A 144179-nucleotide genomic window follows, 5' to 3' on the forward strand; every position below is an offset into this window, starting at 1 on the left:
AGAATATGTTTAAAAATCTGGGGGATTGGGAAGTTTATTTCTCATTCAGTTCTTGCATGATCCATTAACTTCTTTGGCAGAGATTTTCTAATTTGAAACATATATCTATTTAAGTATGGATAAGAAATGCACACAAATTAAAGTATGTAGACATTTTAGTATGGATCAAGTATCCAATTTAACCTGTCAGGAATTTCCCCTATATAAATGAATGTACGATTCCTGGAAACCATCTTACAGGAATATATATTATATATTTTGCATGCACAAATATTGTTAAAGGTTTCAGCCCATATCATTTTATATTACTGGCTGTGCTCTTTGTTTGGATATTTATAATCTCCCCTTTTTGTAGTTCACTGGGGATGTGATTTCAGATAGGTCATCTGTGGTGCTATATTAAATATTCCTTATTTTATATTTATATTTTATATTAACAAGATATTATTCAGCTCCCTCTGTAGGGGTCACGAGGGTGGTGACTTAAGATAGGTTTCATCTAGGTCCTCTAAAATATTCTTGTTTATTTTAAGATATTTATAAGCCCTTACTGTGTAGGTCACTGGGGTGGTGACTTTTGATAGGTCATCAGGGTCCTTTGTAAATCTAAATATCGTTTTGCTAATAAGTCCAGGTTTTGGGTGCTGATTCCTTACATGCATGCTATATATTTGTGTTACATACTTATTGCAAATAAATCATATATGTCTGTTGAACGTCTGACAAAGACGCAATACATTGCTTCCAATTTCATTATTTTGTCTGGGGTTAATAACGTTTTCAATCCCATCAATTGAAAACCAATTTAACCCCTGCAGAATAAATGCTGTGGTCCGGCCCGTTGGTAAGGCCTATTGTGTGAATTTGTGTACTGTTGCCAAGTCACGTGGTACACAGGCAATGTTTTGCATTCCGATCATTTCTTGTTTCGTCATTATTTTGTCAGATTCAACAAGACTAGGTTGTGTTTAAAAAATTTTCTTTCCCACCCACCACTCCCTTTGCAATTTTCATATTGAGAGTATGGTAGTGGTGGTGCGGAAAAATTTATAAAGAAAATTTTAAGTTTCTATGTTAAAGTTAAAAAAGCAATTCTAACGTAATTGATAGAGCAAAGATTGGGTCACGATATTCGTGATTTGATGATTGGTTTGGTGCAGTCGTCTAATTCCTTTTGTGAGCGGTAAATTGCTCAAATCATGAAACTCTTGATAGGTGCCTTCCTTTGCTATATCAATCAAGAACTTCCTGCGGATAGTTGAACTTCATCGTGTAAAATGTACATCTCGGCGGAATCTCTCTCCTTGGGCTAATAAGCATATAGTTAAATGTTATCTCATATGTTATAGCTTTTCAAACAAAAATTTAAAAGAAAAGGACGAGATAGCTGTAGTTGATTAAAAATACACACATGTCTAACCATGTCATTTGAAGTGAGCAATGCTAAAGCATTAGCATCAATTTAAACAAATTTAAAATCCGCTGGCAGAGATTTTCTAATTTGAAACATATATCTATTTAAGTATGGATAAGAAATGCACACAAATTAAAGTATGTAGACATTTTAGTATGGATCAAGTATCCAATTTAACCTGTCAGGGATTTCCCTATATATATGAATGTACGATTCCTGGAAACCATCTTACAGGAATATATATTATATATTTTGCATGCACAAATATTGTTAAAGGTTTCAGCCCATATCATTTTATATTACTGGCTGTGCTCTTTGTTTGGATATTTATAATCTCCCCTTTTTGTAGTTCACTGGGGATGTGATTTCAGATAGGTCATCTGTGGTGCTATATTAAATATTCCTTATTTTATATTTATATTTTATATTAACAAGATATTATTCAGCTCCCTCTGTAGGGGTCACGAGGGTGGTGACTTAAGATAGGTTTCATCTAGGTCCTCTAAAATATTCTTGTTTATTTTAAGATATTTATAAGCCCTTACTGTGTAGGTCACTGGGGTGGTGACTTTTGATAGGTCATCAGGGTCCTTTGTAAATCTAAATATCGTTTTGCTAATAAGTCCAGGTTTTGGGTGCTGATTCCTTACATGCATGCTATATATTTGTGTTACATACTTATTGCAAATAAATCATATATGTCTGTTGAACGTCTGACAAAGACGCAATACATTGCTTCCAATTTCATTATTTTGTCTGGGGTTAATTTTGGATTATTCTGAAATATACATTTTGTTAATTGGACTTTTGCTTTCTTATTTGACACCCTGTTCTTGAAAAACGAACAAGAATTGACCAAGATATGCGCCTCCAAAGCCTCAAACCCCAAAATCAAAAGTTGCATTTTCAATGATTTTCAATGGGAACGCATCGTTGTATTACACACAAGCACCACGAGCCAATCAATAAAGCACACAATGTAACAGGCACAATTGAATCGTTAAAATTGCAACTTTTCATGTTGGGGTTTGAGAGTTTGGAGGCGCATATCTTGGTCAATTCTTGCTCAATGTTCACGAACAGGGTGTCAAATGAGAAAGAAAAGTCCAATTAACAAAATGTATATTTCAGAATAATCCAAAATTATCAAGTTATTGAACAGCAAGGATGAATATAACTGACGAGTTTCTTTTTGTGCCTGGTGTAGTCCAGTCTTGCCCGTGAGCGTATTTACTTTTTACAACTGGAATAGACCGCTTAATACTAAATCCTTACCCTAACCCTAACTCAATCCACAACCCCTAACTCTAACCCTACCAGGTTTGCAGGTTGAGGCCCATTGCGGTTACGAAAAGTTAATTAAGCGTCCCGGACGCGATTTTTTTTTTCCACGACAAGGATGCGTAATAGGACTCTCATACACAGTTATACAGTGTACGCTCCACATAGTAGAGTGACCACCACTGCACGCATAATATTTGTACAAGAGACTCACCGAATGCGAGTCAATTCGGACCCAAGCCAATTCGGCCCCAGTCAATTCGGCCACATGCCAATTCGGCCACATGCCACAGGGGTGTAGTACCCCCTTAAAATAACTTTCATCTACTTTCATTCTACTTGCCATTTTCTGACTTTAATAATATCAACAATAATGATGAATGATCAAAGAGTACAACTCCACCTTCACTTATTTATAAAATCAAATATTGTTGTGAAATAATTAAATGCCAGCTCTAGTCAAAACGAGTCAATAGTTGCTTGTAATAGTTCAAACTAAATAAAGAAAATAAAAGATATTTAATAATTAAAAGTCACCTCGTCCCTCTTTCAAAATCTTCAACAGGAAACTAATAATCAAGTGCGAAGGGCCTTTTTTATGCTAATCGATTTATGAAGAAGTTTCAATGTAAAACTTTTTGAAAAAATGAAAATTGTATATGTTCAATACCCTTCATTTTTTTTCTTCCCAACTAAATTACCAAGCTGGAAAAGCAATGACTAAACGGCTCAAATCAATGTCATTACAATCAATTGTCAATTTTTTTTTTAAATCTCAATTTGTCAGAAATCTTCCGGTTTGTGTCAATAAATCTGTATGCAACCCTCTTCGAGCCGCTTTTGGACTCGAAACTAAAAAAAAAACCTCAAAACTCTAACTTGAAGAATAAGCAACATACAATAATATACTGTAACACTATCAAACAATATTAAATAAAAGACCATTCACAAACACAAGTAAAGGGGCTGCCTGATCATGCCAAAGGCACCCCTTCCGAGGGATAACAATTTTTAGGCCCCCCCCCATTTTGCATCAGGCCTCCTTTACAAGTGTTTGTGAATGCTAGTAATAAACTGGTATTAAATAATAGCAAGAATAATAAGTGAGCTGGCATTTTCTTCGGAAGGGGATCACAAATTTCAAAAAGTCGGCATCAATAAAAATGTGCCCCCCCCCCCCTGTTTCGGCAACAACAATTTTATGACCACCGACACACCTTAGCCTCTAAACAGGCTAAAATTGTAAATCAGCGGGGAAATCAGTCTTTTCAATTGTATTGAAATCAGTCTAATAACACTATTTGAGGTACTAGTAATCTTATGACTCGGTACATTTTGGTCATCAAAAATTTTCATGACCCCCTCCCCATATTTTTCTTTCCAAAAATGTATGACCCCCCCCAGTATATTTGAGACCCACCTGCACCCCTTCCGAAGAAAATGCCAGTGCATATGCATGATTGAAAGCCATTTGCACTGGTCTGGTTCAAAACTGCAGTCGAGTGATGCCAAATCACCCATATTATAATCATGATATAAATAAGATTTTGTGTTTCCACAACAAACAAACATGAAAATAATTATATTCCACAATTTATGCTATTATACTTCTTTAAAATTATGCTTAAAATTACATTAAACCGGGTACCTAACCCGTCTTTAATTGTGGCATATATATCCCCATTATTGTCCTCTGTCATTTCGGCTTTTAATTGCATAACATCTACACACTGAAACCCTATGTGGTTTTATACAGGGGCCGAATTGGCGTGTGGCCGAATTGGCGTGTGGCCGAATTGGCGTGTGGCCGAATTGACTGCTATGTGGCCGAATTGGTTTGGGTCCGAATCGACCTGCGACCGACTCACCATGCTCACAGCAATACCAGTGGAGAATATCCCATGCGCTACCACATATCAACATCGCACATCACGGTGACTTGTAATACAAGTTGTATGTGCGCCTGAAAATGCTCACTTCCGGGGACATTTTCGTGTGTTTAATCACACAACCGGGGACATCTGCCAACCGGGGACGTCCCCGGTTGTAGAGACTATACCACCTGCATCCCCTATGTCTAAAAAGCTTTAAAATGCAATAAAAAAACCGGGGACACTACACAGGTGTGGGGTCATGACCCCAAATGGTCAATTATTCCATCAAAAAATGTTTTTGAAATCGGCCATTTTGTCCCCGGTGTGTCGATTATAAACACACAATGTACGTGAGTGTCCCCGCTTAATACACAAGTCGGGAAGGGGGGTACGTGTAGTAGTATCATCACACACACACACACAGGCCGAAGCATTTGTGTATGTAGGGCCTACTTTGAAAATTAAATGAGGTTTTTATTTAGATCATTCTTAAAATGTTTCCGTTAAATATTTCATAATACCAGGGCCTATGCCTCTACAATCTTGATAAGTGTTACAGATTTAATGTGATGGTATTCTTCCAGTTAATACTTTTGAGATACATGTACATGTAGCTATAGGACTTTGTACTTTGTTGTTGTTGTTGTTGTTGTGATTGTTGGGGTGTACCTGCATGTTTGGTAATGTCAATAAATAAACTCAACTCAACTCAACAGGTTGAAGACTCAGTTGAAGAAAGAAGGGAAAGAACGAATATGGATAGATGTAAATATAATTGAGATTAATATAAATAGTAGTACTAATAGTAATACATGCATGGTCACAAGTTCTATGGCTCCAGTATTTACATCAAAACAGAATTTATCAAGGTTGCTGTTTTGATCGCAGTAGCCTATACACAAGTCTGCACTGCAGCACGCATAGATGAAGTTGGGATGATTTTTCTTGCAACTTTTCCCAAAAATATTACAAATACTTCCAGATTTTTAGTTTACCTTTTGATTTCACATTAGGCCTATATAGGATCAATGTTAGCTCTCTTTAGCAATACAAACGTGCTCTCAATATATTAAATATTAATTTGTTGAGTATTAAATCGCATAAGAGTGTTGTGACTGTTAAATAAATAGACATTCTTACATGCGGTCAGCGTGGTTCCCCTTCACTTGCACTATAATACGGTACCACTGCATGGTATCGTTGTGAGCATGGTGAGTCTCTTGTACGAATACTATGCGTACAGTGGTGGTCACTCAACTATGTAGAGCGTATACTATATATAGTCGGGCTCTCATTCACGCGCGGATGGGAAATAGTGTTCACTTTATGTTTGATACGGTTTCTAGACTGAAATTTTGCGTAGAACACGCTCCCGTAGTCCACTTTAATTAAAAATGTGCCCAAAGTGCTTTTTCCGGGGGGTGCCCCTACAATGGGGGTCAAAATTACTAAAATTGTATTCTAAGGCCAATGGTGGTGATTTTGGTGACTAAATATATGTTTATGGAGACGAGAAAGTCATTTAGACAGTTTACGAAATCCAAAATGGCTTCCTTATGTTCCAAAATTCAAAATGGCGGCCAAAATGGTGAATTTTAGCCAAACTTATTTGAACGGCTTTATCAGGCCGATGGTGGTGATTTGAGTGTCTATGAATATGACTGTGGACATGAAAAAGTTATTTACATAGTTTATCAAAATCCAAAATGGCTGCCTTATACAAAAAAATTCAAAATGGCCGCCAAAATGCCGAAAATTATTCTAACTTATTTGAACGGCACTCTCGGCCCCATGGTCGTAATTTGGGTGTAGGTATATGTTTGTGGACATGAAACAGCCATTTATATTGCTTATAAAAATCCAAAATGGCTGCCCTATGCCCCAAAATTCAAAATGGCGGTAAAAATGTCGAATATAAGTCTATTTCATTTGAACGGCATTCTCAGGCCGCTGGTGGTGATTTTGGTGTCCAGTTATATGTTTGGGGGCATGACAAAGTCATTCAACTAGTTTACAAAATCCAAAAATGTTGCCCTATGGTTCAAAATTCAAAATGGCGGCTAAAATAGTGAATTTTAGTAAAAATTACTCGAAAGATATTCTTAGGCTGATGGTAGCGATATTGGTGTCTAGGTATATGTTTGTGACATATAGGCCCCTATAGTGTACATGACCACGGCAAGTCATTTAGATAGTTGATGAAATCTAGAATGGCTGCCCTATGCTAAAAAATCAAATGGTGGCCAAAATTGCAAATTTTATATTGATTTTATCTAATTATCATATAGACACCCCAGCTCTTGGGACTTAAATTTTGTTTTAAATCTAAAGTCGCCGTGTTACAATAATAATCACTTTGATGCCCAAAATATTCAAAATGGCGTCATTAAACCAAATGTTAATACTAACTAACACTATAAGGATCACATTTGATGTCCATTGATCTATTATGATTTAAAAAGGTAGTCCAAAGACGATTGAAAATGTTGTATATCCCGTAAAATGTAAACTAGTTCTATCTCTAAACCTGGGCACTTGAAGACCTTGGCGGCCATAATATGAAATATCATAATATGGAAATCATTATAACGCAATAAGTAAAGTGATAAACCCTAGAACTAAGCAGGGAGTTGTACCACCCCAAAGGTTTTTCATCCGCCATAAAAAAAACCATGCGTATTTACGTCCAAACGACTTAAGCTAATCGTAGATCCATCCATTGCGCTCATTTTAGTGATAAAATGTTTGCCCAAGCATCTTACCCGGGGGTAGGACCGACCATCAAAGATGGCCATGGGGTGGGGGAGGTGAGGCCCATCATGATTTTCATTTCACTCTTGTAAAATTATTCCAAGATATATTGACTTTTTACTTGTTAATTAGGTTGAAATAGTCATTTCCTTTTATATTTATGAGCAAATTCGGTGAAAATCGCACTTTAGATTTAAAATCGTAGATTTTTTTGGCCGAATCTATTTTGTTTAACACACACTAGAACTGGGAACCTGGGGACCAAGGGAGACCAGTGCCAGTGCATTGATTGGTCACCCCAGGTTAAATAAATGCCCCTAATTTTCAATTGTATTTGGTACCAGTGTATAGCTATGGGTCTTTGTCTATCCAGTGATACCAAAAGAAGTACAAACATTCCCCACATAATACCGCTATGATGTCATAATGTGAGCACATCCTTGCAAAATTGAATATATGAATGCACAACCCACCCAAGTCCATACTTTGGCCAAATTGAGTTAAGCATGGAAAAATGTTGCTTATACATTGGCCTATCATATGTATAAAAGTTGAACCCAAATCAACCCTCTACGTGGGTCTATTAGCATGTGAAATCCAAAATGGCCTATACCCGGCATGTATGATACACATTTGTTTTTTAGTTTTCTCAAAATCACTTCCGATGGACTTGTGTGGGTTTTGTATTCATGTATTCAATTCTGGTTATTTACAAAAGTATAGGCAAAATAATTATTGATCTTCTTCCAAAAATTCTACGAACATGCGATTTTCACCGAATTGTCTCATAAATATAAAAGAAAATGACCATTTCAACCTAACTAACAAGTAAAAAGTCAATATATCTTGGAATAATTTTACAAGAGTGAAATGAAACTGTATTTAGTGTAGAAACCTATGGTGGGCCTCACCCCCCCCCCTCTATGAACAATCATCTTTGATGGTCGGACATACCCCGGGTAAGGTGCTGGGGTAAAAATGGTATCACTTAAAAGAGCGTACATGATGGATCTACGATTAGTTTAAGTCGTTTGGGCGTAAAGACGCGTGTTTTTTTTATATGGCGGATGGAAAACCTTAGGGGTGGTACAACCTCCTACGTAGTTCTAGGGTTAATCACTTTCCTTAATTGCGTTATAATAATTATTATGTTTCTTATTATGGCCGATACCCCAGTTTAAAGATATAAATCGCTTACCGTTTACGGGATATAAAACAGTTGGCCACCTTTTTGTACCGGGGCCAGCAAAGCTGGCCGCGGTACTTATTAGTTGGATATAAAAAATTGCTGTTTCTAGGCTATGTATGAAACAGAAATTCATGAAGAAAGCACGTACCTGAATCAAGTTGTTTTATGATGTTTTATGCTTGTAATGTGTAAACATATAACTTGTGGTTGAACGGATATCAGAAATATTGTGTTGATTTTGCATGGTAAGGTAAAATAGGTATATGTTTTAGGAAAATAATTTTTCTGAATCTAGACTAGGAAGTTTTGCTGGTTCTCTTCACTAGAACACTTATCTTGGCAGGCTATGGGATCATGTGGGCAGACACACCGGGTACTATACATGCTTTGTGTGAGTTCAGTATCTCAGTGTGTTATATGGTATGTGATCCAATATCTCTGGTGAGAGCTACCTGCTGAGTTATGATGACATATTTAATTTACACATCTTACTCTATTCATGTTCCTAGTGGTCTGTCTGTGGTGGTCTGTTATCTTAATAGGCCTATGTGTTGGATAATTTTCAACTACATGTAACATGTTTGACCATGCAACATGCAGTAAACATGGTAAAAGTTGAATCCTCACATCGAAGACCTGTAGGCCTATTAATAAATAAGCAAGATCACTGAATATTGGAAATATGTACATTTCCTGGTAACACGATGATGACCAAAAGCTATTGATGCACACATCACCTTCAAATATTTGGGTCTATTTTTATGATGACAAATATGTCACAACTAGAATGAAGCTTAGGGCATAGGTCCTAAGTAATGATTGAATTTTGTTACTTAGAATATTGGCTATCTTTTAGAATACCCTACCACTTTTTACATTCACAGTGTGGCTTTAAAGGTGCTATTTTTGGGTTCAGTTTTCGAAAAATAATATTTCTCGAAATTTTGCTTGTTACTTTGTATGCTTAAATTCTCAAAAACAAAAAGAGCTATGAATGAATTAATCTATAATATAGGCCCTAAGGTGCGAACGTCGGTTGTTTTTTTATGCCACAAGACCATTTAGCAATCCATGTATGTGGGGTATATGTGTAGGGGTGTTTGTACCCTAACAGTATCTGCTTCCTACTCACGCCATCCAAACCTGGTGATAATAATATTTGAGTAGGAGGACATGTGAATTAGCGTCAACTAATCCTTTTCACCAATAGGCCTTACCACCAATCAACCAGTACTTCCCACCATCCAAAATCTCCCTATTTTGCCAGCCAACAATATCACATAATTATCAGAGATTACCCCATATGTTTAATTGCAAGCATCCAACCAAGGCCAATCAATTAGATGTACATCCTTGAATCACAATTGTCATTTTAAAACCATGTCTCGCCTGTCAAATATTACACATTACAAGCATCTTTCAGAAGGATTATTTAATCATCACATGAAATCATTCCTGTCCCGGTACATCCCTTTTTAAAGGGTTTTTTATTAAATCATAATAGATCAATGGACATCAAATGTTATTATTTGGTTAATGGCGCCATTTTGAATAATTTGGGCATCTATGTACCAATTACAAGTGATTATATTGTGACACGGTGACCTTAGATTTAAAACAAAAATTAAGTCCCAAGAGCTGGGGTGTCTATATGATAATTATGTGAAATCAATATAAAATTTGCAATTTTGACCACCACTTGAATTTTTTAGCATAGGGCAGCCATTTAAGATTTCATCATCTAAATGACTTGGTCATGTACACTATAGGGGCCTATATGTCAGAAACATATACCTACTCTCTAAATTCCAGGGACTTATTAGAAGGACAAAACCTTGAAAAGACTTAAAATTCAAATCTAATGGATTTAAATTTTACTCTAATAAAGATTTGAATTTTAAGTCTCTGAAAGGTTTTGTCATTCTAACAAGTCTCTTAGACTTATTTTTAAATCTTAGGAATTTAGAGAGTAGACACCAATATCGCTACCATCGGCCTAAGAATATATTTCAAGTAATTTTTACTAAAATTCACTATTTTAGCCGCCATTTTGAATTCTGGACCATAGGGCAACTTTTTTGGATTTTGTAAACTAGCTGAATGACTTTGTCATGTCCCCTAACATATAACTGGACACCAAAATCACCACCATCGGCCTGAGAATGGCGTTCAAATGATATAGACTAATATTCGACATTTTGACCGCCATTTTGAATTTTTGGGCATAGGGCAGCCATTTTGGATTTTTATAAGCAATATAAATGACTGTTTCATGTCCGCAAACATATACCTACACCCAAATCACGACCATCGGACCGAGAGCGCCGTTCAAATAAGTTAGAATAATTTTCGGCATTTTGGCGGCCATTTTGAATTTTTTTGTATAAGGCAGCCATTTTGGATTTTGATAAACTATGTAAATAACTTTTTTATGTCCACAGACATATTCATAGACACTCAAATCACCACCATCGGCCTGAAAAAGCCGTTCAAATAAGTTTGGTTAAAATTCACGATTTTGGCCGCCATTTTGAATTTTGGAACATAAGGAAGCCATTTTGGATTTCGTAAACTGTCTAAATGACTTTCTCATGTCCATAAACATATATTTAGACACCAAAATCACCACCATTGGCCTTAGAATACATTTTAGTAATTTTGACCCCATTGTAGGGGCACCCCCGGAAAAAGCACTTTGGGCACATTTTTAATTAAAGTGGACTACGGGAGCGTGTTGTACGCAAAATTTCAGTCTAGAAACCGTATCAAACATAAAGTGAACACTATTTCCCATCCGCGCGTGAATGAGAGCCCGACTAATAACTGTGTATGAGAGTCCTATTACGCATCCTTGTCGTGGAAAAAAAAAATCGCGTCCCGGACCAATTCTACTCTGATGCACAACTTTAATAAGGATAATCCACCGAGCCCAGTGCATTAGTTTAAATCGAGTTTATAAACCTATGAAAGTGTTTCATCTTTAGATACTCTTTATACGTTACATCCGCCTGAAACTGAGATTTCATTTCCACTTCACAACTTAAGCTCCCCTTTAGAATTTGGATGCAATACATGACCCAGATGAGAGGACCAATAAGTAGTTACATAATATGTATAACCTTGTATAGTTTTGGAGTTCCTTGAAATGACCTCGGCTTGAGGTAGTCTCTGTCACAGCCGGCTTGTGCTCAGCATAAACCAGATGGGACCGAGACTTGACATGAGAGACTTGCTTTTCACATATCGACAGTCTCATTACATTAAGTATGGGACACTGTTTGCAATGAATGCTTTATTAACATTGATTTGACTGAAAATGTCGGTGAAATGTGACATATTCCACTGCCTTTCTTACAGTGTCTCCGATTGGTTAAACACATGATACAATCATCGGAATATCCAATCAGAATAGAGTTTTAGATCTGTCAGCAATAACCTGAATCCCTTTCAGGTCTACTGACTATTCTTACCGTATATCTGATTGGCTTAATACATGAAATAACCATCTTTGTTACCAATCAAAATAGTTCTTATACATGCCGATAATTTGTCCGATAGTGCATTAGGGTTAAAGGCACTTTAATGATTGGTTTTTGTCTAGACCAAGTACGCCTCAATATAATACGAGTATACATGCATTTTATTTTGTTATCAATATAACTACGTAGCAGCCTCGGCGCCTCACTGTGCCTCGGCTATAATGAGATTATTGTTTCCCTAATAAACAGATTTCTTAAGGTTAGTAACTATTTTAAACTGTTGCGATTTGGTAGTTCACAGTATCTTGCGAATTGTAGTGAGTTTTGGCAAAATTGCATTGATAATAATATTTCATAGCGAGTGTTTAGAAGAATTTAAATAAAACAGACATACTTGTGTAGGTCCTGCGGTTCTTGAGTAATGCTATACAGAGGGCTGAAACAATAACACTATTGTAAAACGTACATAACTCATTCACAACAATAAATCAAGCAAGTGTTCAAAGTATATAATTTGTAGAATGAACTTTTGCAAAACATCAATGTGTTATTTTTCAATAATATATTGATTTAGATAATAAAAATCGATTTTTTTTGGGGGGGCTGCGTTGACCAACAATACCTAGTCTGTAGAATGTATCTAACTTGACATATTAATTCACATTTAACTGTCAATTACACCTTTCACTCAGAACATTTAGAAAGATACAATAAATCAATATCAAGTCAACTTATCAGCGTACTAGTGAAACATTATAAATCGACAATTGTCTCGCATGATGTAGCTAGTATATTGATCAAATTCACCAATAAAGCGTGGATGAAATTGTTAGCTTAGTATTACCATGGAGGTATATACCTCCATGGTATTACGATGAGTACTAATAAACATCTCAAAAAGTAACTAACCCCCCTTAAATAATGACCATTATTCAAAAACGGGCGATTGTATTACAAATCTGTAAAATGCGTTGGAAGCAGAATTTATTTCTGCACATTGTGACAGCTCATTTGTAGCAATTGACTAAATATTAACGTCACAGCATACATTTAAATCAATGTAACCCAAAATTTGAAAGTTGCAGTAAATTGTATTGATTTTGTGTTCAGTATAATGGAAGGAAATCTGTTTAATGATATCTGAGTGTTTTTGTATTGTATGTAAGTGCAACTTTCAAATCTGGACCTCACTGCATTAAATTGACCGGTGTTTTATAGTTTTCTGAGCTATCGTATCAAATATTAATTCTTTGTCATTTCGATTATGCATGTTCTTCATGGTATACAGGGTTATCTAAAAACTACAAAAACAAATTACAAATTATGCAAAACAAGATCGTTCGTTTTATTTTGGATGTGGGGCCACGTACTCATATTGGGCAGAAAGAATTGGATTTGGTGGGTATGCTATCCAGTCAAGACAGAGTAGTTCAATTAAAACTTAGTCATGTTTTTAAAATTTTCCATAACTGTTGTCCTGAATATATGAAAATGCATTTTACTAGAGTATCATCTCTTCATAATTACAGTACCAGGGGTATATCAACTTTAAGGTTCCTCACTCCAAGGGCCAAAATAGCCTCACTTTCTTTAATAGTGCAATACATCATTGGAACTCACTGCCAAATGAAATCAAGAACATCAATGATTTTAAATTGTACAAACAATCTGTCAAACAGTTTTTAGCTGATCAAGGGTCCATTTGATTTTTAGAGTTTGAGCTGGTCTCACATTTCTGCTTTTTCCGTCCTTTTTGCACGTTGTCTCTGTTCTTGTTTTTGTATGGCAGTTTGTTCCTATATTTCTTTTGCTTGTAAAGGACCCCAATGGAAATAAGCTTTTCCCAAGGCTTTTTGGGCTATCCTTGGTACTTGTGTTGATTTGTAATTTCGTTATACAATTTTGATGTGCAATATATTTTATTTTGTTATAATAATACTGTATAGTGTAATGTGTATGTTATTCTTATAGTACCAAATAAAATCAATCAATCAATCATGAGGTGTAAAAATGTGCAGAAATAAATTCTGCTTCCAACGCATTTTACAGATTTGTAATACAATAGCCTCTTTTTGAATAATGGCCATTATTTAAGGGGGGTAGATACTTTTTAGAATGTTAGAATGATAATGTATGGGTTTTCCTCGCATGATGTATATTTACAAGGTCATCAATAAATCGTGTAGAAAATTAACGAATTAACATTAGCCAAGTCCATTTTTATATATCAATTCAAGGTGCTACATATCCAAGGCTGTTAAACAATTAAGAGTCATTATTTAAACATTAATGTGCAATTTTTGATTAGATAAATTGGGGTCCAAATTTAAGGGTGCCAACTTAACTCGGCTTGGCCAAAATGTGTCATTTCTATTACGTTAGTAGTTCGAGATAAGCCCTCGGCTCTGCTTAGATATCGTGCTAATTACTGCCATCATGACTGTTAATATTCCCCATTAGCGAAATCAATGTTATATTTCAATTTAAGGTTCCACCTACACATTTTAATCTTGAAAGAGTCATTAGTTAAACATGGGCAATTTGTAATTAGACGGATTGGCGCCCAAATTCAAAGGCAACTTAACTCGACTATGTCAAAACGTGCTGTTTGTATAGCAAAGTTAGCCATTAAATCTGCTTAAATCCCCGGGGGGGGCACTCGAATTTTTTTTTGGTAGGGGTGTGCCACCGCCAGTTTCGAACTGATCGGCCAGCCAAAAAGGAGGGTCTAGGGAACTGATTGGCCGGTCAAAAAGGGGGGTCTTGGGAACTGATTGACTGGCCAAAAGGGGGGTCTTGGGAACTGATCGGCCGCCAAAATCTGAAAAATCTCGGAAACTAAACCCGCAGGCCAAACCAGGGTTCAATTTTGTTGCGTTTTTGCCACAGATTTTGGAAGGAATCGATTTCACTTTGAATTGTGCATTAAATTATTAATCAGGAAAATCATTAATGCAAAATAGGTCTGGTTTGGCCCATTACGATGGAAACCTCAAGCAAAACAGCATTCAAATCAAAATTACTAGACCCTGTAGACCTACAATCTATGCTATTAGCCTACTGATAATTATAGCAGCATTACAAAAGCCCACCATAAAAACAAACCCACAAGAATTATTTTTTCAGTGCCGAATAGAAAAACATTTAGACTACATTGAACTGTCATGCTTATACCATGAGATGATTGAGTGAAGTGTGCAGAATTTGACAGCCATTCCACTCCCGATTTTACTAGACCAGTAGATCGTAAATTACCTTTTAATTCATTGTTTATGGAGAGCTGCAAGGATGTGTACATAATTATTAAGGTACTTTTCCTCATATTTGGCAATTTTATTCCAAAAAGAGATCTCAAAATCATTTATTTCTAGCTAAATGTTCACCAGCTGGACTCTCGCGATCGGCATTGCTGCAATGTTTATTTATTATCAGTCAACCAGTGTTGCCACTACTAAAGGAGCCCAAAATCCCACCCAAAGTTCACCTTATTCCTTACAATGTGTTTCAATGGGGAAGAAATTAATGGAAAATTCCCTTTGAAGTTTTTGGGCTCGCAAAAGTAGCTTTTGGGTCTGCTTTTGGGCTTGAAATAGTAGGACAGAAAACACGTCTCTCAAGATGCCGATGAGAGCGGAAATCGATGATCTGAGGGTCTATGGAACGGCTAGAAAAATTTTGGGGCTTCAGAGCGGGCAAACAATGAATTCAGAGGGTCTAAGGAACGGCCAGTGGCTCTGAAAAAGGGGGTCGTCGCCGCGGCACATACCCTTATAGCTGGGAAATGTGAGTGCCCCCCCCCCCCGGGCTTAAATCCCGTTCTTATTACTGCCATCATGACTTTTTATAGGCAGAATATTCTCATTAGCAAACCCATTTTATATTTCAATTCAATGTTCCACCTACCCAATACTGTTAAACAATTTAGAATCATTAGTTCAACATTAATGGGCAATTTGTGATTAGACGCCCAAGTTAATGCTAGGCTTCTTAACTTGTTAACGATTTTTCCCATCATTAGTAATCATTTTGTAACTATAGTTTGAGCAGTGTTCAATATCAATATAATAATGTCCTTAATGATTCGCCAAACGTGTTGAAAATAAAGATTTGCATTCAAATGACATACCTTGTACTTTTGAAAATTCATGTTCCGTATTAAAACTTCTGCAAACAATCATCGATCTCGGCCTAAAAGGTAAGTATTGCGCAGTATATTTTCTCTTGATACATGAACCGACTCAACAAAGACCCAGTGACAAAGTATTTAAGTAATTAGGACCCAGTTATATTACGATCACGGAACTTCCAGAATAAGGTTTATATCATTTTGAAATTCAATGCAATTTCTTTGTGTTTGTTCGTGTTTGGTGTTTGCATGCGATTATTAAGCTATAATGTACGATATCCATCAAATTTTAAGTTTGTAATTGTTTATTATAGTGAATAAAGTAGTGAGGTATCAGCAGTGGATAGCAAACAAATTAGTGAGTTATTAGCAGTAGTAGATAGTGGATGAAGTAGTGAGCTATCTGCAGTCATGGCAGTAGATAGTGAGTGAAGTAGTTAGCAGTAGATAGTCGTTGAAGTAGTGAGCTATCAGCAGTAGATATAGTGAACGAAGTAGTGAGCTATCAGCAGTAGATAATGAATAAAGTAGTGAGTTATCAGCAGTAGATAATGAATAAAGTAGTGAGTTATCAGCAGTAGATAATGAATAAAGTAGTGAGATATCAGCAGTAGATAATGAATAAAGTAGTGAGTTATCAGCAGTAGATAATGAATAAAGTAGTGAGTTATCAGCAGTAGATAATGAATAAAGTTGTGAGTTATCAGCAGTAGATAATGAATAATGTAGTGAGTTATCAGCAGTAGATAATGAATAAAGTAGTGAGTTATCAGCAGTAGATAATGAAAAAAGTAGTGAGTTATCAGCAGTAGATAATGAATAAAGTAGTGAGTTATCAGCAGTAGATAATGAATAAAGTAGTGAGTTATCAGCAGTAGATAATGAATAAAGTAGTGAGTTATCAGCAGTGGATAATGAATAAAGTAGTGAGTTATCAGCAGTAGATAATGAATAAAGTAGTGAGTTATCAGCAGTAGATAATGAATAAAGTAGTGAGTTATCAGCAGTAGATAATGACTAAAGTAGTGAGTTATCAGCAGTAGATAATGAATAAAGTAGTGAGTTATCAGCAGTAGATAATGAATAAAGTAGTGATTTATCAGCAGTAGATAATGAATAAAGTAGTGAGTTATCAGCAGTAGATAATGAATAAAGTAGTGAGTTATAAGCAGTAGATAATGAATAAAGTAGTGGGTTATCAGCAGTAGATAATGAATAAAGTAGTGAGTTATCAGCAGTAGATAATGAATAAAGTAGTGAGTTATCAGCAGTAGATAATGAATAAAGTAGTGAGTTATCAGCAGTAGATAATGAATTAAGTAGTGAGTTATCAGCAGTAGATAATGAATAAAGTAGTGAGTTATCAGCAGTAGATAATGAATTAAGTAGTGAGTTATCAGCAGTAGATAATGAATAAAGTAGTGAGTTATCAGCAGTAGATAATGAATAAAGTAGTGAGTTATCAGCAGTAGATAATGAATAAAGTAGTGAGTTATCAGCAGTAGATAGTGAATGAAGTAGTGAGTTAAGTAGTGAATGAAGTAATGAGCTATCTGCAGTAGATAGTGTATGAAGTATAGTTCATACATACTCATGATATAACGACGTTTCTGATTGGATTTGGGCCCTTTTTTGCTGGTCATAAATTCCGTTTATGACCAGTACGCAGGACATAAACAAGCTGCGTCACGCAGCGTTGGAACCCAATTAACGTGATCCACGATTTGCTAGTGTTGCGTACACTCGCATGTCACCGCGCCCATCTCACGCTGAGCGCAAAAGATGAACGCGTTGACTCCCGGCCGTTGACCTCATGAGCCGAGCTGCTTCCTGCAAGTAGGCCTACTCATTTTCTCCCAATTTTGAAGGAAAATGGTATGGAAATGTTATTTAAACTTGTAAACCCTTATTATTTTCATTTGTATTGGATTGCTAACAATGTTCAGAATGTTGGGTATGTATGAACGGGGTTCATTCATAGGATTTCGGGCATGATCGTTGATTTATGCCCTCGGCTCACGCCTCGGGCATAAACAGCGATCATGCCCTCAATCCTATGAATGAATTAGGGGTTCATTCATATATTTTCATGACTAAACGGTTGTTTATACCAGAACATTCTGTGATTCTTATTTCATCAAAATAATAACAAAAATAACAATTAACATCATTAAAAACCACGAATTTCCTTCGTTTTTCCTACCCCGTGATCGCACATCCGGGCCACCGGGCATAAACGTTGTTTATACCCGGCTCTCGACCAATCACGCGCGCCGTTATATAGCGCGTATGTATGAACCCCTAACTATCAGCAGTAGATAGTGAATGAAGTATTGAGATATCGGTATAGATAGTGTGTGAAATAGTGAGCTACCAGCAGTAGATAGTGGATGAAGTAGTGAGCTATCTGCAGTAGATAGGCTAGTGGATGAAGTAGCGCGTTACCAGCAGTAGATAGTGAATAAAGTAGTGAGATATCAGCAGTAGATATAGTGAATGAAGTAGTGAGATATCTGCAGTAGTTAGTGGGGGAAATAGTGAGCTATCTGCAGTAGATAGTGAATAAAGTAGTGAGCAATCAGCATTAGATAGTAAATGGAGGATTGAGCAAGCAGTAGATAGTGAATGAAGTAGATAGCAGTTAAAGTAGTGAGCGATCTGCAGCAGATAGGGAATGAAGTAGTGAGCTATCAGCAGTAGATAGTGAATGAATGAAGTATAGTGTAGTGCGCAAGTAGTGATTTATCAGCATTATATACATAGTGAACGAAATATTGAGCTATCTGCAGTAGAAGTAGTAGAAGTATCGAGCCATCAGTAGAATTTAGTGAATGATGTAGTGAGCTAACAGCAATATATAGTGAAGTATAGTGAGTTACCAGCAGTAGATATTGAATGAAGTAGTGCGCCATCTGTTTTTTTGTTGTTGATTATAAGATATGTTGCACTCAATGTTGTGGACAATGTATCCCGATTCAAGCATGTCCCGCGAAGACCGCTGTTGACTTGCCTCGGGTAATATATCGGGTGTGTTATATACCAGACTTCAGCAAGTCGACGGAAGAATATATTCCCTTTTTGAGAAAGACACGCACTTTGGCGTACCCCGAATCTCCTTCTTAGCGATCGCAAACATGATTATAGGCAGTTCCCCTGTCCTATATCATATGTCTACATCGGGAGCTATCGGGGCATAGTTGATATGGGTAATTTATTAATAGAGTAATTGATCAGATAATAGAAATAGATTACTATTACCTAGAAATGACCCAAACAAACAAACAAACAAACAAACAAAGATAAGAGGAAAACGTGACCCGTTAAAATAGACAGGGACTTTTTCAACGTTTATGTGCGCTGGCTGCTATATGGGTAAAGACTAAAATTTATTATATACATTCACAGAAGGTAACGGAATAGAACGGACGCATACCAAGTTTAGCAACCACTATAAATCCAAGTAAGTGTTTCTTGTTTTATAAATATCTACAGAATGAAAATTTATTTCTATTTTCAATCTGAATTTACGCTCGATGAGTAAACTATAAATTATATACCAGCTATCATGGCTATATATAGTAGTCAAGTAATCAAGTAGGAAGAGGGGTTCCCATGCCCCCCATTGATAATATTTTCTACCTTTTTTTTGTCTGAAAAAGTGAAATTATTCCACACTATCTGCGTGAATATTCTCCTCTATGGTAGTGAATCACATGGAGGGCAAACTCAAAGCTTCTGCTACCTCCTGCTTCAGGATTATGCTAAATATTAAACGGGGAGATCGTGTCTCAAATTCCAACACTTAGCTGAGTTTCCTGGGGCACATCATTCTTCTGCCGAAGGAGCTTCCTAGAAGATAGTATGCACCCTCTCTATATACCAACTCATGGCAAAAAAGACCGGGATGTCCTCGCACCACCTATATGTATTAAACCTACATTCAATGTGCTAGGTTATGAGAGCCGCACTTGCCAAAGATCGCTGTACATGAAGAAATCCTGTGGTCGCCTGCTCCGCAGAAGGATGACAAAGAGGATGAGCAGGAGGAGCAGGTTTTTTAATAAACCAATGTCTAAGGATTTCTCGTGCAAAACTTACCCATTGGAGCAGAACTTCCTGATCCCCCGTGTGCCTCATGTGAATACCGCGGGGCCCCGGGATACCGCACATTTAATATGACTCTTAAACTCTATTGTGTTTCTCTGCACTTTACAGGAAAATGATGGCGTTCAAGATGAAGCTTATACTACTATACTTATCTCTTTTTATCAGCGGATTTGGCTCTGCTCCGACAAACATACCAAGTAGGTGTTCAATATAACAAGAATAGGCCTAAGAACCGAGGAAGTATGATCAAATTAATTATGATAAACCTAAGCTTATGTTGGGCAACGTGACCAAAGTGAATGTAGGCCTGAAGGCACTGGAAGTGTTGCAGGCTCAACACAGCTCAAAATCCAAGATATTATTTGGTCACGTTGCCCACATAAGCTTAGGTTTATCATAATCGTATTAAGGGCAGTAGCGTAGCCAGCGGGGGGGGAGGTTGGGGGGGCAGAGTGCCCCCTGACAAAAAAATGAAAGAAAAGTGCCCCTCTGACAAAAAATGAAAGAGAAAATCAGGAGGGCAAAGGAAAAGAAAAGGGCAAGGAGCCCTTTTCTAGCAAAATTCAGGGCCAAAATAGTGTAAAATGAAAAAATTTCCGCGCTACGCGCGCACATTGTAACGATAAAGCTCTTTTTTAGCCGGATAATGGGCGAAAATAGTGTAAAATACCATTTTTTCGCGCTACGCGCGCACATCATCCCAATAAGGCCCTTTTCGGGAAGCCCGAATACATACAGTCTCTATGAAGTTGATTGAGTTAAGGCTTTATGATTTTAAGAATCTGTGGGTATTACAAATTATTTTTGTATATACCAAAATCTCAAAATTGCCAAAAGTGAGTTAAGGCCTTCTGTTTGTCAACCCTCGAAATACGTTGGGGATAGGTAGGAGGGATCTCAATTTCTTTTTGCGGTGATGGACAAAAAACTAGGGCCACCTTCTCTAGCTATGGCAGAATTAATAATTTTTCGCCATTCACAATTTCACCGCATATTGATATACCAAAAACGAGAACATGATGAGCATGATAAGGCCAAATTTGCTAAAAATACACTGACCCAAAAAAACTCGATGTGGGCTCTACTCAGAAGTCAGAAGTTTGCACATAATTAGCATAGGCACACATTGCAAAGTACAATTTCATATAAACAATCATTGTGCTACAGATCTTTATCGTGTTTATCATTTCAGCAGATGGGACATCCCCTGATCATGGGAATGAGAGAAATTTGATAAATTACTCAGTACTCCATGCCCGACTCGATGACTTTCAAGCCATGTCGATTCAAGCCCAAACCGGGCCCATGAGGAAATTACTCACTGAAGATACTCTATCGACAGCATAACCTGAAGGATCTCTTCCAATGCCAGTGATAATCGCTATAACAGTAGGAGTAACTGTTGCTGTAGTCGTTGCAATTGGTGTGAGCTGCAAATATTGGCCAAAAAAATTTTGTCGATGTTTTTTATTTGCTTTTCTGGGAAAAATATTTTGTAGCGAATGTTCTCTTTATGAGCGTATTGCAGGAGATGATGATGAAGATTCTGAAAATACACTAACCCTAAAACTGGATGATGATGATGATGACGATGACGATGATGATGATGATGATGATTAATTTTATATTATTGTATGAAAATATTTTCTATTTTTATGCTTCTCTGAATATATAACTGGTATACCAGAACGAAATTACAACAGTGGCCTATTGAGCAGTGTAATACACATAATCATGCATAACTCGTAAATGCAAAATCAGAATCAACTGAAATTTTGGGAATACGCTTTTTTCGTGGATATCTACTAAAAAATGTCATAAAAAGAGGATGCTAGGATCACGAAATCCTCCTTTAAGTGATTTGTGAATGGCGATCTGTTGGAGGGCACAGAGAAATGGGCAAAAATACCTACAATTTTTGATATTTTGCCCCAAAATTTTCTGCTCTGACGAGGGGGTGCAAAATTCCCCCATGACCCTCTCTCTCTTTCCACCACCACTGCTTATAGCAGTAGAAGCACCAGGATTGCTACAGGGGAAACAAGTGTGGAGTAAGCATTTGGGGGGGGGGGGGTAATATAAAAATACAGCACTAGTTTTTTGGAATGAAAAATATATTATCGTGTTTTGCCAAATGAAACATAGCTAAATCCTCTTCTTTTAGTTTTAACCGGCAATAAAAGTCAAATTTTAATATTTGGTAAATTTGAGAGGAAATGGGCCAAAAACATGCCATTTTTTTATGTTTTCTTACAAATGTAGTCACAAAATTTCCAAGACTTGATACAAGTCTAAGCATTCAAAATCTGGAGTATAGCTAAGAGTTAGCTTATAATTTAAATATTAAATGTTATTTTTGATAATTGGTTATGAAATAGATTAGAAAAAGTGTTTTCCAAAAATTGACCAAATATTAAAATTTGACTTTCATTGCCAGTTAACCAGCCTTTCGGTTGCTAGGGCATTTTCCTATTGTGAAGGTTGTTTTATATTTGAACGACAAGCTCCTGCTTCTAGAACCCCGGGCTTAGAACACGATATAAACACCATTTAAGGCCGTTTTCGTGTTTGTTTGTATCTCTTACCTAAATTTCAACGAATTTCTCAAATTTTTTCAGATTAGATTTGATTTTATATACGTGAAATATTCCGTAATATTGAACCAAAACGGTGGTCGAATTTTAAAGTAAAACAAGAAATTAAAATCTGACAGGGTAGTTTAAAAACCTGCTTCGCTCGCTTGCACTCAAAATCCTGTATAACCATTCAAAAGGGTTCAGACAATATGTATGCAGCACGGTTGTTTGATGTACATAGAATTGACTTCATTATTAAGAAAATGCAAACTATATATGGCGCTAAATCATATTTCTTAATTTGCAAGGGGTAGGTAATCAATACTGCCATTTAACAGGTGGAATAGGTGAAACAAGCAACAAAGAAATTTTGTAAACATATTTCATCAAAAAACAAATGGAACTATTATTATTAAAAGCCTAAAAGAGTAATTTCCAGTATCTAAATAGCGCCACCAATCTTGTCATAAATAGATACATTTTATATCCGAAAAAGCTTTCAAAAATGAATAATGTTGTAAATAAGGGGAAATTAAAGTTGAAAATGACTCAAAAGCATCTGTATACATTAATATTGACCGCTTTAAGCTGTTTAAGCCTAAAAAATGGGTTGTACATGATGTTTTATTTAAAAACCTAATAAATGATCACATCAAACAACCGTGGCAGTAAATAAGGGCACTTTTCCCATATTTATCAAGAAGCAGTAATACATCTTGGTATTGGTCATATTTTTGAACTCAAAACCCAGAAATCTTTACCTTCCTAAAATCCTTTGAAACATAATCCCGTGAACATAATACATCCCCTCATTTCAACAAATGACGTTCTCATGGGTTGCCTTTTTTATTTTTATTTTGAGAATAGACTGGCTGAACAAGGGTCACTAGTCAAGAAATAAACATTTTGCAAGATCTGCTCTGTTCACTGAGGATCCCAGCAAACACAAAACGTTTTCGACATCATTCGCAAAAGGTTGTTAGAAAACGTTTAAATGTCGGGTTATATAAAGGGTATAAAACGTTTTCATAACGTAACAAAAATGTATTTGGTAAAAAATATTTGCAAAAAATAGTTTACAATAATATTTTGAAAACACTTTAAACATATTGCTGTTGTGTGTTTTCATAACCTTTATATAACCCGACATTTAATGATTTAGAAACGTTTTTACCTAAGACACAACATTTTTTGGTCCTATAGCGCTATCGGTGCCCAAAGAGGTACCGATGGCACTTTTTATCGTACCCTGAATATTTGTACAGTACATTTGTTTTTTATTTAAATGAAAAACAATAGCACTATACAACTCTTAATTATTATGTTTGATACAATTTATTATATCTCTAGGGAGCGATGTTAAGAGTCATCGGTGCCTAACCGGGCACCGATAGTTCTATAGGACCTAATTGAATGTGGTGCCTAATCCAAAACCTAAAATATAACTTGTTAATGTTTTTGTGTTTGCTGGGGATATGCTCTGTTCACTGAGGTATAATTCCGTCACTATCGACCCATGTGGCACAACATAGAAAATCAGTACAGAAAACTGAAATGAAAGAAATGCATTATGGGAAGTGTAAGATACGTTCTCTGCTCCAAACCAGTCATGATCCTTGTTATGCAAATGAGACATATTACCCTCGGTAGCTTTGTGTACAGAATGTATGGATGCATGTCGCTCGTTGTGTGGCCCATTGACATCGATGATTTAACTGAGCTTAGATTTGCCATAGCGATAGAATAACGTGCTTGTTTCGTTCCCAACACTATGTCGTCATGTAATTTTGTGTGAATTTCTCAAAACCATGTCTCAACCTAAATCTGAAATCTGGAGGGGCACGTTTCAAGAAAAGGTGATTTTTGATCGGGCGGATCCTGCCACATTGCACTCGCCCGGAAATCGACCAATCAGCTTGCGCCGTGCATTCGGCGCAGTGTTGTGTTGTATTCGCTTGCATCTCAGCCGTCGTTTGGCCGATTGCGATGATTTAAAGTTGAGGTTCAAGTTTATCATAATTTGATTGCTTTTTATCTTAATTTAGTCCCTCAAAATGTGTTGTTTACAGCACTGTTCAGCATCAGTGCAGTCACCGAAGCAGATCAGTTACGTAATCCAAATTCAACAAAAAATAGTCCTGACTGTCATTGTCTCATTACAAGATGTACTAAAAAGTCCTTGTCAGTGGGGCAGGATTAGATAAAGGGATACAAACCTGGGTATGAGACATTAGGAATTATTTCCTAGCCTCTTAACCACAGGGTTGATGGGCTACAACAGCTATTTAACACACAGTGTATGTAAGGGATAAACTGTGCATATGAGATATGGGTTCAAGTGGGGAAATGTTCACTCCGTGAACAAAAAATAGAGTTCTATTTTTCTGAAATATGGAGTAAGGGTCCACCTTAGAGGCCCCCCGGGGGGGGGGGTCCAGTGTGGCCTCTAGAAGCTATATAGGCTTGATAATAATGAAATTGCCCGTTAAAATTGAACGTGTATGGGCCGGTTTAGTTGATATAGATAATTTATTAATAGAATAATTGATAAGAAAATAGATAGATTACGAAGAAATGACCCTGATAAACAAATAAACAAGATAAGTGGCCGGGATAAGTGGAAATCATATAGTTGAAATAGGGATTTTTCCAAAGTTTTATGTGCGCTGGCTGTTATGTTATACTATGGTGTGAATATTAAAATTTATATTCATACACAGGGCTAGAATGTAGCGAAACAATACGGATGTATAGCAAGTTCAGCATACAAAGTAAGTGTTTCTTCTTTTACCATATCTAGCTAGAGAATGGAAATATTAATTCATATTTTCAATACAATAATTTTTCATAGGCCTATTCCTGCGTAAACTATTAATTATAGACGTGACAAGTTATAGTGGTCAAATCATAGGAAGAGGGGTTCCTATACCCACAACAATTATACCGGTACATGTTTTACACTATATCCGTTGTTAATCTCCTATGTGAATCACATGGAGGACAAACGCAGTGCTAATTCAACATGTTCATTTTATGCTCAAGATTATGCTAAATATTTTAATAAACGGTAAGATCGTTAATGCCAGCATAACGCGGGGGTTCCTCCTGGTTTTGGGGTAGGGCCTACATTTCAGCGATTTTGGTGTATCAATGAGTCGGTTTTCAGTGAAGACCAATTTTATTAACGCATTTGGGCAAAATTGCCCTTAAAAGCATTTAATTTAAGGGGCTGTCGTTTTCTTCGGAAGGGGGGGTGGTCATGAATATACTGGGAATTTTTAGACCAAATATAGGGGGTTATAATTTTTAACACCCAAAATAGGGAGGAATATAGAATTATTAAGGGCTGCGGACTCAAAAAAAACTCTATATATAAACCTAAATTCAACCCAAATGAACATTTGACGTCAGTCTTTATGATCACCGACCTTATAGTCAAGCCTATTTATTTATTTATTTATTTATTTATTTATTTATTTATTTATTTATTTATTTATTTATTTATTTATTTATTTATTTATTTATTGCTAAAGTTATCAAACAAAGATGTACGGGCAACGTACTTTGTTACAAACTCTCTGTTGCATCAGCAGATAGGCGAGGTCTGCTTGTTTTCTGTTGACATGACAAGGGGCATTCTTCAGTGAATGGCTCTTTTCAGAGCAACCGCACCTTTTGCATTAGCAGATAAGCGAGGTCTTCTTGTTCGTTCTCTGTTGACAAGGGACAGTCTTCAGTGAACAGCTCTTTCCAGAGCCATCAGTAGGCAAGCGGCGGCCTATATGTCTCATTCTTAGGTACTTTATCCTGAAGAAGTCAGAGCTACTCATGACAAAAGCTTGGCGGCGAACCCGCTAAAAACTAATACTTGTTATGAACTCCCGTCGTAAAAGCCCATCCCGCAATCTACATTCAACGTTTGCTAGGGTATTCTAGCAAAATACACATTTTTAATCAACTTTATCATTTCAGACAATATCTCACGCCAAGCAATTAAAAAAAGTGACAGCCCTGTTTCTAAGGATTCTTTGAAAAAAAAATCTAAGGATTTCTCGTGAAAAAGAAATACCAATTGGAGCAGCGCAATTCCGTATGCCTCATAATGTGAATACCCCCCCCCGACGCCTAATTTTTTTCTGCAACCATAACGGGACGCAAAAAACCCATAGGAACACATAGGAAAGGGTTAGGGTTAGGTTAGGGTAAGTGTTAGGGTTAGGGTAAGTGTTAGGATTAGGGTTAGGGTTATGATTTAATAAAAATTTTGCGTCCCGTTATGGTTACAGAAAGAAATTACTCCCCCGGGACCCGGGTTACCGCACATTTTATGACTATTAAACTGTTAATTTGGTTTCTCTGCACCTTACAGGAAAATGATGGCTTTCGAGATGAAGCTTATATTAATAATAGGCCTATCTTTAACTCTTTTCATCCACGGATTTGGCACTGCTCCGACGAACATACCAGGTAGGCCTTCAATATGACATCTAAGGCCTGAAAAAGCTTTCCATAGTTCCAGTGTTAAGGCCAACCTTAAAAGAGCATGTGTCATCACGGTTGTTTGATGTATATAGAATTGGCTTCATTATTAACTAAATGCAAACTATAGATGGCGCTATTTATCCTAAATCATATTTCTTTATTTGCAATGGGTAGGTGATTAATACTGCCATTAAAATAGCTGGATTAGGTGAAACAAGCAACAAGGAAATTTGATAAACATATTTCATCAAACAATAAAAGAAATTATCTGTATTAAAAGCTTGAAAGAGTAATTTCTAGTAACTAAATAGCGCCACCAATTTTATCATGTTTACCATTTCAGATATGACAGCCTCTGAACACGGCATTAAGTGGGATTATTCTTCACCACTCTTCGACTTCCCTACTCGGCATAGATCTTGGCCACCTAGGCCTACTCCAACAAAACCTGAAGACGAACCTCTTTCAACAGGAGCGATACTCACTATAACAGTGTTAGCTGTTGCTACATTGGTTGCAATTATCATTAGCCTCAAATTCTGGCCAGAACAATTCTTACGATGTGTTACATTTGCCTTTTTGAGAGAAATGTGTTCATGTTGTTCTGAATATAACCGCTTTGATGACTGACAGTGTTGATGATAATATACAGTGTGCCATAAGTGATTACCCCCTACTGAAGATTATGTTTGGTATTGGAAGTAGTTGTGTAAAGCACAAACACATAATGCGATCAAGCAAAATTAGTCTGAACTCGGAAATATTAATTTTGCAGTTTCTTATAGGATAGTAAAAAAACATTTACAAAGCTGCAGAAAACCCAATTGAAATTGAACAACACTACTCACAACTAAAGAAATGTATTTTAATGATTATTTTAAATGATTATTTTGCAACAGAAACTTAAAAGTTTCTGTTGCAAAATAATCATTTACACTTGAAAATAGGGGTGAGGTGTAATCACTTATGGCACACGGTATATAAACGGTAATTTATATGACAATGATTGAATTTTGTATTAATGAAAATCTTTTGTGTTTTCATGTATCCCTAAAAAATATTTCTGGCGAGAACAATTATTTTTACGATGCAATACATTGGCCTTTGTGAGAAAATATTTGTTCCGAATATGACCGTATATACAGTGAAGATGATAATTGTAATGTTTGTATTCTTTTGTACTTTCATGTTTCCATAAAACTATCCTTTTAACAACAATGGTATTGTAAGAAAATAAATTGTTAATATGAGAAAGTAAAAACAAGGGGGATGCCTAAAATCTTGACATTCTTTGGTAGCATTTTCAGTCATGGTGACTTTTTTCGCAGGAAGGGAGCAAGAGGAAAATCCAGGGGGAGCTTCATTCAGGGCGTAGCAAGCGGGGGACAGGGTGGACGAAGTCCATGGGCCCCGAGGGTTCAGGGGCCCCGAGCACAAAGGCGAAAATAAAATGAGGGCTGATAATGGAGAGCAGGGCCGGACTTATCAATGGCCAGGTGGGCCCGGGTCCAGGGCCCCAAAATTGCCCCATGCATCTTTCTTTTAACCCCAATAACAGCATGTTTTTGGCCCAAAAAGGGCAACATTGTAAAAATTTCCGTTTCGCGCGCATTCAAATCGCAAAATTTGGGGCTATTAATTATTTCTTTTTCAAAACGTTTTAATAACATTTTTCGGGTTATACAAAAGTCATGAAAACTTGCAAGTTGCAAGTTGCAAAAAATTCCAGTACGGTATAACTTTAAAATAAATACTAATCGTATTTGGAATTTTAAAACCACTTGGAAAAAGAAAATTAAAAATCTAATAATTTTGATCCCTCATTATTTTGTTAAAGCATGCGCAATAAATTAGAAGAAACACTATAATTAAAGACAGAGATAAAAAAGATTTTATCGCGTCTGACGTCATCTGTCAATCAAATTCGAGCACGGTGTGTTTACAAGTGTCGTGATGATGACTTAGGCGATAGAAACAAATTGGTTCGATCTTTCGATCGACCATCGATGCTTGCATGGTCGATCCTTATAATTTATGAAATCAATTAATTTACTGTTGTTAATTGGGATAAAATAGTAATTTGTGCATGGAGTGATAGTAACCAATATAAATTTAGCGTTAATTCCGATTAATTAGTTAATATTCATTCATAACAACCATCGAAGCAGGATCGCCGGTCGATCCAAAGATCGAACAAATTTGTCTCTGATGCCTAATACTGAACGCGGCGGTATAACCGAGCGCCTTATTGTTAACATGGTTAATTTTGCACCTTCAAACATGCAAACCATCTCAAAAGTTAGGTCTTTATAGTAGGAAACTTTCTTTCGCGAAGGCACCATGTCAACAATGCCTAGACTGCTTTTTGCCTTGTATGGTAATTTTTCGCCATTTGCTGCTATTCCTTTTCTCCGATCAGCACCAGATCGGTCTTCCTTTTAGTTTTACGCGCTATTAACCTGTGTAAACCAATCAAGGATCGTAAGTGACAGTGACATCAGACGCGATAAAATCTTGTCTTTGTCTCTGTCTTTAATTATAGTCATTCCCAAGGTCCCCAAACTCCGCCATTGTATTCAGGATTGCTATTAGGATCAGGGTCTGGATACCAAGGTGACACCGCTGTTGCATTGTATTCCCGTAGACGTTCCATCATCCTCTTCACAATACAGGGCGTCTGGTAGCCAAGTCGTTTCTTTCCAGCGGATCTCTGGCTATGTTAAATAACCATATTTCCTTATTTCGTGGCTCTGTCGGCTTTTTGGAAGTTATGTTCGATTCCCTAGGTGGAGACCACTCGCAAAGAAACTCTGTTATCATACAAAAATGCAATCAGATACCATGATGAGTGAGGAAAAGAGCAGCTTGGATCAAGTTATCGTTACTCGCCCATATGCTCCTCGCACATAGGATCCACAACATGTTCATCTATCAGGGCACAGTTCTATAACCCCAATACATTTGTACATTCAGTGAATGACCTTTGAAAATTTGGGTACAAAAATTCATACTCTGCAATTTGAGGTTTTTTCAATTCAAGATGGCGTCCAAAATGGCCGCCAGAATAGACTATTTCCATTCAAATACACTCTAGCAACATAAAAATGATATAATAATAAAAATAGTATCGATGGAATGAATGTTTCTTAGCAACAGATATAATATGTGCCCATTTTGTTTCATCAGTATCTTTTCAATTCAAGATGGCATCCTAAATGGCTGCAAATTAATTACTTAGGGCACATCACAACGTATATAACATGACAACTGGACGGAACCGCCCAGACCCGGCGGGCAAACCGGTGGTCGAGTTTTGATTTGAACCCCTACTTGATTCCGACTGACGACGCGTCATTGTGGTAGGTGTGGTAGAATATTTTCTGCAACGCTGTGACCAATAGGTATGTCAAACCCAGCGCAAAGGGCGTTTCGCGCCCCAAAAAGGCCCTTGATTTTGACCGTTCGCAGCTCCGAAAGACACCTTTTACCGGTACACCGTCAGCCCCAAAGACCCATGTTGGGGAGCATATCCACCAAAAATTGATGATGTGCTCTCCCCAAGTTCAAATAGTTTAGAAGTTTGAATCATAAGATCATGTTTATATGGAAAAGTAGTCTATTTTGCTCAAATAAAAGGGGTCCCACAGTTAAGCAATGGGAGAAAATTGTCTTTTTTCACTTTCAACTTCAATTATTATTAAGGGAAAGTCTTTTAATTTTTGGCTCACTCTTAATTGTCTCATGTATATATTAAACTTTACTTTCCCCGATGTTTAAGGAAATCTGATGAAAGACCTCGTCGTACAGGAGCACTAAGCACAGCAAGGTGTTCCCAAAATCTCACTCGATTTACGGCGAAATACACTGACATGCACCCCGTGTCATTAAAGTAGCGTGCTATAGACGGCCCTCACTTGATAATAGTCAGTCCGATTGACTTGGCTCAAATGGTATTTTCTAGAAATACTTTGCCAGATTCTACTCTCTAAAAAGGAATCTGATTGGTTACAAAATGCCGTCGTACCGTAGGAAAAACCATACCCTCTTCAGTACAGCCCTGCTTAGTGTGTTGTGTGGTATTGTATGCATTGTGCATTGACCTCAGTGCACACACTGGAGTCCAGTATAATTTATTTAAAGAGACTTTCATAGGAAAACTTTTCCATATCGGATACTCACTAAGTTGACATAGGTCTCCAAGCATTAACTTCCAATCGCCCATTCGTAGAGCAGCTCTTCCGGTAAAGAGGGGTTCGAAATATGAAATAGGGTCGATCCCATGAAGAAGCTCCCTCCTATTAGATGCAGCATTGGAGCTGTATGAAATAAATTGATGATAATTTTTTATACAAGTTAGTCTTTTTTTGTTGTTAACATAAGCATTATCTAACTGAAACTGTTCACACAATTTTAAAAACGAAGTTCATTATACAATCAATTGAATCCCAACAAATCAAATCAACATAACTATACAGTTCGCCCTTTGAAAGGTGAGCTTTGACGTTTGTGGTGCATAAATTCTTGACTCCAGCGTGTTTTTTTGTTTTGATTTGTTTTGTTTTTGTTTTATATTTTTGAGGGGGGTCGTTTTTTCTAGTTGTGTTGTCCGGCGGTATCTGAAACGGGAGGGGTAATGACATGGCCCCTCAGCTGAACTGCATTAGTTTGCTTACATAATTGCCTTCCAAGCATCGATGCCATCTATTGGTTTTGTCATATTGATGTCTCCTCCAGCTAGGCCCGAGAGAATTGTTGGGAACCAATCAGTGACGTGCATCCACGCATGGCTAGTGGTACCTTTAATTTGATCTGGTAATAACGGACTATGAATAAATCCAACTCCATGTACACCTCCCTCAAAGAAAGTAGTTTTCGTTCCTCGCAGAGGCCAGTTATTTCCAGCATGATGCGTGGCTGCACCGTTATCTGTAAGAAAATGGTTAGTACAGAGATTTTATATAATGAGATAAGACACTCTCTACAAACTGCCTATACCATGCGGCAGTTGAAGACAGGCAATTCACAAGCGTCGTCGCCGGCCAAGTTTTACTACGATCGTGTAATGAGAAGATACCATAGAGTCCTACATAGAGATCTGAGGAAGAGACGGTCCGAATTGACCTACCTTGACCTATAATTTATCAAGGAATCACACTTTTGGGCGAAAAACGCGAATTGTACCGCTCACAAAACAAAGAGTATAAGTCCGCCCACCGCTGTCAATCATTCTAATGAACAAATAAAACAAGCTCTGGCAATGACGTAATCCTAATTATAAATGAGAAAATCACATTGTACATGTACTGTCTGCTGTACTAGATGTCTTCCAACAAGTGTCGCGGTCCTGGTTAGTAGTGCTCGGTGTTTCGGGCGCGTTCATTTTTCTTGCGGGTGGATGCATTTATATTTGCTTGTACCTTTCAACATTTCTAGTGACGATTTTGTTTTTAAAATAACCAAAATCACGAGATTTTTTTTATTCGTGTATGGAATAGGTTAATAAATGCGTATTACTTGTTGCTCGAGAAATTGTACGAAATAATGCACTTGTACTGAGATGTTGCAATGTTGATGCGTCTAACGCACTCCCCCTTCGGGACTCGTGCATTACACGCATCAACATCTTAGTAAATGTGTACATTTTACTCCAAACAAGTGATACACACTTATTTACCAAATATAACTCATTATGACTAAATGGCCTCAATTATCTGCATGGGATTGTTCATGCTTACCAGCAGAGAAGATGATGATGGTATTATCATATAGACCAGTTTCCTTCAATGTATCAGTCACATTGCGTACGCCTTCATCCAAGCAGTTTATCATACCTGCCATAGTTAGTCGTTCTTCATCAGCTATTCGGTCTTTATAAGGCTCTTTGTAGCGCTCGGGAACTTGAATAGGAGCATGTACCGCCAAATATGGCAGGTACAGGAACAAAGGCTAATGAGATCAAACAAACCAATATGTTATTATTATATAATGCATTAAACACTTATAAATTGGGGGCTCCATACTACTCTAAGCACATGTCAGTAAGGCCACGTATCCATAGGCTGTGCCCTTGTGGCATGTGCCCTTGTTCCGTGTTTACTTTTTCCCATGTGACCTGCCACACAGACAACGAACCGTAGCGGCCACTAAGCAAAACAAAGGTTCGTTGTCTGTGTGGCAGGACAAATGAAAAAAAGTAAACACGGAACAAGGGCACACGCCACAAGGGAACAGCCTATGGATACGAGGCCTAACCAAGCAGTTTCCCAAATGAAACAACAGCAAAATGCACTGACATGGAACAGCTTCCTAGATCACATGTCACAGCCCATTTGATGTGTGTAAAGCAATTGTAACAGCAATGTGAACTTTCCCGTCTAGCGTCTCGGGATTTCCTTACAACAACAAAAAACCACTCGTATACCCAATGAACATAAACACACTGACATGCTGACATTGACACATTGACATGCCATTAGATATAATAGAGTAGAGTATTGAAGTAATCCTGTGTATAATTTTGGTTCATTTTGATGGACAGATTTTTAATAATAATAAGCCATCCAATATTATAATTATTATTATTATATAATATGAAGCTTTTTCGATGATTTCTGAGTACCAAAATCAATATGTTGGTGCCATTTAGAATCCAGTCGTTTAGTGTAGTCATTTTAATCATGTTTGCCGGTGGTACAAAACAATAAACTGTGTAGCTCAATCAATTACGCCTGCTATGGTCTTACCGCTCGCAGGGGTATGCCCTTAAATTGCGCGTGTCTTTTCAGTATCAGAATATCTTCATATTATATAATAATGATAAATTCATTGCAGTAGGAGATGCTGAACAAAACCTTCATTACACCCTTCATTTTACCATTTTTATTTTAGTCCACCCAAACTTGGACAAACGAGACAAGGAAAAAACGAGCAATTGCATCTACGAAATTGGATGCCAAAATTGTGATCAGACTTATGTTGTCAAAACTTCGCGCATGTTTGGAACCAGAATGGCAGAACACAAAGCTGAAGTCAATAAGGCCACTAACAAAAAATACACCCGCTCTGAACGCAAGCTATCAGAAAAGGAACAGACTAAATCAGCAATATCTGATCATGTTGCACGGGCCAACCATGTAATAAATTGGGATGAATCAAAGATCCTTGGGCGAAAGATAAGAAGAAGGGGGAGCAAGACCTTAAACAGAGAGGAGGGCACATACTTCATGAGTCACGTTTACGACCCACTTTTAAAGCAACACCGGAAACCAGTCTCAAGTGGATCAGATGACAAGATCAGTCATTCCTGATGAAGTCCTCCGATGCGAATGACGAAATATTGTAGATAGTCTCAGATTGTAGTGAGTAATAATTCACTTGGTTTTGACAAGCAAAAAATGTCATTTCGTTTATTTAATCAACAAACCTGATGAACTTATTCAACGAAATCATTTATTTACCTTTTCCAGTTTAGCATGTCGTCTTATCACATCTTGAGCTTCTCTTGTCAATAGTTCCGTTGAGTAATGGCCAATACCGTCCCATGCTGGATTCAAACCCAGTGTAGTGTGATTATGAAGGTCAAGGCCTGATATTGTTTCATTAGGAAAACTCCATTTTCTCCAGTAAGTAAAATGATCCACTGAGGAAATGTAGGTCCCTGTAAAAATGCAAAATGTTAATTACACGCAGTTACGGCCACGGGTGAAGTGAAATCCTTATAGTTAGGTCAAAAACCTCAATTTCGTGACCACTCTCTTGCTAGTAAGGTTTGACGATTGATTTGACTTATATGAACTATTTAGAAAAAAATTAGTCCCCATGTCCGCCGCCAGTTTGAAAAATTAAGTTTTGAACCAGAACACCTATAATCATGTACAAAGACGCTTTTTCGGGAATATCGAGCACAAGGATTCCGATTTTGACATTAGTTTGACATTACGGCATCATTTTCACCCAGAAATTTAAGATGGCCGCCGGCGACATCTTGAAAAAGACTCGCTGTAGAGGAGGTGTAGCGATCCCCCAGGTGCTCTGGTTCAAAACTAAATTTTTCAATTTTTTTCTAGGTTCCAGAAAATGGACTTAATAAAGTCCATAATGAAATTACACCGTGTTAAGGCGGGTGTTAAGGGGTAGATGCTTGTGTACTGGAATTAAAACATCAGAAAAATGAGTCACAAATAGTCATATATATATAGAGAGAGAATTATCACAAAAAAGGAGAAAATGATGAATAATTTTACTTTAAAAATACAGGAAAAAAGAAGGGAAATCGGTGTTGGAAATATCTACTTTTTGTAAGTGACCCACAATGAGTGCCTATAGGGCCGTGTGTTATGAGTTGGGGGTCTCATAGGCTGGAGCCTGGACATTTGCGCAGAATATTTTGCATAAATGTTGAATTGTTTAATTACTGTAGATACCTACATAGGTAAATTATATACCAAATTAAAGCTCTTAGTGAGTGCTTCACATTGGTACCTTAACTTTTAATATAGCATGTATACTTCAAAAGTTATAGCAGCTGAACGAAAAAAATGTCAGGGTGGAGTCGGCCCATAATATGCTGGCCCATAATATGCACTTTTGTGTTAATGTTTGCTCCAGCTTATTTACATGTTGTATCTGATTTGCTTTTTTGCCCAAAATTAGTAAAATTGCCTAAATATGACAAGCCTGAATACTATTAAGTATTCTGAATGTGTAATCCTCCAAGTTTCAGGGTTTTAATTAAATTAATTAGCCAGGCTGGAGTCGGGTAACGATATGGCTGCTCGGGAAATGCCGGCTCAGGATATGCTCTTTTCCGGTGAAGTGTGCGAAAACTTATCAGGATTGTATTTCTGATTTCATATACTCTGTCAGATTTAAATATTTTTACCTACAAACATAACCTTCTTAATTTACATACATTGTCTTGGTAAAAATCCTTTTTTTTTTTTTGGGGGGGTCAGGTATTTTACATGTTCAGTGGTGCATCGTGGTAAGTTTTCTGAAGGGGCAAAGACAAACAAATTCCTGGTGGACACTGTGTTACTGTGATTTTTCAGTGTGATTATTGTGCAAAACAATGGTAATGTACACTATATTTAAGCCCAAAATTAAGGTGAAAATTTGTGTTTACCGGGCCAATTTTCAATTTCACACTATGGGGGGGGGTGAGTTAGGGGTGTTTGAAATGTTGTTTTGTGGGGGGTGGTTGAGTTAGCTAGCCAGCTCATTTCAGGTGGGGGATGGCTCACCCCCCTAACCCCCTTGGTCTTCACAATTTCAAAAGACTACATGTATTACATTTACGGTACCGGTACATAAAGTCACTTCAATGTACATCATTAAATTAGCACTGTCTTCATCTCAGTTTTTACCCAATTTTCTTTGGACCAGTACCTGTCATTTTGTACATTTTGTAATTTTGTACAAGGCTTTCCCAGGAGACAGTCATTCCAAAAGGAGTAAACTATTTTGCATATTGGGATTGACTTGCAAACATAGATCTGAAATTCTGCAAATCAGCAAAACTTATTTTAAATTTTAAATCCTGTTGAAATCCTGCTGATATCGTATACGCAAGTGCAACTTACTACATGTAATTACAAACTTCATATTTTGGACAACAAATTTCAAAATACTGTGAATAACTTGTTGTAATGTTGAATTTATGTTAAATTTATATATACATATCTTTTCTGTATTTTTAAATACTTAATTTTTCTAGACAGAACATGATTTGTTAATTTCATCAAATTCAGAGCCGTTTTTGAATGGCGCGTTTTAACCCTTGCGCAATTTGAGCACCATAACAGGTAGCAAAGTAAAACTATATATTTTCTGAAAGCTTTTGATGTGGGGAATGCAAAAATAGAGTCTGTTTTGATGTAGGGTAAGGCATTTTTAAAATAGGACCACTTGATCTTTGCCAATTTTTTTTAAATTTTTTCCCTTTATAACTTAATATATATTTCTTAGCACTGCCCCTACATCATAAATATCTGCATTTTTGGATTCCTCATACAATTTCCTTTCAGAATATGTATACTTTGCCTATAGTAGCATGTACAGGTATTGAAATAATTAATTCTAAACAAAAAATGGCGCGATTTCCCAAAAATATGCAATGTCCGGCAAAAATCCCCCAACTCAAAACACATGGCCATATACCATTAATATGTTGCTAAACGTGACACACAGGGAGAGTATAATGTATAAATTATGCCAATATTATGTTGCCTGTATCACCTTGGACTCAATTGATTCGCTAATCGGCAGTACTATAACAATATACACCAGGCACAAAAAGAAACTCGTCAGTTATATTCATCCTTGCTGTTCAATAACTTGATAATTTTGGATTATTCTGAAATATACATTTTCTTAAAGCCATATTATAACATTTTCATACAAAATAGATTAGCATTTCTTTGCCATAAATGTTAGTTTTTACTGTCAGATATATCCCCTTTTATTTTTGAGCCGAACAACTACGGCAAAGCAAAGAAAATTGGATTTTACTACCAGCGCATATGTCGCCAATACGTACCACTCCTTCGGTCATGTTATGGTACGGCCCTTTGTTGTGTAGATCACCGTCGCGCACGCCGTGTACGTACTGTGTGTTATGAACTTCGTGTATGCGTTCGACTAATAATTCCATCGTAATAATAAAACGCTGATTCAGGCGTTTTATTCAAAATCTCGGATTTTGACAAAACTACAGCACCTAGAGTCTTGATTTTTTCAGGGTATATTGGTTTAATAAAGTACAATATAATCGTGTAAAAAATTAATTTTAAAAAATCAGTGAGGGCGTCCTCCTCAGCACATGTTATAATATGGCTTTAATTGGACTTTGCTTTCTCATTTGACACCCTGTTCGTGAAAAACGATCAAGAATTGACCAAGATATGCGCCTCCAAAGCTTCAAACCCCTAAATCAAAAGTTGCATTTTCAACGATTTTCAATGGGAACGCATCGTTGTTTTGCACACAAGCACCACGGGCCAATCAATAAAGCACACAGTGTAACAGGCACAATTGAATCGTTAAAATTGCAACTTTTCATTTTGGGGTTTGAGAGTTTGGAGACGCATATCTTGGTCAATTCTTGCTCAATGTTCACGAACAGGGTGTCAAATGAGAAAGAAAAGTCGAATTAACAAAATGTATATTTCAGAATAATCCAAAATTATCAAGTTATTGAACAGCAAGAATGAATATAACTGACGAGTTTCTTTTTGTGCCTGGTGTATATATCATACCATAGAATGTTTCAAACCCTCGATTGGTTGGCAAGCATTCTTCCTTATAAAACCCCAGATGCCACTTGCCAACTGCATGTGTAGAGTATCCGACGTCTTGTAATTCCTCTGCTAATGTGACCTCGTCTGATGGGAGACAAGATGGCTGCGCTATAGTGATCACGTGGTGCTGTAAACCATATCGTATCTGATTACAAATTGCATAAGAATAAGAAACCCGTCATACTTCTGGGCCGCCGAGTGCGAATATCTCTTTATTTTGGAAGGTTCGTCTTTGTTTTAAATTTTGGGGCGTTTTTCCAAAATTTGATATTTTTGGTGATATTTCAAAAGAGCAACATGCCAAAACTCTTTGGGCACATAGTTTGTTATTGTTATTGCAGTTCTTTTCCACATACCTACGTTACCATTCGCTTTGGTGACTTACTAATATTATTTATTTTGTGACTGCAATTTGGCGTTTGCAATCCGTTTTAAGCTTATCATGATATTAATGTGAATATCTAGTCACGCTCCTTTTAGAATTTTTACCTGATTGTCGGCTTTTGCAGGCAACAGAATGCAGATTGGCTCACGATAGATGTCGTATTCCTCACCATCATCCGCACAGTTTCCACCTCGATGCACGTGGGCACAGATTTTCGTCAGCTCTCAAGCGAGCAGTTATTGTCTCCACTACAGTCTTTGATTACACTACACGGTTCAATGACGGTTAAGTCCATAGTATCGAAGAGCTGTGGAGCTTCTAGCTGAAAATGGGCCTCTTTGATTGGTTTTTGTTGAAACCTCAAGTGTTCCCTTCATCCAATCAGATTTTTTTATATCAAACGAAAGCTAACACTTCCCCCTAAAAATACTTTTCGTCACTAGGTCAACAGATACCGCAATTTTATGTTATAGCAAGGCGAATGTGGTAAATCTGTTAAAAACTACCTGTCCAAGCACATTTTTGACCACAATGTAGGTTTTAAAAGTCAAAACCGCAAGTGTTCCTTTACAATATTTGTCAAATTTTATGTCATTAAATGAAAAAGCACACTTATATTGTCCATATTCTAGCGTCATTAGAATGAGCAATGGCCAATTCAAATCTTGTGTAAAAAGTTACTATTTTTCGTCTGTTTTGTCATACGGTTGTAAATTCAATGAACGATGACTTTGCTAAAAAGCGCTTACAAATTGATGTGCTGTGTTATCAGTTACAAAATCCGTGAAAACTTGTGTTGGATTACCGATTTTTCACGGCAATCAATCACGAAGTTTTGTGTCCTAGCATGCCTAGGTGACAAGTGTTAAATCAACAAGCAATTTAGTATCGATTAAATTAAAGATTCCCTTTTATTTATTGTCACAACCGATAGCTCTAAAAACTTGAGCCAATTCCAAACTTTTTACATCATACATGTACCCAATTTTTATGGTAGGCCATACAGTATCCATTTAAGGCGTGTATTTAAGGCCCGGGGGGTACTCAAGTTTGGTTTTGGTAGGGACGTGCCGCTGAGATTTTGGAAGTGGACCCATAAATATACCAATTTTTCAAGAAATTTGGACCCATTGATATACCAAAAGTCGAAATTTTCGGCCGAATTTAACCAAAATTGTCTTAGTTTTTTGGGAAAATTTTGAAAATTTTGGCTAGATTAAGGAAAAATTGGGCTGTTTTCCGAAAAAATTGAGACAATTTTGAAAAAAGGACCCATTCATATACCAAAATAGGCTTTGAAAAGGGGGTCATTGATATACCAGAAGGCTGAAAATGCTACCCATGTTTGCGGCACGTCCCCGTATGGTCATTTGTACTCAGTACCCCCGGGGATTTAAGGCATCCCTTATCTCAAAATCATACTACCGACATATGGGTTTTGTTAGAACGGGTCATAAATGATGAGCTTATTTCCAAACCGTCCCCATGTGTCTCATTTACTTGTGTGATACAATCACAATTACTTTGACAAGTTTGACATTACAACAATGAGTTGTACCATCAACAAGCCATTATTTACCATAACAATGCTGCATAACAATATACAGACTATTGTTCTCATCTGGGAAACAAAGGCCTCACACAGTATTATCACTGTGCATCCATCCACTGTTTGCTTTGTAATGGTGCATCAAACTGAAATTATAATACATATAGCGTCACAACCCATTGCAATATTGCACAGGTAAAGCAGAAACATAGGTTTGTGGACTTAACACGGTTTGGAAATAAGGTCTTCAAATATTTTTTATAATACCGGATAGCGTCCAGTCATAAGTCCTGCTCTTGATGGCGTACACACAGGATCCACATAGTAGTTATCAATATGTGACCGTACAGCACGAATGAGCCGTAAATGTCCTCAATTGTATTCTGAGTTACAGTGTAAAATGGGCATGAAGGTCGTATTCATAGGTACCTCAATTTGGTGCTACGTGTACCTCATTTAATGAGATACACGTAGCACCAAATTGAAATACCTATGAATATGACCTTCATGCCCATTTTACACTGTAACTCAGAATACAATTGAGGACATTTACGGCTCATTCGTGCTGTACGGTCACATATGACTCCTTGAGAGGCTAGTTGGTCAATATTGGGTGTTCGTATAGCTGATTCGTGCAGTTTGGCGTTATAGCCCACGTCATTGTAGCCCAAATCGTCAGCAAAAATAAATACAATATGAGGAGGTTGCTTTCCTATCACACCACCTTTATAATTGGTATCGATGTAATCTATGTGCGTTGATTTCAGGATAATATATATGGTCGAAAGTAAAGCGGTAAGAATTGCAAGTCTCAAATATACAATTGACATCATGGACCTCCTTCTATTCCCATTGGCGTCAACTTTAATTAGCCTGTTGACTCGAGTTCAAAAATCACTTTTCTTAGCAATCGCCGCAAATTTGTTTCCGTTACGTAGTAAAACTATAACGTGTCGAACTAACTACATATGAATAGGACCTACATGAAGTAGAATAACATGCATGAACTTGAACTCTAGGCCTAATGTGCAATGAGCTGTAAATGAGTGACGGAATTCCTTTGAAAGGAAATCGGATGGCGTAATGGCATGTAATAATAATAATAGGAGACATTTATTAATGGAAGGTGCACTCATTTTTTGCATGCAAAGGCGACATCTAGTCTTAAAGGGAATATTATGGCAAATCATTTTTCCCTCGGTATTGGCTACGGGCCTATCACCGGCCCGAACCCGAAGTTAATGAAGAATGCAGCTGGAAATTTAATTATGGGTTTATTACTCAGAAAATCACTATTGCAAATGAGAAACATGTAATAATGACTTAGGCACTTTAGTTATGAGGGTGACGATATAATCTCAAGAACGACTAACTCATTCAAAACCATCATTTTGCATTTAGGTTTTTAAGCAACCTACAGTGATCAAATTTTTAGCACTTTTATTTAAAATTCATGGTGTGCTACAGGTCCAGATTGACACATTCTGTGTCTGTATCACACCCATGATACCCATAAAGCTTATGTAACTCGCCAGCCAGAAACTCTAGAAATATGCAGAAGCCTAAGGGACCGTTCACAAACACTTGTAAGGGGGGGCCTGAGGTAAAATTTTTATCGCGAACATTTTCGCCCCTCCCCCTTTACAGGTCTCAAACATTTCAGCCCCCCCCTTTTTGACATGAAAATTATGGGTCAACCCCATAGAAAAGCATACAAACTAAATTTTCCCGGAAAAAATTGTGGTCATTTTCTTCAGCCCCCCCCCCCCTTAGGAGGGTCAACATTTTCAGCCCCCCCCTGTTGGCATTAGCCCCCCCCCCTTACAAGTGTTTGTGAACGGTCCCTAAGTACCCGGTATGTAAAAAGAACCATTTGATTGTATCCTTGAAATCCAAAAAGGCCTTCCGGGGGAACATGTACCCGTAAAGTCATTTGTGTTAAAGCCATATTATAACACTTTTCAAACAAAATAGATTAGCATTTCTTTGCCATAAAATGTTAGCTTTTACTGTCAGATCAGATAGATCCCCTTTTATATTTGAGCCGAACAACTACGGCAAAGCAAAAGAAAATTGGAATTTACTACCAGCGCACACTGTCGCCAATACGTACCACTCCTTCGGTCATGTTGTGGTACGACCCTTTGTTGTGTATATCGCCGTCCCGCACGCCGTGTACGTACTGTGTGTTATGAACATCGTGTATGCGGTCGACTAATAATTCCATCGTAATAATAAAGCGCCGGTTCCGGCGTTTTATTCAAAATCTCGGATTTTGACAAAACTACAGCACCTAGAGTCTTGATTTTTGCAGGGTATATTGGTTTAATAAAGTACAATTTAATCGTGTAAAAAAGGGAATTTTAAAAATTCATTGAGGGCGTCTTCCTCAGCAAATGTTATAATATGGCTTTAAGTGCTCCTGCAATCTTGTTTGTAAAAGTGTAATTTTAAATGTTAAACGTGAATATGTTAATTTGAATGATCAACAATTCAAATTCAAATTACGTATATCATATTCCACCACAAAAAAATCGCGAAAGAAATGTTCGTGAACGATCTTTCACTAATAGGTTAATTGAAAAGCTAGATTATGAACTTCAAGAAGATATGTACACGAGTTTGCCGAAGTGAAGAAAAACTTAAGAGGAAATATACAAATACAAAGTTAATGGTAGTATTGTGAGATCAAGAGAAAGGTATTATGATGAAGGAGAAAAAGCTTGAAATATTTTTTTAATTTGGAAAAAAAGAAATGTTTCAAATAAGGGAATTGATGAAATACTTGTTATAATGTCTTCAAAACAAAATCAAAAGACATTCGTGGCGAAATCAAACTCTATTATGAAGACCTTTTCTCAAGTAAACAAGATGGTGAAAGTTATGAAGATATTGAGGAATATTTCAATCAAATTGAAATTTCAAAGCTTTCTCCACAACAGCAAGAGCTTTATGAAAAAGTTTGACCTCAGACGAATGTTACAAAACCATAAAAGATATGTCTAAAATTGAATCTCCTGGAAGTGATGATTTTTCTAGTGAGTTTTACCTACATGTATGTTTCTGGGATTTGCTTGAAAATGTTTTAGTTTGATTCTTTAAATTTCGGATATTTAAGTGGTCAACTTTCAGCAACGCAATCACAAGCAATAATTTCTCTTTTATCTAAACCTCGAAAAGATCCAAAGCTTATCAAAAAAATGCCGTCCAATAACATTATTAAATATCGATTACAAATAGGTACAAAGGCAATTGCCAAACGAATGGAAAGTGTACTACCAAATAGGTAATCATCCAACAGCCTTTGTCAAAGATAGATAATATTGGAGAAACATACGTTTAGTTGTAGATATGCAGCAGTACACAAATGTGTAATGAATAGTATTCCTAGTAGGCCTATATTGCTTTTTGCCGATTTGGAGAAAGCTTTTGATTCCGTTGAATGGCGTTTTCTTATGGCAACAAAATTATAATTTTGGTCCAAACCTGCTTTCATGGGTAAAATGTTTTTATTCAAATATTAAAAGTTGTGAAGGGGTTTTCCACTACTTGGTTTGATCTGACGAGGTGTTCGCCAAGGATGCGCGTTATCAACAGCAAGATGCGAAAAAGCAATATACAGCATTGGCTGCATTGTGGGGTGTTTGTTTTTTTTTTTGGGGGGGTTGGAACTGCAGGGATTTGAATCCGGGACCTCTCGCACCAAAGGCAAAGACCTTAACTACCCAGCAAACACACAAAAGTTATATTTTGGCTTTTGGTTTAGGTAAAAACGTTTTAATAACATTAAAATGTTGGGTTATATAAAGGTCATGATAACGTTTTAAAACGTTTTGTATGAAAACACACTACAACAATATTTTTAAACGTTTTCAAAAAATGTTATTGTAAGCTATTTTTTGCAAACATTTTAGCCAAATATTGTATCAATACTTAAATAACATTATGTTAAATATTTGAACCCAGCAAACACAGAAGTGTTCTTAAAATGTTTTTTTTTCAAAACCTTTTAATAACATTTAAATGTCGGGTTATATAAAGGTCATGAAAACGTTTTTAAAACGTTATTGAAAATATTTTGGGCAAACATTTTTCGCAAAATATTTTTCAACCAAAATAACATTCTGTTTAGAATGTTTTGTATCAAGTTTTCAAGAATGTTTTTGGAATGTTATTAAAACGTTTTTATACCCTTTATATAACCCGACATTTAAACGTCTTCTGTAAAACATTTTTGTTTGCTGAGCAGTGGATTACCATAAAATGTTTTTTAAGGTTATGAAAACGTTTTATACTCTTAATATACCCTTTATAATAACCCGACATCTAAACGTTCATTTCTGACAACCTTTTATAACCTTTTGCGAATGATGTCGAAAACGTTTTGTGTTTGCTGGGTAGTGTGCCACACTGCTCCACTTATTTTGATACTGTTTTGTCAATAGCGTATTGTGTACTTCTTTAGTATACATGCTCTTTCAATTCCAGTGATTAATGACAATTTTGCCATATTATTCGGCTATCGCACGGTCATCTCAAATTGAGGTTCTACCCGCAAAGTGCATGTTGTGTGTGTGCGTACAGCTGTCAAACGCATGCTTAAATTGCCGTGCATGCTTTGCAAGAGCCTTCTGGCGCGTTGCTACAAAAGAGTGAGAAACCCCAGACAACAACAACGCACTTTTTGGGCACACGTTTGCAGGGAGGACCCTGTTTTGGTAGCAAGATGGCAGATCCGTGCAAAACCATTACAAGTTGTGGTTAGCATCAGGAGGCCTTTGGCACGATTTAAGGGATCTGGAATGAGCGTTTTGAGCGTTTCGACAGTATTTTTTGTGGGACATGAGAGCACATCAGACATATCGATTGCATTCTGAATACGAAGAATGTCTTTCTGATATCAAATAATTTTCATTTTTTGAAATTCATGATATAATACAAATTTTATGACAAATTATTAAAATTTGATATTTTCCACATTTTTGATATATAACAGTCCTCAAGTAAATTTTATAAATCTAATGATATATTCTTAAAGTGTATGTAGCTGGGAGGAAAAGCCGACGATCAATTGAAAATTTTGACCTTTTCGTATTGAAGATATGGATTTTTTTTTCCCCAAAAGACCTAATTTGTTTTGGTGTTTTGGGGAAAATCCATATCTTCAATACTTAAAGGTCAAAATTTTCAATTGATCGTCGGCTTTTCCATATTATGAATTGCAGACGGTCGAATCCGGATTCGCTTTTGGTAAATTCATTTTACCCATTCATTACTTTTGAATTTGAGAATAAGGGATCAATGCTATACATGATAGAGGGCAGCATGTCAATTTTTTTAACGGAGATCAGATGATAAGTATTCAAAAGAGGGCGGCATACAGGGTTAGCTAACGGTGACTCACAGTACGGTCAAAGACGATAACCGTTAAAAAATCGATATGCCGCCCTCTATAGGTAAAGCATTGATCCCTTGTTCTCTAATTCAAAAGTAATGCATGCCAAAAATGAATTTACCAAAAGTCGAATCCGGATTCGCCGCTCGTCAATTCATAACGATATTATCAGATTTATTAAGTTTACTTCGAGTACTGTTAAATATCAAAAATATAAATTTTTAATCATTTGCCATAAAATATGATATGTATTACATTGCGAATTTCAAAAAAAGCAAAATTATTTGATATTAGGACATTCTTCGTATTCAGCAATGCAATTCGATATGTCTGATGTGCTCTAATGTCCCACAATAAATACTGTCCAAAGGTTCATACCCCACCCCTTAAGGAAACAATTTGTTCATTTTAGCATGAAAATTGCAATTTTTTTCTCGCGCTTCGCGCGCATCAGACTTCTGTCCCAGTAAAATATATTCTTCAGAAATCACAAACAAATTAGGATAGTTTTAAATTCAAACTACATACATGTAATTGCAATACATTAGTGTTCTTTTGTTTTATTGACTTGTATTCATGATTGTTATGAACCATTAACATATCTCATAAAACACAGTTCATATAAAATATTACAAAAATATTTATTACAAATGTACAATCATAATTATAATCATATTATTAATCGGAATGGGCAATAGAGGCACCTCGTGCAATTAAACAAATGTAACTTTTTTTTTAACTCCCTGAGCACTACCTGCCGATCTAACATTGCCTCTGATTGGTCAATTACATATCTTCATTTTAATCACCAATCAGAATGGACCTTTGCAAATAATTCACCGCAATTTTTTTTTGTGGCGAAATTATTCTAACAATGTTGCCGATTGGTCCAAGTGATAATGACAACTTCTTTTTGGCCAATCAGTAGGTAGTTCTCGTGGGATTTTGGCTTGCTCAAGCCAGATTCTCTACTGGTACTGTTTATTGTGTACTCCTGGATCCAGAATAGCAAACTTTTTTTTAATTAGTAGGCAAGCAACGGGCCAGTTGAAATCCATACACCCTATATGGAAAACATGGAGTGTGAATTTCAAATCGTCATTGGGCAGGAAAAACTTATGTAAATTTTCACTGTTACTCATTTGGCAAAACAGGGAACAGTAAAAAATGTCCAATTTGAAGGTATTGTCATTTTACAAGGAAACAAAAACTACGTAACTGTTCAAAGGTGTTGTTATTTATTAATTCAATTTTGAACTCCAATGAAAAAAAGAAAATGCCTTCAAATTTGACATTTTCCTGTTTTCTGTTTTGCCAAGTGAGTAACAGTAAAAATTTACATAGATTTTAATGCCCAGTAAAGAAATGGAGTTGCATAATCAGGTAACCCCATTTAAAATTCACAGTCCTTGTGTAGAAGATTTAGATTGTCTTCAATAGGCGGTGTACGGATTTCAGTGTAACATGCAGATCATAGAGTAAAATGTGGAGTGGCTCACAAAAAGGGATCGAGGACCACGCCAAAATTTTTGTGTCTCATGGCAGCTACACATTGTTATATTTTTTTTCTTTCTACAACCTAACCCTATCTATTTTGTAAACTTAGTCAAATCATAATCATTTACCCTCTCCAACGGATGTCGACTGCAGATAAGTTTTGACTTTTTTTTGGGTTAAATTTCATGACCATATTTAGAATCAGCATGACAAATGCATTAAAATGAGTACAAACAAGCCTAGTATTGGTTCAGTGGTTCTTAAGATAGCTATTCATATGTTAAGAAAATATCTCAAAACTTAGGGACTTTTTATGGCTATGGCGCATAGCATTAAAGGATCATTCAGAGATCCGTTGATATCCTATTTCAAACCAGGGTGTTGACCATGTTTACAGGTCTTCTTCCTGTATCAGGGTTCCTGCACTTTGAAGCCTTTAAAATTTAAGGAATTTTCAAGGAATTTCAAGGTCCAAAAGCATGATTTTCAAGGACTTACCACAACACAAAAATCATGATGCGGCTCTCCATGCGGCATGTATTAACAAGTGACAGCTCCTCTCCACTCTCCAATTCCAATTTTCAAGGACCTTGTGCAAATTTCCAGGGCTTTCAAGGCCTTGAAAAGGTGATTTCAAATTCAAGGACTTTCAAGGACCGTGGGAACCCTGCTGTATAGATGTAGGGCGGTCTACTGGTTTTATAAGTTCTCTTTGTGGAGAGGCAAACACAAGGATTTTAATACTGTGTTAATAAATGGATTAACCAAAACAAAATCAAAACAAATAATGGTTTGTCATAGCTATTTCAGATATTAACATGGTTAATAAAAATAATATTAGAATTTTGGAAAAAAACATCTAATACTGGAATTAACTGGAATACTGCAACTTTGCTACATTGCCTCTGGAACCACCAGATTTCATCAGGCAACTGACACGCTGGAGTGGTCACGTGATGACACGATAGACGACTAGGTATCATGTTGATGGCCTGGTCCCATGCATCAGATAAGTTAAAGCGGAGTCCCCCACTCTTGTTTAGTGGTGGTTGCTCAATACGCCCATGGCTTCTTTATGCCTCTCCTATGCCACTGTTCCTCATGATCCAGAATAACAGCATCCTTGTTTTTAGTTGACCAGTGACCAGTCCAGCGGGTCAGTTGCCTGCCTGATGAAGTCTGGTGGTTCCAGATGCAACATGGCAAAGTTACACAAAGTAGTTCCGGTAATAGATTTATTCCAAAATTCTGTTTACAACTACTGGATGACTACGAGCATTCACTCATCTAGAAAAAATTGTGACGTGTCATGTCAAAAGGAGACACTTTTGGGCAGGATCCTAAATTGAGAAATAGCCAAAAATCTGCATGGGGGTGACTTTTTCACAATTGGAGTTTGTTGCGAATTTGTGATGTTATTAATGTTAAAAATATTGTCTGATAGTTTCACACCGAAAAATAACTGGCATCTTGTATTTTTTTGAGACATTTTTCAAGGTAATTCCTACTCTCAACATTGTCAATAATATTTTGAAAGGCCGATATCTCAATTTCCAATTTTATGATACCATAACTTGCGAACTTAATATCTTCGCTTAGTAATGTCCGATTTTGTTGAGAAAAACAGCACTGTGGAGCAAAACATCTCCTTATTTAAGGTATGTAAAAACCTCAAAATTGATAACCTGCCCAAAAGTGTCTCCTTTTGATATGACACGTCACAATTGTTTTTCATATCTTGCCAAAGGTTTTACAAAAATAATACTAACAAGCAAGCTGCGTACATTTCCTGGTATGACAATAAAAATTGGAATGAAAACTACAAAAAATTCTGCTGTTTTACAGAATAATGGTACTATAATTTAATGTGGACTCCATACCCTTCAATGTACAGCATAAATCCAATATAATTATACTATTATTGCACATTAAAATCATCATTTTAATAAAATCTATTGGACTTAAACACATATATCAATAAAACTTGATGGAAATCAGGTTTCCTTTTTCCCTCCTAAAGATGAGGAGGTAACTAAAAATGCTGAGATGCACAAAAAACCAGAAAAACCCATACAGATATAATGCCAAAATATTCAGGTATTGAAAGCGACTGCTATCTGTGCAGTACCGCGTGCGGTACTGCACACTTCGCTCACAGTCCCGCATGCGGAACTGCACCTTCCGTCACGCACTTCAAGCATGCGGGACTGCACATCCCGAGCGTGCATTCCGCATGCGGTGATGCAGGTCGGGATGTGCAGTACCGCATGCGGTGATGCAGGTCGGGATGTGCAGTCCCGCATGGGGAACTGCAATATTTTTGGGGGATGTGCAATATTTTTGGTGTTTATCCGCATGGGGATGTGCAATATTTTGGTGCATTTCCGTTAGGGGATGTGCAATATTTTTGGTGTTTATCCGCATGGGGATGTGCAATATTTTTGGTGCATTTCCGTTAGGGTAGGCCTATGTGCAATATTTTTGGATTTTTTCCGCATGGGGAACTGCAATATTTTTGGTGCATTTCCGCCAGGGGATGTGCAATATTTTTGGTGCATTTCCGTTAGGGTATGTGCAATATTTTGGGTTTTTTTCCGCATGGGGAACTGCAATATTTTTGGTGCATTTCCGTTAGGGGATGTGCAATATTTTTGGTGTTTATCCACATGGGGATGTGCAATATTTTTGGTGTTTTTCCGCATGGGGAACTGCAATATTTTTGGTGCATTTCCGTTAGGGGATGTGCAATATTTTTGGTGTATTTTCCGCATGGGGAACTGCAATATTTTTGGTGTCTTTCCGCATGGGGTACTGCAACATTTTTGGTGTAGTTCCGCATAATGAACGGTTTTTGTTCGAATGTCCGCGTCTTGAAATGCAATTATATTTCGTGCAGCCCTGCATGTGGGGTGAACATGTTTTTTCGCATGTCCTCATGAGAGAATCCGGGAGGGAATGCAAGACGAGTTGTATGCCCTACAGTTCGGCGTGCGGCGGTGAAAAGGTTTTTGTTGTTGTAGTTGTTGTTGTTTGTTTTTGGTTTTATTTGTTTTGTTTTTTTTATTTGTAGGCCCTGCGGCGTAGAAAATATTATCACATGCATATATAAATTTCTTTAATATTACTATCGTTTTACTTTGACTATTAGCCTATTGTGAGTTTTGCTTCATTTGCTGTAATTAAAAGAAAGTGTTATAAACTTGAAAGTCTATAGTATTTTATTATATTAAAAATATTATCGCACGTCGCTTAATGATAAGTGGCTATTGTGATGAATCTATTTAGTGACCATTGTAATAAACTTGACATTGTGTGCATTTTATTCATGTTAGAAGCTGCCCAACCTTGTCAATCAAATACTTCATCTATTGTGTCCAATACTTAATCTGATAAGTGATCGATGTATATCGATAAAAATAGGATCAAGATCATGGAATTTTAGACAATCAATGATCGTCGCATGTATCCGCATATTCGCATGTAGATATGAATATTAATTCAATATTAGGCCTAGGCCCACTATCGTTTTACTTTCCGTTTCATTATTTGTATTTAAAGAGAGTCTTGAAAAGTCTTGTCCGAAAGGTCGGCATAGTATAGAAATCTAGCTAATAGTTATTGTATGAAATTAATTTTATTAAAATCAATTTCACACGCCTCTTTAATGGTGACTATTATATATTCAACTTGACGTTGTGACCACTTTCTATTAAAGTTCCAACGGGAATTTCTCAAGTGGATCGATTATCAATTTCACGGAGGATAATAATTTAATTTAGCATGATGAAATGTATATACTATTATATAATCAACTAATAATTGTATTTAGCATGATGAAATGTATATATTTACCAGGTATTAAAAGCGGCTGTTACCGCATGCGGAACTGCACCAAATATTTTGTAGTTCCGCATGCGGGCATGCGAAAATAAATTTTCACTAGTCTAACCAATGCCTAATTGTACCAAATATTCGCGTGCCTCCATATTGTCTTGATTATAATAATATGACCGCTTTCAGTATATTGTATACATTTTATGCACACACAAAAAAAAATTAAAAGGTTTTTTTTTAATCTTAAAAATTCTTCAGGTAGACCAGACAGACCTCCCGGGGGGGGGGCAGTGGGGCACTCCCACTTTGGAGGTGACGCGTATGTAGGGCTGTTAAGACCCCCCTTTTTCAGCGTCGCTGTCACCCAAAGACCCCATATTTTTTTACGAACACATGCTCTGTCACCCGAAGACCCCCTATTTTTCCATTTGATCTGTCATCCAAAGACCCTTACAAGTTCAATTTGAACAGCAACTTTCATTTATCACTGATTTTGTTACTTAAAAAAAAAAAAAAAAACCAATGAAATTTGAAGCCATTTAGACCCGGCATTTAGAACTAGAAATTGATTTTCGAGGTTTTTAAGGCGCTGTTTTGGCTCTCACCCAAAGATTCCATTTTATAAAAAGGTCATGTTCTCACCCAATGACCCCATATTTTTTACATTTTGCTCTCACCGAATGCCAAAAATCATGCTCTCACCCAATGACCCCATATACATTTTGCTCTCACCGAATGCCCCTTAGTGCGAAAGTGTCAGCCCTACACCTATATCCATTTCATATTGAAGTGCCCCCACCCCCCGGGACATACCTGTGTGCCCAATACTGACTTGGTCATGCTGTGATAAACATTAAAAGTTGTTTTCTGATCTTGCCGCTGCTATTGATGCGCATGCATCGTTTGAGATCAGTGTGAATTGATGATTGATCCACTTGAGGAATGTCCGCTGGGTTCTTATAATAGAACAATATCAAGTAGATTTATAATAGTCACTAATCATCATAAGAGGCGTGTGAAAATGATTTGAATATAAAATTGTGTACATATTTTAGGCCTGACTCTGCCGACCTTTGGAGAAGACTTTATTTTTTAATTACAACAATGAAACTATATGCAGAAATTTGGAACAAGACTTTCTTCTTTAAAAATTTCAATAAATAAAACATGTACAACATACTGTAGGCCTACGTATCCGGAACTGTGCATCTCGTCTTGCATTCCCTCATCATGCGGACATGCGAAAAAACATGTACCGTACATCCCGCATGCGGACCTGCACCAAATATATTACATTTACGCACGCGGACATTCACATTAAATGCATGCGGAACTACACCAAATATTTGACAGTTCCGCACGAGGGCATGCGAAAATACCGCATTCGGAACTGCACCAAATATTTTGCAGTTCCGCATGCGGACATGCAACAAAATAGGTATGACAAAAATTTAGTAGGCCTACATTCGTGGTGAAAAATACGTCAGGCTCTTAGGTGTTTTTACTTTTTTTAGTAATTAGTTTTAGACAATCAATGATCGTCGCATGTAATTAATGTCGCATTTTTGTATTTAAAAGAGAGTCTTGGAAAGTCGTGTCCGAAAGGTCGGCATAGTATAGAAACCTACCTAATAGTTATTGTATAAAATTAATTTTATTAAAATCAATTTCACACGCCTCTTTAATGATGACTATTATATATTCAACTTGACATTGTGACCACTTTCTATTAAAGTTCCAACGGAGAATTTCTCAAGTGGATCGATTATCAATCAATTTACGGAGGATAGTAATTTAATATAATTTAAATATTGCACATCCCCATGCGGAAAAACACCAAAATATTGCAAATCTCTAGCGGAAATGCACCAAAATATTGCAGTTCCTCACGCGGAAATATACCAAAAATATTGCACATCCCCATGCGGAAAAAACACCAAAAATATTGCACATCCCCTGCCGGAAATGCAACAAAATATTGCAGTTCCCCACGCGAAATACACCAAAAATATTGCACATCCCCTGAGCGGAAATGCACCAAAAATGTTGCAGTTCCCCACGCGGAAATACACCAAAAATATTGCACATCCCCTAGCGGAAATGCACCAAAAATATTGCAGTTCCCCACGAGGAAATACACCAAAAATATTGCACATCCCCATGCGGAAAAACACCAAAAATATTGCACATCCCCTGGCGGAAATACACCAAAAATATTGCACATCCCCAACGGAAATGCACAAAAAATACGGAAATGCACCAAAAATATTGCCCCCTGGCGGAAATACACCGAAAATATTGCACATCCCCATGCGGAAAAAACACCAAAAATATTGCACATCCCTAAGCGGAAATGCACCAAAATGTTACAGTCCCGCATGCGGTACTGCACATCCGACCTGCATTCCGCATGCGGGAATGCAGGTCGGGATGTGTAGTTCGCATGCGGGACTGTAACGAAGTGTGCAGTACCGCACGCAGCGTACTGCACAATTCGCGTCCCAAAAATAGTTCAAATATTGATTGATATAAATTTGGTTCACCTCAAATTTGGTAGTGATGTCAATGCTCTTTCACGGTTGCATCGCAAGCTTGCCAACCAACTCGCCCCAGCACGCGTGCGTGTACACTCATGGCGTTTAACTTTACGCGCGCGATTCGATTCTGCGGCGAACGAAATACACACATACGTCACTACCAAACTTAAGATGAACCAAATTATAGATATTTTTTTCCAGTTATTAGCAGGAAGGACATAAATCAGTAAGATCAGTTTAAGGATTCAATCATATTTCACTGTTGTTCATCACCACACTGACACAAGTTGTTAAATAGCATTTATTGGAACAGGTTCATCAGGTTTGGTAATTAACAAATGAAAAGTTTTTGTTTGTCAAAACCAGTTGAAGAAACTTACAGATTGTAGACCCCCTCGTCTCTGTTCATAACTCCTCGCCCCCTTCTCCTGATCTGAATTGATTCTTTTATCCATCTCGCTTTCTCTCTCTAAGATTTTTGCCTCCCCCCAATTGATAATATGATTAGCCCTGGCTCTGAGTCACGTGTTTGATCCACTGTTGGAGACTTGTAGCAAGACTAACCTAGCTACCGGAAGTGATATAACTTCCCGCCAGTCATCAGCTGTTGGATCATCACAACAACACCAAGCTTCGAGAAAGTCAGTGGTGCACTGACGAAACTGTCAGCAAGAAATGTAAGTTTCTTCAACTGGTTTTGACAAACAAAAAACTTTTCATTTGTTAAATAGCAGTCACATGAGAATACAAGTCTGCTTACTAATATACATATTACGTAAGAGAGGTGCAGTGACAATGTCACTGCACCTCTATTACCGTTCTCGCTTTTTGCACATTCATAGTTATATATATATTGATCATATTCGTAGTGTCTTGCTCGAGTGAGGACAAAGTGAGGACAAGGCGATGTTAATGTAATAAAATCTTGTTTACTAACCAGATTTTGACTTGTGTTCTCATTGTGACATGTTTGCATAAACAACAGTGAAACATGATTATCCTTTCTACCAAACACAAGCTAAAGATTGTCTATTAAATTCACATGATTATTTCATATAAAATGTCAGTTTAGTCCTTGTTACTCAACATTACAATTACAGCTTGATTTACAGCTTTTGTGTGATTCACAAAAGTAAAAGTAGAAACAAACAGTTGTGCTTAGAAATAAGTAACTGAATTATATTATTCTTTGCATTTCAGGCACCAACTAATTTTATCGCAGGTAATTTCAGCCGACTCAACTGATTTTATACATTTTTAATGGGCTATTTCAGATCCATATACCCTTAGGCCAAAAAAAATATTTGTTTGTTTGTCCTCCACAGCTGTGGATGAGGAGGTGCAGGCGGGAGGATTTTTTTAAAAACATTTTTTCCGGATTTGGCGTATTTCTGGACCTAGCTAGAGTTCAAAGCTACAATCATTCATGGTGACTTAAAGTTATAGTTTTTATTAATGTCATATGCAAAGTTATATAGTTTGTGTTCATGTCATAGTCTTTTAATGATTTCAAAATAGATAAATCCAATGTATTTTGAATTCATTAAATATAGACTATGACATTAATACAAATTATAACTTTGCATATTGAAGACACAAAATTTGGGGGGCTTTTTATTTTCAACCATCGAACGATCCTAGCATTTTAGCTCTAACTAGACCGAAAGATACTCCGAATCTAAAAAATTAATTTCATTCATTAAAAAAAAAAAAATTTAATTGGTCAGGCCTTAAATTGAGAAGCGGGCAGTGGAGGACAAACAACAATTTTTTTTTGGCCTTATAGAAGACATGATCTTAACCTTCCAGGGAGTGTAAATTTCAAATTATGGTTACCTGAATGGGCGAATCCGTTTAAAATCTACACCCCTGTGTGGGAGATTAGGCCATGTATTCCATAAGGGGGTGTATGGATTTCAACTGGAACAGTCCAATCATTCAGATGAAATCAATTTCAATTGAGTTGAGATACATTCCCAGGAATACATTGCATGTATTGGTCACAGGTTAAGACTTGTTATAGGTCTACTTCTATCATTGATGGAATACATGTATTACAGCTTAGACTGAATAGAAGTCATGATTTGCTGGGCCCTTTGTAGAAGCATCAGGTTGCCTTTGATCTTCACTTTGCCTTGGAAGAATGCCTGTGTATTCAAAAGATCAAAATATTTGAAGTCAATAAAAATGGAGATCTTGTTAACTTGGATTCCACAGAGGAGAGAGAAAACAAAGAGTGTACCACCAGTCAAAGTCCCCGTGTATTGTATACGGTGAGTTCTCACATATTCATGAGGGCCGATTGTTCGATCGTGCCGTGTCAAACAATCACGCCAGCGCTGTGTGCCTTCGCGTATAGAGCGTTGCGTGCTTTCGCGATTACGCGATAGACCATGAAAATACCCGGTAATTGCGTAGCAGTCTCGTCTGTCGCATTTCATGGAACAATCGGCCCTCATTATCGGATGATGCGGAGACTTTGACTGGTGGTACGGGCTCTGTTTTCTCTGCCCAAATTTGATATTTCTTGAAACATGTATTTTTTCACTTGAAACTGATAAAATACAAAAATGTATGACTTTTTAGTTTTTCCTCTTATTTTTTCTTGATATAAAATCACTATTTCACTCTTTCTAACTCTAAAAAGTCATGTGGCTCAAGCAAATTGGCAGGAAAATAATGCTTGAATGCTAAATATTGTGATTACATGCACAATTCGTGCCACGTGTCTAACGCACCAACAAACATGTGTAAACGCCACACAGTTTTTTAGTTATTTTGATACAGATACAGTTTCTGCAAGCGCAAAAGTTTTACTGTTTTAAAATATACGGATGTTTTGTACATAACTTTCTGACCGTTTCTTACTAAAACATTGATTTCTCAGAGTTCACTTTTGACAACATTGTAAGATTTTTATGACAAGATAACTCAAAAAATATGCAATCAAAAGGTAACATTTTGCAATATTGTTCAGAGCACATCAAAATCTATGAAGGTTTTCTCATTTTTTTAAAAATACATTTGTTAATCAAAAATATACACCATTATGTGCAAATTTCAATATTTTGACAAATGAGACCAAGTTCCAAAATATTCATAAATATGCAACTAACTTCACAAAAAACTATAGAGCAGATATGGTTATTTATGAATTTATAAATCAAGCTAGAGTTTTCAAATAACATGTGAGACTAAGTTGTGAGACCAAGTCATGAGACTAAGTAGAGGGTGACATTTGAAAACTCAAGCACAACTAATAAATTCTTGTAAGCCTATTATGAGAAAAATCCAATCAATCTTAGGTTTATTATGTTTTCAGAATAAATAGCATTCATATACATGTATGCAAATGCGGCTACTGTCTGAGTGGTGAATTAATTGGACAGCTAGGTTATGTACAAAGCCTATGAGGTAAGATTCTGAAAACATGTTAATGAAGGTAATCAGATATTGTGTGCAGGTTGCAGAATGGATTAATGATTTTGCTTCCGTCAGCCAAGCCAGCCAGCCATAGAAATGTATAGCCAACCAACCTTCTATATGCAGCATAACATAAGCTCCCGTAGGGCCAAATAAGCAACATATTAATGAAGTTAATCAGATACTAGGCGGTTACCCGTATTTGGCGGTTCTCGGCTGTCGCGATTACCTGGCTGATGGTGACTGTACTCACCAAGTTTTATGCCCATAGGACAGTTTTTACTAATTTGACCTCAGATGACCCCTTGTGACCTCGAAATGACCTTCCAAAATTTGGCTCTAAATGTTGACTGTACCCACCACATTTCATGCCCATACGACAGTTTTTAGTAATTTGACCTCAGATGACCCCTGGGTGACCTTGACCCACTAACCAAAACAAACTTGTTCCGTCTTAGGTCAAGATGCACCTACCCACCAAGTTGCATGCCCATATGACAGTTTTTACTAATTTGACCCCTATATGACCTCTGGTGACCTTGACCCACTAACCAATACAAACTTGTTCTGTCCCGGGTCAAGACACACCCACCCGTCAAGTTTGAGGAACGTGCGACCCCCAGTCTCCGAGAAAAACAGTTTTACTAATTTGACCCCTGGATGACCTTGACCCACTAACCAATACAAACTTGATCTGTATGGGGTCAAGCTGCACCCACCCACCATGTTTGAGGAACGTGCGACCCCTAGTCTCCAAGAAAATAGGCGGACAGACACACACACACACCCCCACATACATACACAGATGGACAGACGATGCGTATTATTATATAGATATATATTGTGTGTAGGTTACAGAGTGGATGATGATTTTGCTTCTGTCAGCCCAGCCAGCCACCGAAGGGGACAGCGTGTTGGCACCGCATGCGTAAAGCGCATTACGCAGACATGTGATTAGGGAATTCCCAGAATGGAGGAAACTTGCGAGCGGAAGCAGCGTGGAGTGAAGCTTCGCCCCTCACGGCCGGGGTCCAGGGGCCCGCTTAAAATTTGTCATAAAATTTGTATTATATCGTGAATTTAAAAAAAAAGGAAATTATTTGATATCAGAAAGACATTCTTCATTATTCAGAATGCAATTCGATATGTCTGATGTGCTCTCATGTCCCACAAAAAATAATGTCAAAACGCTCAAAACGCTCATTCCAGATCCCTTAAGCAAATAAAGGCAAATCATGCAAAAGTATAAGTATTAGCATGAAAGCACAATAAAATGCAAGCGTAACCTACAATCATCGAAATAAGTCTTTGCGTATAAATAACGGCAAACTCTCACCCCCTCTCCCCCGTTCAATGTTGAGAAATGCGAATGTCTTCAGCGGTTCCCAATGTGTTCCAACATTGATTGATGGGGAGAGGGGAAGGGTAATTCATTGTTGTAGATGTCATGCTTGTTCCCAGGCAAAATATACGTCATTTCCATGATCATATGAAATTCTGCACGGAATTTCGACAGAGTGTACCAAGCGTTCCAAGCAGCGTTCGAAATAGGGCCGGTCAGCCGGCCATTGGCCTGTAACTTTTTGGCCTGGCCGGTAACTTTTCTGACTGGCATCTAGTTGCCAGCCGGCTAGCCGGTAACTTTTTAAGGTCAAGCCCGGCTGGCCGGTAACTTTTTGAGGCATATTTCGAACACTGGTTCCAAGGTTTTATTTCCAAGATTGTAGCTCAATACAATATGGGCATGCGAATTAAAAGCAAATAAAGGCATTATAAATAATACAGAAAATAATTAGAAATAATACAAATATTGGAACAAAATATGAAGAAAAAAGAAAGAGGCTAAAAAGAAATTCAAAAAAAAGACAGATTTGTTAATAAAATTTCCAGTAATTCTACCTGTTCAATGATTTTAGTGAACACTTCCATTTACTCATCTAGCGGGTACCCATGCAGAATGCGGGTGTCCCGCTAATGAATAATAAAGCATCAGTAACGTAGCCAGGGGGTAGCTGCCCCCTATGAGAAGTCTTGTCTCTCCCTTCCCTACCCCATGGGATGCTGGCTGCCTAAATAAATGCATTTTTTGTACTTTTTAGCCCATTTTTGATTATATTCTTCAAATTTTGTCCCTTAAAAGTTAAAGCCTTGCCCCTGTTGAAAAAGTCCTTGCTATGCCACTGTAAATCACATACCAACCAATGGATGAGATGAAATAAATGACATGATCACAATTTGGATCTGTATAATACAGGTAGCAAATGCATCAGCTTTGTGAGTAGTATAACCCTGCCTTTGATCTTAACTCTTCGTTCTGAGTAGGCCTGAGTAAAGAGTGACAAAGTGATGATATGAGGAGAACATCTTAAAAGTGCATGGATCTTATGGAATATAATATGTGACCGTTAAACACGAATGAGCCGTAAATTCCCTAAATTGTATTCTGAGTTACAGTGTAAATTGTGTAAGAAGGTCGTATTCATCGGTAACTTAAGCTGGCAACGACATTTATCTCATTTTGATAGTCAAACACCAATCAATAATCCTATTGTTGAAGTGGATAATAAGCTCCTACCTTAGATGGCTATAGAAGTTTTAATAGCTCTGGTCTTTGTTTGCTTTGGCTAAATCCTGTTCAAGTGGTGAGTTACCAGGCATTGTATTTTGTATGAGGTATGATTAACAATTAACAATGAAAGAACTTTCTTAAACCTTGTTGACTTGGGGATGATTTGAAATGACCGCCAATTATGGCTGTTTGATATTCATTGCCAGCAATGTGGAAAAAGAGACATATGGAAAAAAGAAAAAGGTATAATTTTGTTGAAGGAGCAAAGTTTAACAAACCATAACCCCCCTTCTGTAAATCGTTTGAAGTCAAATGATATACCATTTTAAAGCTAATGATGTATATTTTCTAAACATGAAATAAAACAAAATTGACCGGGGGAGGAATTTACGGCTCATTCGCCGTGAACGGTCACATATACTGGATGCAGAATGTATGGAAACCCTAAGAACTCTCAAGATTATGTGGTACGTCTACGAGTTCTAGTATACTTTGCTGTATTAGTTACTTTGCAAAACATTATAGCTGGGATCAAAGGGGGTCGAGCCCTCCCCCCTCCCCAAGCCAGATGGTTTCTGCACATTTAGCACCACAGGAAAGGCAATTTCAGAGGGTAAAAATAACATTTCAAAGCTCCTGGCTTGTTTTACACTTTTTAAAAAAAGTGCTTCCTTCTTTCAAAAAACATGCTTTAAAGTTTTGAGTTTCCTATACATTTGTGCACAAAAAACACTCTTAAAAAATTGGGGTTTTTTTTGGTTTTATTACATGACCAATATGGTTGATGTTGATATGTGAAGCACAAAAATAGGGCAATAATTGGCCTCGCATCCACTGCACAGGGACTTTAATTTTGATACATGATCTGTAGTAGGCGAGACGAGATCCGGGGGATGGGGGATAAATCCCCCCAATATTTTGCCAGGGGGATGGTCCATACAATCATCCCCCAATGTTGAGACCTGTATATGGGTTTCTGATCAAATTATTATTATTATTATTATATTTGGCCATTTTAGCCCTAAAATTGCACAATTTTCCGCACTACGCGCAAATTTATCCCACTTTTCCACCATATTTCATCAGTTTAGCTTCAAAATGGCAAAATTTTTCGCGCGCATTTGTTCAACAAACTCAATCTGTCGCCAAAAATTGCTGGATTAACTATCCTTTTATTTTCCAACCCCATCCCCCCCAATGTCAAAAAAGAAATCTACGCCACTGGCATAAATTTACATCATGTACCAAGAGATAAGATGATATGAATGTATTGATCATAATTTGGATCTATACAATGAAAGTAGGAAGGAAGCAGTTTAAGTATTTTGAAGACTTGCATAACCCTGTTTCTGATCTTGATCGCTCCATCTACAACAGGCATTAAGACCCACAACATTCTCATCTATCAAGGCACAGTTCTTTAACCCCAATACATTTGTACATTCATTGAATGACCTTTGAAAATTTGGGTATTAAAACTCATACTCAGCAACTTGAGGCAAAATTTTGCACTATGAGTGTTTACTTGAGGTTATTGAACTATGCCATTGGGATGAGGCCATTGTGGTCCATAGTGAGGGTGATAATGGAGTAAAACAATGACATGAGGAATCAGCCATTGAGAAATTAATTTGAAATGTACCGTTTCTGGTCTGAGTTGACCCATAGCCAAGGCAATAAAATCTTCATCCTCCACTGTCAGGGTCACATCTGGTTTCACACCACCTTTTGGTTCTCCACGGTAGACGGACGCTCCTTTCTTCAAATCAATAGCTACAATGAAAAAAATAATATCACATGCTAATATTCATCATGAAAAAAATATCTCTTGGAAAATTAGGCGACAAATATTAACACGGGAGAGCATGGCTCGGTGGTTAGTGTTCTCGCTTCTGATGCATGAGGTCTTGAGTTCGATTCCTGGTGTTACAAAACTTGCTGGGATATTGATTTGAGAAGAAATGTTTTAATTTAATTGTTAACATCTGTATATTAAATCCAGACTTCCGCTCTCCCCATGGTGGATTTAGACTTAAATAAGTCTAAATGAGAGAAACCTGTCCTTCGGAGGGGGGTTAAGTAATCGGCTCCATGTACAGAAGATCCAAACCTATACATGTAGCATGTAGCTCACAGTCAGTTTCAAAAAGAGTAGGGTGTTAACACCTGGTTGTTTTAACCCATCCCAATGTTCAAATGGAAATAAGCTTCATAGGACTTTCTTGGATTATCCAGGGTTGTCAAATCAAATCAACATGGAGTGAAAATTGGGTTTGTGTTTGAGGCTATAAGGCAAAAAAAAAAAAAAAAAAGGTTTGTCTCAAAGCTCGCGCGCGCATTTGTAAAATCGTGAGATTTGGAAAAAAAAAAATGCGGAATTTTTTTTTATTTCAAAATTTTTTTTTTTACTTTTTCCAGATTTTTTTCTCCAAATACCATCGTGAGCTTTGAGACAGACCATTTTTTTTGGCCTAATACACCTTTAAATGCAGCCCAAGATGGAGAAAGGCTTTCATAGAGCATACATGCAGTGCCACCAGAATGACCTCCTTTTAAAGTCCAATTTCATCCAAAGACCCATGCTTTTACCACTTGTCACAAAACAATCTTGGTGTTTTTTTAAATTATCACCCAAAGACCCCATTCTTCGTTAACTAGTATAATCCAATGACCCTATTGTTGTGATGAGCAGGTATTTCTTTACAAAGTTTCACTAAAAGACCATAACTTTCTGCATTTTTCTTTGATAGACCCCCTTTCTCTCAAGTATGTCACTGAAAACAGTCTTATTTTTACAATGTAATCTGTTGGAGAAAGACTCCTGGACAGAAATTGCTCGAGACACAAGTGCCTCCCCAAGAAAATTGTGGTATGACAAAAATGTCAATGTTTTACCCACAACTAACTACAGACGAATCACAATCAGTCAAATCTCAGCATCACCCGATAATGAGGCCGATCGTTCCATGAAGTGCGACAGACTAAACTGCTACGCACATAGCGCTTATTTTTACAGAACGGAGACATGCAGCACTCTATTGTGGATACTGGCATGATTATTAGACACGCACGATCGAACGATCGGCCCTCATGAATATGCAAGAATTCATAGCATACAAAGCAGGGGAATTTAACTGTTTGTGATTAGTCTATGGTTTTACCATTACAGACAAAAGTTGACTTACTCCACTGTGCAGCCAGCTTCTTCTTCACATTGATGTTGTACAGGAAGACACCTTTGAGTTTCTTGGTCATATCCGGAAATTCAGCAATCCTCTTCTCAATTTCAGCAAAGATCATGTCTGACTGGACCTCTGGACCGCTGCTCTGCTGATAAAATATTATTAAGAAATACAACAAGATGATCATAAACCGAGACGGCTGTCAAAGTCAAGATGATAGGTTTTGCAAGCAGGCAGATCAGAACCTGCCAACTAAGTCGACCAGCAACCTAACAATTGGATCTGTGATTGAAAAGGCTGAGAAAAAATCTAATAATTAAAGGCATTCAGGGGGATAGTTTGTTTGCCAAAATAAGGCCAAAAATAATTTCTTTGCCATTTCACCATTTCTGAAAAACAGGGTCGGCTGGGTTTTTTTCCCTAGCAAAAACATGTTAACAAAGACAATATATCTCTACTGTACTTCACTTCATTCATGATTTAAAACAATTTGTATATAGCAACTATTTAAATAAATTTCAGTTTGTCAAAAACTCTGAAAGAAAAAGAAACCATTTTCTGGAATTTCCAGGGTTGATGATTTTTTTTTAATCGATTATTTGATTTAAATCAGAATTTTTTTTATTTAAATCAATTTTTTTCCCCAAGAACTGTTATACCCCATGATAAAGTCAAAAGAGACCAGTGGAATGCTAGACATAAAGCACAAATCACAATCCTATCAGGTATTTACAAAAAATTAAAACATGTTTTCAGATGTGAAAATTTCAAAGAAAACATTTAGTAAAATCATGGGAAAAAACCTGTTGAATTCTGCACCTTGAAAATGATTTTTTTAGCAATAGATAAAATGAAATCATAGAGGTATTTAATTGTATCCAAAAGGTGTAGAAGCATTACAAATGAAGTAAAACAGTCAATTCAAGAAAGAAATGAACTTAAATTTATCAAAAATGGTAAAAACTGACAAATTTGATTTAAATCAGTGATTTTTTTTTAAATCATCTGATCTAAATCGTGATTTAAATCATGATTTAAAATAAATCAATTGATTTAAATTGTGCCAACCCTGGGAATTTCCAAAATAAGGGTCAGTATTCTTTTGTATGGTAAAATGTTTTTTCCAGATTTTCATGATAAGGGTATGTTGGTAAAGGGCAAACAATTCATTTATCTTTTTTAGATATATCTTCTTAAAAAAACATTTTCCAATCAATTTCCTGCACATATCATTCCAGTGACAAATGAGACCTGTTCTCACAAAATAAGAGAAAAGTTACAAATCTTTATTTGCAAGTTACAGTCAGATTCATAATCATTGAATCACAAGCTTTAAATTAAAAATGATATACATTGTATAACTTGCCAGGATCAGGGGGTAGCACTAGAGCAAAGCGCTCCAGAGTCCACAGGGACCCCGAACTTGCAGAAAATCTGAAAGTTGGGGGTCCGAATTGTATTTTGGTGAGGCAGAGTTGCACAAGTGCAGCATAAATAGTATGTCTGAGGTAGCGCTAGATTGAAAAGCTGGGGGTCTGCAGGGACCCCTGAACTCGCAGAAAATTTAAAAATAGGGGGTCCGAATTGTATTTTGGCGAGTTCGGGACCCCCAAAATGCAGCCTAGCGCTACCCCTGGCCCAGGATTGCTAAATCACATGGTATTCAAAAGTCGGTATTCAAAGAGGAATTCTTTTGTTTTCTATTGTATTCTTGCATGTTCAATGGGCCATCTTCACTGGCGAATTTCCGTTCATTTTGTGAGCACAGGTCTCAAATTTGCATGTTTTCTATTAAAGACCTTGTTCCCAATAATAGTAATTGCTGAATGCCACTGCACTGTCTTTTATCAACATTGATATCTTTGAGAAGGTATTTATGGTGGCGCTCTCAGCAAGCTGCACTCTTATTTATGGGCTCCGTAAAAACTACTGATTTTTGCATCATTAGTGGACTTTATTCGTCTTTTAATGACATTCTTTTATTACGTAAGTAAATCGTCATTACTGATTGTATACTGAATCTGAACATTTTCAGCGTCATATGTAACTTTGAACTGTTTTTAATATGTACTTCATTGTAACATAGCGTGTATACGGCGATATACTGTGTGTACAGACATATATCATCATTAGACTCTTATCCAGTCTCGTAGTTCATACTTAGTTATCATGAAGCCTCGTCTTTTTTATAGCAAGACTACCTTGTTGGACGTGAAGCAGAAGTGTGATGAACAGTATTATACTCGAGTTGATCAACAGCTATGGACTAGATTAAAAGAACTTAAGATTGCCAAGTTAACAAAGCGGGGTTGTCGTGGTGGTAGGAAAAATCGATCTATTGAAGTAATCACTACCAATAGAATTGGTACCAAATCTTTGCCTGCTGAGAATAGCGTCTCGTCACCAAGACAACGACAACTTGTCAAAGTTCCAATTAATCCGGTGGTACTGACAATTTGCGATCCGATAATTTTCCAAAAGTTCGGTTCGCCACATGGAACAACAGGTCTATGAAACGCAAGCGGAAAATCAGCATCAATATGTGACCTTATTATTGATCACAAACTGGACATTCTCGTAGTAACTGAAAGTTGGCTCACTGGAGATGCTCGCGATAACCGTGCGTTAGCAGATATTTCCAACACGCTTCCTGATTATGCTGTTTACCATAAACCTCGGAAAGATCGCGGAGGAGGCATCAGTGTGATTCTTAGAAAGGGGTTTGAAGTCACTGAGAACCATAGTGATTCATTCTCTTCGTTTGAACTTATGGATTTGTCTGTGTCCTCACATGGGCAACAACCTTTCAGACTATTGTCTGTGTACAGACCTCAACCATCGAAGCGTAACAAGCTGAAAACTTCAACATTTTTTAGCGAGTTTGCCACATTACTGGAGACAATTTCCATCGTTCAATGTCGCGTTTTTATATGCTGGAGATTTTAATTTCCATATGGATGATGAGAGTGACCGTGAGGCTCTACACATGCTTGATCTTCTTGAATCAGCGAGTCTTCGTCAGCATGTGACCGAGGCTACGCACATCAAAGGACACATTCTAGATCTCATCATTTCTCGAGATACGGAGAGTCTAGTAACACAAACATCAGTTCACCGTGGTCTTCCATCTGACCATTATGCAGTCAAGTGTGAACTTGATGTTGCACGACCTAATGCAACGAAATGTTCTGTCCGTCACCGACAACTAAAGGACATTGATCTTAGTGCTCTTCGTGATGATGTTGTACACTCACCACTCATATTGACACCTGCTGATGATCTTGACGAACTTTCTGAACAATATCACACCGTCTTGCGCATACGATTCTTGATAAACATGCTCCCGAGAAAACGCATGAGATTACCTTAAGACCTCATGCACCTTGGTACGATGAGAGCCTTAGAAATGCCAAAAGGAAGAAGCGTTCTTGTGAAAGAAAGTGGAAAACATCTGGTTTGGAGATTCATAAGCAAATCTTCCAAGAAAGCTGCTGTGACTATAAGAAACTTCTTGATAGTGCTAAGACAAAATACCACAAGTCTGTCATATCAAACTGTGATCAGAAACAACTGTTCAGTGTCATCGACAAATTGTCTGTTGCACAAAATCCAACAGTGCTACCATCAAATGAATCTTCTTTAGATCTTGCAAACGAATTTGTGAAGTTCTTTGATCAGAAGATTCAGAAGATAAGAACATCACTTGACAACGCTTCTGTCTCTGCTTCATCTGTTAATGTGGCTGACAAGTGTGATTGCTCTCTCTTGCAATTCCAGGAAGTTTCCGAGGATTATGTCCGCGAAATTGTGATGCAGTCGTCCAAAGCATCCTGCACCCTCGATCCGCTGCCAATCTCGCTATTCATGCTCTTGGTTGATGATCTTCTGCCTGCCATTACAAAGATCGTCAATAAATCTCTTTCAACTGGTTACTTCCCGGACACCTATAAGGTGGCTCGCGTCAAGCCTCTTATCAAGAAGCCTTCTCTCGATTTGCGAGGACATGACAAACTTTCGTCCAATATCAAATCTCCGGTTTGAATCAAAGCTGGTCGAACGCGTCGCTGTGAGACAGCTTCAAGCTTACTTGAAAGATAATGGACTTCAAGGCAACAAACAATCTGCCTACCGGGAAGGCTGTAGCACAGAAACCGCACTTCTCCGTGTCTGCAATGATATTCTTCAGACTATAGATAAGGGTGATGAAGCAGTTCTGGTTCTGCTCGACTTCTCGGCCGCATTCGACACTATAGACCATCATGTGTTGATTGCGCGCCTCGAGGACCGATACGGAATCGGTGACAGAGCATTAGACTGGTTTGCATCGTATCTTAGCAATCGCAAGCAAGCCATTGCCATTGATTCCGTTGTCTCTGATCCACTCCCATTGGATTGTGGCGTACCCCAGGGGTCGGTTGCGGGACCCGTTATTTTTACTTTGTATAGTGCACCGATTGAAGATGTTGCTTCCGCCAATGGAATCCAGTGTATGACATATGCAGATGATACCCAATTGCATATCTCTATGAAACCTTCGGACAGAGATGTTTGTATAGCTAAACTTGAACAGTGTCTTGTTGATATAAAATCATGGACCATTCGTAATAAGCTCCAGTTAAACGATAGCAAAACCGAAATCGTTCACTTTACGTCGCGGAACAAGAAGACAACAGCAATATCTGGTGTCAAAGTAGGCGATACAACCGTTAAACCTACTTCTTCAGCTCGCAATCTTGGCGTTATCTTAGATAACAAACTCTGTATGACAGAACATGTGAATAACGTTTGTCGCAATGCCACTCATGCCATCAGAAGCATTGGGAGAATCAGACATTATCTTGATCAAGTCACCACCAAAAAACTGATTCACGCATATGTCACCTCGCACTTGGATAATTGTAACTCGCTTCTCTACGGACTGCCTGACTGTGAGATCATGAAACTTCAAAGGATCCAGAATACTGCGGCAAGATTGGTAACGCGTACAAAGAAGTATGACAGCATCTCTGAAATTATGCGCGGACTCCACTGGCTTTCCATTCGCCAAAGGATCGCATTCAAGATCAACCTACTCACATTCAAGGCCCTTAATGGACTTGCTCCGCCGCACTTATCAGAACTCATCACGCCAGTATGCTCCATCCGTTCACCGTTCATCATCACAGAACCTTATCAAACCTCCTACTCGTCGTCGCAAGACCGCCTATGCACAGCTATCCTTCATGAAAGCCGCTCATAGAGAATGGAACAATTTACCTCAGCATGTCAGGCTTGCCTCATCAATTGACGTTTTTAAAACAAAACTGAAAACCTTTCTTTTTAATCAATGATTGCCTTTGTATATATGTATGGCATCTTTTATATCAATTTTTGTGTGTCATCGCTTCCGTGCAATTTGACAATATTTACTTAGTGTTTCACAGCTGGTTCTGTGTACGTGTCTAAATTTAATATGTTTTAATATGCATGCATCTCACTAGTTATTTGATTATTCCTCATTGCTTGTATGTAATATGTAATATGTATAGGGATGCTGGAGCGAGGGTTCCCGCCATTCCGTGATGCACTTTCTTTTTTCTTCGTTTTTTCTGCGGTCTGGCGAAATCAGTCCCTCCAGTATTTCTGTTTCTTTGAAATTATTTTTGTGTAGTTTTAAGACTGTATTTTATGTACCGGTAGTAATTTGTAGTTTTAAGATTGTATTTTTCATGGTTTGTAAAGCGCCTTGAGACCCTGTTGGGTTAAAGGCGCTTAATAAGTGCGGCTTATTATTATTATTATTATTATTTATGAAAAGCGCAGATATCTCTTATCCACCTCAACCCAAAATTGGTCAGCAGAGGAAATGATTTTCTTTAACCAAGCTAAAATTGACAATATAAATCAAGTCATACTTTATATTTGAAACATTTGGCTAGTCTCCATTGCATTCCCTATCCTATTCAACAACATACCTGTTCTTCTGCAGCTTCCCCTGCACCAGCTTTGCTGACTGCGTGCAAGTCTACATAGGCACCTGATATGACAACATCACCAGTCTCTGCAACCTGTAAAATCAATAACAGATTACAAAGTATATTCTTGTACCACATAAGCAGAAGTCAATATTCCATTTAACGTGGGGTTGATGAATGTGTTGTCTTCTTATTTATTTTTATTTATTACACACATTTATATGGCACTCTACAAAGCACAGAGCTCATATACCCCAAATCAGTCTGAACAGTAGCATTCCAAGTCAAGTGTCGGATATGTACCCTAAAAGCCACAAGATTTATAAAATATAGGCTCTGTCGGACATATTAAAGTCCTTGAACGTGACAAAGGTTCCAAAGTCTGCCACTTGTGTCGCTTGGAGTCAGTCGAAGTGGTGTACGAAGTGGCGCACCGTAATTTTAATAATTTTTTTCACTTAAATCTTGAACAAAAAAAGGATTAAAATACCCAATCTGGGCCTTTAAAAAACCTTAAAATCCAGGAGCTTCCGGGCGCACTGCCCCCTGGACCCTCGATAAAGCACCACTGCGCCTTACCCTCTATGCACACACGCTACCTCGCCAAGTCCTCCCTTGGCATGTTGGCACTTCATGGTCACTAAATTTTTCCAGTTGGCACTTCAAATAAACTAGTTGAGAAGGCCTGATCTAAATCCACCAATGCTGAGGTCATCAGTGCTTGGGCCCCAGTACTATAATTAGAAAAATTTGGAAAGTATGAAACAAGTCTCCAAGTATTTCTACTTTATAGTATTGGGGCCCGAGCACTGATGAAGATCTCAGCATTGCTGGATTTAGATGTTTATGCTGACTTGAAACTTTTCCCAAGTTTAAGGGACTTATGTCTGACAAAGCACTTTACTTGGAACTCTACTTGCAACTTTTACTTTGTGTGTCGATGTAGCAACCTGACCTGGATACAAAAGGTTTAGCAAAGCAAACATGAACTTGGAATACAATCGCCAACACTCATTCATTTTTGTGTACACATTACCTTGCTTTGGAATAGGATCCTGTTGCCTTCCTGCCACATATCTGTCTGAATGGTTTGACCTGGGTACACAGGTTTGACAAAGCGAACCTGAGCAAGGAAAAAAACAGCAAAATATTGTTGTTTAAACAACACTACTGTACAGTTAGGCTTATTAGAATCAGCTTCCTTAAATTTTGTGACATGACTTTGTTGCTTATTGGAAATGCGATTGCCGATATCTGATGGAAAAGTCACTAGCATGCCCTAGCGTAAGCATCGAGTCGCAACCAGTTGACTCAAATGCAACTTTGCCGCTACATCGCTAGCCACGACTGAACACTGGTAGTATTTGAAAAAATGCAACCGTTTTTTTGAATCGCACGTTGCAAGTGGTAGTATGATATTACCATGACAATATCAGTTCGGGGGCGCTGTGAATTCACAGACTCCTATGATTTCACAGACCCAGTCTGTGAAATCACATACTCGGGTCTGTGATTTCACATACTTCTCACTTTTTGTTTCAATTCTGGCAGCAAATAAAACAATAAAAATAAGCAGCCTGTTTGGTACATTAGATAGTTACAGGAGCTTTTTTGCTTCAAATTCATCTGTGCAAATTAAAATCAGAATTAAGCAGAGCAAAATGAGGCAATAAAGCAAAAATATCCGAAAAACTTGTTTAAAGATATGTGTTTGTAGCACATAGGAAATGTATAAACCACAACAATATAAACAACAGCATGTAAGCACCAACAAAACTGGCTAAAAATGCAGAGAAGTCTGTGAATTCACAGCACCCACAAACTGATATTAATTTTCATGAAAGATGTTTGCCAAGTGCATGTAAACATAAAACACATAAACGGAAAACATTTGGTGCGCTGTTCCTTATGACAAGCTCGTTGCGCGTACAAAGTAAAAATAAAAACAACTTGTAGTACACAAAGCAAAAGCATTAAATAAATATTATTATAGAATGCAAACATGTCCGAGTCCACATCAAGAAAATCTATATATTTTCCCCCAACAGGCATGGAAGAGTCCTTCTCTGGTTTAAGTCATTGGATACACTGTAAAAACACACATCTTACCTTCACTGCCTTGAATTTGGTGACATCATTATTTGCATAGGTTTTGAGAACATGGCGGACAGCAAATCCAAATGAGCAGAGTCCATGCAAGATTGGTTTGGAGAAGCCTAAAAAAATGAAAACAAATTACAATTATCATTCTACTTTTATGTATGCTGTCTAAAAGTGTGCCATCTTTACAGCGCACTTTTATGATATGACCCACAAGATCTTACACCTGACAATCTCTACGACACAGTTATATGCTTCTAGAATGACCTTTGTATGTGTTGAGGACGAAAATTCATATTCCACAATGATATGTAATTTCTTTCAACGAGGCATTTATAACTGATTGCTTTGATACACCTTCGCCACCTCTTGTGCCTGTCCCTCCCTTGTAAAGTCCACCCCCATAAGTACACACAGACCACTTACCTCCCATGGCAGCAAAACTTGGGTCTATATGTAATGGATTGTAGTCTCCGCTTAGCCTGTATAAGGCAGCTTGGTCTGCTGATGTGGTTTCTTTCATGGAGGCATTGGGTGCTCTCTTTGGTGCCTTTACTGTTGCCTGTTGATAAGGAAAAAAAAATCAATGAAGTGATTTAAAGGTTCAATATTGATTTTGTCAATAAGACTTCAATCAACGTCTCCACTATGTTCACTTAGATAAAAAAAAAACTGTTCTGAAAGAGACTAAATGACCCAAAAAATCAGATAAAGGTTAAAATATCTGAAAAAATCTTTAAAATTTTTGCACACATATTGAAAAACAAAAACAAATCCCAAAAATGCAATATCTGGGTGTGTAATGCCTGTAGAACACTTTTTTTCTTTGTCACTTTGACTGGGTTTTGCAATTAATTAAGACAAGATATCAGATATGTACTATTCTAGGTTTTAGTGCCAGGTTTTTACTGATCCCGAGGCAGTTGTGAATAAATATGAATGCTATGTAACAAATCTATAATCAATCATGCTTAGATATACTCGGGGATGTACTTCAACACCAGCTTGACCAGCTACTTGCAGGTAACTTTGTTGTCTGGTTGGAAATTGCAAAGTTACATGCCAGACTGCATAATAGCAATTTATCCTGTTCATAGCACTTCAGTGTAAGTTCCTTTTGGGCTGTTAAGTTTTATTGGCTAACTGCCAAAACTACTAATGTTCAGGTACATCCCTGGATATATTATCAATGATAGGGCACTTGTCTCATCATAATACTGCAATACCTTCCAAAGGTTCTGATTGGCCTTGTTAATGAGCGACATATGTGGAGCTTTGTGTTCCCTTCAAGAGTGCCGACCAACATTTTGACATGTAATCGGCCAATCAGATTATCAACATGTTGCTATGATTGCCAGACAGAGGCAACATCTTGTCATAGCTTTTAAATCTAACGCCGATGCCTATTTACCAAACATCTTTACAGAAAAGTCTTTACATAAATTACCATTATTAATTCTGCCAGCAGTAGGTTACAAGTGCAATAGCTGCCATGTATAGCTGTCATGTGTAGATGAGTACAATAAACTGTGTGTAAAGTGCCAAATGTTCACAGGGCAGCTATTACACTTACCCACTTCTGGCGCTGAGCAGTCGATATGTTCTCAATCACAAGTCCGGAGTTGCTAATTCATTCTCACCTTGATTTTGTCAGATGCACGCTTTCCACCAAATCCTCCAGAGCCGACAACAAATGTTGAAAACTGATTGTAGGCCACTAGCTCCTTGTTCTCATCATAGGAATGCACTACATGGGAAATAAAAACAACAACAAAAAAATGTTTTTAATAGTTTCTGGTATTCTACCAACTGTTACATCTTTCCGTACCTGTTCTCTTTTTTCCTGCTCACATTTATCTCTCTTCCTTTATTTGTCTCTAATCTTTCCATCTGTCTGTCTCTCTCTTTCTCTCTCCATCTCTCATGCTCTCTCATCTTCATTCCACTCTCTTATTCCTCCTCTCTTCACATTGCTGCACAGCTAGTAGGTTAAAATACAATGTAAAAAATGCAAACTTAGTAGCTGCTATCCATCTTTTTGTCTGTCATCAGCACCCTCATACAATGTAACCAAACTGCCTATAAGTCATAATTACATGTTTCTCATTTGCCATTTTGATTTTCTGAGTAATAAACCCATATTTAATCAAATTTCCAGCCCCATTCTTCATTAACTTGTGGAATACATCCCTTTCGATGTATTCCACAAGTTAATGAAGAATGATGCTGGAAATTTGATTACTTATGGGTTTATTACTCAGAAAATCAAAATGGCAAATGAGAAACATGTAATTATGACTTAGGCAGTTTGGTTATGAGGGTGACAATATGAACCTTTCCTTGTATATCTGGAGTGATGTTTTATCCACTTTAATACTTACCATGTATTGTATGAGCATAAGAGCACCAAATCGTTTGTCTATACTCTGTCTCATCTCAAGTTGAGAGTAACGTCAAGTTGGATTTTGCTGTGGCATATTCGCATCAGTGCGCTTACACATTTGCGTTGCCAGCATATCAACAAATCGCCCTCCTAAGCATGTGTATATGCCCCACGGGATTTGGTTAGCGTGCACGATGGCCTTACTCTCAACTTGAGATGAAACAGACTACAGTACATCAGTAATGGTGAACACATTTGTAGTATGCCTGATGTACGTCTTTATGTCTGTCTGTCTTCTTTATCACTTAATTACCATTCATGAGTATAAGTGCACCAGATCCTTGTATAGTACATCAGCAATGGTGAACTCAGTGTAGTGTGCCTGATGATGGGAGTGGTTTAAACAATTCCAGGTACTGTTCTCCATAAATGTGTAGTGTACCTGATATACATCTGTCTGTCTTTATGACTGTCTGTCTGTCTTCCTTATTACTTACCATCCATGAGTATAAGTGCACCAGATCCCTTGTCTAGTACGTCAGCAATGGTGAACTCATTGTGTAGTGTGCCTGATATGATATGTCTGTCTTTATGTCTGTCTGTCTTCTTGATTACTTACCATCCATGAGTATAAGAGCACCTGATCCCTTGTCTAGTACATCAGCAATGGTGAACTCATTGTGTAGTGTGCCTGATGTTGGGAGTGGTTTAAACAATTCCAGGTACTGTTCTCCATGTAATATCTATATGGGTATGAAAAGCAAAATTAGCTTTATTAAAGTCTGGGGCTTGTGTAATGAAAGTTAAGACACATCGTAAAGTTGAATAGGTGCACAGAATTAGAGAATAAGAACCGGGACTCGGCCGCCATCTTGATACAGGCATGGAGCAAAAATTGGGGGTATTCTGTTTCCCTCGGAATGCACTCGATGCATTCTTTGTCATGCAAGCGCGACATTGATGATGGGCGCATTTGAGAGACGCACTTGATGCGACCTGAACGCGAGTACCAATATGCTTCAAATGAGATGCAGAATTGTTTTCATTTGTCTCCGCGCACTGTCGGCAAGGACCCAGGACCCATAGCTGACGGCGCGAATGTATGTGGCGGTATAGGGAGTCCCGGTTCTCTGTCTCTAATTCTGTGAATAGGCGTAAGTGTTAAACCCATGCTAAATCCAATTTAAATTTGTAATGTATGTCTTTGTGAAAGGACCGTGGCTGGTGTAAAATGTGGTGAAAATTATTGATGATAGAGAGTAAATAGTTCAGTAAATTGTAATTAGTGAACTGTTAAAAGTAAAGTGGCCAACCAACCAGAGAGGAAATGTTGTCCTGCCCTCAGATCCACTGTATAGCAACAATTTTGGCAAAGACATGTACGTTGTATGCGTTGAGGAGGTTGTGTCTAGTAACAACTGCCATCACCATAATAGGTGGCATCACCAAACACTGTGGTTAAGGATGGGCAGTTGGTAGTCTAGATAGTAGTTTGTCTGAGTTCCTACCCACTGTAAAAAGCTGCCACATGTTGACAATGTAAAATATGAAAATATACATGCAATACATACATTGAAGCCAATCAAAATGATGGAAATCAGCAATGATACATGTATGTATGGGTAGCATTTTCAGTAATCCATATCCATATATCCAGATTATTTTGTCCCATGGCACAAAATATTATACGCTTTTCCAGTTGAAATCCACACAACCCCTGACCTTAACCTCATACAGGCGGTTGTATATTTCAAATGGAGCCAGCCATTCAGGTATAATCTCACACCCACTGTGTGGAAGATTAAGGTCATGTCTTCCATAGGGGTGTATGAATTTCAACTTGAATAGCCCATTTTGGAGCAGACAACACTGATTGGGTGACTCCATTTGAAATTCACACTCCCTGTGTGGGAGATTAAGGTCATGTCTTCCATAGGGGGTGTATGAATTTCAACTTGAATAGCCCATTTTAGAGCAGACAACACTGATTGGGTGACTCCATTTGAAATTCACACTCCCTGTGTGGAAGATTAAGGTCATGTCTTCCATAGGGGGTGTATGGATTTCAACTGGAATAGCCCAATGATGTCAGAAGAACAAGAGCAACTCATTCACACTGACCCTGGTCACATCAATCGATTGCAGCCCGGGCACCGATAGCATATTTCCGCCAAATGCCGGTATCACGCCAAAAGTCGGAAAGGTGCAGAATTCGTCATTCATCTCAAATAAGAACTTCAAATAGTCTGGTTGAGATGTTGAAAAACCAACTACAAATACAAGCAAAAAATAAATTGTATCTTAATTTGCTACAAATGCAAGGCTAGTACTAACCCTGGTGACATCAATGCCTTGGAGGCCGGGGACATTTTCCGTGAACATTCCCATGAGGCCAGACTGTGCGGGGATGACGCCAAACGAGGGTAGCGAACAGAAATCTTCGTTCATTTCAAACAGGAATTTGAGGTAATCTGGTTGAGATGTTGCGGCTCCCACTGGGTGGTGAAGACAATACGGTTAGAATAAGAATTAATTCATGATTTTAGGAAAATTATAAAAAAAATTCTTAAAAATACTATCTAGAAACACATTCAGCAAAATTTAAGATGGCCGTCTTCATGGCGATCGAGAAATGTACACCCTCACCAGAAAACAAGGCAAAGTTCTGCCAAAATTATGACCCCTGAAGGCAAATAAAATAAGAAAAGTTGGCAAAGATAAGATTTGGCACTGCATTTTGTTAAAAATACATGGAAATGATCAATATTTTGAGTGAAAATGAGCTTGCTTTTTCAAAGATACCATGTAGTATTTTCTGTTTTACTTTCGTACAACAGTGATGCCGTGTGACGGGCGACACTTTGGAACAACAATTGCCACCTGGTTCCATCATTTTTATCCTCAACAGGAGTGGAACGATGCCGGTCGCCTGCTAAATTTTACCTTTGGTTGTTACTAGATTATATAAGCATGTATTATTTTCAGTGTTGTCGATTCAAGTCATTGACTCGCACTTGATTCACATTTCTGACGACTTAAGGTGGTACTACACCCCTTGATAAATTTGTGACTACTTTTGCATTTTCTCAAAAAATAGTAACACACTGGTAACAAAAGTTATGTATATTATAGGGGCAATGAATCCAGTTACTACACTGGAATTTCAGTGACTCAAGACAAGCGGTATGTAATTTATGATAAGAAATGAGGTACCGCTAGAATGTACAATGTACCTCATTTCATAACATATATGAACCACTTGTCTTGAATCACTGAAATTTCAGTGAAGTAATTAGATTCCTTGCCCCTATAATATACATAACTTTTGTTACCAGCTTATTTTTTGAAAAAATACTAAATTAGTCACACAATTTATCCGGGGATGTTGTACCACCTTAACTTGACTCAAGTCAGGAACCCAAACTACATGTAAGTCAAGTCAAAATATTGAGAGAAAAGTGACTTACCTCCAAGCGCATATAGAATCACATCATTGCGAGTGTAGCTGAATTGCTTTGGTTGAAGCTTGTAACCTACTGCCTGGGTCTGGAAATTTTGGAAAAGAAGTACATAGATATCATAGACAGTTATTACCAATTTGGCTATTTTTTTTTTTTTTTTCAAATGTGCTAGAAACACACAATAATGTTAAGACAAAGCTCACATTACAAAAAATCTTTTACAATTGTCACACAAAAGCTCTATCCTTTATGTATTCTTCTTGCATAGCATTCATTTTAGCTGAAATAAGCTCGTTTTAGCTGACATAAACTAATTGTATACCATATATTTTGTATATCCCTTACACTTTTTTATTTTGTTTATTTACATAAATCTTTTACTTTCCTGAAAGTATTAAAAAAAATAGTGTTATCAGATAATTCTGATCGTGTCAAATGAAGGGTCCAGTTTACAACACATCAGTATAGGCTTATTTTTATTGGCCTCTGTTTATAATTATAGAATTTATTCATTTATTTATTTATTTATTTATAACATTTGGCCGAAGCCAGGCTGAGCCCAATAGTGCAAGAGGCTACTAAATTTAAGGGATGCCATCTGGATATGATGGGACAGGGCTATGGGAAGAGGTCTGATTTTAGATGCCGGAGAAAAACCTGACGAGCATGGATCGGCAACTAAACTCACATGTGGAACCGCGGTATGACGGCCATTTTTCTATGGGAGAAACATAATTTTTTCATTGTAGCTTTTATCATTCCCCACAATTCAACAATATTTTCAACAATTGATTCTCAAAATAGCGGGAGTATTTAATTCATTTGTGGCAAACTTAGCGAACTGCATTAGGTCTACCTGCAAATATTACGAAATTTATCATATCAAATAAAGATGTTGGGGGCTGGGGCTCACATCAATAATAGGCCCAATCCTATAAGACCATCATTACATGGTGTCTAGAAGTGAAAACTAAAAAACTACCATCATGGCTGAAGATCAAGGAGCATCTATAATAGGACCGGGGGTACTCAAGTTTGGTTTTGGTAGGGACGTGCGCTGAGAATTTGAAAGTGGACCCATAAATATACCAATTTTTCAAGAAATATGGACCCATTTATATACCAAAAGTCTAAATTTTCGGCCAAATTTAACCCAAATTGTCTTAGTTTTTACAAATTTTCCCAAAATTTTGGGAAAAATTGGCTAGATTAAGGAAAAATTGGGCTGTTTTCCGAAAAAATTGAGAAAATTTTGAAAAAAGGACCCATTTATATACTTAAATAGGCTTTGAAAAAGGGGTCATTGATATACCAAAAGGCTGAAAATGCTACCCATATTTGCGGCACGTCCCCGTATGGTCATTTGTACTGAGAACCCCCCCGGGTAATAGGAATGCCAACACTTCCCCAACCAGAGCAACTGGATATAGTGGCAAGAAATCGTCACTTAGAACTAGAGAATCTGCGACTGAGGAAAGAGCTAAACAAGCTGAAAAAACACAGGAAGGCCTGTTGGATTTCGAGAATTTAACACCACCTGGAAAGGCTTCAATGGTGAGAGCAGCCATGAAGTATTTACTACATTCTCTATGACAAAGTCCTGCACCGATTAAGAAAGCTACAGTAAGCTACACATGTTTTTCAGAGAGAATCTGCGACTGAGGAAAGAGCTAAACAAGCTGAAAAAAGGCCTGTTGGATTTCGGGAATTTAACACCACCTGGAAAGGCTTCAAGGGTGAGAGCAGCCAAGAAGTATTTACTACAGTCTCTACGACAAAGTCCTGCACCGATTAAGAAAGCTACGGTAAGCTACACATGTTTTTCAGAATATTAAAATGTAATTTTACATTTATATCGAGGTCATTCAAAAAGTTCTACCTGTTGGGTCATAACTTTTGTTTTGTTAAAGGTAGCTACTTGAAAATGTGCATACATATAGTTCGTAATGTCACCTGCAGGTGGTGAAAAAAACCATGTCAAGACCACTTTCAGACTTTTGTAGGTGACCTGAAAAACACAGTAAGATATAGTACACTGGAAACGGTGACGATCTTTGGATATTGCACTTTAAAACATGCGTGCAGCTAATGTACGAACTTCCCTCTTTATACAAAAAAATCATATTAGTAACAATATAAATTTTGAATGAATATGCACCTTACAGTCCAAAACATCATCTATGACTGAAAAAGTAAAATTTTGATGGACAGAAATTACCCAGAATTCCATTTTTGGAGGGATATCTTGTAACATCTCAGGTAATGATAATCAGCATAGTGTCCATTCCTACAGCGTGACTTTTCTAGCTGCGCTTTTCATAAAAAACAAAAGTTAAAGCTACTATAACACATTTTTCAGTCAAAAAAGTAAATATAGTTCCCTTTGTGATCTATAGTGGTATTTTATTCCAAAGAAAGCGACATAATGCCATCATTTTACACCATGTTTTATTAAAGTCAATATCTTCAAATAAACTGGGTTTGTGGTCATCTATACTAATTTTATTACATTCAAACATTGGCTATTTGTTCTATTAGTTTTGTGCATATTAATGTCCATCATTTTCAGTTTGTGGCAACCAGTACATAATTTTATGATTATTCTTGTGTTTTATACAATTTTTACTGTATAACATGACCAAATGGAATAATTATGGGATCGCCAACACACTGTACTTGAGACGCCTTTGTAAATATTGTACATATTTTGACCGCTTCCGTGAACCATATATCTTACTGTGATTTTCAGATCACCAACAAAAATCTGAAAATGGTCTTGACATGATTTTTTCACCACCTGTAGGTGACATTACGAACTATAGGTATGCACATTTTCAAGTAGCTACCTTTAAGAAAACAAAAGTTATGACCCAACAGGTAGAACTTTTGAATGAATGACCCTCGTATTCAGCACAAAGCAGACAATAATACAGACAGTGTTTTTGAGTGGTCATGTACAAGAGCACCAACTCAATCAGCTGCCAGTACTAGCAGGTATTCCACGGCCGGTCTGAGGAGGAAGTCGCAGACCATGGCCCTGACTCGGCGTGTGCTTTGAACCCAGGCCATCTTCTCCATGAAGTGGTCAACAGAGACGTTCAGCAACCTCGCCTGAAGTCGCGGCACCCATTTACATCGGAGGCAGATGCTTTGATCCATCAGGCACAGACCAAGGAGACATCGGCTCACTGGACTGGCAATGAATGGCACCAGAGATGGCAGTTGTCATCTTCGCCCCTGAAGAGCTATATATCCCAGATATGTCGAAATCCAGCCCTGGCTCGGATTTGCCATGCCATGCATGGGTGAAACTCAACTGCCTGCGAACAGGAGTAGGTCGCTTCAGGGTCAGATGGGGCCTCACCCAAAGCCCACTTTGTGAGTGCGGAAAGGAAGAGCAGACGGCAGACCACATCATCAAAGCTTGTCACCTTCATCGACCCACAAATGGAGCCAAGGGACTCTCTGATGTTGATGTTTCCACACGAGACTGGCTACTCAACAGCAAACTTGAGATCTAAATCTCCCCCGTTAGCAGGATACGAAAGAAGAAGAAGAACTCAATCATAGTAATAACTAATAGCAGAGACATCTGATGAGGTGGCTTTGCAAGGACAAAATAATTTGATGTAGTAAACAACCCGGTCACTGATCTATTATCTGAAGGCCGCATGTGAATGAAGCTTATAACTATACACACTTCTCAAAGTGTCACATGACCAGCCCAGCGGGTCAGTTGCCTGATGAAGTCTGATGGTTTCAGACGCAACGTAGCAAGTTGTAAAAAATGTAAGTTCCAGTATTTGATTTACTTCAAAACCTTGTGACATACTTCTATTATTGCCCAATTATTGCCCGGGATGATTGCACACGTAAAAGCGCTATTGATATCATGTTTGAGGAAATCATGTTTAACTATTTGCTTAAGAACAGCACAATACAGATAAAGCAGACATATTTACTACATGTGGTACATGTATATACATATAGATAATGTGTATGGGTATTACCTAATTATAATAGAGGCGTATCCAAAATGAATCCACACCCCTTTATGAAGATATACTGACGACCTTACACATGTATGGGTTTAATAGTTACCTTAGGGGTCGTAGTAACAGAGTATGTGTTCTTGGAGACTAGTCTGAAAATCATCCGTTAAATGTTGGTGTTCCACAAGGGTCAGTTGCAGGTCCACAGATTTTCACAGCGTATGCGCAACCGGTCGCTAATATCATCAGGCGTTTTCAGGTGGCTTATCACATTTATGCTGATGATACACAGCTCTAAATTAGTTTTAATCCTAAGTCTGAGGAAGATACAGCTGCTGCACAGTGTTGGCTTAGCAATTGCATTGCTGAAATACTGTCGTGGATGCTTGCAAACAAGCGTAAGTTAAACGACTCGAAGAGAGAGAGAGCTTTTCTTAATTGCATCTGCTAGGCATGCAAATGCTGTATCTCACCTTGATTTGAAAATCGGTGGATCTGTGATTTCCCCATCTGCTTCTATTAAAAATCTTGGCATTGTTTTTGATAATAGCCTTGCAATGAAAAATCATGTTAGCTCTTTATATGTAGAAGCGTTAACTTTCATTTGAATTTTGAATAGGATTCGTCGTTACATTGATCATTCTACTTGTGCACATGCAGTGAGATCTTTGATTCTTTCTAGGCTGGACTATGGCAACTCTTTGCTTGGAGGTATGTATCAGATGTTCAGCATCTGCAAAAGCTTCAAAATCGTGCGGCGCGTCTTATTTATCAGGTCAGCAACGCCCCATTACAGCGCGACCCCACTCATTCGTGAGTTGCATTGGCTGCCAGTCCAGCAGAGAATTGAATTCAAGATCTTAGTGCATGTGTACAATTGTGTTTATGGTTCTGCACCTACTTATTTACAAGATGTCCTTACTAAATACAATTCAGGCCGTCAAGGGCTCAGATCTAACCAAGATCATACTTGTCTTGCCATACCCCGTACTAAACGTTCCTTTGGGGACAAGTCATTTTCTGTTTTAAGGCCCAGACTGTGGAACAACTTGCCTGTGCACGTACATGTCGCTCAGAATGTGCAATGTTTTAAAAAGATTTTAAAAATGTTTCTTTTTCCAAAGGTTTAAGCTGTAGTCATTTGTTTTTTCACTTTGGCTACTTTTATGTATGTTGGTTTTTATTATATCGCTGATGTTTCATATAAATACAATGGTTTTAATTAGTATTCTTTTGAATTTTCATGCAGATATGTTTATGTATATTTTTGTTGTTGAAATTGGAAATGTTTCTTTTTTTTAATATAAGTCTTTTGATATGCATTTATGTCTCTTGTAGTTGTACTTTGTATGTTTTTTATTATGTAAAGCGCATTGGACTTTGTGCAAATGCATGCGCTCAATAAATCCTTGAAATAATAATAATAATGAAAATAATAAGATACTGTATTTTTGCAGATTTTTCAATTCCAAGTACTGCAGATTTATCGGTTTTGACCCAATAGCACTTTACAGGATCTACCCCTTCTGCAGTTGGACGTGTTTTAATACCCAATTGATAGACCCATTAAATTCTGTTGAAAACATTTCTAAAAGATGCACACTATAATTGAAGACCGAATTAAAAAGACTAGTTTCCGTCTGACGTCATGGCAAAGGCGCATAGAGATTGGTTACTGGCCTGCGCAGTACGGCATTTTTGGTGTGGTTGACAGGACGTCATACGCAAACTAGTCTTTTTAATTCTGTCTTCAATCATAGCAGATGCACACTTGCACACATACTATGTGCAATAATACTTACAGGATCTATCCCTCCTGCAGTTGGACGTGTTGTAATACCTCCTTTGTTAGACTCATTGAATTCTGTTAGTACTCCAATCATTTTGGCTGTTGACCCTGTAAAGGAAGGCAGACAGTGTACGATTTGAGATTATTTTTCGAAACTCTGACTGTGACAGAATACATTGCCAAGCATAGTTTATGCGTAATGTTCATCAACACAATATGAAAAACCATATTGAAAAGGACAGCAGGAACGATACAAGGAAAATTTGTGAAGCAATCCACATTAGCAGAGACCCGCAGCCCAAAATCAACACCTCACAGGGGTACGAACTATCTCCAGTGTACAACAGCTTGCTGAAATCAGTGAAACCCAACTGGCAATTCTAGTAGATCTTCTAGAAACACTGATCTCAGCAGCATCTCACACACCATCACCCACTGAGGAAGGAACCAGTTGGTTCCGAAATATTTGGGAAAATAACCTGGTGAGTGCAGTTGAAAGTTTTAATCTTTTTACTTCTTCATATTGTTCCTAATAAGGTCACACATTCAGGTAACCCCATTTGAAGTTCACACTCCCTGTGTGGGAGATTATAAGGTCATGTCTTCCATAGGGGTGTATGGATTTCAACTGGAATAACACATTCGTTTGCTCTACACAATGTCATTGGACAACAACAACAAATAACACACAACCATGGCTGAGTCCAGACTATTTTTTGGATTCTATAATTGAAGACCGAATTAAAAAGACTAGTTTGCGTATGACATCCTGTCAACCAGACCAAAAATACTGTACCACACAGTACAGGTCAGCAACCAATCACGTTGTGCCTTTACCCTGACATCAGATGCAAACTAGTCTTTTTAATTTGGTCTTATAATTCTAATAGGTCTTACCTCCAGCACCCCCACTAGGATGAGTTGCGTTAGTGAAATCTGTAATTTTCTCCCAATTGTCTCGTACTACAATAAAATCATCAAAGACGGACAAACATATGAGAGAAAAATCACACTTGTTTAAAACAACATTTCTGTGAAGCTAGCCACTATCACAAACTTTTCAAAACATGAAATACAGATAATTGTGGTACTACTCTATAAAGTGGTAATTTTAGCAAGATTTATTTTTCATGCTACAGAAATTTCAAAATGTTTTCCTTGTTAATAACTTGCCACTAATTTCAGGTTTTCTACATGGACTTACAGACTAAATTTTTTCACATAATATTTATAATTCTTAGCAAGCTAAGAACATGAAAAAGTGTGAAAATTAACTTGCACAAAAATAACACTTTACAGTATTTGCCAACAAGGACTAGTTCTAGAGTTATCTTTCAAATCAGCTCGAGTGTATTTACTTACAGAAAAGTTTGATCACCCTATAGTACTTATTAAAAAAAGGTTTATTTAATCAATAAATAACAGTTGAACTATGAGTATGACAATCACTATTCAATCCTGTGTAAGGCAGGAAACTAATTGGCCCATTACTCAGAATAGCAATTTGGCAAATATATCAGGGTATCATTTACAAAATTATTCATATCTTGAAAAGTATTGATGCTATTTGTATAATTTTGGTATCACTTTACAGCTTATTGTCTAGTGCTCACATTTGTATTCAAATCATGAAATCTCAAAAATGTGACTTGTTCCTGGTTTTGTCAGAGCGGGTCACATATTACTTTTTATGATCAAAAATAGTGTATACCGCTATATGGATCTGCAATTAAAATGGGGATGTGAATCACCTTACATGACCTTGGCTAATTTGTTTTTGTCACACGGAACTGTGAATTCTTAATCTTTTAATCAAATGATATAAATTGCAAGAAATCACTTGGTGTTTACACTAAGCTATGTAAATATTTGCTCTTAATATAATTTAATTTTTTTCAATCTGACAAAGAGGGCACAAAGTGCACATGGCTTGTCATTTCAGAGTTCAAACTGTTATTTTGTACAACACGTACATGCACACCACTTGTGCTCAAGCTAGAGAATTACTTTTGACATGACTAAAGCAGTGGACCGTGCTGAGTGCAGAGGGTTTGCATTATAACTCCATATAATTTAATTGTGAGAACCAGTCTTACAATCTTAAAAGCCAGATTTAGCAATCCGGTCATGAGCAGCGAATGACTAATTTCTTCATGTGCACCAAACTACACCCCATATAAATCAGGTGTTATCTCTGACTAATTTGCTCTATGAAGTAAGCTGAATCAGAGTAAAATACTTGCAAAATCAGAAACTCTATTCTAGCTACCTACTACACCTGCTATTACATCCACTCTCCATTTTATTTTAGCCAGCCATCCTACTCCTTACACCCTCAAAATCTTACAATATTCTCTCCCTGACAAAGACAGCTACCTACCATTTTCTGGTGTGAACTCTCCTGTCCTCTGCATACACATGGCTCCCTCACTTTGGTGTAGTTTTACTTTGAAAATAAAAAAAAAATGACTTTATGAGAAATTATGTTGTTTAAATCTTTTTTGACTTGCATAATTTATTTCCGATCCTCACAAAAAAAAAGTGTGTCTCACATGGCCTTATGCCCTGCCAGGGTAAAGCATATGTGACATGATCAAGGGGAATGAGTCACATGTCGACCCTGGTCGAAAATGAGTTTTACATTGGTTCCTAAAGAGGACATTTAGAGCTCTGAAAACCCCATGTTGATACGACTTTCCTTTGCGAAGTTACGTCAATTTATCAATCGCTGAAAACAATGTAAAACAAAAGAATTAGAACAATTTCTTTGCCAATATCTCAAAATCAATATTAGCGACATGCGACTCATTTCCTTTGATCATGTCACATATAGGCTTCATCCTTTCTTCTTCTTTCAAAACTAGTCAGATCATTATAAAATAGAGTGTCTCCCAGCTGCTATACCAATGTCTTAAATTGACCATGACACCAAAAGGGTTTTGTTTTACTTGTAGTGAATTTAGAAAACAATTGAAATCTTTTATTATGTTGTAGTTTGAGATCATGTACAGTGATCAGAGGTTCTTATGCTGGGTGCTATATTAAATCTCTTATTATCAAATATTCACTTAGAATTAGAATCACGTGAAATGTTGAGTGCAAGAAATTTATATTGCAATCACTCATCTTCCCATTTACAAGAAAATAATAATATAAAGCTGCAGTCAGCACTCCTGTAGAATATTTGTTACTTTTTTGGCCTAATATACAGGAACCTCCAATCTCCAACAAAGATTCTTACAACAAGCAATCAAATACACCAACTTAAAACAAGATTTACTTCTAAAATGTACTTTAACTCTCTTCACGCAGGTGTCGACTGCAGACGACAAGTTTCAAAAAAAATTTAAAATTAAAAAATTTCAGTAATGTAAATTGTCATGACCATATTTGGAATAAGCATGAAAAATGCATTAAAATGAGTACAAACAAGCCTAGTATTGGTCCCGTAGTTTTTAAGATAGCCCTTGATATTTTGAGAAAATATTAATATTACAAAACTTCAACTTTCCCTGTTGAAGCGCATGGCTAGCACGCAGAGCATACAGGGTGTCCCAGAAAAAATTACCGAGTGAATAAAATTGAACGTAAGTCGAGAACTAGACATCAAAATCAAATAATTTAAAATGTAGCGCATATCCTATTTTATTGTGCATCACATACAAAAAATTTGTTTGATTAGGTTCAATGGTTGCGAAGAAATTAACAATTACATAATGTGCGCATCAATGCAATTCATTCCAAGTTTGATCAACAGGCGCTTTTTTCATACTCGATCACCGCTTGCTAAAGGTTGTGTATCTCATTAAATTACTCCACATTATCTATTTTATAATCCGACGGTGTTATGTTATTCATGTTTTCACTGAAGATGAATAACAGTTTGTCCGAGAAAACTTTGATTTCTGGAATTGGAAGCTTTCTAACTTTAATTCTTTAGGTTGTCCAAAGAACATTTGAGCCAAGAATGACAATGAACAAGTGCTTACAGCTTTACGTGTGATTTTTGATACCATGCAACATTAATGTTGACGTTTTAAAAGATTCAAACTTTGCATTACAATTTCTTGGAAATATTCCAAAAAACATTAATGTGTGTGAGAATTTTTTTAAAGCCAGATGGAATTCTTTATGCAACATTCATATCAACATTAACGAAAAAAGATATTTACAGGTACCGAGCATCATCTTCATGCAAGCTTTCATTTTCAATGTCGTGTAGGTTTTCTAATTTGAAAAAACCCTAATCAAATGTTTTGCAAGAAACAAATGATTTAAAAAGAACGAAAAGGATTTCACGGTACAAAATATGAAACCCAGTGACATTTAACCGCTATTGCGCATTGTGTTGAATGATCTTTCTTTCAAACTTGGAATGAAGTGAATTGAGGCATGCGTTATGTAATCGCTAATTTCTTCGCAATCAGTCGACCGATTCCAGTAAAATCAGCGTACAAGATGCAGAATAAGATGGGCTACACGCTGATTTTTAGATTTGTGGATTCTGATGTCTATTTCTCGACTTACGTCCAAATTTATTCGCCCGGTAATTTTTTCTGGGACACCCTGTATAACCAAGAAAACTAATGTGGTATGATTTTATTCCGTTTACCTTGTGCTACCCAGCCAGCTCCACATTCAAACACATCACCATTAGACTCACAACTCTCATGGCACAGATAGAGTACTACTGGGGCTATGTACTCAGGATTCAACATTTTGAAGATGTCTGAAAAAAATTAACAAAGCAACAATTATTTCAATAATTATAGCAAATCTATCATGAAATACAGCCATTATCAGCCGCTGAAACAAGGAGGATAAACTAATAGAGTAGTAGTAAGTCCGAAGCTAAACCAGAGAGTTTGTGAGTCTACATTAGACGACTGGCCCAATTCTTTTGCCTGAATAATTCATTAGCTCTGCCTCAATTTATGCACAGTGCACACTATGATGAGTTGCCTGCTTTAGTCATAATTATAGACTTGATTAAAGTTAATTTATGGCATCTTGATTTCTATGATTTTCAAGTCAAGTATGATTTCTGAGAAGAGATGCCAGATAGAATGGGCTAGCGCTGTTATCTATTCCAACTCCAGTGACATCTCATTAATATCCATGGACCTTTGGATGTATGTGAAATACTTAGGGGTTCATTCATAGGATTGAGGGCATGATCGCTGTTTATGCCCGAGGTGTGAGCCGAGGGCATAAATCAACGATCATGCTTGAAATCCTATGAATGAACCCCGTTCAGACATACCCAACATTCTGAACATTGTTAGCAATTCAATACAAATGAAAATAATAAGGGTTTACAAGTTTAAATAACATTAATACCGTTTTCCTTCAGAAAATGAGTAGGCCTACTTGCAGGAAGCAGCTCATGAGGTCAACGGCCGGGAGTCAACGCGTTCATCTCTTGTGCTCCGCGTGTGATGGGTGTACGCAACACTAGCAAATCGTGATTCGCGTTAATTGGGTTCCAACGCTGCGTGACGCAGCTTGTTTATGCCCTGCGTACTGGTCATAAACGGTATTTATGACCAGCAAAAAAGGGCGCAAATCCAATCAGAAACGTTGTTATATCGTGAGTATGTATGAATAGTATGTATTAGCATTTTACTTTGAAAAATCAATATAACAGGGCTGTAGTGCTAATGTTTATGCCCCTCCAGTTAACATACGCCTATAATCCTACCCACGAAAATATGCATGAGGTGTCGCTGGAGTTGGAACTGATAATAGTAACAGAAACATGGGTTAAGGCCTTGCAGAATTGTTAAATTTCCACTTACCTGATGGACAAGTCCATGTAGAAATCCACTTGCATGACTTGTCCTGCTCTTTGGATAGATTAATTTACCTTAAGGCGACGAAAAAAAGAAACCCTGTTCTACGGGCGGACGGACCTTTCAAGTAGGGTCGGTCGGTCGGCCATTTTCTGTAAATAATTTGCAATGTTTTTTTATTTGAGAAAATACAAAAAAAAAATTTGTTCCTGAAATTTCCAAAATTTGGGTCGGCATTCATTTACAGGAAATTTTTTTCTCAATTTGTTCAAAATCTGGGTCGGTCGGGCCCGTAGAACAGGGTTTTCTTTTTTCGTCGCCTAAACCATATATTATGAAGTGGTATGATATGGTAGTGCAGGGTATTTCTTTTGAGGGTCCTCTTACACTTGTAGAAATATACAAGTTTGTATATTAATCATATCTGTCATTTTTAATCTCATTGCCATCCTGGCTGACATATCGACTGCTCAGTACCAGAAGTGGGTAAGTGCAATAGCTGCCCTGGAACATTTGGTAATTTACACACAATGTATTGTATACCCATCTACACATGGCATCTACACATGGCAGCTATTGCACTTAACCACTTAAGTGGCACTGAGTAGTCAGTACTTTTGGTTGCCTGACATCAAATGCTGCTTGTCCCACGCTGTTGGGCAGCATATTCTGCAAGACTTTTACCTTAATTTCATGACAAACCATTGGTCAGGCAAAGTAATGATTATTGATTCTCACCTGGTGGCATGACGTCTTCTGTGAGACGAGATGCAGCGATAGGAGCGATAGTGTTACAGTGGATGTCGTACTTGACCCCTTCCTTTGCTAAGGTATTGGAAAGTCCCACCATGCCCAACTTGGCTGTGCGATGATAAGGAATATGTAAGAAAATGAGATTGACATAAATTACACATGAACACAAAATATTTCTTGTATAGCACCAAATTTCTTCAAATTAAGTACTGTGTTGCTATGTATAGTTGTATACAGTCCGTAACACTACCATTTATTTTTCACTCAGGTATACCTTAAACAAAGACATGTACATCCATATCAAAACGATGCACTTGTCGGCTTCTACATGTGTCTCATTTCACATAATAGCTAAGAATGAATACCAGACTCATCTCAAGTGTAGGTTACTTCAAATCAGCCCAAGTCATATGGTTTAAGAAATATAGAGAACATTTCTAAACCATGTTACTTTGGGATGATTTAAAGTGACCTACACTAATTGTGGTGAGTCTGGTATTCATTCCTAGCCATTATGTGAAATGAGACACATGTAGCAGCCGACAAGTGCATCGTTTTGATATGGATGTAATTTTTGACCTGGGTCGACATGTGACTCATTCCCCTTGATCATGTCACATATTTGTCTTTGTGTAGGATATACAGGGGTGAATACAACTGGTACATTAATTCTTTTGTGCACTGTATATATCAGAATCTGTTCAATTGGCAGGACTGTACTTTACAGTATACATGTACCATTGTACAATGTACATGTACCTACACTGTTAAAAACTGTCTCCTCAAATAGATGGGTGTACATTGCATGTATATTGGTGTATGATATGAGTTACTAGTGCAAAGACTCAAACATTTATACAGCTTACAGAATAAATCTACAAATAGAAAAATAGAAAATTTTTGTGCAAGGTTAATTTTGTACAGTTTTTCACATTGGATACCCCAATTAAAGCAATAATAAGTGATTTGCTATAGATTCTTATTTAAATGGTAGTTTTCATTGATCACATTGTCCCCTTTTATTTACAAGCCAAACAAATGAGGTAAAAGCAAATTGCCATTTCTTGCCATCGCCTACAGTGCATGCATGTATTATTCAGCGGAGATTCAAGCAACTGGGATGTATAAATAAGACGTAAGATGAATAGCGACATGCACACAGTTTATACGTCACTGAGCCATCATTCGATCGGTGAACTTGGAATGAAACCGGAGATCTCCAGATTTAATATAAAAATTTCACTTTGACTGTAATTACAGCACTTCAGGCTTAGTCTTTTATGCTGTATTTTATTTCAACATTGGGCATTACAATCATGCTAAAAGTAAAAATTCAAGAAAAATTGTGGGGGTCGCTTTGGAGCAAATCATTTATTATGGCTTTAAGGGATCTAAAATGAGCGTTTTTTGCATTTCGACAGTATTTTTTGTGGGACATGAGAGCACCTCAGACCTATCGAATTGCATTCTGAATACTGAAGCATGTCTTTCTGATATCAAATAATTTCAATTTTTTGAAAATCACAATATAATACAAATTTTATGACAAATCATTAAAAATTTTCACATTTTTGATATATAACAGTCCTCGAAGTAAATTATATAAATCTAATGACATATTCTTAAAGTGTATGTAGCAGGGAGGAAAAGCCGACGGTCAATTGAAAATTTTGACCTTTCATATTGAAGATATGGATTTTTTTCCCCAAAAGACCTAATTGTTTTTGGTGTTTTAGGAAAAAAATCCATATCTTCAATACGAAAGGTCAAAATTTTGAATTGATCGTCGGCTTTTCATCCCACCTACATACACTTTAAGTATAAATCATCAGATTTATAAAGTTTACTTCGAGTACTGCTAAATATCAAAAATATCAATTTTTAATGATTTGCCATAAAATGTGTATTAAATTGCTAATTTCAAAAAACAAAATTATTTGATATCAGAATGACATTCTTCGTATTCAGAATGCAACTCGATGTCTGATGTGCTCTAATGTCCCACAATAAATACTGTCCAAACGTTCATACCCCAGCCCTTAAGAATAAAGAAAGAATAAAGAATTTCTTGTTCAGTTTGTATACATTTCAGAGACATGAAGAAAGATTTCCATCATTCAAGCCAGTACCTACCTGCGCTGTAATTGGCTTGTCCAAAGTTACCATAGAGACCAGCTGCAGATGATGTCATGATGATGCGGCCATAACTGTTCTTTTTCATATGTGGCCATGCTGCTCTGGTCACCATGAAGGAGCCTCGTAGATGCACTCGATGAATGAGGTCTGAAAACAGAAATTTATTTAGGATTACCTCATTTTGGGATACTACCAACGGCCATGGCAACCGTCGTATTCCTTTTATGGTTTGCTTTGCAAAAGTAAATTCACACATACAGCAGACAATCATACACGCAGCTGGTAATGGACATACGATTGTCTGCCGCTGAGTCATCCAATGTCAAGTAAATGATTATGAACAGAGTTCCGCAGACTGACACTTACAAATATGCATTTTACACTTAGTTATCTGCCATAAGTCAAAAGAAAGAGAAATTGGCAATTTATTATTAGTCACTTGTGTCCTTCACAAACCACAAGACCTCAGCTTGCTTTATGCTTTGTTACCGGTCAAATTGACACAAATCGTTTACTTGACATGTATGCATCAGCAACAGATGGAGATGGCTAAGTAGCAAATATTCTGCAACGTTTCTCTAGCAAGATGCATGAGTTCCACAGGGATCCATCATTGCCCCTCTTCTGTTCTTCACATTTATAAACAACATGGCCTGCTTCAATTCACCTGCCTGCTAAACATATAGAGTAGATTTGAGTAGTAAATACTCTATTATAAGAAATTTTGTTAGCTAGGCTAGCTTCTGTAACCCCAATTAGTATTAGTATGAAATTTTCTTTTCTAAATCAAAATTATCAACTTACCCCAGTCCAAATCACTAATCCGAGCAAAAGATCGGTCTCGAAGAATGCCAGCATTGTTGATAACAATATCTGTAAAAAAAAATAAAGGAAAACAGATAGCAGAAATGACCGATAAATTTCTATGTCATTATTTTTACAACTTCAACTCTAGTTTACAAAGTGGATTAGCTAAACTTCCCTGCCAAAGAAAGACACGCAATATAATTTTTCACCAGGGATGCAAGTGGGTTAAGTGGATTTACTTCCACCCTTGGACAGGTGGCTGAGTGCTTGTGTACGGTATTCAACATTTATGGGGGGCTCTTCCGGGAACACGATATGGCAGGGGTAAAAAATAAATCAATAAATAAATGTTATTTATATAGCACTTTATGCTGAAGACATTTATTCCGCTGTCATTAGAATATGTCGGAACCACGTAAAGAGGTAAAGGAGCATCACCACTGTAAAAACTGTTTTGCTCTTTTATGCTAAAATATCTTTTTGCAAATTCCATGTATGCTACAAATCACATTACTCAACATGTTAGGGTGTGCTATAGACATGCGATTTGAATGGGATATTCCAGTTGAAATCCATACACGCCCTGTGAAAAACATGACCTTACATGTAATCTCCCACACAGGAGGTATAAATTTCAAATAAGAGTCACCCATCCAGGTTGCCCCATTTGAAATTTACACTCCCTGTGTGGAAGATGAAGGTCATGTCTTTCATAGGGGGTGTATGGATTTCAACTGGAATAGTCCAATAACATTCTTGCGATGTCCAAGTATGCTCTTTACATAGTCATGCACATGATTCATGGTCATTTTAGGCACATGAAGGTGTGCAATCGCACTACTCAAAAAAGCAAGGCCTGCATGTCTCACGAGACAGTCTGTAACATGCCTCACCACATTCAAATTTTTAAAAAGTAAATGTTGACATTCATGCATTTATACAGCACCTTTCACATGTATCAAAACACATTTATTCTGCTGTCGTTAGAATATGTCAGCTGCCATACAATACCCAAGGCATGCTCATACCTTTGGGTGGTGCTCACTGGACAATATTCCTAACAGCTCTCCATTTCACTCCTGGGTAGAGAGAGGCAAGTGAGGTAAAGTACCTTGCCAAAGTGCACTTACCTATGCGTCCAAAATTATCCAAAGCTGTCTGCACCACTTTGTCACCATCTTCTACTGAATCTGAAAATCACAGAAAGACAATTTTGTATCATAAACTAATATGACCTCTTATTCAAGTTGTCATCTGCACATGGTTTTATCAAACCGGGCTGTTCTTAAGTGCAAAATATAAACTACAGAATTAAGGCTTTATTCTTTTTGCCAGTACCTGGAATCTGAAAGGTTTTACACTATAAGAGTCTAAACTTTTTTCACCCTGATGTGTCAGTGACGTAAACTTGTTTAGGCGCCTGTTTCAAGCTCAGATATGGTGTCTTTAAGCGTGGTCATGTGTATGCCAGCACCTTGAATATGCGCTCATTAAAATGCGCACTGACATCACTGCCACATCAGGGTGAAAATGGTATTTCTATAAGTGTTTTTTCACCATTCTGTCTTCAATACTTACTATAATTAGCAACTGCTTTGCCACCCTTTGCTCTGATCTCCTCTACTACTTTATCAGCAGCTGAGGAACTTTTGCCATCTCCTTTACGATCACCTCCAAGGTCATTGACTGCCAAGAAGAATCAATAAATAAATGTTACTACAATATTTTTTTGCATGATTCAAAAACTGTGTTATTCCAAGTGATATATATACCCTTGAGAAGATTTTGAAATTCTCACCAAAGCTGACATGAAACAGAGACATTAATTTTCATTGCAGTGCTAGCACTAGATTTGGGAAAATGGAGAAATATACTATACAGCTCAACTGATCATACTTTTCCTACATTCGACCTTGCATGATTTTTGAGTTGACACAGTCATGAATATAACTATAGATACTTGACAGACCATAAGTAGCCCAGTTCTGAACCTTTTCATTGATCATTCATAACAATAGGTATCTGATGGATCAGTGAAGATAAGAAGGGATTATAATATATCCGTAACCTTGATATTATAGTACATCTCGAGGAAAAAGTGCAATGGAAATATTTTCATTTTATGTTTCAAATATCACGCGCATGAAAATTGAGTATTTAACCCAAAATGAAAAATGGAACAATTTATTGGAAATCTGTTTTAACAGATTTTTTGACATCTTTTTCTGCACTGTATTATACCTAAATTAAGAAATTTGATATATATTCAAAGAAAATATACATGTAGGTCATCCAAAAAATGTTGATTTTTACACATTTTGGGGCAAAAAAGGAACAAGAGCACCACTGGTGCTGTAGCTCATTTGTTATGGGTTATGGTCAGGAATACCATGCGTAGCTATGTATAGCCATGCATAGATATGTATAGCCATGCATAGCTATGTATAGCCATGCATAGTTATGTATAGCCATGCATAGCTATGTATAGTCATGCATAGTATAGCCATGCATAGTTATGTATAGCCATGCATAGCTATGTATAGCCATGCATAGCTATGTATAGCCATGCATAGCTATGTATAGCCATGCATAGCTATGTATAGCCATGGATAGCTATGTATGGCCATGTATAGCCATATGTAACCATGTCATGGCCATGTATAGCCATGTATAGCTATGTATACAGGGCTGCCAACTTTGAAAAACACATTTCAGTATTCTCAAAATCACCATAGTGCTGTGATCAAGCACAAATCAGCATTTTGAAAATATACTTACGGTTCTCAAGATATTTATTTATTCAAGGCATTTATTTATTTGTACCTTTTGCTTGTCGAGTATCCTTTGATTTTATTTTGTTTAATACAGTTTTGTTTGTATATTTAATGTCTTGGATGCACCATCGGATAGATGAGTGCCACTGATGTAAAAGCAATTTCCAAATAAAAACTTGAAACTTAAAAACTACAACACTTTCATGGTAAATGGCATGCATAGCTATGTATAGCCATGCATAGCTATGTATAGCCATGCATAGTTATGTATAGTCATGCATAGCTATGTATAGCCATGCATAGCTATGTATAGTATATATGCATAGCTATGTATAGCCATGCATAGCTATGTATAGCCATGCATAGCTATGTATAGCCATGCATAGCTATGTATAGCCATGCATAGCTATGTATAGCCATGGATATAGCTATATGTATGGCCATGTATAGCCATGCATAGCTATGTATAGCCATATGTAACCATGTCATAGCCATGTATAGCCATGTATAACTATGTATACAGGGCTACCAACTTTGAAAAAACACATTTCAGTATTCTCAAACCTCAAAATCACCATAGTGCTGTGATCAAGCACAAATCAGCATTTTGAAAATATACTTGCGGTTCTCAAGATATTTATTTATCCAAGGCATTTATTTATTTGTACCTTTTGCTTGTCGAGTATAGCCATGCATAGCTATGTATAGCCATGCATAGCTATGTATAGCCATGCATAGCTATGTATAGCCATGGGTAGCTATGTATGGCCATGTATAGCCATGCATAGCTATGTATAGCCATATGTAACCATGTCATAGCCATGTATAGCCATATATAGCTATGTATAGCCATGTATAGCCATGTATAACTATGTATACAGGGCTACCAACTTTGAAAAAACACATTTCAGTATTCTCAAACCTCAAAATCACCATAGTGCTGTGATCAAGCACAAATCAGCATTTTGAAAATATACTTGTTGTTCTCAAGATATTTATTTATTCAAGGCATTTATTTATTTGTACCTTTTGCTTGTCGAGTATCCTTTGATTTTATTTTGTTTAATACAGTCTTGTTTGTATATTTAATGTCTTGGATGCACCATCGGATACATGAGTGCCACTGATGTAAAAGCAATTTCCAAATAAAAACTTGAAACTTAAAAACTACAACACTTTCATGGTAAATGAAATAAATAAATAAATAAAATTTTGCACACACATCTAATTTTCCTGACTTCATATTTCAAACAAGTGCTCCCTTCAATCTTCAGAACAGGGAAAGGCCACTAGCCTAGTGTTTACCCACAGCACTTCCCTGTTCAGACTTTCTGTGTGTCTGTTTTGTAGTGTCAGAGAGGGGTTGTCATGGTCCCATATACTGATATACTAGGCCAGTGCCAGTCAAAAGGACATTTCACCTTGATTAAATGTTTACATAACTAATTGGGTCAAGATGTGTGATAAAGTGTAAATGAGTGAGATGTTTGTTCATAGACAGGGTTGCCAACCAACAATTTGGTAGCCCAATTAGTTCAGATTTGGGAGAATTTGAGACACTATTTGCTCATGGCTCGTGCACAGAAGTAAGGGCCTATAGACAGCATAAGCCCAATTGGTGCTAAAAGCAACACTGAAAAGCAGACATTGTAGCCGCACTGAAACAGTAAAGTTCAACAATCTCTTTTACAAATTCGCACAATCAAGGAGTTTGTACAGTGTTTGTAATATGAAAAGCACCACAAACAGTCTACATAGGAGACTATTCCATGAAATTAGGTAAAACTTTCCGTAAGAAAATGCTCCAAAAATGATACTTTCCGTCCGAATTTTTTAGCTAAATAAGTAACAATCATGAACCATCATGCAAAGATCGCCGCCTCAAATTACCAGATCCATTGCTCAAACGATGTAGCAAGAGAAAGAAAAAAACATACAGAAAAATAGATCATGCCTAGAGTTCATTGTGCTAACACAATGAGCTAAAATAAGCAAAAATATCAAAATCTGTTTTAACAGCTTCATTCATCAAGTCATAACAAACGGCCTACATGCTTAATTTCTAATAAAATATTGAAATTGTGAAAAATATAGGTATTTATTGATTTTCATGTTTTTTCTTGCAAATATGCTAATAATATGCAAATTATGCAAAATTTGCAAAATAAAGTTTCTACATAGCATACATCTTTCAAGTGTGATGTTCAAAATGACAGACATCAAAAAGAGATTCGATGAAATGTAAAGGTGTATTAACAATTTTGGCATGGACTGCCTGGTTAGGCAAAGTATGGTAAGTTGAGCTGTACTAAAGTAGAAACAGTTTTCATAAAATAAATAAATAAATGTAGGCAATTTATACAGCACTTTTCATCTGTATCAAAGTGCTTTACATTTATTCTGCTATCATTATGTCAGCTGCCATACAAAGCCAAAGGCATACTCATACCTTTGCGCAGCGCTCAATGGACAAATTCATAACAGCTCCCCATTTCACCTAATCCACTGATTGCAAGGCAGAGCCCATACCGATGCACCACCCTGCCCTAACGTTCATGTGAACTTCATCCTGAAATATATATGCAAACCATGAATAATCTATATGGAAACAATGAAGCAAGAATTTTCTGCAATGTTTTTATTATTTTTTGTTTTTCTGTGAAAGGCTACAGGACAGTTTGGAGCCACAGAAATTCAATTTGATTCTGAAAAACACCACACAAGTATCCAGCTTTGCAGCAGAGTCAATTGCATTTTTTCTTTAAAAAAAAGAAAAAAGAAAATAAAACAGCAACAAACTATGTATACCTACCAACAACTGAAGCACCCCTGGCAGCAAACGCTAGAGCATATTCTCTCCCAAGACCTGAGCAAAAAGGGGAAAAAGGAGCAGGAAATTATATTACTTAAATTTTCTTACAAATTGAAGTATACACCAAATCACTTCTAGCAGATACTAATGTACATATATCTGTGCTTAGAACTAGAAGAGTAGTAATCATGTCTATTCATTAAATTCTTAACTCTTGATTTGTAATTTCAATCATGTTAATTGCCAAAGTTAAAGATGGAAGCCATCACTTGGATGGGTAATAAATATTTTGAGATAACCTAGGAAGTTTTAAAAGCAGTTTTGTATTCTCATTTACTCACATACTTTACTTTGCAGAATATAGTTGGCATTTATCAAGCACAGACTTTGACCTTTGTAGTTTGTACACAGAAAAGTTTAAATCAAATACTGTCTGAATCTAAGTGCCCTGTGAATAAATTTGCTAATTTCCCAGAAGTTTCCACCCCTTGCATCCTTTTAAATAGTCTAGTATAATAGAACAAAGGGTTGTCAATAGGTGGCCTGTGGACCGCACAACAAGTCTTTCAATTTGTGCAAGTGTCCTATTTTATTATGCTTCAGTGGTCATGAACATAATGAAAGGTCGATTCAAAAAAAAAAATTCTGCCCCAATATTCCAAGCTATTGTCTGAAATTGCTCCACGGAGGACTAGACACAATACCGGTTCATATTTTACAAAGAAAATTAAAAGAACAGATGGGTTCACCCTACCCAAGACAGTAGGAAACAAGACCACATCAATTCGGAGTTCAGAGCAGGTAGAGTACTATTTTAGCCCACATGTACGTCTCACATCCTAGTGATCCTACAGTACTATCACTCAAACAAGGAAACCTCATCACCAATTCACTCACCTTGCGATCCTACACCACCAGTTGAAATCAACTCAAAACTTCCCGGAAATAGCTTTGTCATTCCTCAAAACAACATAACTTCATAATAAAAAATTGAAATCCTAGTACATTGTATTACCCATTATTAACAATTTTGTTGGATTAAGGTGGTATTACACCCCTGATATTTGGGACTAATTTTGCATTTTTCTCAAAAAATAATTTACACACTGGTAACAAAAGTTAGGTATATACATGCAGGGGCAAGGAATCCACTTACTTCACTGAAATTTCAGTGATTCAAGACAAGTGGTTCATTATATGTTAAGAAATGAGGTACATTCTAGCGTTACCCAGTGTTCGATTTACCACCTGCACATATGCAGGTGACTTTAATTCTGTGCATTAAACTTTTCAAATGTACAAAAAAATGTACCTGAACAAGTACATGTAGAATTTTAATCGTAAATTACAGTTGGAATCAGAAACATACAATGTGCCACTGAATCAAAGAAGTAATATGAATATAAATGACACCAATTTTTACTTTTCATTTGTAAAAAAGATGATTAGTTTCACAGCACAAACTTCATATTTTATATGGTTTGAATTGTGTGCAAGTTACTTTCACTTTTTGCATGTAGATTTCTATGTTACCTGCACAAAAACGGCAAGAAACTTTTTTCTGGTAAACCTGTTTTCTTATCATAAATAACGTACCGCTTGTCAATGAGTCACTGAAATTCCAGTGTAGTAACTGGATTCCTTGCCCATATACAAAACTTTTGTTACCAGTGTGTTATCATATTTTGAGAAAAATGCAAAAATAGTCACAAATTTATCAAGGCAGTCCTTCGTTTTTAAGGAGCGCAATTGCACTAACGCTCCTTGGCGCTCCTGAATTCTGATCCTTTAGCGCAATTCACTGCGCTCCTTGCCCTGGACGGAGGCACGAGTAAACCAAACCCATCAATACGGCGCAGCGCATTTAACTTCAGCAGCGCATTTCATAATAACCTATGCTACACATACCACGGGCTATTTCTAGTCACTACGATATATTTCTGTATCAGTTTTGGTCCAAAACGTGGTCAGCAACAGGTGCAAAAACATGCACAAACTCGGCCAATTTCTAGCAAATTTTCGTACTTCCGGGGTCCAGACTTCTTAAATTAATGTGTTGTTGATGGCGCTAAAACATGTGGTGCCACAATAATACAAAAAAAAAATTATCATTTCGATTATTGCCTTTAAAATTGCTTTTATTCAACGTACATGTAACAATAATATTAATAAAAGAAACATAAATTATTTATGATAAAATAAACTTAAAACATTAAAAACTGAATATTTTCAGGTTGTGATAAATATGTAAGTTAAATAAACATTAACCGCATGTTGTCAACTGGTCCAAAGTGTGAATTTCATCAACCAGGCCGCCGGCTAGGATTTCCCCATCAAACCATCGTTACGGAAAGCATATACACAAAGTGCAAGATTTCCTGACGTTGCATTTACAAATATTGCAGAATTTACTTCAAAATTTTGGGGCTTTTATTATTTAAAAAAATATTTTTATTTTTATAAATGGAAATTTCTAATTTTCATCATCAACTAATGATTAAATTTCGAAGTTTTATCTGCGTCCACATACAATAAATGCATGGATGCAAAACGATCTGCCTTCATGTTCAATTGGGAGCACAAATTGAGCTCCTCAGTTCTACCAGGAGTGTAATTTTAAGTGCTCAAAGTTGCTCTCCTGAACAATAAGCCAAATTGGCATTGGAAGTTTGCAATGCATTGTAGGACAGTTTTTGGACACTTTGTCCTTTGACCTTTCAGAAAATTCAGAAATATTGGGTTTTTGTACGTATAAAATATAATCTAAATTGTTTTACAATAATTAAAACAAATTATATAAAAAATATTAGTATTTTATAAATAAATTATTTAGTATTTTTAATGATCAACATTATGACAATAATAAGAAAATTAATAATAATTACGTCAATTTTCCCGATATGTCAGAGGTGTCAGAGTGTCCCAAAACTGCTCTCAAAAACCGGAAGTTAGAATGGCGATTGGGCTTATTCCAGGAGAGCAATTAATTGAGCTCCACTGATTTATTTAAACGAAGGACTGTCAAGGGGTGTAGTACCACCTTATTGCCAATAACAAGTAAATTTTTAAACCGCTGTATCTAGAAAGTACGAGCAGAACGAATGTCACACATAGACCAAAATGCCAGATCTCCGTTCCACAGATCCAAGAACACCATCACGCATGCGTATGACCCTTGAAAATGGTCTATTTTATCAAAAATACATTGTGGCTTCCGGGGGTATATATGTACATGTAGGTATGCCAGGTGAATTTAAATTTGCCATCAAAATGCATCATTTTATATAAATCAAATTAAAGCCCTTGAGTAAAGATCGACTTTCATCAAAAAGATTTTGCTAGCAAAATTCCCCAAAACAGCATTTATACAGGGGTGTTTCTAGATCTTAGTCTCATGATGATAGCAGCTTTTTTTAATGGAACTGCTATCAAAATCCCTCTAAAATTCCATGTGTGAGTGTCTCATCACCATAAAAAATCATATATTTGGGTCAAGTGAAGTATCTGAACATATTTATGTAGGTTTCCTTGACCGACCTGTTCTTGAAAAAAATTGTAATTTCTATGTAAATATGTCTATGTATTGTGTTTGGTCCCCGGTCTAGGCGAATTTCGCTGACTAGCAAATGTGTTAACTAAAGGTTTGCCTGGCATACCTAATATATGATGTGATGGTTAAATTATATAGATGCACTGTTCAGTAATTTCACTGGTACCGCGGATATACCGGTACGGTAGCAGGGTTCGGTTTTTGCCGGCAAAAACCTGTTTTTGCCGGCAAAGTGGCAAAAACCTGGCAAAAACTGTTTTTGCCAGTTTTTGCCCGGTTTAAACCGCAAAAATGGCAAAAACTGGCAAAAACTCACACATAGTCACTCAAATATTAAAAAGTGACACAGAAAGCTCATAAACAGTAACACACATCTTTCAATCTAATCATTCAACATATTTTTGTCTCATCAAGTCCTTAAAATGAAAAAGTTTTGAATTTGATACATGCCACATTTCGATTAAATGCACTTGAGCAATGACAACGCATGCCTTTAATTTCTTAATATATTGCTTATAATTACAAAATCTGGCCTTGTTACACTCGGGAACTTATTTTTGTAACTTAAAAATTTGTTTTGAGATGAAAAATTGAACTATAAATCACTTTTTTAGTTTTTGCCATTTTTGCCGGCAAAAACTGGCAAAAACTGTTTTTGCCAAGTGGTTAAAACCGCGGTTTTTTCCACCTGCGGCAAAACCCTGCGAACCCTGTACGGTAGTCAATGGTAGTACACTGACTAACACTACTAGTAACAGACAATGTCAGTCAGTACCGGTATGACTGATAGAGTGATAGTCCGAGGTGCTCTGACGATAACACTCCGATCGCCAGCCCAGGGCCAGGCAATCTACGTTTAGTAGGCCAGTGGACAACGAAACCGCTATGTGAATGAGCTATATGACTGATTTAGTGTTGTGGCAAATGTTAGGTACATGCTACATGTAGGTGAATTCAAATTTGCCATCAAACTGCATCATTTTACATATCAAATTAAAGCCCTTGAGTAAAGAAAGCCAAAACTGAAAACATTTTTGTCATAGCACTTTCCGTAACAAAGTTACATCTTGTCAAAGATTGACTTTCATCAAAAAGATTCTAGATCTTAGTCTCATGGCAATAGCACTGCTATCAAAATCCCTCTAAAATTCCCTGTGCGACTTGATTATCAGTGTATCACCATAAAAAATCATATATTTGGGTCAAGTGAAGTATAGAAAACATATTTATGTAGGTTTCCTTCACCGACCTATTCTCGAAAAAAATTCAAATTTCTAATTCTATGTAATATGCATTGTGTTTGGGCCCCGGTCTCGGCGAATTTCGCTGACTAGCAAATGTGTTAACTTAGGTTTGCCTGGGATACCTACAAATGTGGTACCCAGTTGAATATAATTTAGAACCATTCCTGGAGTGCCAGTACTAAGAAATATTCGTTAACAGGGCTGAAACAATGCAACAATTTCTATGTAATTTCACAACATCCTCACAGAGTACCATCTAGGAGGCAGCCTTTTGACCACTGTATCTGAACAGCCATACTTGGGCCTCACCTTGTCTTCAAACCTGTCTTATCAAACCCACATCACCAATGTCACCCGGAAAGCAAATAGAATATTAGGTCGCATGTCACAAATAGGTCACCCAAAAATGGAGCAGCCGTAACATGAAAACGCTTTCTTCACACTTCAAGTTAGGTTTATTCTAAAAGTATAATACCTATTGTGGAAAGTTTGGTGTCATTTTGTAGATATTTATGTTCTTTTTCAAATACAAAAAACCCCAAGTCAATTGGACAAGTACTTTGAGATTTATTCCTCAATATGTAAGATGTGTCAATGGAGCAGCCGGTTCGGGAGAGCCGGTTCGGGAGAGCCCCATAGGGTTATACACAAAATTGTGAAAATATGGCAAACTTCAAACCTTTGTATCTTGAAAAGTACAACTAGAATGGACCTCAAATTGCACATATATCATCCTGGATTGTAGATCTACCTCATAGTATATCAACTGTAACAAAAGATGTAACCAATTAATTGCCTGATTAAATGCTAATTAAGACAGTTTTCCCTATATGTTACTGTACAAAGTGTGCATACTATGCTCCGACATTTCTAAATGGACTATCTCTTGCCCGAGTCACCCTGCTTATTCAAAAGAACACATATTTTTAAGGAAATTTGATGAGGAATTCAATTATGCTATTAGTTTTAGTGCCAGAAATGGAGGAAAAAAGTTTTGATTGAAAAATGTCATAAAAATTGTGAAATTATTTTATAATTTTGACCACCCTGTATGTTTAGCATAAAGGGATACTAAACTCTTTTTCCTAATTTGTTTGAAGGACCCATGCAATGTCTTTCTGAATCCATATTTATTTTGAACTACATAGCTTTCAGAAAAGGAAAAATATGGGGTTCACCATGACAAGAAAGATGCTAATTTTGTTGTTGTTCCACCCTGTATATTTCTCACCCACCCTGTATTATGATGTTATGCTTTGTTGATTTGGCATCCTTGTAATATAAGCTTTCCAGAAATATATACTTATAATGGTCTAAAATGTATTCATTAAAAGTTGTGTTGAATTGAATCAAAATTGGTGATATTTTTCTCATTTTACATCATGTTACACAAAAGATGACCAATTCATGACATGCGACCATTAGGTCTCCTCCGTCGTAACCTTCGTGGCTGCTCGCAGAAGATCCGTCAGCAAGCATATATCTCACTGGTTCGTCCACATCTGGAGTATAGTAGTGCCGTGTGGAGCCCGTACATCAAGAAAGATGTGACGCGGATTGAAATGGTTCAACGCCGGGGTGCAAGGTTCACTCTCGAAAGATACCAACGTCGAGATAGTGTGTCGGCCATGCTGGAAGAACTTCAATGGGACACCCTCGAGAAGCGACGCCAGGCAGCAAGCCTCATCTTGATGTACAAGATCCGTTCACAGCTGGTTGCCATCAATCCAGAGCACTACCTCACTCCAATGTCAACAACCTACACCAGATACTTCCATCCAAATAAATTCCTGATTATTCCAGCACGCATCCAACTTTATCAGAACTCATACTTTCCTCGCACAGTTATTTGGTGGAATGCCCTCCCCGCATCAATCTTGACCGCCCCCTCAGTGGAGGTCTTCCGGGGAGCAGTAACAGCCAGCATCTAAGCGGCCACCCTTTTTTACTCGCACGATGATTGTCATCTTGTACATAGCACTGCCTGCACATCTGGTCAATGCACCGCACATGAGCATAGACCTCACCCTTGGCTCTACACCCTGACTTATGGGTTCTGCCTAGTATTTTACGTAGACGTAGACGTAGACGTACCTCAGAACTCTATCATGTGTGATGCCAAATGCAAAGGTGAAGAATTCGGCAACCTTCCCGTTCCTCGGATGTTTACCACCTCACGTTAGGCACAAAATGACAATGTTTTCAACCTAAAAATAATACCTACCACCTCCTGCTCCAGTAACAAGCACCACCCGTCCATTGAATCGAAGATCAGAAGACGACATCTTCACAGAATTCGCTGATTTTACTGCAACAAAATCACTCGAAATCCGAACAAACTGCAGCTGTGGTAACCTCAACTACAAATTGTGTATCTCTATTGCGTGTATCAGATGGACATTAAATTTCCTGTACACTTTGCACATGGATCAATCGAGTACAGATAAACGCTTAATGCATTTGGGAAAGAGACGACAAAAGGGGGCGGAACCTGCCCTGGGGAAAAGTTCCTATAAAAGGGAACTTGTAAAACACTGCTATCTACTGAAGATAGCAATGATGACAGGCCCAACTTGAGGGGTAATGGCGCTGTACATGCAGTGTGCAATAATTATACGCCCTTATATAATAGGGGTAGGGTTTTTTTCGGGGACCGAGGGCAAGAATTTTGGGAGAATTTGTTGGCAAGTCTGCGAAGTTGTAAGGGTCATTAGGCCTATACGAAAAGGGTTGAAGTCATTACGGTATAGTAAGTTATCGTAAGCTTTAGGGCACGTTTATGATTAGGGTTAGGGTAATGATTATGATTAGTGGGATAGCATTCAATAGGCTGGGTTGAGGTTCACATGTTAGGATTTAAAGGAGTAGGCCCACATGCTGAGGTTTCATTTATATGGACCATAAATAAGAGCTTATAGGTTATGATTAAGGTGAGGGTTAGGGTTAAGATCAAAATAAGGTTTCGGTTTATAAATGCGTTTTAAGGACGAATAACCCTTTTCTCTTAAATTGCCCGATTGAATATTCGGGCCAACTTGATAGGGACAAATCGTTTTCAGTCGAGTGATTTGAATTTTCAATTTTTTTTCAGTCAAAAGGAGTGATTCTCAATCTTTTAACGATTGGAGACAATCTTTTTCGATTGAATTTTCATTGTTTTTCAATGTTTTGAAGACTGGAATTATAGGGACAAATCCTTTCCAATTGAAAAAGGTAGAATAAATGACAGTGAAGGAGTGAACAAGCAAGAAGGAGGGGATATCTTGGCAAGTTATTTTGAGTATTCGCCATAAGATTCATAATTATTATCGCACAGCTATTCACAGGGTGTTTCTGGACCACCCCTAGATTGGTTTCAATCATACATGTCTAACAGACACAGTCGTGTCAACATCGTCGATGACACTTTTTCTGCTGCTGTCTCACTTAACTGTGGGCTGGCTCAAGGACCTGTCATGGGACCATTGTCTTTTATACTTTACCGGTATACCTCTTGGCATGATCATTCGTAAGCACAACCTTTCCTACCATATTACGAGTTTTACGCTGATGATGCTCAGTTATACACCGCTTTTAACCCTAAACAGCCCCAGGATCAAATTGATGCTATAAATCGGCTTCAGAACTGCATCCTTGATCAGGCGCGGATTCAGGGGGCGGCGCCTCTCCCCCCAAAAAAAAAAAAAAGAGGAAAGGAGAGAAGAGAAGAGAAAGAGGAAAAAGGAGAAAAAAAGAAGAGAAAAGGGAGAAAAGGAGAAGGGATGAGGGTTTGGATGACATACCTGGTATGCTATCATACTGCTGATGAGGGTGTGGATGACGTGCTTGGTATGCTATCCCGCAGTGGTGGCGCCAGGGGGGCATTGAGTGCATGGGCAAAGTGAATTTCAGGGGCAGGGGAATCAACCAATTTTGCGCAAAATTGCAGCAAAGAAGTGGAAATTTTCGTAATTTTGGGGTTTTACTGGGGCCAACAGGGGGGAAAGATTTCTGACTGGGGGTATCCCCCCCATGCCCCCGTGGCGCTGCCACTGAAACTACCACGAACACGTGAGCATCGTGACTTCTCTCTAATAAAATGTCATTTTGATTTATGCCGGCAAGTCGGATTTTGTCGGGCAACTTGTGCACGCGCTAAAATTCACGCAAACTACGGCGCGTAAATTACGGCGTAGCCTACTCTCCCAGGAGATCATTATTTTACGCGATATAATACGCGTTGCTACCGTAACGCGCGTAGGCCTACACACGTCCATGGCGACGATTTTGCGGTTTGTTTGTTAGTGAGGAGTTGGAGTGAGTTGCGAGAGTTTTGATCTGTTGCGAGGGATTAGTTTTCTTGATTCTGTTTGACAGATTTTAACCGATTTGCGTTTTAAGTTTTATAATAAGTAGTAGGCTTACAACATCGAGCCTTTGGCAGAGTTGGATCAACAAAATGGTCCATCTCCGACTTTTGATGATGATATTTGCTCCAGCAGTTTTCTTGCTGAGTGCAGCAGTTGTGCGAGTAGAAGGCCGCACAGTTACCGGTGAGATCGACACGAAGTTGGTGAGTATGCAATCTGAAATCTCTAACTTGTTTTTTTTTTAATTACATAAACCTTTTTACTATATAGTTAGGCATATGAAGGTGTCAATCATAAAAATTATGCTGATCATATTCGCATATAATTATGATAATTTTTTAGCGGAATGAATAACCAGCTTGTTTTCCGGCCTCGTTGCATTGGCATTAGACTGGCCCCCAGTCTCGGTTCGGTTCCATCTCTGGATAATGTAACAATAAATAATTACGTAATGCCCTATGAAAAAAAAATGCCAACTCCCCCCCTTATTTTCTTCAATGCCAAAACCCATTCCTCTTCATCCACAAATCGACGCCACTAATTACACCCACCCCCGCACCCACCACAGTCAACCATGCAGCAATATAGAAATATACTCGTATTATAAGTGAACGCGAAAGTCCATTGAGCGCTGATTCGTTGATTTTTAATGCTATGTAATCTACATTACCAGTCGTTCTCCACGGACCCGAGGGAGGGTCTACATTGGCATAAGCCTAAATGATGCCCAAAAAGTTATTCAAGCACGGGCCGACTTTTTTACTAACTACAGAAATAAACGCACGTTGCAAAAAGTTTAAGAAACTAAGGTTTTGGGGGTTTTCACGTTATAGTTTTTACAATAGGACCTAATTCTAAGCAATTCTATATTCACAAGTCAGTCTAAATCCTATGTATTTTCAAAGATGTAGGCCTAGGTCTTTTCTTGGTCGAGCGTAGACCTACATATGCAACATGCAGATGAGTCTTTAATTTGGTGTTAATCATCCATGCATCCGAGATATGTGGGGAACATTGAAATATCAATCTGAGATCATAGGTCATACTGAGGGAAGTTTTGAAACTTGCCCAAACGGGCTGTCGAAGGTAAGTTATGGGCCAATTGTTAAAATTTTCCCTTTTGGGCTTTAAACTTTCTAGATCAGTAGGCCTAATTCATTGTTTCAATAGTTGAGGTCAAATGTCATGCAGATGTCATCAAAATCAAAAGCCACCACATAACATTCGTGGCTCTGTGGCCACCGCAGCTCTAGTTATTATTGTAACACCTTTGTTGTTGATCATGATTATAGGCCTGTCAAATCTTAGCACTTGTTCATTTTAGCCAGTATAGATCTGGGTAATGTGAGTTGGTAGCCCTATGCTATGCTATTGGCCCTAGATAATTTGACATGTTTACGCCTATTTTTGAAAGAATTCAAACTTTTTTTCCAAGCCATTTGATTCCTAAGGGACTGTTCACAAACACTTGTAAGGGGGGTCTTTAAAATATTACCTTAATTTTTCTATTTAGAACATGAGTTTACACTGTTTTCTATATATAGGGTTGACGTTCATTTTTCATGGCGGGGGGGGGGGGGGGGGGCTGAAAATAATCTTAGGTCCGAAAGGGGGCCCTTGAAAAAGCATGTGCATTTTCCCTTTTGCATCAGGCCCCCTGTTAGTGTTAGGGAGTGTTTGTGAACGGTCCCTACTGATATTGAAATAGGGTATATGCCGAATTAGATTGTGAACCCAAATTTCTTAGTTTTTCCCCTGCTTTATTTTCAACTATCCAAACACTTTACTTCAACCAATCCTACACACAGATAACATGGCGATATTGGCCCGTCCGATGGTGGCCAAATTTATGTTCAATAATGGCCCAATCTCATTTGCTCATGGGCCCAAGATTGTTCCAAGATTGGGCTTGGGCCAAATATTGGGCCTATATTGGAGTATTGGACCAATTTAGGCTGCCACTGTGATGCCAATAATTATAAAGATGAATGGTAAGCCAAGATTGGCCCAATATGGACAACAAAATAATGTCGATGCCAAGATTGGCGTTCGAAAACCAACGTTGGGCCAAGATATGCATGTTATCTGGGTAATAGTACCCCCTCCCTTGGGTAGGCCTAAAAACGTAGTAGAGTGTATGGGCCTATCAGTGGCATAGCATGGGTCATCATATGGGGGGTAGGCCTACCTGCAATGATTGGGGGCATCTGTTCTAATTTGGGGCACAAGCCGGTTTTTTGCGCAATTTTCTAAATTTTGCAATATATTGGGGCCACGTGCCCCTATATGACACTACGCCACTGGACTTTACCACCCCTGAAATTTTATTTGCTGTTTTTGTCTTTCCACAGGACACCTTTTACGTGTCACGTTTCGTCTTCGAACCTAGCATCGAGGCGAAATTCTCTTATGAGATAAAATACAAAAAAGTAAGTAAATAATTGTTTTCTTTTTATGTATGATTTATACGTGGCTGCCAGTCTATCTTAGTTGCAATAGGTCAAGATTTTAATCAACCATGTTCTTTTTATTTTCACCTGAAGAGACCAACCCACTTAGCATGCTTAAACTGATTCCATTTATTTATGGCGACACTTCTTTATAATTATGCAAGTGTTTCAGATGCGCAATGCAGTTTTGGTCAATTATTGTCCCGGTATTTTGAACAGGGAAGGGGGAGTTGACCTATCTAATATCGTTACATCACTTTTGAGAGAAGCAAACATTGACTTCACATCATCATCATCATTGCTATATACTTCACAGTTCGTAGATAACAGCGAACCTACGGCTAAGCCTACATCTACCAAATCTGTAGGTGATGGCATCATCGACGTCAATGACCATCGCCAGCATGCCGCCGGTGAAAGTGATAAAACTTCTCGTAAGGTAAGCCTATCACTAAGGGACGTACCATTCTCGAAGGTTTGGGAGTTTGGATCAGGCTGAATTATTTATATTTTTCAGTTCGACTTTCCTAAATGGTTAGGCCTGTGCACCCGTTCATATAGAACTGACTGAAGTGATTGGATCGTATTTAGGTTCATAGTTTGGTAATTAAAAAGTTAACAAATACAATTATGGGCCTAGAATTGATCCCTGCGGAACAGTGAATTCACAGATTGGTATGAAACATTCTATGCTCTGTTGTTAAAATAATATTTTAAAAACCATTTAAAGTTAATTAGGTTGAATAGGGTGCTTCAAACAGCAAGTTATTAAGATTGACAGAGTAAAAAAAAACCACATTGATGCAAACAATCATTTATGTTTATATCTGTAGAATGATTACTATCGTATAGTAATCTATAACGACAACCCAAACCAATGGCCATATATCCGGAAAAACGAGGACAAATTGGTAAGTTGTACTAGATAGATAACACATGCAATGGGCTATTCCATTTAAAATCCACACTACCCCTGTGGAAGATTTTGGAAATATGTAACACAGAGGGAGTATGTTTTTCAAATGTAATTGGTCAGGGTAAATCATTTTGAAACCCATACTCCCTCTGCATCATGGCTTTGTCTATATCTTCCACAACTGGAGAGTATTTCAAATGGAATATGTCCAATATTGTTTATTATATTCAAAACGCATACTTCTTCTGTGGAAGACTAAATCTTCCACAGGGGTTTATAGCAGGGCTGTCAACTCTCACGCATTTGGCTGTGAGTCTCACGCATTGGGTCACTTTCTCACGGTCTCACGCCAATTTATTATATTCAAAACGCATACTTCTGTGGAAGACTAAATCTTCCACAGGGGTTTATAGCAGGGCTGTCAACTCCCACGCATTTGGCTGTGAGTCTCACGCATTGGGTCACTTTCTCACGGTCTCACGCCAATTTATTATATTCAAAACGCATACTTCTGTGGAAGACTAAATCTTCCACAGGGGTTTATAGCAGGGCTGTCAACTCTCACGCATTTGGCTGTGAGTCTCACGCATTGGGTCACTTTCTCACGGTCTCACGCCAATTTATTATATTCAAAACGCATACTTCTGTGGAAGACTAAATCTTCCACAATAGCAGGGCTGTCAACTCTCACGCATTTGGCTGTGAGTCTCACGCATTGGGTCACTTTCTCACGGTCTCACGCCAATTTATTATATTCAAAACGCATACTTCTGTGGAAGACTAAATCTTCCACAGGGGTTTATAGCAGGGCTGTCAACTCTCACGCATTTGGCTGTGAGTCTCACGCATTGGGTCACTTTCTCACGGTCTCACGCCAATTTATTATATTCAAAACGCATACTTCTGTGGAAGACTAAATCTTCCACAATAGCAGGGCTGTCAACTCTCACGCATTTGGCTGTGAGTCTCACGCATTGGGTCACTTTCTCACGGTCTCACGCCAAGGTAGTAGCCCCCCCCTAAATTTTGTGTGGCTTTTAAACGGAATTGGTCATGACACCAGGATTGGGCAATGGAGCACAGATTTGGGAAGGGCAAACAGTTTGTGAGTATGATACAGATGTGCAACTGTTAAGGCCCAATATTGGGGCCATTATGGGGTTAGGTTGAAGCACTCAGGACCTTTGTCATGATATGGGAGGCATTGGGCAGACATGGAGAGGCATTGGGAACAAAATTTCAAAATCATCCCAATAGCCCTCTACTAAATGACTTTACTGAGACCGTGGACAAAACCACATGAAAAGTTGCAGCTAAAGCTGAATTTATACTCCACCCCTGAGGGACGAGCGATTGGTATTTGACCAATGAAGAAGCACTCTTTTCTGAATGCAACAAAAAGTGAGAGCTACCCCTGGGAGAGCTATATACCTCACTGGCTAAAAACAAATCGCTCGTTGCTCAGCGATGGAGTATAAAATTCAGCTTTTTTTTGCTAATATGACCCAAAATTAGGTTATATAAAACAGACCAAAGAGAAGGTGTATATCAAAAATTTTGGTTAATTTTCCCCGGTATTTTGGGCCAGGGGGAACTTGCCACCGGTGGGTACGCCTCTGACATTGGGGATGTATTATTATAATATACTAGATTTCGCGGTTCTCGGATTGGGTGGTTCTCGGGTTGGGTGGTTCTCGTGATAGGACTTTCTCTAATTACGCAACACCCGTTACCCATATAGGCCTACCTGCCCTGACCTTTTAAACTATGATATAGCCTACGTCTCTCAATGATGAAGACTCAATTTGACACAATAATCAACTTAGTAGTTTTGTAGCTGTGACGTTTACTTGCCCGTAATCTGGAAACCCATCGTTCGCCTCTTGCAAGCCCTGTCCTGCTACCACATATGAGCCCCCCCCTAAAGAATACCCTGGAAATAGCCATGTTCTGAGTAATAGGCCTCTGCACGTGTGTGTTGAAAATAGGCCTATTGATCCGATCAGATGCACCTGCACGATTAGCCACACTGTAATGCTTTCTGATGCTCGCACTGCGCCCGTTGGTACTCTGCGAACTACGTGATAGCGCACCGCGCGGACGCTCGCGATGCCGCGCGGACGCTCGCGATTCGCACCGCGAGCACGCGTTAGTGAGCCGCGCGCACGCGATAGCGCGCGGACAGAGGACGGACCATAGACATACCACCTAGACCTATGACTCCCCATCCCTTACCACAGCGGGAGGTGAAGCCCCGTATCCAAGGTGATATTGACGGATTGACGGGGTTATTAGGCGCGGAGATATATCGCGTACATTCTGACGCGCTCGTTTGCGTGGTTACTGCGCTGTTATCGCCCGCGTCAAATGCAAAATGTTCCGTAGACGCGAACATGTCTGCTTGTTTGCGTCCGGGTATGCGTCCTTGTCAAATTCGTTGCTAAGCAGTGTCGGCTTCACTACGCGAGTCAAAGTCATTGGTCTAGGTTCTTGTTTGTCTGGGGGACGGACGGACGGACACGCCATAATTAGTATTAAGATGTTATCAGAATAATAAATCTATTTGTCATATTTCAATTTAGACGTGCCTGGACAAACAACAGATTGCAAGTGATGGTGGCATGGTCATGATTCCACTGTCAACGGATAACGGGTGTACAGAAACCATCGAAAATGGCATCACGGTAAGTAAAAATAAATAACTTTTAGGCTCGCTTTTAGGTTAGTTGATTTGATGTCTTTAAAATGGCAAGCGATAAGGTAAACATGATTAAAACTGAAGTTACTGAACAAAGCATACATATAATAGAACCATTTATTACTTAATTTTAGTTTAGAAGCCCCAGAGAAAGAGCCTATAATTTTTTGCTCCGTGGTAGGACTATACACCTCCTCCACAGCGAGTCTGTTAATACCTTCCCAGAATGCGTGCCGGTACCCATTTATAAACCTGGAGCTACCTGGGTGGAGAGGAGTAGGCCTAATCAAGATAAAGTGCCTTATTCAAGGGCACAACACGATGGTGTCGCCGGGCCTCGAACCCCCAACCTTGCGATTATGTGTCGTAGCCTGTTCCGTTTGGCCACCATGCTCCCAAGGACTATAGATAGGAAGGACTTTAGATTGGGCTATCTATGTAGGCATTAACACTGATTCACCACCACAAATACACAAATGGACATAGCTTTGCAAGAAAGTTGACCAACCACTTATTTTAATGTTAATTTTAGTTCATCAAGTGCAAAGGATACCGAACTTGGAAGGAATACAACATGGCTAGATGGTGGTTCATCACCATCCAGAATTGTGGAAGCTACAGAGAACCAGGTCTTGAACTATCATATCGATTTAACATGACGAATGGGGATGAATTCCTGACTAAACAATTCTCTGCCGACGAAAAGAGTAAGTTTACTTAATTTGGAAAAATGTTTTCTAAAAAATGAGGATTGTAGGTGAAATTATATGATGTATTGCATTATTTTTAAGTTACCTCAAATATTATTGCACATTACAACTAAGGCAAACAAAGGGGAAAAGGTTTGTTTTGCCTATACTTAAGGTTTAAAAAAACTTAGACTTGTGTCAAGTCTAAGAATTTTATGACTACAGTGGAAAGAAAACATGCAAAATTAGATGTGTTTGGGCCATTTTCCCTAAAACTGCGAAAATATTAAAAATATGACTTTTATTTCCTGTAAAACTAACAGCTAAGTTTCATTTGACAAAACAAGATAATATTTTTTTAATTCCAAAAAATTAAGTGCTGTATTTTCTGGAATCAGGAGTAGGCAATAGTGCATCCTCGACAACCCCTAGATACGCCCCTGATGATGAATAATATGAAAAATCTGTGTTTTGTTTTTGTTTGTTTTCATCAGTCGTCCTGCAGGCTGACATTGCCTATCTGACCCTGTCCATCCTGGTAATGGTGGTGGCATTCATCTACCGACGTAAGTACCTTAAAAACTAAAATACAATTCTACCATAGAACCAAAATCGGGGGGGCTGTCCAGCTCGAGCTTCTGAACCCTTACCCATTTCTAAGGGCAATTTTACCAAAAATAGGGACCCATATCTAAGGATTTTCCGAAAATAGGGACCCATATCTAAGGATTTGAGCTTGAAAATAGTAAAAGCAACATGTTTTCACACATATAGCACGAAAAATCTGAAAGGGAGACCCATGTCTAAGAATTTTACCTTCAAAACATAGACCCATGTCTAAGAATTTTTCTGGAAAACCTACCCATTGGAGCGGCACGTCCCCGTATGCCATTACCATGTGAGTACCCCACCCCCCGATCAAAATATTAGTTTATATTCACGAAACATTCATCAATTTACAACTATTCCACACTTCCAGTGACTTCATAGGAAGTATATCTTATGAACTATGATATTTCTGTCTATTTTCATCATGTTAGACATTTTGAGGAAGCGTCGAATGCTGCATTCAACTTTTCAGCTATATCTCTGGAGTGTATTTGCGCAGTTCAGTGGTATGGTATGCTTGGTGGTGTCAGAGATGAATTTTGCACGCACTGGATTTATGTCACTGGAATGGCTTCAAACAACTGGTGAGAATATCGAGTATTGGTTATACTGCGTTGTTACAGATGTTGTTGTTGTTGTTTTTGATGTTGTTGTTGTTGTTGTTGTTGTTATTGTTGTTACCTATGTACTTTTAGGAAAAGATATACCGTAATAAGGTTACAGTCCACTACTATTAGCTGATTTGTACAATTTGTACCTTTCCTTTATTCTTTTACTTTTTATTTTATTGGTTGTATTATTTTTCTGTATATTTCTATTCAATACTTTGCAATCTATAGAATGCCTGTCTATATTTTCTTCATCCACAGGCAATGTTTTGTCTACGATTTCCATGCTGCTATTGATCCTGGATTCGATCCTTATCGGAAAAGGTTTTACATTGACAAGGTACAAATTAGGACAAATGAATGAATAACCTTAATTTCTTGATGATTTGTTATATAATCCTGACACTTTCCAACATTTTAATAGAATAAATATTTCTTTAAAAACTAGTCAAATAATATCTATTTGGCACTGTAGGGGCAAGATCTCTACCTCTGGATGCATCAAGATCACCGTTGTCATGGTGTTGTTCACCATCGCCTCTGCAATCAAATACCTCTACCAACATGCATTAGCTGATGACAGGGACTACTTCAATGTGAACTAGACTCCTGCAGCATATGCTGGAATTGGATTGAATATCTTTGGTAAGAAAACAAGTGACATTGTAAATCTAAGAACCTGATAAAGTTGCTCCACGATGCTTTATGTGCGTTTTCAGTGTGGGGGTGTGTGTGTGGATGTACAAATTTTATATCTTCTACCTTAACATCCTCACATGAAAATATTTACAAATTTATGCATTGTAATTTTCATGGAATATAGCTAATATTAATTTTTAAGGCTTTATTACACAAAAGCTTAATGTTTAAACTCATATCTGTCCGTAAAAGTGGACCAAAATGACATAAAACCTGGATGACCTAAAGCTACCGTACACAAGGTATTATTATCTGTATGGGGGGGGGGTGAGCATATTATGTGTATGGCTTTATTCTTCAAATTACATTTAAAAACCTTTATACGAAGCTCATTGTTGTCCGTAAAAGTGAACCAAAATGACATAAAATCTTGACAGTGGCGGCGGAAGCATTATGATTTAGGGGGGTCAGGGGACGAGCATATTTTGTTCCGGTTTTACTTGGACTTCTTATGCATGCATGAAGTGCAGGAAATATTTCAATTTCAGACTATTTAAGCCCCGTGTGTTTTGCTATTTTTTGGGCCAGCACGCGCAAGAACACAAACTTTTGCAATATTACCCTATTTGGGCCCAAAACTTCGGGTAAAGGAAGTTGCAGAGGGCAATTATTGCTTCTTTTTTTTTTCTTCTATTATGATTTTAGGGGGGGGTCAGACCACCACCTAAAAATTTAGGGGGTCCTAACCCCTGCAACCCTCCCTGCTTCCGCCACATAGGCTATGAACCTTGATGACCTCAAATAAAAATGTGCAATTTAAGTTGCACAAAGTATTATTATCTGTATGTGTGTGTGTATGGTAGGGTGGGGTGGGGGTGTTAGGGTGGATATACAGAAGGGGTGTGTGTGTGTGATCAAAACATTGCCACAATAATCATGCTAACTACCTATACATTATGCAACTTGTCACAATTTCCATGATTACAGGTCTTGCGTGGGTGCTTTACGCTTCCACCATCTCTGTAAAACATTACCCGGGTAAAGGGCGTTTTTACTGCTACTTCGGCCTATTCTTCATCGTTTGGTTTTTGAGTGAACCACTGATGATTTGGATTACCAACAGTGCTGTATCATCTCATTCAAGGTGAGTCATTATTGTGTATTATTGGCATTAATCTTCAGTAAAAATAAGGTAGCATTTGCATTTAAATGTGTTTTAATATGATATTCTGAAATCACAAAGGCAACACTATTACTTTCATCTTTTTTTTTCAGGAATGAGAATCACAAATTTAAGCAATTAAAATTAATTATACTATAAGTGACATGTAGCTCTTGTAATCTTTCATCAGATTATTTCAGCATCAATGTGTCTTTGATTTTGTTTCTAGGGCCCAAATAGTACACTGTGCACACCTGACCGTGATTCTCTCTGGACATGTATTCTGGCTGGTCTTGTTCTTTCCTCAAAGCTACAACACCCTGTTCCCCTATCACATGAAAGCCAACCAGGTGAGTTTGAGGATTTAACTTTTGAGAATTAATTCTACAATACTGCCATGCTATCATGGCATGCTATTTGGTGTTCGGAGAGAGACCCTTGGGTAGCACTAACATGTAAAAAGTTTGTAGTCTTTGAGCATGCTAATTTTATTAAATTCTTGGAATTCTCACAACAAGTTTGCTTAACTTTTTTTATAAACACAATCTGCCATTGCCTTTCTGCAAAATGACATTTTTTTGTTCTTTTCAGCCTCTGTTCAACAATTTGGGCTGGTTGTCCCCCCCACACACACACATACACATTTCGAGCCGGATTGGTGCTAATGCACTCTGTATTAAACATTCTTGTTGGATGAAAACATAATTTGCAATGCATGATGAAACAGTCCCAAATATGGACTGGGCAGAGATTGTGAAAGACTTACAAGTTTGATTGATTAAATCTGCGCTTTTTTGTTTGCAGGTTGGAATCCTCCAGATTGGTGATGTTGAGGACACCGAGGGCAAATACTTCGATAGCGTTATCGTTGATGGAGAAGTGGAGACCAAAAATAACGTGATTCATGAATGCGAAACTGCCGCAACAGCAAGGGTAATTTGACATTTTTTAAGCCCTACCTGCCGATCTAACATAGCCTCTGATTGGTTAATTACATGATATCTTCAGTTTAATCACCAATCAGAATGGAACTTTGCAAATAATTCACCCCAATTTTTTGTGTGGTGAAATTATTCTAACAATGTTGCTGATTGGTCAAATTGATAATGCAAACTTCTATTTGGCAAATCGGCAGATAGCTCTCATCATGCTCATGGGGTTAAAAATCCTTTGTCATAAATAGTTTATGCACGTATAAAACCACAGATAAAATATTTTCAATCTTATGTGTTTTCATGTTCTTAAACAGTTTCTTTTTACTTAAAACACGGTCTGCATTTTGTTTTTTGTTTTATTTATTTTTATAACATAATGTGTTGTCATTATAATAGATCTCTTACAACAATATTTTTCTTTTTTCAATTACAGCCTGTTCGTCCAAAATACAACAACTTCTTCCCAGATGCCAACAACAATTCTACCAAGAAAGAACACCCTGGTGCAGCCAAGTCTGTTCCTATGTGTGATGTAAGTTATTTGCTCTATGTATGCTTATGTTTAATTCCATCTTAAGTTTTACCATACATCCATATATGGAAAAAATATGATTTAATTAGAATCATAGGTGATATATTTATATTAATTGTTATGAGTTCGCCTATTTGGCTCTTCTGGCTATTCCGATAACTCCCACTGTGGAAGATCTTGGAAATATCTGCCATAGGGGAGTATGAATTTCAAGTGGAATGAACCCTCTGAGAAAGCGTCAAACTGATTCTTACACTGAGTAAGAGTGAGTTTCAAATAGAGCTGCCAATGTGTTAATTCCATTTGAAATCCATAATCCCCCTACACTCATAGAAATGACTTGTTCGCCTTGTTGGCGCAATTCAAAAGGAGTAAGTTTGGACAACTCAAAAATAGTGTAAAAGTTGTCAAAACAAAATTCATTTTAGTTATCCGAACTTTAAAAATGCTGAAAAAGCTCAAAAAGTTCCGTCAACTAATCAACTTTGTTGGCATTACTTAAAAAGTTGATGTAAGTCGTTGCGTCAACTTTTAAAGTAATGCCAACTTCTGAATTCAAGTTCAGGGAACTTAGAAAAATAAACAAGGTTCAAAGAACCAATTAGATGAGTTATTGTAACTCAACATGTAAGTTGATGTTACTCGTTCATATTAAGTTACTGGTACTTATTGTTTTGAGTTATTCCAATTTGGTACTTTGTTACTTAATTCACGTAATTGGATCATTTTCTGCACAATTAGCAGTATTCAAATATTTATTTTTGTAATCAGTGCAAAATTTTGTATACTATAGCACACCTCTAGAAAATTATGCTAACCTAGTTTCATTTTCTGAGTTGTAACAAGTAAGTGCAAATGCGTGCGACCAACATAATGATATTGAGTCAGCGTTACTCAAAATTGTACGCGTTGGCATTACTCGGAAAGTTGACACAACGACTTACATCAACTTACTGAGTAATGCCAACGAACAATTTCTATGAGTGTATGGTAAGTATTTCGAAAATCTTCCACAGGGGGGAGTGTGGATTTTAAATTGAATAGCCCCTGTCTACTTTCCTGTTTCATTCCTTCTAAGTTCCACATGGAAAAATAATTACTATTTCTGCACAGTATGTTTATATTGGTATGAGTTTTGCAGAACACCAAATAGCGATTTGTCGCTTTGTTAAATTCAGCATCAATTATTTAATGGTGATTCAACAGGAACAGTTAGTGGAAGATACCTGCATACAGGGTTTGTTAACAGTGTGATGCTGTGCAGGTTGATCCATTTTATAATTCACGAGAATTTATGCATAACAATATGAAAACAAATGTAAGATTTATGCACTGTTTAGCGATATTATTTAGAATCATGGGTATTATGTTCGTAAATTAATGTCGACATTTTATTTATCAAGTTGTCTTATAATTGGACTTGCTACAGCTCCCTGTATCAAAGATCTTCTACGCAACTGGCCCTCTACCACAACCACATGTAGCCCAACAACACCTGGCAGGCCAGGAACATGAGTCAGCCAAGAACATGCAGGTAGCACCAAAACAACAGCAAACCAAGGAACTAGAGCCAGTCCAGGTAACGATGGTAAGTATATACTGTACTAGGGGCATGTAAATAAAAGAGAAATCGTCAATTGATTTTTATTATAGGAATATCTTTTCACTGTACTTAGAATAGGAATCATCCTTTTTGAGATTGGTAAATTTTTCAATTTTTCTAACTCCCATACTTCATTTCATCGCTCATACATGCTGGTTTACATTTTATGGAAATTTTTTTTTGGAAATATCTTCAACAGGGGGAGCATGTTTTCAAATGTAATTGGTCACGGTTAATCATTTTGAAACCCCTACTCCCTCTGTAGGCTTCTTTTGGCTCACACCCAAAGACCCCAATCAAAAGAACATCATAATATTATTCTCATCCAATGCCCCCTAATTTAGATCCAAACTGTCTAATTTAGATCCAAACGGTCTGTCTCTCACCCAGTGACCCCATATGTTGTACATTTTGCTCTCAGCGAATGCCAAAAATCATGCTCTCACCCAATGACCCAATACTGTTTACATTTTGCTCTCACCGAATGCCCCTTACTGTGAAAGTGCCAGCCCTACACCTATTATATTATACTAGATTTCGCGGTTCTCGGATCGGGCAGTTCTTGTAGTAGGCCTATCTCTAATTGCCCAACACCCGTTACCAATATATACCTGCCCTGACCTTTTTGACTACTATGATATAGGCCTAGGCCTACGTCTTCCAAGGAGGATCCCGAAAATACCCCGAAATTAGTAAACGCAATAACGCCTAATATAACGGGTTATAATGCCTTACCATAACTGATTATTTTAATGTTAACCATTCTGGAGGACCACGGAAATAGTCATGTTCTACTGAAATAGGCCTATGCACTCGTTCCGTATTGAAATATGCCTATTGGTCGGATGAGATGCACCTGGTAGTCACACTGTTAGGCCTAATGCTTTCAGTTGCACACACTGCTACCCGTTGCTACTCAGCGAAAGCGATCCGCGTGCACGCGATAGCGCGCGGACTCAGCGCAAGCGCTCCGCTCGACGCAATAGCGCGCGGACTCAGCGAAAGCGCTATGCGCGACGCGATAACGCGCGGACGGAAGGACACTCTGTAAATAGTATTATGATTTATTTCATATTGAAGTGTCACCCCCCCCCCAGATAGAGGTACACTATTACATAGAATACCCACTATTTGGAGTTTTGACTCTCCAGTTTAACCCTGCTGATGCATGATTGCATAATTTATGATGTAAAATTCACTTTGCTCTTTCTTATCTTAGAATGCACCAGTCGGTCCATCTGGAAAAATTACACAGGTAATGCATAAAAAACATTTGCTTGCTACTCGCTAGTTTTTTTATATTTTGCTCTCAACAAATGCCCCTTACTGTGAAAGAGCCAGCTCTACGGCTATTATATATCCATTTCATATTGAAGTGTTCTCCTTGCCCCACTCCCCAGTTTGCTCCCCCCCCCAACTTTCAAGGCAAAAACCAGAATATTACACAATGTCCTCTTTTTGTGGCAATTTTGGCCAAAATTTGTTTATTTGTTCCCCCCACCCCGAAATTCACTTTGCCGCCCCCCCCATGCCCATGGGCAAATTGCCAAAAATGGCCTGTGTCCCCCACCAGACCCAGTTCCCCAATCATGGTCGGTGCCCCCATTATGATGATCCACGCTACGCAACTGGTATCATCATGATAATCTTCATCATTATAATCTTCATCATTATTATCATCTTTCCAGCCTGCTGCTTGCAAGGATTTCTCCATATTCTTGGCCTCTTCTGTTAGGGCAGCCCAGGAACAACGGGCAGCACAGGAACGCCGGGTCGCCCGAGCACAACAGGTAGGCCAGAAACAAAAGGTACATGTTGTCTGTGTACACCTTTGGATACATGAACAATATGTTGTGTTTTTTTACAAATTGACTAGAATAAACCATTCAAAATACAGCAACACCAAACTGCATAAATTTAATACAAGACAGATTTGGAGGGATATTAATCTTTCTAGTTCTCTTGCTTCATCAGTTTTGCATCATGTGACATTTCAAGTTATCATCAAGTTAGGCCATCTTAATGTAATAATTTGTCTCAAAGCTCCCGGCTCCCACGTGCATTAGTACGTAAATTTGCTCGCTTTTTGCGCATTATTCCCGCTGGATTGAGTACATTTCAGTTTTCTTCAGATGCTTTTTTTTTGGTTCAAATCCACCGCACGAAATTATCACGCCTGACATAGTTAAACGTCAAAATAGCATAAATCGTAAATCTCAAAAAAATGCATTCCACATTAGGTTTTCAAAGGTTTCAACTTAAGAAGGACTTTAAATTATTGCCTTATCTATTAATTTGACACTTGTTACAGTTCCATGCAGCAAAGACTAACTGCAACACCATCCTTGCATCTGACGCTGTACCACAAGCCAAGGAAGAACATGTTTCCAAGAAGGCACAAGGAGCCAAGCTCCCTGCACCAAAGACTGACTGCAATACCATCCTTACATCTGACCCTGTACCACAGCCACAAGCCAAGGAAGAACATGTTTCCAAGAAAGCACAAGGAGCCAGGAAAAAACAGAAAGCAAAGAAAGCAAAGGTTGCTAAGAAATCACGGGGAGCCAAGGAAGCACAGCAAGATGCTATAATGACACAAGTAATGTATAACAAAACATCACATTTTGAACAATATTTGTTATGTTTTTACAACTTGAAAAGTGTGAACCATTTCATCAATTTTCACACAAGAGAGATTTGGAAGGATGATGAGCCTTTTCAGTTCTTTTACTACCCAAGCTTTCATACTTACTTATTTATCCCTACTAGCAGTCACCAAACTTTTGATTTTTGTAGCAGTTTGTCAATTGGGCATTTGAAAATTGCAATATTCATTTCAAATACCAATCTATGATTACAAAAGACTAATAGATTATTTGACTTTTGTACTGCTGTAAAGCATTATTATATGGGTGTTAATGATATGATTCCTAAAGTATTGGTTGTAGATCTTTAGGCTGTTTGTGCTCAATGTTGGACTTATTACGAAGATTGGAAAGATTAGATGAATGTGCAGTGTGACCTATAGTGTATGATTTACATTGCATAAATGTAATGCTTCCCCATGGCACCCACTCTCTTCATTCATGTAGCCCTTCTGATGACATGACTGCATAATTAACCCCCTGGACACTACTGGTCATCTAACGGCATTTCTGATTGGTTGATAACTTGAAATGCTCATTTCAATTACCAATAATGACTAGGCTTTAAACTATTTATGGTCAAACTTGCATTTGCAAATGACCTTTTTAATACCCTCCTTGATTGTTTCAAAATTGGACACAATGTTCATTTTGGCCAATCGGCAGGTAGTTCTCATGGGGTTAATGTCAAACTCATATTGTTCTTTCTTGTCTTTATAGTATGCACCTGTTGCGCCAACACAGAAAACAGCTACCAAAGCTACTCAGGTAAATCCATAACAAAAAATTTGCTTGCTACCATGTCATTTAAAGGCCTATTCAGGGATCCCAGCGCAAGTGTTAACAAAATTAAATTGTTAATAAATTGCTTAAAAGTGAAGTATAAGTTAATTGGTATTATTGAAATGAAAATTTTTGGCTAAGAAACCAGTAGTGGTTAAAGCCCCATTCAAATACATGTAGCTAATTTATATACTGTCAGTATTACAGATTCATGTAAATGCTTTATTTTGTCTTAAATACACGGTTTTCGCCTGAATGTTAGCACATCTATGACAATGACAAAGGTACTAAAATCTGAATTTTGATGATTATTACGATCGTCCAGATGAGCAAATCACTGAATAGGCCATATGTTTATCACAATAAGTTTTCCAACTCCCTAAATTATTATAGATAAACCTAATTGAATTCGCAATATATGTTTCTGACCGTAATATTTATTGCGATTATCTTTTTATTAATCATTATTATCACAATCATCATCATCATCATCATCATCATGATAATCTTCATCGTTATTTTTCCAGCCTCCTGCTTGCAAGGATTTCTCCATATTCTTAGCCTCTTCTGTTAGGGCAGCCCAAGAACAACGGCTCGCCGAAGAACACCAGGCCGCCCAAGAACAACAGGTTAGAGGCTAATAATATAATAATGAAGTAAAGACAATCTTAGATTTCTAAATTCAGGTGTTGAGCACAAACACTGTATAGAAAGTGACTTGACATTGAAAGAATATTTATGCATAACCCGGGATGCATAATAATTGCAGGTTATCAGTGTGTATCAGGTAAAAAGGAGACCAAAACTATATAATTATTGGGGGGAAGTTCACTTTTTGCATGCAAGAAATTTTTCGGGAGAATAGTCATCATTTTGGAGTGACATTCTACCCCCCCAAAAAAAAAAGTCCTGTGTACGAGCCTGGTGTGACCCAATCAAGCTTAATATCAATTTAAGGTTGTTGAATCTTGATGGTAAAGAGATTTTTATTAGAAAGCAGTTATAGATTAAAAGAATGACTTTTTGAACAATAAAAAGCAGGATTTTAAAAGTAAATTACCTCATTACTGAAAACACCTTGCAACAATCTGCTTGATAGAGTCGAGTCCTATATACACCATTTTTATGTTTTGAATTTTACATCATATTTATTGATATCCCCTTACAGGCATCCATTCAGGCACAGAGCAACTCAGGACAAGATTCACAAGAAGACAGTACTAAGATTGAGGCATTTCAACAGTCTCAACCAGCTTCAGAATCAGTATCATTCACTAGTGTAATTGAAATTTCCTAATTTATTTGTTTTTATCTGGAGTGGGAAAATGGGGTCGGGGCCTGGTATAATGATGTTTGTACCAACCATGTCATATTCTACCCACTTTTATATAGTATAATAGTTGTTGTGTTTTTTTGTCATTTACGGGGATATAGGTTTTCAGGAAAAATATAATTCAGGATTTTTTTATCTTCTCCACCTGTAAAAAAAAATTCATTTTTTCATATTTTGTTCCCATTCCAGTATTTCGGGATAGATTTTTTTAAACCTACTTTTATACAACATTGCATTTAGTTTTTATTTTAGTTCGTTAATCTGTAAATCAAATTAAAATTACACTCCAAAGCAGTATAAAAAGAACTAGTTTGCGTCTTGTCTTCCTGTCAATCAAACTCCCCGCGGCCTGTGATTGGTTAAGCATAGCGTAACTAGGGAAGGCGCCACCCTATTTACGCTATGCTGACCATCACTTGCCACAGGGAGTTTGATCTGATGAGGAGGTCAGACGCAATCTTTTTTTCTTTTTATTTCTGCCTTCAAGTATAAAAATTCATAAATAAATATTTTGGACATACATACATTTTCCCATTTTTTAAATTAGAGAATTCAATCCAAATTTCAATCTAATAAACCTTTTCATATAACTTAGAGCAGGTTTTACTTCAACCATCTGATTAAAATATTGAGGTTGGTAGAAATATTGTTATACCAGGTCCCTCCCAGGGAGGGATATATATATCAAATTTTTCATAACTTGAATACGATTTATAATGATTTCAATCTGGATTAAGGTAGATAAAGATCATCAATAAGGCAAAAAAAAATTGTTTGGTTGTACTTCAACTGGTTCAAAAAGGTAGGGTCGGTCGGTCAGATTTTTTTTTACAGGGATGTAAATCTTCAGGAAATGTCCTGATTTCAGGAAATTTTGCTTAGATATTCCCTGTACAAAGTATAGGGAAATACACATTTTCAGGAAATGTTAAAACAGTTTCAGGAAATTAAGTCAGTGCTTGTTTTCATCCCTGTTTTTACCTTTGGCCGAACCAGAATACAATATGCCATACAGAAAACTGTATATAGCTTGATTCGTATGCATTCAGTGACTTCCACTTGCAGTCATGGACCAGTCTTTTGTTCTGAAATCTCTCGTCGTCTGCCTTCAAAAAATAATTGCCATATATCCGGAGGTTTCAAGCTCATGCACACTTCACGGAGCGTAGAAGTCATTGGAAATGACTTTAAAATAGACAATAATACTTTGGGGCCACATTTTAGCCCCACGGCATCTTTTTCAGCAGTTTTCATTATTCAGTGTCATTTTTACGGTTTTTGGTTGTGGAATTTGAAGGTCAGTCGGTGGAGTACAATCAAACAACTTTTTTTTGGCCTAATGAGCAGAATTGTAGTTGATTGCAAATTTTATCAGGAGGGATGGTTTTCACACACAATATAAATTACACAGGTCTTTAAAAATGTTTCTTTATGAGAATTTTGCAACGATACAACCAACTTTTATACCATTTCATAAATTATTAACATGTCGATTAAAAAAATTATCATGATTAAAAAAAATCATAATTTTTACAGAATCATGTCAATTAAAATAGGATATATATATATATATTTATATCCATACAAGTAAAATTACATGTAATGTTGATTTTGTCTAAATTGTTCTTGCTCTGTTCACATTGGGCTATTCCATTTAAAATCCACAATACCCCTGTGGAAGATTTTGCTGAAGTCTGCCACAGAGGGAGTACCAATTTTGAATAGAATAGACAATAATTGGGTAACTTCCATTTGTAATACACGCTCCAGTTATGGAAGATATGGGTAAAGCCATAATACAGGGGAGCATTAAGATTACTCATTGGTGGCACAAAAGAGGGGAGTCAAGGGGGCATTTCCGCCCATATTTTCTTCCCCCACCCGTTTTAAGGCAAAATTGGTTGGTCTTGCCCCCCCCCCCTGAAATTCACTTTGACCCTCTCCCCCCCGAAAACAATTCCTGGTGCGGCCACTGAACATACTGTTGCCAAAGATCTGGTAAGTACAGGGTGTATCAAAATGATTGGTACCCATCAGTGTCCAATGATAATGGACAAGACTGCCACATCAAAATGCAACATAGGAGTTACCTTATTTATAGACTATGCCATAGTCGATTTTTGATAAATAAAACCATGTTATTAATCATGATGAAATCATTCAGTTGAACTCGAAATTATACTGATATTTATTACATCAAAATACTAGTATAAAATTGTGAAGAAAAAGTTTATATAATTATATTAGTGACAGTAAAAGTAAAGTGTACGTTGGCTTATATTATTGAATGCAACATATAATAATGTCATAATAATATTGGCACTTCAATACTGAACAATTCTGATTTTAGAATCTACCAGTTTATTAATCGCAAAAGTCCAAGTTAAATATCGACTATGTACATTGCATTCTAAACGGGACTTTGAACGGGCAAAGTCCCTAACACACGCACAGTCAATCATACTTGTTTATCAATCCAATTTAACCGCAAGCAAATACAAGACGCGCTCATGCACTTACTGACGCGCTCATGCAATTACACAACACAAAGGCCGCATAGTTGTGTACCATGTAGTTATTAATGGTAATGACAGGTGCCCGGACGATTTAAACCATAACGAGATCTGGGCGACCAATCACAAGCCAGATCCATTTAAAGATGCATTACATCATGGCCAATTTTAGTTAGGCCAGAAATTGGCCTAACTCACCATGGAGTCCCGTGTTAAGAATTTTCACCGCAAGTCAAAGTCAGTAGTCCACTTGGGAAGCTAACAAACAGAGGGAGTACGGTGACTGAAAAAAATCAGTTGTGAAAATCTATCAATTGTGCACACATTAATTAAATCAGAGTTTTAAGCTTAAATACAATATCCAGAGTGGCAGTGGGCAAGTGGACTACGGAGTAGTCTAGGTGTGTATGAGATAGTTGATATGCGATATACTGCTGATGAGGGTGTGGATGATATACTTGGTATGATATCTAACTGCTGATGAGGGTGTGGATGACATACCTGGTATGTTATCTACTGCTGATGAGGGTGTGGATGACATACCTGGTATGCTATCTACTGCTGATGAGGGTGTGGATGACATACTTGGTATGCTATCTACTGCTGATGAGGGTGTGGATGACATACCTGGTATGCTATCTACTGCTGATGAGGATGTGGATGACATACTTGGTATGCCATCTGCTGCTGATGAGGGTGTGTATGACATACCTGGTATGCGATATACTGCTGATGAGGGTGTGGATGACATACTTGGTATGCCATTTACTGCTGACGAGGATGTGGATGACATACTTGGTATGCTATGTACTACTAATGAGGGTGTGGATTATATACTTGGTATGCTATCTACTGCTGATGAGGGTGTGGATGACATACTTGGTATGCTATGTACTACTAATGAGGGTGTGGATGACATACTTGGTATGTTATCTACTGCTGATGAGGGTGTGGATGACATACCTGGTATGCTACCGTATCTACTGCTGATGAGGATGTGGATGACATACTTGGTTTGCAATCTACTGCTGATGAGGGTGTGGATGACATACGTGGTATGCTATGTACTACTAATATGGGTGTGGATGATATACTTGGTATGCTATCTCCTGCTGATGAGGATGTGGATGACATACTTGGTATGCTACTTTCGCGTACACGGTGGCTCAGTGGATACGACCTTGGACTCATAATCTGACTGAGAGCTTGCTCGACGTGCGTGGGTTCGAGTCCCCGTCCCGCCACCGTGTTGTGCCCTTGGGCAAGGTGCTTTGCCTCGCTTGCCTCACCCCACCCAGGTGCAATGGGAAGCTGTATAGGGGTAGTCACAGTCGTTGTACTGATGAACCCTGTGCCATTTGTAGGCTGCAATTGTGGTTCCGATTATTCTAATGACGGCGGAATAAATGTAAAGCGCTTTGAGGCTGTTTACGGCATAAAGCGCTATATAAATATCTACCTTTTTTTACTACTAATGAGGGTGTGGATGATATACTATCTACTATCTATCTTGGTATACTATCTACTGCTGATGAGGGTGTGGATGACATACTTGGTATGCTATGTACTACTAATGAGGGTTTGGATGACATACTTGGTATGCTATCTACTGCTGATGAGGGTGTGGATGACATACCTGGTATGCTATCTACTGCTGATGAGGATGTGGATGACATACTTGGTTTGCTATCTACTGCTGATGAGGATGTGGATGACATAATTGGTTTGCTATCTACTGCTGATGAGGGTGTGGATGACATACCTGGTATGCTATCTACTGCTGATGAGGATGTGGATGACATAATTGGTTTGCTATCTACTGCTGATGAGGGTGTGGATGACATACCTGGTATGCTATCTACTGCTGATGAGGGTGTGGATGACATACTTGGTATGCTATCTACTGCTGATGAGGGTGTGGATGACATACCTGGTATGCCATTTACTGCTGATGAGGATGTGGATGACATAATTGGTTTGCTATCTACTGCTGATGAGGGTGTGGATGACATACCTGGTATGCTATCTACTGCTGATGAGGATGTGGATGACATAATTGGTTTGCTATCTACTGCTGATGAGGGTGTGGATGACATACCTGATATGCCATTTACTGCTGATGAGGATGTGGATGACATAATTGGTTTGCTATCTACTGCTGATGAGGGTGTGGATGACATACCTGGTATGCTATCTACTGCTGATGAGGATGTGGATGACATAATTGGTTTGCTATCTACTGCTGATGAGGGTGTGGATGACATACCTGGTATGCTATCTACTGCTGATGAGGGTGTGGATGACATACTTGGTATGCTATCTACTGCTGATGAGGGTGTGGATGACATACTTAGTATGCTATGTACTACTAATGAGGGTGTTGTTGACATACTTGGTATGCTATGTACTACTAATGAGGGTGTGGTTGACATACTTGGTATGTATACACTGCTGATGAGGGTGTGGATGACATACTTGGTATGCTATGTACTACTAATGAGGGTGTGGTTGACATACTTGGTATAGTATACACTGCTGATGAGGGTGTGGATGACATACTTGGTATGCTATCTACTGCTGATAATGGCTGATGAGGGAGTACATTTCATACTTGGTACCGTAAATGCTATCTACTGCTGATGAGGGTGTGGATGACATACTTGGTATGCTATCTGCTGCTGATGATGAGGGTGTGGATGACAATGGCTGATGAGGGAGTACATTTCATACTTGGTATGACATGTTATGTTATCTTCTACTGATGAGAGTGTGGATAACATACTTGGTATGCTACCTACTGCTGATGAGGGAGTACATTTCATACTTGGTATGATATGTTATCTACTACTGATGAGTGTGTTGATGACATGCTTGGTCTGTTTCCAGTGGCGTAGCCAGAAGGAGCTGGGTAAATCCGCTCCCCAACGAATAAATTGGGGATGGCAAAGAGTGAGACGCCTTTATTGACTCTTGGGCGTAAATGTTGACGTAGTTGCCAAATTTATCGTTAATTTTAAATGTGAAATATAGTTAACAGCTAAGGGCCTATGATAATGATAAAAGTATATAAATTTGAATGACTAATATTAATAAACAGGACATTTCCCTGCATGCCTGAAAATCAACCATTTTGCTGTGCTGAAAATAGTATTACAATACCAATGGATTTATAAAATTGTGTTATCCTTGATTTATAGGCCTAACAATAACATTTTGATAAAACATTGAAAAACAAATCAGATGACCACCAAGCTGGGAGCCAAAAAATCAGAAGCTCGGATTAGTAATATGACGCTCTAACCACTGGGCCAAAAAAGGGGCATAAAGGACTACCTCTTTATTTTTTACTAAAATATATATATTTAGTTCTCTTCTGCATTAAGTTTTTAGCCAAAAAAAAAGTGATAAATTGGGTAAATTTTCTCAAAGGGCGCACGTGATATTATACCGTAATACAATGGATTACATAGGGTTTTTCATAGATTGAATTATAGATGAGTGAAAACCAAATTAATTCTCACTGCAAACCCCTCTGTTTATGAGACACTGAAACTGAAAAAGACAACTCCACAAGCATGCTCTGTATTCAGTCCATATTCGAGAAATCAAAAATAGACCTTTCCCTTTTATAGGGATTTTATTCATTTTTCCATAAGGCTGGATTAAAAGTGTGAAAATACCACAATCAACCTGTCTGCCTGTCCTTTTTCTGAGAAAATGAAAAAGGGAGTTGTAACCCTTGCTTTCTTACCCTGCGGTAGGGTTTTCTTTAACGCACAAAACACGCGTATTTACGCGTTCAGGCACTTTTCTGACTCCTTCAAATCCATACTCCCAAAGTCCAATGCGTACAAAATCTTGAAAACATACGCGTTCAGATATTGCAAGATTTGAATAGAGAAACACCCGATATTGTGCATCTATTCTCGGCTTTTGGCATTCCCGATATGTAGGGCCCATCACATTTTGTCAGCATCGATCCATGTATGTTTCGGCGAGTCTCTAAAATAATTGTATAGTGTCAGTTTGAAATCTTGCAAATTGGGTTCGGGTCCTTTTTTCTGTTTAAATGATGCACCAAATATGTCTTCAATTGGACTTTAATTTTGCAAAATTTTCCTCTCAGGGGGGAACATCCCCTCAGACACCCCATGCGTAGTGGATAAACAAGTGACCATTTTCGCTTCTGCTTTCGACATTTGCCAATTTAGGCCCTATGTTTAACACAATTTGTAGGTCTAATGGGGGAAAACGTGACAACGAAATGCTTTATGGGCCGTCATTTCACAATTTTCGGCTTTTGAACTGTCATGACTGTTCAAACTTAAATTTTACACAGTAATAGTGCCAAAATGGTCCACCAAATCGCTTCAATTAGGTCTTCATTTTGCAAAATTTTCTTTGATAAACAAAATGGCCACTCTCACTTCTGCTTTCAACATTTGCCAATTTATGTTTAACACAATTTATAGGCCTACCATAATAGGGAAAACTTTAAAAAAAAACACGAAATACTTCATGGACTGCTCATTTCACAAATGTTCGGCTTTTTAAAACTAACATTTTACACATTAATAATGCCAAAATGATCCACCAAATTGCTTCAATTAGGTCTTGATTTTGCAAAAATTTCTTACTTCTCAGGGCAGGGGGCATTTTATTATTTTCTTCTAAAATTGCCCCACCCCCTTCTGACTGCTCTAGATCCGCCACTACTCCAAACTGTGGCATATATTTCTTTTTGACCCCCGCCCCACCCCCTCCGGATCTACGCCGCGCCTATGGTTCCAAAACACACATTATTGTTAAAAATGTCTTCAAAAATAATATTATAAAAATACCCCTTGGGCAATGTTTTTGACTCCTTCAGAGGAAAAATTCACAATTGAAAGGGTCAAAAAAATTTGAAAATACCCCTTCAGCAAAATGCTTAAAGAAAACCCTGCCCTGCGGGGCTCTTTTTGGAGTGTTTAGTCGTCGTATGGGAGTGTCCGGCCTCGGTCCTGCCGGTCCTGCGGCCTTGCTGGACATCAAGACTTTGTTAACGGTTTTATTCTAAGAAATTGGAGGGAACCCGTGTTTTTTTACATATCCTGTATCTAGTCCAAATTTGAGATATCGAAAATAGACCTTTCCCTTTTATAGGAATTTCTTATTTTTCCAAAAGGTTTATTTTTATTTTTTACCTCTCCAAAAGGTAGATACAAAGGTATGCAAATACCACAATTAACCTCTACGCCTATCTCCCTCTTTTTCTGAGAAATTGAAAAGACAATTTGATAGGCCTACCCATACTTTTACCCTCCTCTCTCCCCCCTTCCCTCTTTTCCTTTTCTTTCTTTCCCCCAAGAGGTAGTCCTTTATGCCCCTTTTTTGGCCCTGTGAAACTGCGATAGATAGGCCTATTATACAGGGTGTCCCAGAAAAAAATACCGGGCGAATGAATTTGGACGTAAGTCGAGAATCCAAATATCAGAATCCAAATATCTAAACATCAGCGTGTAGCCCATCTAATTCTGCATCATACGTCAATTTTACTGGAATCGGTTGACTGATTGCGAAGAAATGATCGATTACATAACGCATGCGTCAATTCACTTCATTCCAAGTTTGAAAGAAAGATAATTCAACACAATGCGCACTATAATAGTGGTTACCTGTCAATGGGGGTCATGTTTTGTTCTATGAAATCCTTTTTGTTCTTTTTAAACAATCTGTTTCTTGCAAAACATTCAATTTAGTTTTGTTCAAATTTGAAAACCTGCACGATATTGAAAATGAAAGCTTGATGCTTGGTACTTGTAAATATATTTTTTCGTTGATGTTGATATAAATGTTGCATGAAGAAGTATTGCATAAAAGAATTCCAGCTGGCTTTAACAATTTCTCACACACATTTAAGTTTTTGGAATATTTCGTAGAAATTGTAGTAATGCAAAGTTTAAATCTTTTAAAACTTTAACTTTAATGTTGCACGGTATCAAAAATAGCATGTCACGTAAACTGTAAGCACTTGATCATTGTCATTCTTGGCTCAAATGTTCTTTGGAAAGTTAAACTATAACATTATTTGCACAACCTAAATAATTAAAGTTGGAAAGCTCTAATTACAGAAATCAAAAGTTTTCTCGAACAAACTGGTATTGAATAACATAACACCGTTGGATTATAAAATTGATATTGTGGACTAAATTATTTTAAGGAGATACACAAACTTTAGGAAGCAGTGAGCGAGTATGAAAAAGCGCCTGTTGATCAATCTTGGAATGAACTGCATTGATGCGCACATTATGTAATTGTTAATTTCTTCGAATTGATTTTAATGCCTGCTTCTCGACTTACGTTAAATTTTATTCACTCGGTAATTTTATCTGGGACACCCTGTATGTGTGAAAATACAGTATTTATTATATGAATGGCGGCTGTCGTCCGGAAAGAATAAGATTTACGAAAATCCTGATAATTTGGTAAATGGGTTCGGAAGTTTTATAGGCTACAGGGTAACTCAGAATATGCTAGACTAGAGTATATTTGAAAGGGAAACTAAACAAAATAGTGCAAAATGGGTGTTTTTTCTTGAACACTAATAGGCAACATGTTTTAGAACACATGTTTCGTGTTAAAAAGGCGTGACCTCTTAGAATAGGCTTACATTTATACATGAATGGATCCTGAAGACGATGTTACTGACAGAGCTCAGTTTGCCGACCAATACAAATCCATGAATGTTAGTATATATGGCACATCATACATTTTGGTTGTTATGTTTCTCCGGAACTTTGAGGTGTGGTGAGATGTTTATGCTAATGAGCCTGCTAATGAGCCAAAAAAGAACCCCAAAAGTTGTTTGCAATGAAACGGGGTCAATTTATTTTTAGTTGGTGCATATTTGACCCCGTATTTTTAAGTGTGGGCCTTTTGGAGCTGACGGCGTAGGGCCTACCGGTAAAAAGAGCTGGTCTTTTGAGCTGCGAACAAGTAAAAAGGGGTCTTTTGAGCTGCGAACAGTCAAAATTTAGAAGGGTCATTTCTAATTTCTGATTGAATATCCTACGGAGCCTCATGGGTGACATGTAACAAATATTTTTTTTAATCATCTCGAGATAATCAGGTTTATCTCGGAATAATTATCCCGCGATAATCAGGTTATCCCGGGATAACCTGATTATCGCCCGGAAAAGCCACAAATTCGAGAAATTATCAAAATCTTTCGGAGCTGAAAAATCAACAAGAAAAAACGAAGAAGAAGAAAACAAAGGGGGGGGGGTGTTCGGGGGGGAAATACCTGTAATATAATTTATATTAGTTGCCCACCCCGATAAACAAATACCCTATGTATCATGCATATTAGCTCTTTCCAGCAATTTATGCCGGCAAACCACAGAATTAGTTAATTCTGTGCGGCAAACGGATTTTGTCGGGCAACTTGTGCACGCGCTAAAATTCACGCAAACTACGGCGCGTAAATTACGGCGTACTTTCCCAGGATATCATTATTTTACGCGTTGCTACCGTAACGCGTGTACACACGTCCATGGCGACGATTTGTGCGGTTTGTTTGTTAGTGAGGAGTTGGAGTGAGTTGCGGTAGTTTTGATCTGTTGCGAGGGATTAGTTTTCTTGATTCTGTTTGACAGATTTTAACCGATTTGCGTTTTAAGTTTTATAATAAGTAGTAGGCTTACAACATCGAGCCTTTGGCAGAGTTGGATCAACAAAATGGTCCAACTCCGACTTTTGATGATGATATTTGCGCCAGCAGTTTTCTTCCTGAGTGCCGCAGTTGTGCGAGTAGAAGCCCGCACAGTTACCGGTGAGATCGACACGAAGTTGGTGAGTATGCAATCTGAAATCTTTTTTTTTTTATTAAACATGTTAAATAAACCTTTTTACTATATAGTTAGGCATATGAAGGTGTCAATTATAAAAATTATGCTGATCATATTCGCATATTTGATAAATGTTCACATTTTTAGCGGGGACATTGGCATAAGCCTGAATCATGCCCAAAAAGTTATTCAAGCACGGGCCGATAACAAACGTTACAAAAAGTTTGAGAAACTAACGGGTTTTGGGGGTTTTCACGTTATAGTCTTTACAATAGGACCTAATTCTAGGCAATTCTATATTCACAAGTCAGTCTAAATTCTATGTATTTTACAAAGTGTAGGCCTTTTCTTGGTCGAACGTAGACCTACGTAGTCATCATGCAGATGAGTCTTTAATTTGGTGTAAATCATCCATGCATCCGAGATATGTGCGGAACATTGAAATATCAATTTGAGATCATACTGAGGCAAGTTTTGAAACTTGCCCAAACGGGCTTAATGGTGAAAATATCCCTCGATATTAAAAAATTGAGGTCGAAGGTCATGGGTCAATTGTTAAAATTTTCCCGTTTGGGCTTTAAACTTTCTAGATCAGGTCAATCACGTTATAATTGAGAGTAATTCGTTGTTTCAATAATTGAGGTCAAATGTCATGCAGATGTCATCAAAATCAAAAGCCACCACGTAACATTCGTGGCTCTGTGGCCACCGCAGCTCTAGTTACTATTGTAACACCTTTGTTGTTGATCATATAGGCCTGTCAAATCTTAACACTTGTTCATTTTAGCCAGATCTGGGTAATGTAAGTTGGTAGCCCTATGCTATTGGCCCTAGATAATTTTGCATGTTTAGGCCTATTTTTGAAAGAATACAAACTATTTTTCCCAAGCCATTATTCCTAAGGGACCGTTCACAAACACTTGTAAAGGGGGGCTGATGCAAAAGGGTTTTTAATCCTCTGAAGAGGGGGGTCTTTAAAAATATTACCTTAATTTTTATCTGCTTTCTATAGGGTTGACGTTCATTTTTCATGGCCGGGGGGGGGGCTGAAAATAATCTTAATTCCGAAAGGGGCGCTTGAATTTTTCCTTTTGCATCAGGCCCACTGTTAGGCCTACAAGTGTTTGTCAACGGTCCTAATGATATTGTGAACGGTCCCTAATGATATCTTAATAATATCATTAGGGACCGTTCACAAACACTTGTAGGCCTAACAATAGGGTGTGCCGAATTAGATTGTGAACCCAAATTATCTAGTTTTTCAGGCTGCTTTATTTTCAACTATCCAAACACTTTAGGCCTACCTTCAACCCAAACCTATAATATCCACTCGATTGGGTAGGCCTACGTAGAGTGTATGGGCCTACCAGTGGCATAGCATGGGTCATCATATGGGCGGTAGGCCTACGATCGGGTGCACTGGGTCTGATTGGGCAAGGTAATGTCCCCCCCCCCCCCCAATATTTATGTGTTTTACTCTCTCATAGAGAAATACCTTCAATTGGTTGTAGGACAAGATCTTCCAAAGACACCACATTACTAAGAGCTCGTGTTGGTAAAAAATGCATCGGTGACAAATCGTTTTGTGTTGCGGCACCTTCATTGTGGAACAGCCTCCCACGTAACATCAGGGAGGCTTCATCACTTCACTCTTTCAAAAAAATGCTTAAGTGTCATTTGTATCTAGAATGTTGATATTTTTGTTTTATTTTTGTTTTCTCTTTTTTGTGTGCGCTCTGATCGCTCTGTAAGAAGCGCCTTAAAATTTTTTTTCGTATGTATGTATGTATGTATTGGGGACAAAAGCCGTTTTTTGGCAATTTTCCAATGGGATTCTCTAAATTTTGCAATCGATTGGGGGGGTACGTGCCCCTATGACGCTACGCCACTAGAGTTTACCACCCCTGAAATATTATTTTTTGATGTTTTTGTCTTTCCACAGGACACCTTTTACGTGTCACGTTTCGTCTTCGAACCTAGCATCGAGGCGAAATTCTCTTATGAGATAAAATACAAAAAGGTAAGTAAATAATTGTTTTCTTTTATGTACTATGATTCATACGTGGTTGCCAGTCTATCTTAGTTGCTAGATAGGTCAAGATTTTAATCAAACCGAAGGCATGTTCTTTTTTTTCCACTTGAAGAGACCAGCCCACTTAGACTGATTCCATTATGTATGGCGACCAGTAGCGTATTAGCCAGCGGGGTGGCAGGGTGGCAGCCTGCCCCCTCGGACACCTAAAATGGGGACCAGAGGATGATTTAAGCACTTCCCAACATTCCACTATGTTACTTGCGGTTAGCATAGCTGTGTGAGCGAACATGACACCACTACTCGCCCACTGCATATTATAGACGTACTGCACGTGCATGGCCCGGGTGCATGGTTTAATTTGAATTTGTGCAGTTATATTTACATAAAAAACGCTCTGAAGATGCTAGTCGATTTCACATTTTATGTTATCTACAGAAGGTGTGAATTAGCCTTTAAACGCTGCACTTTTGTTCTGAATTCCACCAAGTATAATAATGACACACGCACAATTCTAAAACAACATCTTTTGCACAGAGTTCAATGGGATTTGAAAAGTAAAGCAGTTGAAACTCTAGTGATAACACTTTTGCAGTGCATGATGGGGCTTCCTTAAATCATCCTCTGAATGGGGACGAAAAAGCGGAAAAATAGGGACGAGAAGAAGGGGAGAAAGCCGAAAAGAGAAAAGAAGGGGAAGGAGAGGGAGAAAGAGAAGAGAAAGGGGAGGAGAGGGGAAAGAGAAGGGAAAGGGGAGGAGAGGGAGAGTAATAGGGACGATACTGACGTTTGCCACCCCGGACTGACGATGCTGGCTACGCGTCTGATGGCGACACTTCTTTATTTGCAAGTGTTTTCAGATGCACAATACATTTTATGTCAATTATTGCGGGAATTATTGTCCTGGTATTTCGGACAGGGAGGGGAGTTGACCCCTCTTTATCGTAACATCATTTTTGAGAGAAGCAAATCTGTAGCCGCTAATGATTGATTCCATCATAACAACATTGACTTCACATCATCATCATCATTGCTATTCTTCACAGTTCGTAGATAACAGTGAACCTACGGCTAGGCCTACGTCTACCAAATCTGTAGACCTGGGTGATGGCATCATCGATATCAATGACCGTCGTCAGCATGCCGTTGAAACTAGTGATAAAACTGTAAGTTGAATGAAAAAGATTTAGTTGTTAATAGCCCACTGGTCAGTTTCTAATGGAAATGAATAATGCTGGGAATGATATTAAAAGAAATGTTCATTTTATATTTACAAATGTTTTGTATTTTGTAATAATCTAGATTATATAGGCCTACCTGTACTTTAAGTATCAAGCTACTTTGTAGTTTTGGTGTAGTGTACTTTGGATTAGAAGTCGACCCTCAATAATCACAGTCTTAATCAAAACCCACTGAACTGCATGAGGCTAGCTTTGCCTATTAAAGAGAATTTTTATTTATACCATCATTCATTGGCCGATGAGAGAAGCAGCCCGGACGGCATTAGATCTACATAACGTCTATAATAATTATTTTAAGTAAAAATAATCTAAAGAAACACATAATGTGAAGAGTAATTTGTTTGTTTATATCTGTAGAATGATTACTATCGCATAGTAATCTATAACGACAACCCAGGCCAGTGGCCATATATCCGGAAAAATGAGGACACATTGGTAAGTTGTAGGCCTACTATGTTGTTGGGCAGGAAAAACCTGTATGTGTCATTGGCCCCTGAGCATGTTTAAAGCAAACCTCCTATGTAACCTGTTGTCAGTTTTGTTTTAAACATGTTCCGGGGCCACAAGCACATAGGAGGTTTTTCCTACCCGACGAGATAGATAGCCTAGCTCATGTAATGATCCTAATTTTGGTTCGTGTGGCACCAGGATTGGGCAAATCGGGCTATTCCAGTTAAAATACGCACTAAACCCTGTGGAAGATTTTGGAAATACCCTCCACAGGAGGAGTAAGGTATTCAAATGTAATTATAATTGGCCAGGGTTAATCATTTTGAAACCCATACTCCCCCTGTATTATGGTATTACCTATATCTTCCACAACTGGAGTTACCCAACTGTGTATTGTTTTTGAAACTCATACTCCTTTTGTGGAAGACTTTAGCTAAATTTTTCACAGGGGTAGTGTAGATTTTAAATGGAATAGCCCAATGGAGTACAAATTTGGGCAAACAGTTATGATACAGATATGCAAACTATTGAGGTCCAATATTGGGGTCATAATGGGGTCTAAGGTTGAAGCACACAGGAGCTCCTGACCTTTGACATGGGAGGCATTGGGCAGACATGGGGAGGCATTGGGAACAAAATTTCAAAATCATCCCAATAGCCCTCTGCTAAATGACTTTACTGAGACCGTGGACAAAAACCACATGAAAAGTTGCAGCTAAAGCTGAATTTATACTCCACCTCTGAGGGACGAGCGATTGGTTTTTGACCAATGAAGAAGCACTCTTTTCTGAACGCAACAAAAAGTGAGAGCTACCTCACTGGCTAAAAACAAATGGCTGTTGCTCAGCGATGGAGTATAAAAATTCAGCTTTTTTTGCTAATATGACCCAAAATTAGGTTATTTTTATCTAAAACAGACCAAAGAGAAGGTGTATATCAAAAATTTTGGTTAATTTTCCCCGGTATTTTGGGCCAGGGGGAACTTGCCACCGGTGGGTACGCCTCTGACATTGGGGATGTATTATTATAATATATATGTTATCAGAATAATAAATCTATTTGTCATATTTCAATTTAGACGTGCCTGGACAAACAACAGATTGCAAGTGATGGTGGCATGGTCATGATTCCACTGTCAACGGATAACGGGTGTATAGAAACCATCGAAAATGGCATCACGGTAAGTAAAAATAAGTTACTTTTAGGCTCGCTTTTAGGTTAGTTGATTTGATGTCTTTAAAATAGCAAGCGATAAGGTAAACATGATTAAAACTGAAGTTACTGAACAAAGCATACATATAATATTACCATTTATTACTTAATTTTAGTTTAGAAGCCCCAGAGAAAGAGCCAGTAATTTTTTGCTCCGTGGTAGGACTATACACCTCCTCCACAGCGAGTCTGTTAATACCTTCCCAGAATGCGTGCCGGTACCCATTTATAAACCTGGAGCTACCTGGGTGGAGAGGAGTAGGCCTAATCAAGATAAAGTGCCTTATTCAAGGGCATAACACGATTGTGTCGCCGGGCCTCGAACCCCCAACCTTGCGATTATGTCGTAGCCTGTTCCGTTTGGCCACCATGCTCCCAAGGACTATAGATAGGAAGGACTTTAGATTGGGCTATCTATAGGCATTAACACTGATTCACCACCACAAATACACAAATGGACATAGCTTTGCAAGAAAGTTGACCAACCATTTATTTTAATGTTAATTTTAGTTCATCAAGTGCAAAGGATACCGAACTTGGAAGGAATACAACATGGCTAGATGGTGGTTCATCACCATCCAGAATTGTGGAAGCTACAGAGAACCAGGTCTTGAACTATCATATCGATTTAACATGACGAATGGGGATGAATTACTGACTAAACAATTCTCTGCCGACGAAAAGAGTAAGTTTACTTAATTTGGAAAAATGATTTCTAAAAAATGAGGATTGTAGGTGAAATTATATGATGTATTGCATTATTTTTAAGTTACCTCAAATATTATTGCACATTACAACTAAGGCAAACAAAGGGAAAAGGTTTGTTTTGCCTATACTTAAGGTTTAAAAAAACTTAGACTTGTGTCAAGTCTAAGAATTTTATGACTACAATGGAAAGAAAACATGCAAAATTAGATGTGTTTGGGCCATTTTCCCTGAAACTGCGAAAATATTAAAAATATGACTTTTATTTCCTGTAAAACTAACAGCTAAGTTTCATTTGACAAAACAAGATAATATTTTTTTAATTCCAAAAAATTAAGTGCTGTATTTTCTGGAATCAGGAGTAGACAATAGTGCATCCTCGACAACCCCTAGATACGCCCCTGATGATGAATAATATGAAAAATCTGTGTTTTGTTTTTGTTTGTTTTCATCAGTCGTCCTGCAGGCTGACATTGCCTATCTGACCCTGTCCATCCTGGTGATGGTAGTGGCATTCATCTACCGACGTAAGTACCTTAAAAACTAAAATACAATTCTACCATAGAACCAAAATCGGGGGGGATATCCAGCTCGAGCTTCTGAACCCTTACCAATTTCTAAGGGCAATTTTACCAAAAATAGGGACCCATATCTAAGGATTTTCCGAAAATAGGGACCCATATCTAAGGATTTGAGCTTGAAAATTGTAAAAGCAACATGTTTTCACACATATAGCACGAAAAATCTGAAAGGGAGACCCATGTCTAAGAATTTTACCTTCAAAACATAGACCCATGTCTAAGAATTTTTCTGGAATACCTACCCATTGGAGCGGCACGTCCCCGTATGCCATTACCATGTGAGTACCCCACCCCCCGATCAAAATATTAGTTTATATTCATGAAACATTCATCAATTTACAACTATTCCACACTTCCAGTGACTTCATAGGAAGTATATCTTATGAACTATGATATTTCTGTCTATTTTCATCATGTTAGACATTTTGAGGAAGCGTCGAATGCTGCATTCAACTTTTCAGCTATATCTCTGGAGTGTATTTGTGCAGTTCAGTGGTATGGTATGCTTGGTGGTGTCAGAGATGAATTTTGCGCGCACTGGATTTATGTCACTGGAATGGCTTCAAACAACTGGTGAGAATATCGAGTATTGGTTATACTGCGTTGTTACAGATGTTGTTGTTGTTGTTTTTGATGTTGTTGTTGTTGTTGTTGTTGTTGTTGTTGTTGTTGTTGTTATTGTTGTTACCTATGTACTTTTAGGAAAAGATATACCGTAATAAGGTTACAGTCCACTACTATTAGCTGATTTGTACAATTTGTACCTTTCCTTTATTCTTTTACTTTTTATTTTATTGGTTGCATTATTTTTCTGTATTTCTATTCAATACTTTGCAATCTATAGAATGCCTGTCTATATTTTCTTCATCCACAGGCAATGTTTTGTCTACGATTTCCATGCTGCTATTGATCCTGGATTCGATCCTTATCGGAAAAGGTTTTACATTGACAAGGTACAAATTAGGACAAATGAATGAATAACCTTAATTTCTTGATGATTTGTTATATAATCCTGACACTTTCCAACATTTTTAATAGAATAAATATTTCTTTAAAAACTAGTCAAATAATATCTATTTGGCACTGTAGGGGCAAGATCTCTACCTCTGGATGCATCAAGATCACCGTTGTCATGGTGTTGTTCACCATCGCCTCTGCAATCAAATACCTCTACCAACATGCATTAGCTGATGACAGGGACTACTTCAATGTGAACCAGACTCCTGCAGCATATGCTGGAATTGGATTGAATATCTTTGGTAAGAAAACAAGTGACATTGTAAATCTAAGAACCTGATAAAGTTGCTCCACGATGCTTTATGTGCGTTTTCAGTGTGTGGGGGTGTGTGTGTGTGGATGTACAAATTTTATATCTTTTGGGCACATTTGTAAGTTGTGTACAAACCTTCTTCCTTAACATCATCACATGAAAATATTTACAAATTTATGCATTGTAATTTTCATGGAATATAGCTAATATTAATTTTTAAGGCTTTATTACACAAAAGCGTAATGTTTAAACTCATAATCTGTCCGTAAAAGTGGACCAAAATGACATAAAACCTGGATGACCTAAAAGCTACCGTACACAAGGTATTATTATCTGTATGGGGGGGGTGAGCATATTCTGTGTATGGCTTTATTTTTTCAAATTACATTTAAAAACCTTTATACGAAGCTCATTGTTGTCCGTAAAAGTGAACCAAAATGACATAAAATCTTGACAGTGGCGGCGGAAGCATTATGATTTAGGGGGGTCAGGGGACGAGCATATTTTGTTCCGGTTTTACTTGGACTTCTTATGCATGCATGAAGTGCAGGAAATATTTTAATTTCAGACTATTTAAGCCCCGTGTGTTTTGCTATTTTTTGGGCCAGTACGCGCAAGAACACAAACTTTTGCAATATTACCCTATTTGGGCCCAAAACTTCGGGTAAAGGAAGTTGCAGAGGGCAATTATTGCTTTATTATTTTTTTCTTCTATTATGATTTTAGGGGGGTCAGACCACCACCTACAAATTTAGGGGGGTCCTAACCCCTGCACCCCCTCCCTGCTTCCGCCACATATGAACCTTGATGACCTCAAATAAAAATTTACAATTTAAGTTGCACAAAGTATTATTATCTGTATGTGTGTGTGTATGGTAGGGTGGAATGGGGGTGTTAGGGTGGATATACAGAAGGGGTGTGTGTGTGTGTGTGTGATCAAAACATTGCCACAATAATCATGCTAACTACCTATACATTATGCAACTTGTCACAATTTCCATGATTACAGGTCTTGCGTGGGTGCTTTACGCTTCCACCATCTCTGTAAAACATTACCCGGGTAAAGGGCGTTTTTACTGCTACTTCGGCCTATTCTTCATCGTTTGTTTTTGAGTGAACCACTGATGATTTGGATTACCAACAGTGCTGTATCATCTCATTCAAGGTGAGTCATTATTGTGTATTATTGGAAAATAAGGTAGCATATTGCATTTAAAATGTGTTTTAATATGATATTCTGAAATCACAAAGGCAACACTATTACTTTCATCTTTTTTTTTTTCAGGAATGAGAATCACAAATTTAAGCAATTAAAATTAATTATACTATAAGTGACATGTAGCTCTTGTAATCTTTCATCAGATTATTTCAGCATCAATGTGTCTTTGATTTTGTTTCCAGGGCCCAAATAGTACACTGTGCACACCTGACCGTGATTCTCTCTGGACATGTATTCTGGCTGGTCTTGTTCTTTCCTCAAAGCTACAACACCCTGTTCCCCTATCACATGAAAGCCAACCAGGTGAGTTTGAGGATTTAACTTTTGAGAATTAATTCTACAATACTGCCATGCTATCATGGCATGCTATTTGGTGTTGGGAGAGAGACCCTTTGGTAGCACTAACATGTAAAAAGTTTGTAGTCTTTGAGCATGCTAATTTTATTAAATTCTTGGAATTCTCACAACAAGTTTGCTTAACTTTTTTTATAAACACAATCTGCCATTGCCTTTCTGCAAAATGACAATTTTTTGTTCTTTTCAGCCTCTGTTCAACAATTTGGGCTGGTTGTCTCCCCCCCCCACACACACATTTCGAGCCGGATTGGTGCTAATGCACTCTGTATTAAACATTCTTGTTGGATGAAAACATAATTTGCAATGCATGATGAAACAGTCCCAA

The 144179-nt window shown here is 37.6% G+C and overlaps 3 protein-coding genes across 7 annotated transcripts; 1 reads left to right on the top strand and 2 right to left on the bottom strand.

Moving 5' to 3' along the window:
• Positions 1–28986: 28986 nt before the first annotated feature.
• On the bottom strand, positions 28987–40837 carry LOC140171546 (arylsulfatase I-like). Its single transcript, XM_072194817.1, has 7 exons — positions 40778–40837; positions 38535–38721; positions 34737–34936; positions 33015–33225; positions 31953–32205; positions 31459–31595; positions 28987–30089 (listed from the first exon to the last, which is right to left on the bottom strand). The coding sequence occupies exons 1-7, from the start codon at positions 40793–40795 to the stop codon at positions 29941–29943; spliced, it is 1155 nt and encodes a 384-aa protein (XP_072050918.1). The 5' UTR covers positions 40796–40837; the 3' UTR covers positions 28987–29940.
• Positions 40838–54320: 13483 nt separating this feature from the next.
• LOC140171549 (peroxisomal multifunctional enzyme type 2-like) lies at positions 54321–104853 on the bottom strand. Of its 5 annotated transcripts, none has more exons than XM_072194822.1 (23): positions 104719–104853; positions 97701–97754; positions 93693–93800; positions 93245–93304; positions 92112–92180; positions 91305–91454; positions 89157–89279; positions 87239–87355; positions 85007–85072; positions 83524–83589; positions 82640–82734; positions 76852–76930; positions 75506–75654; positions 74004–74127; positions 72642–72748; positions 71428–71563; positions 71011–71117; positions 69938–70024; positions 68902–68994; positions 62951–63095; positions 61408–61538; positions 59392–59520; positions 54321–55920 (listed from the first exon to the last, which is right to left on the bottom strand). In XM_072194822.1, exons 1-22 carry the CDS (start codon positions 104777–104779, stop codon positions 59425–59427), a joined length of 2223 nt encoding a protein of 740 aa, XP_072050923.1. In that variant the 5' UTR covers positions 104780–104853; the 3' UTR covers positions 54321–55920; positions 59392–59424. The 5 variants fall into 5 exon arrangements, with proteins under 5 accessions (XP_072050923.1, XP_072050922.1, XP_072050920.1 ...); XM_072194821.1 differs by lacking the exon at positions 75506–75654 and adding an exon at positions 75719–75879 and having other exon boundaries at positions 62951–63092; XM_072194819.1 differs by lacking the exon at positions 75506–75654 and adding an exon at positions 75719–75879.
• Positions 104854–119485: 14632 nt separating this feature from the next.
• On the top strand, positions 119486–124490 carry LOC140172205 (uncharacterized). Its single transcript, XM_072195523.1, has 7 exons — positions 119486–119669; positions 120904–120939; positions 121373–121474; positions 121996–122283; positions 123050–123097; positions 123640–123741; positions 124281–124490. The coding sequence occupies exons 1-7, from the start codon at positions 119610–119612 to the stop codon at positions 124407–124409; spliced, it is 765 nt and encodes a 254-aa protein (XP_072051624.1). The 5' UTR covers positions 119486–119609; the 3' UTR covers positions 124410–124490.
• Positions 124491–144179: the final 19689 nt, after the last annotated feature.

The sequence above is a fragment of the Amphiura filiformis genome, chromosome 15, assembly GCF_039555335.1.
Source record: "Amphiura filiformis chromosome 15, Afil_fr2py, whole genome shotgun sequence".
Taxonomy (NCBI): domain Eukaryota; kingdom Metazoa; phylum Echinodermata; class Ophiuroidea; order Amphilepidida; family Amphiuridae; genus Amphiura; species Amphiura filiformis.

Coding starts and splice junctions, on each gene's coding strand:
- LOC140171549 (XM_072194819.1), bottom strand. CDS start 104,779: ATGTCGTCTTCTGATCTTCGATTCAATGGACGGGTGGTGCTTGTTACT. Junction 91,455..92,111: donor GATTAGTGATTTGGACTGGG/GTAAGTTGATAA, acceptor TTCTGTTTTCAG/ACCTCATTCATCGAGTGCAT. Junction 61,539..62,950: donor GAAGCTGGCTGCACAGTGGA/GTAAGTCAACTT, acceptor TTTTCATTGTAG/CTATTGATTTGAAGAAAGGA.
- LOC140172205 (XM_072195523.1), top strand. CDS start 119,610: ATGCAGGTAGCACCAAAACAACAGCAAACCAAGGAACTAGAGCCAGTC. Junction 121,475..121,995: donor GGGTCGCCCGAGCACAACAG/GTAGGCCAGAAA, acceptor CACTTGTTACAG/TTCCATGCAGCAAAGACTAA. Junction 122,284..123,049: donor AAGATGCTATAATGACACAA/GTAATGTATAAC, acceptor TTGTCTTTATAG/TATGCACCTGTTGCGCCAAC.
- LOC140171546 (XM_072194817.1), bottom strand. Junction 32,206..33,014: donor CATCATCATCTTCTCTGCTG/GTAAGCATGAAC, acceptor ATTTTCTTACAG/ATAACGGTGCAGCCACGCAT. Junction 30,090..31,458: donor TGGAGACCTATGTCAACTTA/GTGAGTATCCGA, acceptor GTATGATAACAG/AGTTTCTTTGCGAGTGGTCT.